Source organism: Euleptes europaea, chromosome 17 (genome assembly GCF_029931775.1).
Source record: "Euleptes europaea isolate rEulEur1 chromosome 17, rEulEur1.hap1, whole genome shotgun sequence".
In the NCBI taxonomy this organism is placed as follows: Eukaryota; Metazoa; Chordata; class Lepidosauria; order Squamata; family Sphaerodactylidae; genus Euleptes; species Euleptes europaea.
The window spans coordinates 18553032-18697210 of record NC_079328.1 but is presented as its reverse complement, the minus strand read 5'-3'; the positions used below and the strand labels follow the sequence as shown (position 1 = coordinate 18697210).

The window sequence follows — 144179 nt, the reverse complement described above, 5'->3', positions numbered from 1 at the left end:
GCCAGTCCTAGTATACTGCTAATACCCCAACAAGTCTCCCAGAGGCAGGACTGGGTATATAATTTCTTCTTGGTGGGAGGTGCCCATTCTCAGAAGTGTTCATGGACTCCTTGGTTGCCTTTGTAAAGTTGGAAAAGGGCACATTTGTCTTTAGGCCGCACAACAGATGTCGCTTGGAGCTCCTCTTGGTGGTTCTCTGATGGTAAATGGCAAATTCTAGTCACTGGTAGGAGATGGGCATCCTCCCAACTGGTGGACGTTCTAACCCTCATGAGGAGGACTTTTTTGATATAGGGTGGCATATATCACATTGGAGGTTGAAAAGTGGATGATCCCATGTTTGCATCTGCCTGAGTGTATATGGGGACAAAGCTGGCATCTAGGTCTGTTGCAGGGTTTAGTTCCTGGGTTTGTGTCTTTTGTAGGATGATCCATTGTTGTTGGTTAGAAGTTACTTTGTTTGTTTGTTTGTTTGTTTATTACACATATAACCAGCCCTCCCCAGCAAGCTGGGTATACAAAAACACTGTGTTTTAAATGATGTTTAAATGACTATCCTGTTCCACAAAAACTTTAGGCTGGGGAGGAGGGTATTTGTCAGCAAGGAAAAGCCTGTGACCCAAAGCCTATATATAAATTTTATTTGTGGCTAGTATGCCAGATAAAACAGGTAAAACAGAAACTGACCATACAGAGTAGATGTTTACAGCCAAGGCCAACAAAATTAGGAATCACCCAATTTTACGTTTCCACAGATTAAGGAAGTACATTAAGGCGACGTTGCTTCATTGCTACTGCACAATATTTTGTGCAGCTGTCTCCCAACAGAAACCTTTTGGCCCATTCACCCTCAACACCAGAGGCCATTTCCCTAAGCAAAAGGTCAATAACATTGAAGCGGGCTGACTTGTAGAGGGAACATCTAAAAAATACATGCTCAATGGTTTCCAGCTCCCCTGTGTTACACGGGCAAAGTCTTTCCACCCTAGAGATTGACCCAAAGCCTGTGAAAGAGGATTATCATTATCCAACATGAGTCACAGGTGATTAATGATGCTATGAACTGATCTGAATGGAATTCTGTTGCTGTCTCCCTTAGGCCTGTTTTGTAACCCGCTGGTTCTAGGCACTGGCCTGGCTTCATTGACTTGTGTCTTTATTTCATTGGGTGGGTATCGTAATTCCAAGAACGCCTGTTATAAATCCTTCATGTGGGAGTCCTTGTCTGAGGGAATAAGAGGACCTGCAATTATGGTCTTATGGTCGTTTATGCATGGGTACTTTCACTCACATTCGCTCCCCGTCTGTCTCGGGTTTTTCCTTGAAGTTACGCATGAGTTTTCCCTCCATTAGAGATGACCTCACTGCCAGCCCTCACAAATCCTGGATCTTCCTGTTCCTCTGTTAACCTGATTCTTCCCTCTTCCCTGAGCTCAGCCCAGGTGAAATCTCAGTGCATAAGGCAAAGTGTGGGACACGCAAGCTTAGTTTCGCTCACAGCCAATTACAAAGCAGCACAGCCAGAGGCGGGGATTCAAATACTTCCTGATTTGAGCTTGGAGACTGCTGGTGCATAGACTCCCAACAGGAAAGTGTGGGTCCAGCAAGCAACGAACCTCAGGTAAAAATCCCATGCATAAACAACCTCTGAATTGTTTTATATGCTTCAGTTGGTGGGGTGGATCCAACCATCCTCCAAGGAGCCTTCCTCCAACTTCAGAGCCTACTTCCAACATAGGTAGCTCTCACTCCTATGGAAGAGCCACTTAAGTTGGAGAAAGACTCCTTAGGCTAGAAGAAAGCTTCAAATTCTGCTCAGTGAAGGGGTAGGGTAGAGGTAGGATCCACCTGGTCACTGAAAGTGTGCAGTCTTCTTGTATGGCGGTCAGTGGGCCTTTGATATAAAGTGGTGCTTATGTAACCTTGCACAGTTGCACCGTGGTGCGCAGAAAGTGTATTAGTTGCATGGACTGGTCTATGTGCAGGTTGCGGGCAGTGTGAAAATTGCTGAAGTCCTGGGGGAAAGCCTCAAGCGTTTCTATCCCATGTGTCCAGAAAAAATGTTATCCATTAATCTCAAGTACAGGAGAGGCCTGTCCCTACACTCCTCCACTGGTGGCCAAAGGGACTTGGCAACCATACCTTAAAGACAGGCTGGCAGGAATAGAGGCAGGGGCTAAAGCTCCCCACACACACACACACACACACACCTGAACAACCCCCGCCTCCCAAAAAAAATCAGATGGAGTACAAGACATCAGCAATAAGGAAAGATCAGATTATCTCCCTGTGAGAGAGGTGCTGATTCAGGATTGGCAATCTCTCCCTGTCAGCATGGTGTAGTGGTTAAGAGCGGCGGACTCTAATCTGGAGAACCGGGTTGGTTTCCCCACTCCTCCCCATGAAGCCTTCTGGGTGACCTTGGGCCAGTCACAGCTCTCTCAGAACTCCCTCAGTCCCACCTACCTCACAAAGTGTTCGTTGTGGGGAAGGGAAGAGTAGTAACACTGTCCTTCAGTGTTACTACTCTGAAGATGCCTGCCACAGTTGCTGGCGAAACGTCAGGAAAGAAAATTCCAAGACCACGGTTACACAGCCCGGATAACCTACAAGAACCAATGAACTCTGACCGTGAAAGCCTTCGACAATATTTGGAAGAAGAAGAGTTGGTTTTTATATGCAGACTTTCTCTACCACGTAAGGGAGAATCAAACCGGCTTACAATCACCTTCCCTTCCCCTCCCAAAAGACACCCTGTGAGGTAGGTGGGGCTGAGAGAGCTGAACAGAGCTATAACTTGCCCAAGGTCACCCAGCTGGCTTCGTGTGTAGGAGCAGGGAAACAAATCCAGTTCACCAGATTAGCCTCCGCTGCTCATGTGGAGGAGCTGGGAATCAAACCCGGTTCTCCAGATCTGAGTCCACTGCTCCAAACCACCTCTCTTAACCACTACACCACACTGGCTCTCCTGATTGTAAGCTGCTTTGAGACTCCTTAAAGGTAGAGAAAACCGGGGTATTAAAAAAAACCCAACTCTTCTTCTACTTCTCTTGTCATTTCATGTAAAAACACTCAGCGGTTACTCCTTTCCTTTAACACAAACCTCCTCTTCCCCAAGCAGCCGCAGCATGGAAGAGGAACAGGCAAATCCCTGAGCCCCTGGAGAGCTGCTGCCAGTCAGAAGAGACAAAACTGACGTTGATAGATCAGTAAAGACCTTGACATATCAGTGCAAGGCAACTGCATGTGGTAGGTGCTTTGTGGTACACATGTCAAGAAAGCAGGGAGTGCTGTGGTCTGTTTCCAAACCCAAAACCAAGTGTGTGGGTCAAAGGATTTAAACCTGCACCATCCTGCATCTTACCCTCAGCATGTTCAGCCTTTATTTTTCCCAGCCTGGGATTCCATCCAGGTTGGGTGGAAAATAGGGATGCCAACCTCCAGGAGGGACCTTGGGATCCCCTGGAATTACAGCTCATCTCCAGACTACAGAGATCAGTTCCCCTGGAGAAAATGGAGGGTGGACTCTATGGCATTGCACCCCACTGAGGTCCCCGTCCCCCCAATACTACAGTGGTTTTAATTCAGATAACAAAAAAATCCATCTCAATGCTTTTTTTAATGAAATCCAATTCCATAATTTGTCAGGTCTTTGTTGTGGTGGTTGTGGACACACTCCTGATCATAAGTTACCATATTGTTTAGAGGTAGAGATGTCTCTGTGCATAAAACATAACCGGTGTGTTGAGTGAACGAAGATTGTCTCTCTGTGTGTACATACAAGCATACAATCTGTTGAGTGAGTCAAGAAATATTCATCAAAGAGCGAATTGGGAAATACACGCAAACTATTCTAATCTGATGTTGACAAACCAAAACACGTCCTTTAAATACATTACAAAACCCAAGAGAGATTGTTTGTCCTTGGTTTTGTAACTTTGTTCTGCATGCCTAAGGACACCCCCAAGGTTCATTTCAGTATCCCAGGGACTTGTGCAAGTTCCATTTCACTACTTTCAGTGTATGACTAGGCATAGACAAAGGGGAGTGGCTGTGGCTCAGTGGTAGAGCATCAGCTTGGCTCGCAGAAGGTCCCAGGTTCAATCCCCAGCATCTCCAGCAAAAAAGGTCAGGTGGTAAGTGATGTGATTGACCTCCTCCCAAGACCCTGGAGAGTTGCTGCCAGTCAGAATTGACACAAACCTTGATAGACCAGTATGGACCTTGGTAGATTAGTATAAGGCAGCTTCTTGTGGTGCCCACTTTGTGGTAAACATGCAGTCATGGTATAGTGTTTAGAGTGTTGGACTAGGATCTTGGGAGGCTCAGGTTCATAGAATCATAGAACCATAGAGTTGGGACCACCAGGGTCTTCTAGTCCAACCCTTGCACAATGCAGGAAATTCACAACTACCTCCCCCCCACACCCCCACGGACCCCTACTTCTCACACAGAAGATGGCCAAGATCAGAGGAGTTGGCCACTGTGTGAACAGACTGCTGGACTTGATGGGCCTTGGTCTGATCCAGCAGGGCTTTTCTTATGTTCTTAAGATGCCCTCCCTCTCATGATCTGCCTAAGGTCACAGAATCAGCATTGTTGACAGATGGCCATCGAACCTCTGCTTAAAAACCTCCAGGGAAGGAGAGCTTGTTCCACTGAGGAACCGCTCTGTTATAAAATTCTTCCTAATGTCCAGACGGAAACTGTTGATTTCATTTCAACCCATTGGTTCTGGTCCGACCTTCTGGGGCAACAGAAAACAACTCGGCACTCTCCTCTATATGACAGCCCTTCAAGTACTTGAAGATGGTACAAATCACCACTCTGCCTTGGAAGCTTTACTGGGTGACCTTGGGCCAATCATACTCTCCCAGCCTAATCTACCTCACAGGGTTGTTGAGAGTCAACCTTGAGCCTGCTATCTGAAACCAACTTCCATCGGGATCGAACTCAGGTCATGAGCAGAGATTGGACTGCAGTAATGCAGCTGACCACTCTGCGCCACAGGGCTCCTTGATCTACACCTAAATAATTTGTTGTTTTTAATATGTTTTTCATTTGATAAAAACACATCTCAATTCAGATTTAAAGGAACAGGATACAGGTTATAACAGTAAAACGTAACAGAATACAATTTATCAATAGCACAGAATAAAATAAGACTTATCTTCAACTTTGGATACTGTGTGGAACAGGGGTGTCAAACATAAGGGCCGTGAGCCGAATCTGGCCCCTTGAGAGCTCTTATCCGGCCTGTGAGCCAGCTAAGGCAGCCCCCCACCCTCTCGATCTTGGCTGGCGAGGCATGGCCAGGCCCAACCAAGTGACATTTATGTCATATCAGGACCTCGTAACCATCGAGTTCGATACCCTTGGTGTAGAACATTGCATTTTGTTAGAGGGGCAGTCGTCTGATGGTTTCAAGTCTTTTTCTGTCCAATGAGATGCAAAATGTTTCTGTTGGGGAGGCTGAAATTTATCTGTGTGTGTAGGAATGTCAGGTGTGGCCCCTTAGGGCTCTGTCCTGTTCTTTAATATTCATGCTAAACTGCTCGTCCTCCATAGCTTCCAAGTTGAGTGTCCTCAGCATGTTGATGACACTTCTCTATGTATATGCCATTATGCCAGCGTGGTGTAGTGGTTAAGAGCAGTGGCTTGGAGCAGTGGACTCTGATCTGGTTGGGGAAGCAGGTGCTCTGGAAAGAATGGATTTACCACCTCTAGATAGGATTGTCGCTATTGTTACTTACAATAAGTTTTTGGTCCCCCACCTTGTTAACGGAGAGACAGGTGGATGTGGTTGCTAGGAGTTCTGGTTTCAACCTCACCTACAGTGCAATCCATAAACAAGTTACTCTAGTCTAAGATCATTGATTTAAATGTGCTTAGACTATGAGTACAGAATGGATTTAGAATGACAGTCTCTGGGCACAGACAGGTTGCTGTAGGACTGGAATGACGGGATGATCATTCCCGTCCCAGAACACTTCTGCTCCATTGAGGAGCCTGTTGGGGGATCTGTTGGCAGTGCGGTGTGTCCCCAAATCTGAGCCACTTCAGTGGCCCCCTCTCCTGCTCTGCCTCTGGCCTGGGGGCACTCTCAGCAGTATGGGGGGGCTGCTGGGGGGGCACAGTCACCAGTGAGAAGAGAGCACCCACAACTGCACAAACTCCTTGACATCTCCCTATGGCGGTGCTAAATGGAAGATACGCTAGCTTACCTTATTCAGATAGACTTTGTCCATGTGACCTAAAGAGAGTTGACACACTATATCATATGATGTTGGGTTGTCTCCTATACAATACTTACCGTGATCAATGGATTACTGCTATTCTAATTAAATTACCTGCCACAGTACCAAAAGACAAGATAGTCCCCTTTCTGTTGGTGGTTAGAGATCAAAAAATAACACTGGCGGTGGCCAGTATCTCTCTACCATATTTTCCTTAAAGAAATAAAAGCTCCCCATTTACTGCTGGAGAAGGAGGAGAAGAGTTGGTTTTTTTATGCTGACTTTCTCTTATCACTTAAGGAAGAATCAAACCGGCTTACAATCACCTTCCCTTCCCCTCCCCACAACAGACACCCTGTGAGGTAGGTGGGGCTGAGAGAGTGTGACTAGCCCAAGGTCACCCAGCTGGCTTCGTGTGTAGGAGTGGGGAAACAAATCCAGTTCACCAGATTAGCCTCCGCCGCTCATGTGGAGGAGTGAGGAATCAAACCAGGTTCTCCAGATCGGAGTCCACCGCTCCAAACCACCACTCTGAACCAATACACCATGCTGGCTCTCAAGGGGCCGGATCCAGCCCTCGGGCCTTATGTTTGATGCCCCTGTTCTAGCCTTTCAGGCCTCCTTTTCTAGGCCTGAGCCTCCTTCTACCCCCTCCTTCAGCTTGCCAAGCTCCCCCAGTGGGTTGGCTCAACCCATCTGTGCCTCAGGTTTCACCACCTCAAAATACCAAAATACCAAAATGTCCAAGAAGTGGCCAGTTATTCCAAAGCAACACATGAACTCTAGTATTGCCCAATCGTGGAATTAACCCCCAAAGAAGATTTAACCCTGTGAAGAGCTTTCCGCCTACACTCTTTCTCTCTCTCTCTCTCGGATCGAAACAGCTCATCCAATAGCAGCCAGCGTGGTGTAGTGGTTAAGAGCAGAGGTTTGGAGTGGTGGACTCTTCTCTGGAGAAGTGGGTTTAATTCCCCACTCCTCCACATGAGTGGCGGAGGCTAATCTGGTGAATTGGATTTGTTCCCCCACTCCTCATGAAGCCAGCTGGGTGACCTTGGGCTAGTCACATTTCTCTTAGAGCTCTCTCAGCCTCTCCTACCTCACAGGGTTTCTGTTGTGGGGAGGGGAAGGTGATTGTAAGCCGGTTTGATTCTTCCTTAAGTGGTAGAGAAAGTCGGCATATAAAAACCAACTCTTCTTCTTCTTCATTCTGTGACCTCAGAGTAGAACAGCCAATCCCTGCCAGGGATTTCCCCGCCAACTCATATGGAGCATCCCAGCACAGTAGCGTGGCTTTGTCCCAGTTCCTTTGCCGCACATGCAGTAGCAACAGCACTGTGCCTCTGACATTGACACACTTCAAGGCCTTAAGCAACACTCCTCTCTCATCTTGCACCATCAGCCTGCAGAAGATAACTTGTCATTGGGCTAGCCAGAGGATTAATGGAAGTGGGGTGTAGTGGCGGGATATTAAGCACTGGCTACTTCTGCCACAGCATCTCACTGGCTCCACTTGCCGAATTCCCACAGCTGACAGCAACTCCGGCCAGGTTACGTCCCAGGTAAAGAGCAGCTTTTTTCCCCTTTGGGCACCTCAGATGGGTGACTCTCCGCCCCCCGCCCCCCACCCCCACTTGCATAAATGCTTAACTCCATTTCTTTTAAGGCAAACATAGTTCATTTTTTACTGTTAATTTTTTGTGGGGGGGTATGCTTAAATCAATTCGAAACCGAAGTGTTGATCTGGTCATTTAAAAGCTGGAATTTGGGGAGGGGGAGGGGGGATCAATTTTTCAAAGGCATGTGCTTTGCAGTCCCCAATCATTGTTCATTTTTAATGTGATTTGTGGGGGCGGGGGCTTAAATCAATTCCAAACCAAAGTGTTGATCTGGTCATTTAAAAGCTGAAATTTGGGGAGGGGGATCAATTTTTCAAAGGCATGTGCTTTGCAGTCCCCAATCATTGTTCATTTTTAATGTGATTTGTGGGGGGGGGGCTTAAATCAATTCCAAACCAAAGTGCTGATCTGGTCATTTAAAAGCTGGAATTTGGGGAGGGGGAGGGGGGATCAATTTTTCAAAGGCATGTGCTTCGCAGTCCCCAATCATTGTTTATTTTTAATGTGATTGGTGGTGGGGGGGCTTAAATCCATTCCAAAAAAAGAAAGAAACCTGGTTCACAGTCCCCAATCATACTTCATTTTTAATGTGACTGGGGTGGGTGGGTGGCTTAGTTCCATTCCAAACCAAACCGTTGGTCTGGTCATTTAAAGGCCAGGATTTGGGGAGGGGGCGGAGGGGTCATCTCCCCCAAGGAATGTGGTTCACAGTCCCCAGTCAATTCCACCCTTGCTAGTTACAGGTGGTTTGCCCGATCCTGTCCGGCTCCCGGGAACAGTTTTTTGCGCCCCCTTCCCCCCGCCCCCCGGGCCCTGGTTTGGTGGCACCTTTTCCTTGCAGGCTACCAGGCCAGATTTAGGTTTGATGAGGCCCTAAGCTATTGAAGGTAATGGGGCCCTTTATATGTCCACCTGTCCTTTGTCAACAACAAATTGTCGCTGTTTTTTGTGTTGAATATATGCTATATGGTAATTTATGGACCAAATAGGTATCTAAAGCCATTTGCACGTAACAAAATATGTATTTTATCAAAGTAATTGTTGAACTGAAATACAATTAAGAAGTATATTAATAGTGAAATAATTATTATTTCCTTTAAAAATATTTTGGGGGGCCCAAGAGAGTGGGGCCCTAAGCTATAGCTTGTTTAGCTTATATGTAAATCCGGCACTATCCCAGCCATTTACGCACGGGAGGTTTTGCCTCGGATCTGCCGCCCTCTGGATGCGCGTTTTTCCGATCCACCCCTCCGCAGAGCCTTCTCTCTCGCTAGGGTTAATGCCTTTCCTTCAAGGATGCCATATGGAAGGCATCAACAAATACCAATCCAGGAAAGGACTTGTCCATGATACCTATTCCCTGGACTCAATTGATCATATTCTGTTGGTCCGCCCTCTATATGAAACACCCCGTGGGGAATGGTTAAAAAAAACTGGCTTCTTTCCAAATATCACCTATCTCCCCAAGCAAAATGTCATTTTTTATTAAATGATTCCGATCCGGAGGTTACTGTCGATGTTGCCAATTTTCTAGTGGATGTGATGAAAGTTTAAAAAGCCCAAAGTTTGTAATTTCTACTTTTGGAATTTACTAGCCTGTGTTTTGATCTTAACGACTGCATATTTTATGTACCTTCTGTCACAATTGTAATATTACTTATGCCATTCAAGGTTTTTTCATTCATTCATTCATTCTACGTCAATCCGGCACTGTCCCAGCCATTTGCGCACGGGAGGTTTTGCCTCGGATCTGCCGCCCTCTGGACGCGCGTTTTCCCGATCCACCCCTCCGCAGAGCCGTCTCTCTCGCTAGGGTTAATGCCTTTCCTTCAAGGATGCCATATGGAAGGTATCAACAAATACCAATCCAGGAAAGGACTTGTCCATGATACCTATTCCCCGGACTCAATTGATCATATTCTGTTGGTCCGCCCTCGATATGAAACACCCCGTGGGGAATGGTTAAAAAAAAATTGGCTTCTTTCCAAATATCCCCTATCTCCCCAAGCAAAACGTCAATTTTTATTAAATGATTCCGATCGGGAGGTGACTGTCGATGTTGCCAATTTTCTAGCGGGTGCGATGAAAGTTCCAAAAGCCCAAAGTTTTTGCTTTGTAATTTTTTTTTTGCTTTGTAAGTTTTTGCTTTGTAATTTCTGCTTTGGGAATTTACTGGCCTGTGTTTTGCTCTTAACGACTGCCTATTTTATGCACCTTCTGTCACAATTGTAATATGACTTGTGCCCTGCAAGGTTTTTTCATTCATTCATTCCACGTCAATCCGGCCGCGCTGCGCGTTTTCCCGATCCGCAGCCTCCGGACCCTGCGCGGGGGCTTCTGGCTTCTGGAGTCCCGCCACCCCGGCTGGGGGCAAGGGGGCAAGGGGCCGCGGGAGGGCGGCGCAGCCCTGCGGCCGCGAGAAGCATCCGGTGCGTGGCCCGGCGGGGCGGCGCCGCCGAGCCGCCCTCGCCGCCTCCCGCCAGCTCCGGGGAAGGGAAGCCCCGGCCCGGCTCCGGCTCCCGGTAAGCCAACGCGTCTCCCCGGCCCCCCAAGGCCAAGCCCGCGCGGGAAGGACGGAAAAGCCCCGCCGGCGGAGCCAGGGGGGCTGGCGCTTGCATTGCGTGTAGCGCCGTTCCGACGTGCGGGGGAAGCGGCTGCATCAGCTCCCGTGGGTTTTTTGCAGAGCCCGGAGCCTGCCGGCGTGTCCGGGCGGCGCCTGCCGGGACTCTCCCCCCGCGCCCCCGGGTGTCTGGAGCCGGGGACCCGAGCAGCCATCCCCTCGTTTGCGAGCAGCGATCCCCTCGTTGCAGAGAGTTGGCTGCTGAGCCGGGAGGAAAGGCAAGCCCAGTTGGGGGGGGGGGGGAGGGTGTAGGAGGGGGGCGGGAATGAGTTGCCCCCCATCCCCGGGGCGAAACCCCGCTCCGCGCAACCCCGGGCCGCCGCCGCCGCGCGCACGTGTGAAAAGGGACGCGGCGCGCACGTGGCGGGAGGTGGAAGGACCTCCGGGGGCTCTGGAGGTCGGGCTTGGGGGGGGGGGGATCGGGGTACTCCCGGGCTGACTGCGGAGCCGGACGACCCGCTGGAACCTTTGGGGTGGGGCCGGGGGGTTCTCCCGGGATCGCGAGTAGTCAGGCAGCGACCTCTCTGCACTAGGGCTCTGGCCCTTTCAGATCTACTCAGAGGACCCCACTAGAGATCGACACCCCCTCCCCAGTTTATAAGACTCCAGATCCTCCTCAGCTGCATGCTGGGGTTGCCAGGTCCCTCTTCGCCACCAGCGGGAGGCTTTTGGGGGCGGAGCCTGAGGAGGGCGCGGTTTGGGGAGGGACTTCAATGCCATAGAGTCCAATGGTCAAAGCGGCCACTTTCTCCAGGGGCACCCAGCTCTATCGGCTGGAGATGAGTCGTAATAGCAGATCTCCGGCTAGTACCTGGAGGTTGGCAACCCTAATCACAAAGGATCTCCAGACCGCACAGAGTGGTTCCCTAAGGGCAGCTTTGGGGGGGGGGGAGGTCACATCCCTCGCTGGCCTCCCTGGACGCAGCCCCCCTCCAGACCTCCAGGAATCTCCCAAGCTGGAGTTGGGAACCTGAGCCTATGCAGTAGGGTTGCCAACCTCCAGGTACTAGCTGGAGATCTGCTATTACAGCTGATCTCCAGCCGATAGAGATCAGTTCCCCTGGAGAAAACGGCCGCTTTGGCAGTTGGACTCTATGGCATTGAAGTCCCTCCCCAAACCCCACCCTCCTCAGTCTCCACCCCAAAAGCCTCCCGCCGGTGGTGAAGAGGGACCTGGCAACCCCAGCATGCAGCTGAGGAGGATCTGGAGTCTTATAAACTGGGGAGGGGGTGTCGATCTCTAGTGGGGTCCTCTGAGTAGATCTGAAAGGGCCAGAGCCCTAGTGCAGAGAGGTCGCTGCTTGACTGGGTTAACGTCCTCATCTAGATTGGCTTGACCACCCTTTGGTGTTTGGTGGTACAGACGCTGCTGATTTCCAGGCAGGAAGATGAGGAAGGTAGACATTGTCCAAGCTCCAGAGCCCTGTTTTCTCCCACACCGCACCACACCCTTCCAAGGTTTACTCCACTACCGGGAAGAGGATGCTTGTGATGCATGTTCCAGAAGGGGCTGTGTAGCAAAACCAGCGGCAGTTCTACTTTCTATGTGATGGGGCTGTGGCTCAGTGGTAGAGCATCTGCTTGGCATGCAGAAGGTCCCAGGTTCCATTCCCAGCAACTCCAGTTAAAGGGACTAGGCAAGTAGGTGATGTGAAAGACCTCTGCCTGAGACTCCGGGGAGCTGCTGCCAGTCTAAGTAGACAATACTGACTTTGGGGAGGGGCCATGGCTCAGTGGTAGAGAATCTGCTCGGCATGCAGAAAGTCCCAGGTTCAATCCCCGGCATCTCCATTTAAAGGGACTAGGCAAGTAGGTGATGTGAAAGACCTCTGCCTGAGACCCTGGAGGGCCGCTGCCAGTCCGAGTAGACAATACTGACTTTGATGGACCAAGGGTCTGATTCATGTGTTCATTTGCAAGGGTCCCAAAATGGGTAGCGGCAGGAGAGGAGCTGGAACTCAGTTTAGAGGGGGCTGGGCAAAGTGTCCTCCACTGCCCCCTACCCCCAGTCCTGGATGGGCCACCGCTGATAAAGGGGTTCCAAAGCTAAATGAGCTCCGTGGCACAGAGTGGTAAGCTGCAGTACTGCAGTCCAAGCTCTGCTCATGACCTGAGTTCGATCCCTACGGTAGTGAGTTTCGGATAGCCGGCTCAAGGTTGACTCAGCCTTCCATCCTTCTGAGGTCGGTAAAATGAGTACCCAGCTTGCTGGAGGTAAAGCGTAGATGACTGGGGAAGGCAATGGCAAACCACATCGTTTGCCTAGTAATCGTCGGGATTTGACATCACCCCATGGGTGCTTGCACAGGGGACTACCTTTACTTTTAAAGCTAAAGAGAAATGGACTTAATTTGGCCTTGACCTGTACAACTGTCCATTGTGCCTCGATTGTGTGATCTCCTCTGAACTGTCTCGTATGGAAACTGTAGCACTGATTATATTTTATGGTGTGCATGAAAGGATACTTGAGTAACATGGCGGTGCAACTAGCATATATTTGCTGACGTGTGTCTCACCTATTTGCAAGGGGAGCCAGGACTGACCATGGTTCCCGTCGACTGTCCACTTGGTGGCCACCCCAGATGTGCCAACGTGTGTTACGTGGAATGGCCTGAAGAAGCGGGATGACGTTGGCATAAGAACATAAGAAAAGCCATGCTGGATCAGACCAAGGTCCATCAAGTCCAGCAGTCTGTTCACACAATGGCCAACCAGGTGCCTCTAGGAAGCCCACAAACAAGACTACTGACGGCAGCAGCATCCTGCCTGTGCTCCACAGCACCTAATATAATAGGCATGCTCCTCTGATCCTGGAGAGAATAGGTATGCATCATGGCTAGTATCCATTTTGACTAGCAGCCACAAATACCCCTCTCCTCCATGAACATGTCCACTCCCCTCTGAAAGCCTTCCAAGTTGGCAGCCATCACCACATCCTGGGGCAGGGTGTTGCACAATTTAACTATCGTTGTGTGAAAAAATACTTCCTTTTGGCGCGTCTGTGGAAGGGACTTCCCAAAGGTTTCCGCGCCATTGCCGCGGACAGCTGTAAGGCGCCTGTCCTGCAGAGGCCTGATGAATTTGGCAGCAGTCCTAGAAAGAGGGAAGGCCCTCAAATAGGCCCTTGACCTCCCGGTTGCTGGGTGTCAGGAAGGGCTCCTGCTCACCAGGAAAACAGGAGGATACAAACGGAGCTGAATGGCAGCTTTGATTGCCGCCTTGAAAAAAGGAAAGGCTCACACCACCCTGGCAGGTCTAGTTAGCAGGGGAGGAGTGATGCTGCACCACTTTCCAGGCCAAACAGACAACCCTGTTCTCTCAACATGTACGTGATTAGTAGAGATGCTGCAGCCTTCCCAGTAACATGTTCATAGACTGAACTTATCTTGTCCGCAACGCCTGTTTTCTCTTGCATCGAACACCCTACACGTTCTCACTGATAATTTGTTTCCAATTTAAGATCAGCAGTATTTTGAATGAATTCATGCCTGCATCGTTGGTGGCATAGGGCATAGCAGTTGGCTCATGCTCACAGTTTACTGGGTTGGTAGGATTCCATGTGCCCCAGGATCTCTGGTTTAAAATTGAGCTCATTTGAAGCATGGATGCTGCTTTTAAGCCTGCACTTACCATAAGGATTGAACTGCAGTGCACAGGTTATATAACAAAACAATTTGTGATCCAGTTTAAATTTTGGGAGTTAGACACGGAGGGAATAGTTCAAGGAAACACACCACAGAAGGCTGCACCACAGAATAGAAGAAATGAAGTCAAACAGGTGCCTAAGACGAATACTGATTTCCGATGTGTCGATCACTACATTGTTCAAGCCATTATCTCTTTGTCAAAAGAATTTAAAATCACTTTGTTTAAATGCTCCCAAAAAAGATTTGCTACCAGGAATTAGAGAACAGCAGATCAGAACTGCAAATCATTTCACATCCCCAGTTGAAGAGCTGATTGCTTGAAATGAGTTGGGCTCTTCCCATGGGAATAAAGTGTCTGTCTCACGTGTCTCTTTAGATTTTGGTCCTCCCCCCGCCCCGAATAAGAGAGAGACAAACCACATCCCTCCCCCCACAGCAGGATTAAGATTATGCATGCCTGCTTTTTATTTTTATTTTTTTTGGGGGGGGACAGCTGTGAGAAAGCAGTGCAAGCATCCACATGTGCAGAACACTTGCAGCGCAACTTAGAAATATGGTTGAGTGCTCCTTTAAAAACAAACTTTCAATTTGTTTGAGAGAATGGCTCGCAATCGATGCTCAAATTGCTGTTGGCTGCGTGTGGCTTGTAGCATTTATGTTTGGCAGAATGCTAGAGGGGGAAAAAATCTGTCTGTCCTGGAGTATTTTATTGTCTGTATGGCTCAAAAAGAGAGGGCGATGGAAACTGGCGCTTCTGTACGGCTCTTCAGCTTGGAATACAACTGTCCAGTCATAGATTTATTTTGAAGTTTCTGAGTTGATCACGCAGTGGTTCCTTTTTGCAGTTTTTAAAAACTGCCGGTTTCGTCCCTGCTTCAGCTTAGTAGCAGAGTTATATGCAAACCTGTTCCGAGATTAAAATCCACAGGAGATAGGATGATTGTAAACTGCATTTCCGCTTAGTCACTTTCCTGCTGTGCAGCTCTAAGATACTTTGTGTTCATACCCAAACAAAAAGCTGTATTCGCCAGGGTGAGGTTGAGGGGTCATACTGAAATAGGAAACAGACCCGAAGTTTTGGGTTGCATCCAACTAGCTTTTCTGCTGGTGAAAAGGAAGGAGGGGTCCCCTTTGACCCCCTTCCCCCAAAAAACATTTTGTGCTGGGGATCATGGGAGCTGCATATGGAACAGGGGCAACACTAAGGAGGGTGACTGGATGAGGTCGAGTAAAAAACTGGCTCCATCCAAGACTTCCGATTGTTTGTCTGTTTTTTAATTTGGGAGCATGTCTTTGAAGAGTTGATATTTATTCAAAGTATGTCATTTTGCGTGTATGCCAGGAGGGGCTAGCTGTTTGCCGTAGCCTTGGTGTAGATGTCTCTTCGTAGAACTGAAAGACTGGAATTAGAATGGATAAGCAAAAACATTCTGCTGACCATTCCTTCGCTACATACGTGCCTCTTTTCTTTGTCCTGGCTTTTTCTACAAAATCCTGAAAACTGTGGCTGGGGGTGCTAAGTACTCTCTGCTAGGTATTCCTCTCTCCCTCTTGGAGTGACATTTCCTCCCATTCCCCAGAGAGAGGGAAAGGCCATTTCAATTAGTTTATTTCTGTGGTGTAGATATTCCAGGAGGCAGAAGATGCATTTCCACTCCAGTCCACAAAATTAAGTACGTGGAGAGAGATCGCAGCATCTTTGCTGTCTCCTAAGGCTATAACCATATTTCACTTCTCCAGTTTGACAGATCTTCTAGATATGGAAACTCACAGACAGTTACATATTTATGTTTCCTGTCCAAGGCTTAAAGTGCTTTACGGAAAATGGGCTTTAGGATAGGGCTCTGGAAAGCACCATTTAAGAAAACGATATGTGAAACGGTCTATTTACAAATTGAGATCTTTTATCAGTCAAAGCATAACTGTGCAAGAGAGCTTATTCTTGATCCTCTGTGCTCGTCGAGAATAGACCCGAGAACAGACTGTCAGCTCAGAGGCTGTGGCTGCCTTTCTTTCCTTTTCTATGTTTTTTCTTGTTTTTCTGCAGGGGCAATAGAACCACTAGCATAGTTTTATCAGGGCTGCAGTTTGTTCAGCAAGCACATATTCTTAAGCTACTGATCCTTTCATTCAGAACTGAGAAACAGACTTACACCTTGGCCATTTATGCAGGGCTGTTTCCTCGCAGTCCCTCCGCCTACTTTGATTATGCTTGCATTTTCCAGCCATCAGAAGTCGCCTTGCTCTCCCCGTGCATTTCCCCATGCTTTCCCTGTGTTTGCTAGATGCTGGCTAAACACAAATCCAGAAAATGCGGGCAAAACACGCGGAAACGCGGGGGGAGAGGGAGGCGACCTCTGACGGTCGGAAAACGCAAGCATAATCAAAGTAAAGCCCTGAAGTAGTTGGCGGGGTGACCTCAGTGAAACAGCCATGCATAAACATCCCTTGCCTTTCCACCCACCTAGCCCACCCTTCTCTTGACATTTGAAAGGGTGGAGAGAAATGTTGGCACCCGGGGCAGGGGGGGGGGTTGTCTAAAAGTGTTGTTAACAACCCTCTAACAATTAAAGGGTTAGATACAGCACCCCAGTTGTGTGTGTGTATTTGTGTTTTGCAGAATGCAGGGAAACGTGTCTCTAGAACTTCTTAGGACATTGTCTCCTGGAGAGTAGTACAGAGTGTCCTTATTGCTTGCCATGTACAGTTTTATTTCTGTCAACAAAAGTGTACCTGTGGTTGTAGAAGGAGAAGTGGTTTTTATATGCCAACTTTTCTATCACTTAAGGAAGAATCAAACCAGCTTACAAGCACCTTCCCTTCCCCTTCCCACAACAGACACCCTGTGAGGTAGGTGGGGCTGAGACTAGTCCAAGGTCACTCAGCTGGCTTCATGTGTAGGAGTGGGGAAGCCACCCGGTTCTCCAGATCAGAGTCCACTGCTCCAAACCACCACTCTTAACCACTACACCATGCTGGTAGAAAAACAAAACCAGAAATTTAATAATTTTGCAGCCGGGGTAGGTTTTAACCCCAGCCATGTAACATATTGGGCTTTTAAAAGAAATACCACCATGAATCCAGTTCTGGGGACTATAGGAAAGGATTAAGAACATAAGAAAAGCCCTGCTGGATCAGACCCAGGCCCATCAAGTCCAGCAGTCTGTTCACACAGTGCGCAACCAGGTGCCTCCAGGAAGCCCCCAAACAAGAGGACTGCAGCAGCACCATCCTGCCTGTGTTCCACCGCACCCAAAATAATAGGCATGCTCCTCTGATCCTGGAGATTGTCCTCCCCCCACTCACCCGGGGGGGGGGGATTAGCTGTAAGATAGTTGGTGGGGCCCTGCTTCCTGACAGTACGTCATCCTCCTCCCACACTGCCTGATTCTCAGGTGGCATTTGGGGGGAGGGATGAGTGGCAACTCCAGCTGCAGGGCAATGGAAGGGTGTTCCATGTGCCCCACCCCGTGCAGGGCCTGAGGGATATGCCCCAGTGGCCCATGCCTAAGACCACACCGGCCACAACTGCGCATACTCAGGCTTAACCAGAGCATTGGGTCCACTGTGGCGTCTCTTGGTATCACTACACCCCACATCAGCAAGCAGATGCTGCTTCTTTTGTCCTAAGGCAGAAGGTTGGAAAGCCTATAAGAAGCCTGTCTGCTGTGGGAGATATCGTTTGCAGTGAAGACAAGTGTCATGATTGTCAGTAGGCTGATGCAACCAGAGAGCTTGAATATATCTTCCCACAGAAGGTTATGAATATGTTTTTTGGGGTAGAAAAAGAATCCCATATGCACACAAGGTCAGGTATCGCTAATATTATATGGTGGGGGTTTTTTTGTTTAAAATTGAAGACAGTTTGCATTAGTTTTCTAATTTCTTTGATTCAAAATATATGTTTTGTTTGTTCCAATTAAAAATACAAATTATAGCTTATAAAGGGGCAGAAGTTATTCAAAATGCAAAAGGGGTGTCGCATATGCACTCTAAAGAAACATCCTGCCTCAGATGAAGATCTGTTTTCAGACTCAGGATGTTTTGATGTCAAACAGGAAGATTTCTGCCACCACAGATGTTTTTGTTTCTGTGGGACCTTTTCAAGCACAATACAGTGAAATTTTGTCTTGGGCAGAAATAAGTGTAATTTTAAAGGTTTTTTGAGGGTTAATACAAGGATTTTTATGCCCTGACCTGGATAGCCCCAGGCTAGCCTGATCTCATCAGATCTGAGAAGCTAAGCAGGGTCAGTCCTGGTTAGTATTTGAATGGGCAACCTCCAAGGTACACCATGGTCATGATGCAGAGGCAGGCAATGGCAAACCACCTCCAAATGTCTCTTGCCTTGAAAATCCTATGGGGTCACCATAAGTCAGCTGTGACTTGACGGCACGCACACAACCACACACACACACACCTACATTTTCCCTGTCTCAAGCCACAGAAACAGAGTCCATCAAAATCTTAAAAAGAATATGCCAACAAATATGGAAAACAAAACAATGGCCCACAGACTGGAAATGCTCAATCTACATTCCAATTCTTGAAAAAAGGAGATGTCAAAGATGGCAGCAATTATCGCACCATCACATTAATTTTTCATGTGAGTAAAGTGATCCTACAACAGAGACTGTTACCATATATGGAATGAGAAATGCCAGGTGTTCAAGCTGGATTGAGAAAAGGAAGAGGCACTAGAGATCATATTGCAATGTTACATTGATTACTGGAGCATACAAGAAAATTTCAGAAGAAAATCAACTTGTGTTTCATAGATTACAGCAAGGCTTTTGACTGCATGGATCATGAAAAGCTGTAGTTGGTTTTAAAAGAAATGGGTGTGCCACAACATCTGATTGCGCAACCCATGCTCTGGATATGAGGCTACCGTTATGACAATATGGAGAAACAAATTGGTTTCCAATTGGCAAAGGTATCATACAAGGATGAATTTTATCTCCCTGTCTGTTCAATTTGTATGTAGAACATATCATAAGGAAAGCTGAATTAGATTTAGATGAAGGTGGAGTGAAAACTGGCGGATTAAGATATGCAGATGACACTACTTTACTGGCAGAAAATAGTGATGATTTGAAACGACTACTGTTGAAAGTCAAAGTAGAAAAGCAGGAGTATAGCTGAACATCAAGAAGACAAAAGTCATGACTGCTGAGGAATTACGCAATTTGAAGGTTGATGATGAAGAAAAGGCCTGAAAGATCTTCTCCCACCTCTTCAACATCTAGCCTGATGAAGAGTTGTGGAGTACTTCAAAGTTTTCATGCATTGTTGTGTTATTTTGGTTGGTCTCCATAAAAGGGATGACCTGGCTTTTGTGGTTGGCTCATGCATTTAGTTTCCAAAACTGACATAACTAGTCAATAAGTAGGGGGTTCGTTTATATTAATTTTAGCTATTGCCCAATTTCGATTTTACAGTTTTGGCACTGTTGAAAAAGATGCAAAAAAATTTCCACTTGATTAACTGTAACTGTAACTCTATAATAATATGTAAGAATAGGCAATGAGCAGCCTACAGACTCAGTTTGGCCTCGTCGCAGCTCCTGAAAGGAAGGCTCTCTCCTTTATGAGGCATCTGAGCAGCTTTCTTCGGAGCTGAGACAGAACGGGGGCTCTTTAGTTTGGCAGAGTTCCTCACCTTGTAAACATCCACTATTCATTCTTCGGTTAGTTTACACGTTACAGTGATCACATGTATAGCCTGCATGTATGTGTGTACATCTGGTTTGTAAGAGCCAGCACGCATGCCCTTGGCCATTGAACCTGGGGATAAATGTGGGTTTTAATAACACGCTCAGCTGTACATGCACATACTATAATGTGAGAAATACTCAGCACACGTATACACAGATTGTAGGTGAGTTCCCTGTGGCTTTGAACGGTGCATCTTGTTCATCGGGTACACAAGAACACATGAAGCTGCCTTACACTGAATCAGACCCTTGGTCTATCAAAGTCAGTATTGTCTACTCAAGACAGGCAGCGGCTCTCCAGGGTCTCACCTGGAGGTCGTTCACATCACCTACTTGCCTGGTTCCTTTAACAGGAGATGCCGGGGATTGAACCTGGAACCTTCTGCATGCCAAGCAGATGCTCTACCACTGAGCCACAGCCCCTCCCCACTGTGGGTACTGTGGGAATGAGTAGCTGGAAAAGGCAACATCCAGAACTTGGCTTACTGTTAGAGAGTGAGGGAGTGAGAAGTGTTGTAGTTGTGCTATCAGACCTCCCGCTTGAGTGACAGGAATGCAAGCTCATGCTTAGTCATTTTTACCAGCATTCAAATTAGGAATTGCTTGTGGCCATCAGTGTTAGAGCTTTCCGTTCTGTCTGTTCTAAAATTACACACTTTCCCAACATTTTCAAATTGGGCAAGAGGGAGGATTTGAATTTTTTCCCCAAGGGGGAAAAAAAAAGGAAGCATTTAGGAACACCCAAATAGATGCCAATATTGACTTTGCTTTCCAACTTAAACTTATTTTACCACTTTATAAAAGTAAAATTCATTGCTGATACCTTCACTAGTGTATAAAGTTGTTTGGTAATATTTATGAAATTTAAAAGTATAAATGCCTTAGTTTTGTTCCAATAAAATTGCAGGTATATCTTACACATGCATATTTGTGAGAGAGTGTGTGTGAGAGAGAGATGAATGCCAATAGTTACTTCTTGTGTTCCCTAAGCACATACATCTTGTGTATGTGTGTAAAGTGCCGTCAAGTCGCAGCCGACTTATGGCGACCCCTTTTGGGGGTTTTCATGGCAAGAGACTAACAGAGGTGGTTTGCCAGTGCCTTCCTCTGCACAGCAGCCCTGGCCTTCCTTGGTGGTCTCCCATCCAAATACTAACCAGGGCTGACCCTGCTTAGCTTCTGAGATCTGATGAGATCAGGCTAGCCTGAGCCATCCACGTCAGGGAACATATTCTTAGCATATATTTATATTAAAAGTGTGTGTGTGTGTGTGTGTGTGTGTGTGTGTGTGTGTATATATTTTAAAAAATGGATCTAGATACTGTTTTAAGGAAAAACTATTCCTAGTGTTAATAAAGGTATTGCAAACCCATAACACACTTAAGTCATTTTACTGGAATAGATGGAGCATTGGGGACATCTGCTCAGGCCTTACACTTAACTATTTCTTCAGGCAGACTGTCACCCAGGCAGCTTCTAGGCCCAACCTGCTTATCTTCAGCAGCAGATTTGCTGTCTCATGTACCTTCAAACCATTCTCTGCTCATACTCAAATGCAGTATTTTTGTACTGAGCAAGCTAACTATTGTTATGCCTGTGTCATGTCGTTTGATAATCCAAGATTCTTCCGATTCTGCATGTCACTGAATCTGTGGATACAATCTGGCCTGCTGACACCTCTCTCTTTATTCTGTTTAAAAATGAAGATTTTTAGCAATCCTGGTTTGCAAGAAAAGATTGAGAATGAACAGGCAATGTTTTGGATTTTGCAGATCCAGTCTGCTAGCAGAGGTGCTTAACCTCAGCAGAAGGAGCTTTCCTCTGATGTAAGGGTGAGTAAGGATGCACATTTGGATATTTCCTGTCTGAACATCTATATTAAACATACCTTATCGGGTGTCCGGATGGTATCCAGGATTTTTCAGGATACCAGTAAATGGATCTCAAAAATGTCTGGAAAAGTTTGAGAGTAACCAGGAATATCACGGACCAGGGTTTTAAGGCTCTGTGTCATTGTCTTCTTGCAAAGGTTTGGTATCAGCTTGGCAGGTTGGTTTGGCTTGGATTCTGTACTTTGAAATTGGTTCGATTGGTCTAATTGGTCTTGCAGCATTGAGTTCTTTGCACAAACTGAGTTGCGGTGGATTCTCTGGTTTGACATTTGGTGGGCTTGTATGGTGTACCTTGTTAAAACTGTTTGGCTTAGATTCTATGGTTTGGCATTAGCTTGGGTTCTCTAGTTGGACATTTGTCTTGCCACACTGTGCCATAGTTCTGCTGGAATTCCCTGATTCTGCATTGGTTTGGTTGGGCTTGTTGGTTCTGAACTTGAGTTGGGAGCAATGGGCCTACTGGTGGGCGGAAACCCAAGCTTATGCTTTTTTGGGAGCGCAGGTGTTTGAGGACTCTGATTCTGCAAAGACTTAGATGTAGAGCCATCAATATGCCATAAACCTAAGGCCTCAGTCACAGAAGTCCCGACTGCCTGGAAATGTATGTTGGGGACCTTGCTTATGGACACATAATGCAGCCTGTCCTCAAATTATCTGTTCCCCTTCTAGCAGTAGTCTTCCCTATTTAAGATAACTGTTGCACCATCTTTATCTGCCCCTTTCATTTCAAGTATTTTTCACTTGCTAAATCATACACAGCCCTGACCTGGATGGCCCAGGCTAGCCTGATCTCGTCAGATCTCAGAAGCTAAGCAGGGTCAGCCCTGGTTAGTATTGGGATGGGAGACCACCAAGGAATACCAGGGTTGCTGGGCAGAGGAAGGCACTGGCAAACCACCTCTGTTAGTCTCTTGCCATGAAAACCCCAAAAACGGGTCGCCATAAGTCGACTGCGACTTGATGGCACTTTACACACACACACACACACACAAATCATACACAGTATTTGGTAATCCTCCTTAACTGAGTTCCACCTACACTGCTAAAATACTTGTACTATATTCCTTTGGGTGAAAGTGTGTCACCTTGTAACCTTCTTTGGCTGAGTGGGATCTGAGTATTAGAGACTCGTGACAGGTTGCTTAACAGCTCTCTTATTACATGTTGCCTGTCATGAAGATAACCTGGCTCAGGGTGTTCTAATTCCCTTCATTTTTGGCACTGCAACTTCCATCATCATTGTGGGGTTGGTGGACAGTTTTCAAACGTGTAGCATTATTTTCTGATGAGTTATGCCTGCCAGGAACAGAGGCCCTTCGTTTCCATCGCAAATAGCACGGGGTGTGTCTAACCTGGGCCAGGATATTCCCATGCCTTTCAATTTGGGCCCTGGAACTCCCACAATCATCCTTAAGCTGGTGGCCGATTTTGAGTCTCCTAGCTTTATTCTCTGAGAAGTTATGCCTGACATAAATCGACAGACAGGCTGATTCATTTATTGCTATTGATTTGTGGTAACAGCAAGCAAAGTGGTTTGGTTTGTTATGATAGTGGGTTTGGATCAGGGTCATGTCGGAGGGGCAGGTGGAATCTTTATATGGGGGCCCATGGGGGCTGTTGGCAGCCCTTAACAGACAAAGTTACTCTCAATTCCAGATGAGGTGGTAGATTCTTCACCAGTATCACTAACGTCTGTATGGTTAGATCAGACCAAGTGGTGCTGTTTATTTGTTCTGCCTTCAGTCACCCTTTGGAGTCCGCATCATTCCATTCATCCCTATTACGTTTAAAATGAAAGAATTGTTGCCATGAGTTCAGACTGCAATTGACTCAAATTCTTCTCAATTTCCTGAATATGGATTTCAAACTCTTGGGCTAGATATTTTCCCTTTTAATCCATTTTCAGTGATTAAGATACAACTCCACAGGAGCATTCTTATGTACCTTTATAATAACGGTCTTCTCTGAGCATCTTTCCTATTCTGGCCAGTGTGGCATAGTGGTTAAGAGCGGTGGACTCTAATCTGGAGAGCCAGGTTCGATTTCCCACTCCTCCACAATAAGCCTGCTGGGTGACCTTGGGCTAGTCACAGTTCTCTTCGAGCTTTCTCAGCCTCACCTACCTCACAAGGTGTCTGTTGTGGGGAGAGGAAAGGGAAGGAGCTTTTAAGCCAGTTTGTGACTCCCTAAGGTAGAGAAAATTGGGGTATAAAAACCCCAATCTTATCTTTCTCCTTCTTCAAGAGTACTTAACTTTAGCTAAGTCTTCAGTAGTATAGCTGGGCAGCTGAACTTTGAATTAGGAAACCCCTAGTCTAATTCTTGCGATGCCTGTGAACTTGCTAGAGGCCAGTTTTCCTGGGAAATTTCAATCCAAAAAATTTCCAATTCAGATTTAAAGAAATAATGTGGCCCTAGTGCACTACCTATTAAAAGACAGTAATGCGCGCACAACATTGATGGTAGCAAGATTCTTGGAAACCTCTCTAGGAGTGCTGCACCAAGCTCCTCCACAGTCAAACTCTATCAAACTGATTACATAACACTGTAAGAGTTAGAGGTTTTAACCAGTTTATTGATACCCTATCGTTCAAAGATTGTATTTTAATCACTGAATATATAGCACTTTAAGACTCAGGGGTTTTAACTAGGTTATTGGTATCTTACTGTTCAAAGATTGTGTTTTAATAACTGAATATAGTATTTAGTTCATGCCATTGTATTTCCTATTACTATGTATGGGTGTGAAAGCTGGACAGTGAAGAAAGCTGATAGGAAGAAAATAGATTCCTTTGAAATGTGGTGTTGGAGGAGAGTGTTACGGATACCGTGGACTGCCAGAAAAACAAATCAGTGGGTTATAGATCAAATCAAGCCTGAACTGACCCTAGAAGCTCAAATGACTAAACTGAGGCTGTCCTATTTTGGTCACATTATGAGAAGACCGGAGTCACTGGAAAAGACAGTCATGCTAGGAAAAGTTGAGGGCAGCAGGAAAAGAGGAAGACCCAACAAGAGATGGATTGACTCAATAAAGTCAATTTGCAGGATCTGAGCAAGGTTGTCAAAGATAGGACATTTTGGAGGACTTTCATTCATAGGGTCGCCACAAGTCGGAAGCGACTTGACGGCACTTAACACACACACACATAGTATTTAAAAGATTTATGCCAATAAAGGTTTGATTTGATTTGAAATAATTTTAAAATGTAAATAATGTTAGCAAAGGAAGGCAAATCCACTGTGTACAAGCCTGGACCATGGACAATAGGTTTACCTATGCTTCATATCCCACATTCGTCTTCTTCAATGTGATTGATTTGCAGCCCAACCCCAACAACAGACTAGATGATGAAAAGACTATACTTATGTTACATATATGAGGGGTGGAAAATTTTCCACTGAAAAATATTGTATCATAAAATGTTCTGTTTTGGGCAATGTTCACCCCCACATCACTACCGCGTGCAAGCCCCTCTTCTCTCAATTTTAGCCTGCCATGGTGCTATTACAGCATCTCAGCATTGCAATCCTAAAACACAGGGTTTTATCAGGATTCTTGAAGGCCTGGATGTGCAAAAAGGAACTTCCTCCTGTGTGGTGACAGACACACGGCTGCCATCATGTCTAGGCTGGTCTGTGTGAGATCTCCTGGATCTGTTGCAAAGGTGCACTTTGTTTTGGAATATGACTATACGTGGGAAGAAGACGATGCAGTTTAAAGGAGGTATCAGCTGTTTGTGATGCCACACGTCTTTTGACACATTCCCTTGGGCACTGGGAAGTACTTTGAACATTACGAAAAGCAGCAGAAATGCTCAGTATTATTGTGTTCCCCCACCCCACCCTCATGCTCCATGGAGCTCAGGTGGCATACCTGGGCTTATCCTCCCAACAGCCTTGTGAAAGAGATCAGGCTAAAAGGTGATCCTTGGTCGTGCTGTTCCCCTTCTAGCAGTAGTCTTCCCTATTTAGGACACCCCTTGTTCCCAATTAAAGTGCTGACTTGCTATGCTGAAACAATTTCTCTTCCGCTGCAGTTGTGGCTGACGTTTCTACAGAGGCTTTTGTTTTCATTAACACTGGGCAATTAGCCAGGGCTGTCTACCTCATCACATTTCATCAGTAGTTGTTTCCTTATGTTGGCATTCCTTCCTACCTGCTTCCCATGAGGATCAAGGCACATGGACTGAAGAAATTGCTTTGCCATCCCTGCAAAGATGGCATTCTTTGCATTTGGCATTAGTTTTGAGAATCCCAAGAATGATAACTCAGGGTAGTTGGATCTGCTTGTATAGTTTTGAGTTGGTCTTCTTCCTGACTGCAGTAGGCAAGGTCTTTGAAGTGGTTGCGGCAGAAGGCAGATCCTTGCCCTTCCTGACTATTACAGTCTTGCCAGGGTAAGATTGGGATTCCTTTGGCCAGAATGACAAATGCATCCTTTGTGGAAGGCAACTTTCTTAGACCTCCTAATGAAGCTATGTGGTGAAAAGTGCCGTCAAGTCACAGATGACTTGTGGCAACCTCATGGGGTTTTCAAGGCAAGAGATGTTCAAAGGTGGTTTGCCACTGCCTGCCTCTCTATAGCAACCCAGATCTACCATCTAAGTACTAACCAGGACCGACCCTGCTTAGCTTCTGAGATCTGATGAGATCAGGCTAGCCTGGGCCATCCAATTCAGGACAATGAAGTTACAGTGACATTTTTTAAGCAGTTCTCCTTGGTGGGATATATGTACTGATAAATGACTTTGGACTTGCAGAAACTTTTCCTCCCTTCATATTCTGGTTGATCTTTCTGTGGCCTTTGACATGGTGGATCCCATTTGGGGAAAAAAGACTAGGAGTTACAAGCATGGCTCTTTGGTGTTATGAGACCTTTGTGTCTGATAAGATGCAGAAAGATTCCATCAGAGAGACAAAATCTATTGGCTGGGCCCCAGTTTGCGGTGTGCCTCAGGGTTTTGTCATTGACATTTGTTTGCTTCCTTCATTTGTACCCTGCTTTGCTGCCCAATGGGGAACCCAAAGCAGCTCATGTCGTTCCTCTCTCTTGTATTTTATCCTCCCAGCTCTGGGGGATAGGTTGGGCAGAGAGTTTGTCCAAGGTCACCCAGCAAGCTTCCATGGCAGAGTGGAGATTTGACCCAGGGTCTCTTAGATGCTAGTCCAGCACTCTAATATGGGGGTGTCAGACATACGGCCTGTAGGCTGGATCTGGCCCCTTGAGAGCTTTTATCTGGCCTACAAGCCAGCTGAGGCAGCCACCACCACCCCAGTCCCAATCTGGGCTGGCATGTCCGCTGTGGGCTCACCAGCAGAGGCAGCCACACACACCCTTGCACCTAATCTGGACTGGCAAGGCATGGCCTGGCTCGACCAAGTGACATTTAAGACATAGCTGGCCTTCGTAACAAATTACTTCAACACCCCTGCTCTAACCATTACACCATGCTGGCTCTCCATGTTGCTTAATATGTACTTCAGACCTTTGAATAAGGCCATCTAAAGCTTAGGGGTTGGGTGTCAACAAGATGCTCATTAAACCCAGCTCTCCATTCCATTAATTAAGCCTCCACATGCAAATACCACTGTTCTGAATCAGTGCCTGGACCCTGTGGCGAGGGGGGAAGGAATCATGCTGAAGCGGAATCAAACCAAGATGAAGGTGATGCAGGTTGGTGGAGCAGATGTTCTAGATGAGATTAATGTACCAGAACTTGAATGGCTTAAAACTATCTCCTTTGGATCGTGTACAAAGACTTTGGTGCTGTCGTGCCCCCAGTTGTAGGAGGCAGCCAAGAAGGCTTTCTTCCCACTGTGCTCAGTGAAAAGATTGTCCAAATCTAAAAGAGAGGACAATCTGGCCGCAGTGATCCATGCTACCATAACCTTGAGGGTGAATTGCTGTAACACTCTCTATACGGGGTTGCCCTTGACGACAACCCAGAAACTTCAGCCGGTGCAGAGTGCTGCCACTCACTGCTTATTAGAGTGAATAGGTTTGAGCATGTGTGTGTGTGTAAAGTGTTGTCAAGTCGCAGCTGACTAATGGCAACCCCTTTTTTGGGGTTTTCATGACAAGAGACTAACAGAGGTGGTTTGCCAGTGCCTTCCTCTGCACATCAACCCTGGTATTCCTTGGTGGTCTCCCATCCAAATACTAACCAGGGCTGACCCTGCTTAGCTTCTGAGATCTGACGAGATCAGGCTAGCCTGGGCCATCCAGGTCAGGGCAGGTTTGAGCATACCACCCCTGTTTTGAAATATATTCTTTGGTTTCCCATTGGTTTCAATTCTCAATCCTGGTCATTGACTTTTAATACCCTTCATGACCTGGGGCCTGCATCTCTGGGGGCCTGCCTGAGGGTTTTCCTTTGGGCAGTAGCCATGTGTGAGAAGATCTGAATATGGAAATAAAGTTAGAGTCGGGATGTAAAGATGCTGTTGGGCAAGGTGGATGTTGTATGGGATTTGAATTGTGAAGACACTGTAATTTGATGTTGTTAGCTGTTCTGAGGAGTTGCAGCTCATGGCTCTCCTCATCAACTGGGCATGCAGTTTTCCTCCAGCAGTATCTCTCTGTGGGTAGGAAGGCTTCTGAATTACAACACAGATGCCATCATGGGGTGGAGCACAGTGTCAGTGGGTTCGCTGTGATGGGTAACCAGGCTGGGAGTTTGAGTGGTAAATGGCCCCTTGTGATGCATTTTACATTCGGAATTGCCACACCGCAACGGGCCTTTTACCACTCAAACAGAAGTGTTGTGATGGCACAAACAGAAGTGCTGTGGTGTTTTTTGTGTGGCAGAGACACTTCACCGGAATTGGTGGTTCCTTTCTTCATTGGGGTCTACAAATGACATAATAGGTGGGAAGGGTGCCTTGTGGGTGCTAGAAATTGTGATAGATGTTTGAATGGCTGAAAGAACTCTCCAGAAGTCCAATATAAATGACTGTCCCACACAGTCTCAGTGGTGCTTGGTGGACTGGACTTTCTGTCTTCCTGATACTCAATACCGTCTGTTAGCCGAATTGCTTCTTTATATGGGGAAATTAGCAGAGCAATCGGTAACTATGTATTTATATCGCGGGTTTGCACTCAGCTATACCAGAATCCATTTAAGGAGACCTTGAATAAAGACAGACAATGGATTTCAAATTAAATAGTGTTTATGTCTTTCTCATTCAATTCAGTGATGCACACAAACATACAGAGAGTCTAGGAATATCAAGAGAGTAGTACAAGCACAGTTGCCAACGTGGCAGGAGGTCATTGGTTGGGTATATTTACCGTATCTAGATGAGGTGTTGTCCAAATTCACGTAGACTAAGACAGATTGAAAAGTAAAAGCCGAGATGGGGGTAGGGGATCCCGTAGACTTGACCAGCAAGACGGGAGGGAGCGTGGCTAGGCTGCGCAAACCAAACCAACAGAGTAACGGCAAAGGTGCCAGGAAAGACCTAAGGTTGGGATCCAAGAGAGCGATATGCCTGGGGCACACCAGTTATACTGTTTTTCTGGGGGCAGGGAGAGGGGTTTCACCCCTCCTAGGTTCCCAGGTGACAAAAGGTGACAAAGGACTAAGCTGTGGCTACCAGGGTGGGGTAGTGAGAATTTGGAAATCTATTCTGATTCCAATGACTTTTGCAACTTGTGATGAACTGGAACTTCTCTGCTGACAAGATTAGCATATTGGAACAATGAGTGCGATCTGTGTAAACGTCCTGGGATCGCTGCTGCGGGGCTGGAGGAACAACTCATCTTGATATCTGGATGGCTGCCGACGGCCCATTAAGCAGTAGATGTTGCAAGAGCGGGGAGTGTTTGGCACTGACTACATGACATTCTGCTTCTCCTGATATGGCTGTGGCTGGAACAGAGTCTGTACAGGAACATGGCTTCCCTCTGGTTCACCGGAGGCTGCCCCTGCATCTGCTTCCTGGCTGCTAGCTGCACTGCGTTCGCAGGAGCGGCCGAGTCCGTCACAACGGAGCGCACAGCGACCGTCCCGTAGCGTTTGGGGCGGGCGCACGGCCAGCACAGTAGTCAAGTGCCTGCATAGCGAGTTGCCAGGTCCCATCCGGGAGATTTAGGCAGGCCCGTATGCTACCCCGTCACTCTCTCTGATCCCCTAAAGAACAAGGTTCTAGCCTTCTTAGCTTGTGATGCTAGTTCTGCTCTTTTGAAGAGGAAGAGTTGGGTTTTATATGCTGACTTTCTTCACCTTTTAAGGAGAATCAAAGGCTGCTTACAATCTCCTTCCCTTCCTCTCCCCACAACAGACACCTTGTGAGGTAGGTGGGGCTGAGAGAGTTCAGAGAGAACTGCGAGTAGCCCAAGGTCACCAAGGCTTCATGCGTAGGAGTGGGGAAATCAACCCAGTTTACCAGATTAGAGTCTGCTGCTCATGTGTAGGAGTGGGGAATCAAACCCGGTTCTCCAGATTTAGAGTCCACCACTCTTAACCACTACACCCCGCTGGCTCTGATTGGTCTGATTCCTTACCACCAGAGTCTCCAGACTTGGCTCTCCTGGGTACATGCCAGTCTTATCTGTCACCCGGTGTCACCTTGTTAATTAAGTGGCATCCTGTTGCACAGCTCCGCCGCCTCCTCCTTCTCCCCCACAACTGTTTTGGGAGGGGTTGGCCCTTTCATGAAGCAGTTATCTGGAAAGGATCAGTAGCTACTGATGAAGTCACTGGCTGTTTATGTCAAAGTTGAACTCCTCATTAATTGACAAGGTGAGAACACAGCCAGGATGCTGCAATTGGCCTAGATCTCTAGATCAGTGATTCCCAAACTGTGTACCCTGAAAGAGGCTGTGTACCCTTGAAAAGTGAAGTGTCCCCCACTTCTTGCCCGTATGAGGTGTCACATGCACTGTGCATCCTCCCATTCTCTGCCAAACCATGGATGGTGACATCATCCCGACAGATTGGGGGTGCTCTGAGACCCCCCACAATGCGCCTGGCAGGCCCGGGAGACTCCTAGAAGCCTCTCCATGGCTACAAAGCACAGTATTGTCCAAAAAGGTCAAAGGGGAGAGCAGGTTTCTTGGAGCCAGTCTTCAAAGCCCCCCTCCCCCCCCCACCGTGCTCCTTCGTGGCAGCTACAAAAGACCAAAGTCAACAGAAGTGGAGATTCTAGTTGCCAGTGAACTTCGAGCTTCCTCTTCAAGGTGGTAGAGGAGGATCTTCTCGCCTTTTTGGTGCCCCTCAAAATTTATTTTATTTATTATTATTTATTATTAAATTTATACCCCGCCCTCTCCGGCACTTACACGCTCAGGGCGGCTTCCAAGAAATAATGCAGTAAGCATAAAAGACATACAAATATGACAGCATTTAAAACATATATAGTAAAACTCCAGTTTAACAAAGATGGCGACCTGTCTCAATGGACAGCTCCTATGAAATGTCCTTCCCGAGGAGGTGTGCCAAGGTGTTGACCAGAAGGCCGGGCGCCTCCAAAGCCCAGCCAGCCTAAGCAGGGGGAAGACACCAATGGCGGGAATGGAGGAAGAACAGAATAGGGAAGGAAAGGGTAGGAAGGGGAAGAAAAATGGGGAAAGGGGAAAGGGGCAGGGAAGCCAGCCAGTCGATGTACCCTTGCTGCTCTCAACCATATGCCTGACAGAAATCTGGCCCACTAGGTGGTCACCTAGGTGTGCCTAGTGGTTGGGCCAGGCCTGGACACATGGGATGCACCTCAGAGACTTACCTGAGACCTGACTGGTCACTGAACAGGTCCAGGAGGTGATGATGGGTACCAGCCGGTTCCACCGCCGCCCCTCATGCTGTCTGCCCCATTGGCACAACCAGGTCTCAGGGACCTGCCTCAGTTGTCTAAATGGAGAATGCCAGCCTTGCAGGACAACCAAGATGGCCTGGCATGCCACTTTTCAACAGGGAGGTTGCCATTTCCACAGGGGCAGGGGAGAATGCCTGCCTGTTGTTCTGAGACCCATATCAAGACATAAGAAATGTCTTTGGCAATAAGAGTGAAGTGTGCTTCCAGCTTTAACCAAGAGAAGTACTATACACAAGGTGTTCTGAGGAAACATCAATCTAGATTGAAAAATGGGATTTTGTTTTCCTTTGATGGCATTATGAAAATATTAGTCACTGCTGGATTGCAGTAGAAGGTATTTTAATGAGATTTTAGGCTTTTAATATTGATGTAACCTTATCGATGGCCTCATTTGGCTTAACAAAAGATGCTGTTCCTTTACAGTTCATGATCTTTTGAGGGTAATCTCTGATTGGCATTCAAATATGTACAATAAGAAATGGAAATGGTGAGTCTATCTCCATCCATTAATATCTGGCCTAATGAAATATGTTTTCTCGTAAAAATGATTAAGATCTCTTGAACTCCTGAATCTATCTTTATGAGTTGAGGAAAGCATTCACAATCTATTGGAATAGGAAGGATGCTAACAAAGGTGTTGACTCATATGACTGCTCCATATTAGAACCCAAGGTTTAAAGGAAGCCAATATTATAAATGTATCAAGTTCCTCCCCATACTTCTAAAGTGTGGTCATTTCAATGCTTGCATGGTTTATATATCCCATAAGCTTGTATGCGTAGTGAGTGATCAGAAAAATGTAAGCACAGCTGTACCAGATTAGGCAAAGGCTCCAGAATCCAGCTTCCAGAACTGGCCTCTCGGGTGCTTTCAGGAAGGCCACAAACAGAGTGTCTGGAAGCTGCATTCACACACACACAGCCGGCCCTGAAAGACCTTCTTGTTCAGAAATGCACTGAAAAAGAAGGTTCCATTTAGAAGAAGAAGAGTTGGTTTTTATATGCCGACTTTCTCTACCACTTAAGGGAGATTTAAACCGTCTTCCAATCTCCTTCCCTTCCCCTCCCCACAACAGACATCCTGTGAGGTAGGTGAGGCTGAGAGAGCTCTAACAGAGCTGTAACTTGCCCAAGGTCACCCAGCTGGCTTCGTGTGTAGGAGTGGGGAAACATATCCAGTTCACCAGATTAGCCTCCGCCGCTCATGTGGAGGAGTGGGGAATCAAACCCAGTTCTCCAGATCAGAGTCCACCGCTCCAAACTACTGCTCTTAACCACTACACCACACTGGCTAATAGCTATCCACAGATCTGTCCTCCATGAAGACCCGTTGAAAGCCATTTAAGTGCCTGACCCTCAGCACATCTTGTGATGGTGAGTTCCATAAGTTAACCACGTGTTGTGTTAAGGGGAGGGGGGAAGCACTTTCTTTTGTCTGTCCTGGGCTGCATCCTTGCTCCTTTGGATATTGTTGCGCTGCAGCCGTCGCTCAAAACCAGATTATCTTGTGCAGCAAATGATTTGCTATAATGCAACGATAGCCCAGTGCCCAAACGATGAGTGTGCTACTGTTCAATTTCAGTGGGCAACTCTGAGCTCTCCTGTTATCGAAAAAGGGATGAGGGTGGAGGAATCCCACTATGCATTTTTTCTACACCATTTATATCAGGGCTTCTGTGTCCTCTCTCTCGCCAGCTGTTGCCGGAAGAACAGCTGGCAGGGGATGCAGCTGTTCCTGCTCAGAAACAACATTGCTGCAGCCAGGATGGTATCCCCTCTCCCAACGATGTTGCCTTCTCTCCCCTTCCCAATTGGAGAAAAACAGCCACAGAGCCAGAAGGGCAGAAGAGGAGGATGCTGGATCAGGAGGCTCCCGCCAGCTGCCTTCTCCATTTGGCCCAGGTGCAAGGACAGAATGCCACACCTCTAGGGCAGAAATGCCCTTTCTGTGGCAGTGTTTGTGTCTCTGGAAGCAGCGCTCCTGCATTTCCCCCGGCATGTTCTGTTTTACTCCATCCAGTGGGAGAGGCTGCGTTCTGCTTGCCCTGCAATTACAGGGCATGAGCAAGGCCGCATATATGTAGCGGTCCTGTGGAAACACAGACTGTGGTATTTACTGTGCGAGGAAGCTTCCTGTGAGAAGCCCAGGGTTTGCTTAAAAACAGAAGAAGAAGAGTTGGTTTTTATATGCTGACTTTCTCTACCACTTAAGGGAGAATCAAACCGGCTTCCATTCCAAGGTCAAGGCCACAAGAGTCTCAGGAATGATCAGAGGCCCAAGAGAACACAGGGTGATACTAACAAGTTGTTCCCACGTCAGCCTGGATGCAAGTGTGCTTAAATAAGCCTAAGAGGAACCACTTGTTCCTCTGACTCAGCAATCTCTGCTAGAGGGAGCTCATTATTCTCATTGCTGTCAGCTGACAGTCCTCTTTGTAGTGCTTGTAACCTAGCACTCCTTCTACAATTGAGTAGGCATGTTCTGCACCTTCGGCGCCGCTGCTCCAGTGGCTGCGGAGGGCTGCTGTTGGACACAGATGAGTCCCCTGCTCTGGATGATTGTAGGCACGGGGGATATTCATCTGTCTATGCCTGCTCAGCCTGCTGCTGTTCCTCTCTTCCACTGCCTGCTGCTTCAAGGTCCTCTTTGTCTGAGGAAGCCTCAGCAGGCTGCCCCATGACACTTGGCTCTGGGAGACCCAGGTGTGAATCCTTGCTCTGCCATGGAAGTTTGTTGGGTGACCTTGGGCCAGTCTCGTGCTCTCAGTCTAACTTTCCTCACTGGGTTGTCTTGTGGTTAAAATGGAGAACAAAGTCATAAATTGCTTTGGATCCCCACTGGGGAGAAAGGCAGGGGTATACATGAAGTAAATGAATAAATACCCGTCACATACAAAAGCCCTCTGGTGATCCTTTTTAAATGGAATGTTGAGAGCAGAAAAGGGGCAGGGGGGGCACGTAGCACTTGCCCCATCTATTATTTCCTGGCTGCAGATTGTGGGGGGGGGGGGGGGGGATTGGAAATGAATCCAGGATATTCCACCTGTTTCAAGTAGCAGAGTTCAAAACAGCCAAAAACTATATATGTGGAGGAATATGAACAGCACATGTATTAAAATGGAAGAAAACTGTTTTTAATAAATGTTTATTAAGTCCTTTAAAACAAACAGCATTTTCCTTTAGACTGGTTTCTATAACAATTACCTCATCTTAACTGAAACATTGTGGCATCTTAAGAGAGAGTGTGAGGCAGAGAGCGAACACAGAGTGATACATACCGACAGTTGGCAGCGTCAATTGGTTACAAGTAACTGTCACCAGAAGGGAGGGGCTGATTCTAGAGGAGCACAGAGCCCACTGTTAATCAAATTAGGCTCCAGCATTCAACACAGATCCTCCTAAGTAATTTTCCTGTACAGATATGTATCCAATCCTTCCTCTCAATCCCCTGCTCTGGAAGTCCTTTTTCTTTCCAAAAAAGGGCACAAGGCTGTCAAGTTACTTAATGAGTTTTACTTGCCTGTAGCCATAGGCCATTGCAAACATGTCAACAGTTACCTCTAATAGTTATAAATATACATAATAAAAAAGGAAAATATTCTAAATTAGCGAAATGCAAAACTATGTTAGCTAAATTAGTAAAATACAAAATAATGTTCGCTAAAAACTGCAACGAAATCCCAGCAAACCAGTAAGAGCTATCAACCATTTAAAACCAGCTCCCAGGGTCGACTCTCTTAGAAGCCATGTTGGACCTTATTTTCTTTGCTGACAAAGCAAACAGGGGAGGCCTTACAGGAAACAAGCCCATCAGAGCCTGTTAACAAAAATATTAATTTCTCAACACTAGAGCTAGTATTTAAACCAGAAACCACCCCGCAAGGAATTTAGCCCTAGGTTCCTCATACAGAGGGCAGTCTAGTATATAATGATGTAAATCCTCCAGAGGCGACGATCTGCAAATACAAAAGCATTGATCTTTTGGTATCCGACAATAGCATTCGGCCATATGGCCGTTGGCATTGACTGAAAGCATAGGGACATAAAAGCTGCTCTAAGTTTTGGATTTGAAACATTGACTAAATCGGGAGCTCTAAAGTGATCAGTTTTTAAAAAAATTAAACCAGGGGGCAGTCACCGATTTCAATATCAGTGATCCATCCATCAAAGCATCAGATTTATAGACCCAGTCTTTGAGTTGGGAAAAGTCTGCTGCTGACCCTAAAAGATCGTCTGGGATTGAGTATTGGGATGGTATTTTATTGAGGAAGCCAAGGCGTATAGGATCTTTCATCAGCTTAAAATTAAACGATTGACTGCTAAATGAATTTGTTGTAGCTGTTCTGTGTGTCCCCCCCCCCCCATAATGTTAATACAGCGAGATGTACGCATGCCCAGAGTGAGGGAAGGCCAGTTTCTGCTCTCATCAGGCCGGAGGCTGTCAGTTTACCGTTGCCATGTGTTGCGGTGTGACTTGTACTTGGGCCCAGCTGTTGGCTGGCTTGGAAAAGGGTTTCCAAGAATCTGTCAACAGTATCTTCCCGGTTTGCGGTTTGGAACGTTCATTTTCCAGTACCCCGTATAGTTAGTAACTTGACATAGGGAGCGGCCCTGAGGCAGCTCCCGAGAGGTTCTGGTTGCTAGGGAGAGGAGAAAAGGCCGGGCAGTGAGTGACACTTGGGAAAGGGTCTTTTGGGGAGTCACTGAAGAGACAGAATACTGCAAGTGAGCAGGGAGCCCTTGATGGAGCTAGGGACTGTGGTGCTGAATGCAGCCCCACACCCTGGACAGAGAACTGCATGGCCAAGAATGGCCACCTTTGAGCTGGAGTATCTGCATGCATGTTCTTGTAGCCATTCTGTCTGTGTATGTCTTATCCCGCTGGTCTATGACCGTAATAAATAAATGACTGATTGAGATGAGGAACTGGCAGTGTGTGCAAAGCAAGGGAGAGGCTGGGCCGGAGGGAGGCCGTTTGGACAAGTTTGGTGTAGGGTGTGTGCAGCTGAGGAAATGCAAAGTGGACAGGAGGACTTGGACATGCCAGAAGGACCATCCCGAAGTGGAAGCCAGCGTGTGGTGTGGTGGTTAGACTAAGATCTGGGACGCCCAGGTTCAAGCCCCCATTCTGCTATGGAAGCTCGCGGGGTGACCTTGGGCCGACAACTCTTTCTCATCCCAGCCAACCTCGCAGGGTTGTTGTGAGGATGAAATAGAAGAGAGGGGAGGAAAGCAGGACATAAATAGATAAAATAAGTGTGTTAAAACATAATGTTCTCTGTTTCTAGTATGGAGGGGGGAAAGTGTGTGTGAATGCAAAGAGGTTCCGTTTCAAGAGGAAATTGTTTTTTGAGCGTGCATACTTGTATAAACCCGGCTTGCCGGGGTAAAGCAGGTTATAAGAGTGGTGAAATAAATAAATAAATAAATAATTCTGTAAACACATTGTTACAAATATTGGATCGATACTTTAATATATTACATTTTGTTTATCTTTAACATCCCTCAATAAATTAAGTTGATCTTTATTCCGAAAAGATTGTGGGGTTTGAGGGTCCTGCAAACCTAGCCACCGCCACCCATACGCACCGGCAGGCTCTGAACTCCCACCTGCAAAAGCAGAAAAACTTTAAGGTAAAAAAAAAAAAAACACCACAAGGGCACATATAAATGTTGGGATTATCCACTGCCTGGTCGCATAAGTCCCTTTTCTTCCCCGTTGGTTTGTCGTGGGCTGTCTGCTGCAAGTTATCTCTGCCAGTGCTGAAGTCATAGCTTATAAAAACAGCCTTCTGCGTCAGTTTGTTTCCTGTGCTTGGTATTGCCATGGCGACATACTTCTGGTTTGGAAGGAAAGCGCCGTAAAATCCACCGTTGGAAACTCTCTTGGAAAGTATTAATTTCGACTCTGCAGCGCAGGGGTTGTAAATAGGTGAAACAGCTCAAAGTATGAGTGCCGCCCAGCCCATGGATTTCAGCGATGAGGATTTATCTGGGCGCTGGAGTTTTGCACTGGAGTTAGCTGAACTTAAAATTGCTTCCTTTTTCTTTTTGCTGCGGTTACCTTGAGCTGGTCGGTGTCCTACATAAGAGCTGCCGGTCAGTTTCTAATTAAACATCTGCCTAATAATTGACTGTGAAAGACATTCTCCAATTACCCTGTTAAGTGGTTGTACTATTAGTCTTTAACTCCTGAGAGATTACATTAAATCTATTAAGTCAAGAGAGCTAATTGTCGGAGTGGTGGTATGGATGTCGGAAGCTTTTTATGTATGTGACACTTGGCTCCGGTGTCAAAACATTCTGGCTGGAAATTTCCTTTCCTTTGTTTTTAATCTTTTTTTGTTGTGCATTGTTTTGCATGCTTGGAGAAGGAACTCATATGTTTTAAAAATAAGTAGTTAGAATAAATGTTTCCAGCTGCCTTGGCAGAGAGAAAACCCAAGGACAGAGGCTCATTTGTCTCCCCATTTCATCTGCTTGAGAGTGTCAGTTCCTAGCAGCTGACCTTCTATTGATGCAATTTTGATTTTTGATGGAGGCTAGAAGCATAGTAGCTCCGTATCCTGGACCTTAGGGGTAAACGGTGCTGGAAAGTGCCATCAAGTCCAGCCGAATTATGGATTTTCAAAGCAAGAGATGAACGGGTGGTTTAACTTTGCATGCCTCTGCATAGCAACCTTGGACTTTTTGGTGGTCTCCCATCCAAGTACTACCCAGGGCCAATCCTGCTTGGATTCCCAGATCTGATGAGTTCAGGCTAGTTTGGACCATCCGGGTCAGGGTGAGAGGTAAATACCAGGTTATTTTTGTACCAAAATTAGTGTCTGAACTTGTGGATTTCTAACCAGCGGAAATAGTCTGGCAAGGAGAAAGTTCTGTTGAAGGGTATCTGGAAGAAGCGAGGTGAACATTTACGATCTGTGTCCTTCTCCAGTAATAAAGCCGGATCCAGTATGACCCCAAGGCTTTTAACTGAGTCTGCAAGCGTCAGTTGAACATCAAAATTGGGGAGAACAATGTACTTCAAGACCTCCTCCTTCCCAACCAGCTTTACCTCTGTCCTTTCAGGGTTTAGTTTCAATTTGTTCACTTTTATTACATGTCTTTTGTACACACCACACAATTGATGTGGGGTAACCAGTTACTCCTTTCCCCCACCAGGAAGGAAAGGTTATTCCTGCTCTAAAATGAGGTCAAGGTTTGAACGAGCCGAATGTACATTTAGTAAATAGCTTTTAGCCCACAACCCCATGATATGTGCCACATCTGTTTCCAGATCATTTAAGAGAGCTCATTGCAAGCTTAGTTATTGCGTCAAGTCGATTCTAGTCCCAACCGGCGTGGGACTGTTTCAGCAGGTCTAGGAGAGGGTGGAGAAAGAAAGAAAAATACTGTAAACCACTTTTATGCATTTCAACTGATCTAGTCAGATGAGAGACCATTTCCATGTCCGGCCTTCTTCTATTTATTAGTATGAACTTTATAGCAGTGGTTTTATTGATGTGTTTTATTGGTGGTTTTGTTGACGTGTTTCCTGTTTTGTATTTGTAAGAAGTCCTTACACTGGACTTCTATGTCAAAGCATGGGGTTAGACTAGATCCCCTTCAGACACAGCCTACCTATATCATTTTTGGATTGTTACAGGTTTTTCAGGTCAGCTTGTGGCCCAATTTCGACAAAACTCAGAAAGTGCGAAAAAAGCACGTAAAAGGCTGGGGGAAATGGAGGGAGGATGTGTTTGCAGCAGCCCAGCCTTCCAATTTTAGCACTGAATTTAAAAGAGGAAACACCCCAACGGATTCTCTCTTTGGCAGGCAAAGGATTGGTCTGCCCCAGCTAAGTATTGCTGCACTTCCTCTAACGCCTCGTCACTTGCTTGTTTCTGTTCCGTACAGTTTCTCTTACTACGTTTTAATACCCAGTTACACTCCTAAGCCAGGGATCCCAAGCGTGGGTGCCCTGAGCCCGCCGACACCTTTCCTGGCACCTGCTAAGTGTTTTTAGAAAGCGGGTGGGGCCAGGTGGGCTTTTGCCCAGCAAGACTTCTGACTGGTCATTGGAGATTTGATTGGCTGTGCAGATTTTTTTTTTTTAATGTTGCTTTGGCAGCAGCTTCCACCACAGCACAAGGATCTTCACTATGGTCATTTATGCATGGGCATTTTACCTGAGGTCCATTGCTCACTGGACTCACACTTTCCTATTGGGAATTTTTGCACCGGCAGCCTCCCAGGCTCAAATCAAGTCCCGCCCCTTTAAATGCCACTCTGTAATTGGCTCACTTCGCCGGGCTCGCAGTGAAAGATAATCACCCCCCCCCAAAAAAAACCAACTGCCGCATAAAAAAAGCATTTTAAGAACAAAAAAAAAAAAACCAAAAAATGGAGCAATCTGAAAGGGGGGAAGAGAAATCCAAGCCTCGTTTTTAAAAAGCCTTTTTTTTTTTGCTCAGAAAGAGCTCCGAGGTAGCAGAAAGCACTTGAATCCCCACCTCTTTACCTGCTGCTTCGTGATTGGCTGTTTCCCTGCTTTCCCATCTGCATTGTGATTTGAGCCTGGCTGAGCTCACGTTAGAGGGAAAAGCCAGATTAGCAGAGGAATGGGAAGAGCCGGACCTTGTTAGGGCTGGCAGCGAGTTCATGTCTCGTGGATGGAAAACACGTGCAGAATTCCAAGGAATATCCGAGTCAGACAGGGAGCGAACGGGAGTCCAAGTGCCCATACATAATAGGCCTATGTGACTGAAAGGGCGCTTTCACACATCCTGAATAATGCACTTTCAATCCACTTACAATGCACTTTAACGATCGTTTGCAAGTGGATTTTGCCGCTCCTCACAGGGCCATTATGCATGGGAGGTTTTGCCTTGGATTTGCTGCTATCTAGATGCACATTTTTTTCATCCAAATTCTCAAAACTCTGCACGAGAGCTTGTTTTTTAGTTTTGAGAATTTGGATGGGAAAAATGTGTATCTAGAGAGCTGCAAATCCAAGGCAAAACCTCCCATGCATCATTGCCCACAGTAAAGTCCAGCTGCAAAGTGCATTGAAAGTGGGTTGAAAGTGCATTATTCAGGATGTGTGAAAGCACCCAAAGCAAGCTGTGGCAGCCATTTTTTGGCTGGCTCCGTCTCTTGCGGCAGCAAATTTCAAATTTATTAATAGTCGACTGACCAATCACGTGCCAATGCATCAAAATTTTCCAGACTCTATAGTTTTGCACCACAGAATCGCAGACTGCCCGTACATATAAAGGTGTAAGATCAATAAAAGCAACCCCTGGTTAAAATTAACATCTTAAAATTGATAAAATTGTAAAATATTCTAACAATCATTTTCTAATAAAGTTCTGCGTATTTTAATAGCAACAGCGCAGAACTTGGCAGTTTGGAGCGTAAGCTGAGGGTCTTCTCCTACAAGGAGCTTCTTTGCCAAAAGCTCAACTGACTCTTCAGGGATCTCTTGCAGCAGCTATTTTGTGGCAGCCACTTTGTGACGCTGTATCAGAATTCCAGAGGTGCCCGCAGGCTCAGAAAGGTTGGGGTAAAAAGCTACCCTGGCGCACTGGAGGGGGTGGGGAGACAGAATGCTTAGAAAAGGGACTCAGCAATTTCCCTTGTAAGACAGTGTCCCCTGCAATGCCTTCAAAGCACAGCCACCCCTTCCAACCGATACTTTGCAATACGGGGTACCCTTTCTTGACCCTGCCAATGTACTGCCATAATCTCATGATCACAGGTTGGATGGATCATAGGGACGTCCTGCATGGAGAGAGATTGTGGCGTTGAAGGGTGACGCATTGGCCATTTGAGAAGATCACTTTGCCCTGATGGCGTTTCAAGCCTCTCTTGTTTAATGATTGCACTGAAATGTCAGAGCCCTTGATTGACATGTGCATGTCTTGCCAACAGAGGAGAGTATTGCAAGAGCACATAATGAGCAGAAAGAGAAGAATTAAGGGGGAAGTAAATGGATTTGCCGCTGCCAGCCAATTTGCGGCTTAACTTCAGGGGCAAAGGGATAGTCTTCTTGGGTGCGCACTTCTATACTACTGCAAAGACGCTAATTTATTTACTGACTTCATTTATATTCTGCCCTTGTCTTCTCCTCCTCTTCCATTCTAGCCTCACAATGACCCTGAGAGGTACGTTAGGCTGAGGGTGTGTGAATGGCCCAGCTTCCATGGCAGAGTGGAGATTCAAACCTGGGTCACCCAGATCCCAGCTTGACACTTTTTAAGCTTATCATCCCCATTCAGCCATAAAGCTCTGCGGGGTGTCCTTGGGTAAGTCAGTCTCTCCCTTGATAACCTGCCCTATGGGATTATTACAAGGAAGGATGAGACATGTCGTGGTGACCTAAGCTTTCTGCAGGAATCGTGGGATAAAAATGTGATAAATAGATATGATGAAAATGGGCCAGGAAACATGGCCCCAAAAATGTGCTGGCCTCAGTTTTCTTCCCCGTCTGGTTCCGCTGCACATTTGTGCTTCACGGCTCCTGCTTCTTCCATTCCCAGGCCCCTCTCCCCAACCTTCCAGCCAGCGTGGTGTAGTGGTTAATAGCGGTGGTTTGGAGTGGCGGACTGTGATCTGGAGAACTGGGTTTGATTCCCCACTCCTCCACATGAGCGGCGGAGGCTAATCTGATGAGCCGGGTTGGTTTCCCCAACCCTACACATGAAGCCAGCTGGGTGACCTTGGGCCAGTCACACTCTCAGCTCCACCTACCTCACAGGGTGTTTGTTGTGGGGAGGGGAAGGGAAGGTGAGTAAGCCGGTTTGGTTCTTCCTTAAGTGGTAGAGAAAGTTGGCATATAAAAATCAGCTCTTCTTCTGCTTCTCCTCCTCCTCCTCCTGCTGTGAGTTGTGTTTGGGGGGTGCAGATGTGCTAAGTGGTGGACACATCTCTATGGCCCCTCCTCCACCCTTGGCATTTTGCTTTCAGGCCTGTTCAGCATAGCCGTTTGCGCTCCTTTCTTTTCCTTGAGCTATGCTGGTTGCTAGGGATGCCGATAGGGACCAACAGCTGCACCCTAAAGGTCTGGTTCCTTCGGCATTCCTAGGAGGTGAAGGATAGTCAAGGCCTTCTTGCCACATGGGAAAGGGTTCAGGTTCCCCAAATATGGCACTCTACCTTTTCCTTCCCTCTCAGCTTTCCCATTCCTGTTTCTGCCATCTAGACATCCAGGAAGAGGAGGTGGACAGAGAGATGGGCATGTAGAGATAATGGGGCGTTTTTATAGAAGACGTTATCAAATTATAATGTCTGGCGAACCAAATAGCGGAGTGTCTCATTGCTGTGCTAACCCTTTAAATATAATGTCCCAGTTTTCCAAGTTGTTTTCTTCAGTCTATTTTGAGCCACTTTAAAAACCACTTTAATTGCTTTGCAGGGTGGTGTTTTCTAAGTGCTAATTGAGGTTTGCAGAGGGCTTCGTTGCAATGGAAAGTCAGTACTTACAAAAAGTGTCAGAATTTCTTCTCTAGAAAATGACTCTGACAGTGAGAAAACAATTTGACGTGGCGTAGGAGCTCATTTGTGCACACTTGCAATTTACAAACAATTTACAAATTTACAAACAATTTACAAACTGTTTTCATGTCTCCAATTGTCCTATAAAGACTACTTACAAATTGGAGACAAATCCTTCAATCAACCACCAACAGTGTCAACAGCTGGACTTTGCCAGTTAGGCTTTCCAAGTGCCTGGGAATTTCCCTCCCCCATCTCCTGCCCTTGAGAAAGTGAGGAATGAGAGAGAAAAATTCACTCATGCTGACACCATAGGAACTTCTCTGTGCCTCTATGCTCTTTACCATAGAGATGAAAGGACATTACTAGAGCAGCACCGAGATGTGACATCACATCCACTCCAAACTCCACTCTTTCCAGACACTGCCCCCCCCCCAAATCTAGGCATTTGCCTAGGCAGTGTTGGAAAGCCTGTTTCCTAGGGTTGCCAACCTCCAGGAACGTCTTACTTTGCCGTCCAAATACATGGGAAAGGTACATTCCTTCATGCATTGAATGAATAGTGCACGGAAAGACTGAAGGCTTGAAAAAGTTTACACGAAATGGAAATATACCGGATCTCCATTGTATCACGTCTTGTTTCCGTTGCCTACTGACGCAATATTTATGGACCTTATTGATACGGACTGAATAAGAATTGAGCATTTTGGCATATATATTTCCACACTGTAACGCCTTGAGCTATGATTTGGGGTCTTGTTTAGACCAGTTGTGTTATATATTTTTCTGCTCAAGAAGTGTGACTGTATGAAAATTGTTCTCAATATATTTTCCCTAAAAGCAAGATTGGCATTTTGGTTTTCCTAGTTTTGGAAATAATTGACTTGTGCCATACTTTGAATTCTAACCTCCAGGAACTAGCTGGAGATCTCTTGCCGTTACAATTGATCTCCAGCCGATAGAGATCAGTTCACCGGGAGAAAATGGCTGCTTTGGCAATTGGATTCTGTGGCATTGAAGTCCCTCCCCTCCCCAAGCCCTGCCCTCCTTGGGCTCTGCCCCAAACATCTCCCACCGGTGGCAAAGAAAGACCTGGCAACCCTACAAATCCACCCTGTACTAAACTAGCCTTTTCTCTCTCCCCCATTCCCAGATGGTCAAGCCTTCCAAGCCGGCAGCTGGGAACCTCCTCCCAACTGGTGAGGCTGGCAGGCTGGCTCCTTCTCTTTCTGCCACATGGCTTGGATGTAATGTGACTTCCTGTCCTGTGTTGACAGCTCAGCCAACACCTGGGGATTTAAGGTGTGTCCCCAGTCGGGAAAGACTGAAGTTGCCTAAGGTTAGAGGCCTCCTCCAGCCTCTCACGGCAACCCGATTTGGCCTCTCCACACCCCTCATCAAGGTGTATCAGCGGCATCTGGTTATCAATAAGATTGGCCAGTTCTCCACTCCCTAAAAGCAAAGAGGCCAGGAAAGGAGTGTCGGGTTGAACTCTGTTCTCACTACCCGGCAACAAGGATGAATTATAATGGCTACATGCAAACGTTAAACAGGATTGTTTGTGTGTGTTTTGGGTGGGGCAGAAGGCTGCAGAAGCAGAGTGGGAAGAAAAATCCCGAACACCCACCTGGAAAGTGTGGGATTTCCTTCATTTAAAACGATGCTAGCCCTCATTGTTTTAAAATGTTCAAAAGATAATAGTGCGCGAAATAAATATATGACTCCCTGGATAAAACAGCTAATGACACTTTCTGGGAAGCGGATACTGCGTTATCTGCTGTCAAGTAGATCGGTGAATTGCGTGAGAGATGTGGCAACTTTTCTCTTTATGGTGTCAAGGAAAAGGTAATTTTCATCTCCCCCCCTCATTTTAAAGTGTGAAATGGTAGATGAATAGCCAATGGTTGCTAAATCTAGAGAAAGGAAAACTATGGTAGCTTTTTTTTCCTGCTCAGTGGGCATTCAAGGAAGTTGGAACTTCAAAGTGAAACGGTTCGTTATGAATCCAAAGTCTAAAATAAAATGTTAAAACACAAACAGTAATAAAACTGATGCAAAGTACTACAACTATTGTTTGCACTTAACTGAAAAATACCAGAGTACACATACAGAGTACACATACACATTCCCAAATCCTGACAACCGTTAAGGTAAATGATTATCACATTTCCTCATGAAGAGAAAATTTTGGCCTTAGTCAGACTTATTTATGGCCCAACAATTTCTGCCATGAATTACTAGCTTAAGCAATCAGTTTCTGAAATTGCAGGAATATATGACAAGCGGCTTCCTTGTAACAGATATAATCTGTAAACCAACATTTATGACTCTGTGCCGGCAACAGGCCATGACATGGATAGTCAAGGCTATCCTGATCCCGTCAAATCTCAGAAGCTAAGCAGGGTCGACCCTGTTTAGTATTTGGATGGGAGACCACCAAGGAAGTCCAGGTTCACTACACAGAGCCAGGCAATGGCAAACCACCTCTGAACGTTCCTTGCCTTGAAAACTCTACAGTGTCGCTGTAAGCCAGCTGTGACTTGACAGCAAAAAAACCAAAACAAAATGGCAATAGTAGGGTTGCCAGGTCCCCCTCCATAACCGGCGGGAGGTTTTGGGGGAGGCGGGAGTCCAATTGCCAAAGCAGCCGTTTTCTCCAGGGGAACTGATCTCTGTTGGCTGGAGATCAGTTGTAATAGCAGGAGATCTCCAGCTAGAACCTGGAAGTTGGCAACTTTATGGCTTTGATTTAAATCAAATCGATTCAAATCATGATTTAAATCACTAGTCAGTAAGACTAGATTTGAATTATGGTTCTCTACATAAAGACTTGTGGAGAATTCTGTTCAAAAGGTGGCACTTTTAATTTTTACTGCTTGCCCCTTCCTCCTCACACTTAGCTCCTTGTGCAGATCTATTCCACTCTGAACAATCTTCTATTCATTGAACTTCTGGAAACTTATCACTTAAGAGGTAAGGGGATGGTTCTGTGTACAAAGATTTGAAATGAGCAATGAGATTAAGGTCTTTTTCTCAACTCTGTATGTTTATTTTATAACATTTTTGCTGTGAAGAAGAGGCATGTTATCTCTGCAGGCCCGCATTCGCAGTTTTGAGAAATGCAAAACCAAGCATTTGTGAAAATATCTTCTAGATAGAAAAATTGCTCAAAATAATCTTACAGAAACCTCTGGAAGAGCATGACCTTGTGAATGGATTAATGGAATTCATTTATCCAAAAAAATTAAACATTGCATGAATATGCAGCCTCACTCTGGATTTTTCCAGAGTCTCTCTTGGGCCCGATTGTGCTCTAAGTGTAATCACTGGGAGAGTGACAGAGTTCACTTTGGAAACTGTCTGCGCAAACGTTGTGTGCATATGAGAGCTGGGTGTGCATTTGGTGTGTGTGTATTTGAACGGGGGCATGTGGAATCTCATCAGATCTTGGAAGCTAAGCAGGGGTGCTACTTGGATGGGAGACCCCCAGTGAAGTCTCTGCTGAAGAAGGCAATGGCAAAACCACCTCTGCTTCTCTTTGCCTTGAAAGCCCCTTGGTGGGGTTTAATTAATTGATTGATTAAGTAATTAAAACATTTACTAGCCACTTTTCTGCCTTGCAGACTTGACAGCATGTGCATGCATATTCCTTAGGGGGGTGTAGTATGCATGAATGTATAAGTGAAGTGGAAAGCAGGTAAGGGAGTACTGAAGAAAGGGGATCAAAATAGGAAAAAATGCAGAGAGAAATACATATGTAGCAAATGTATGCAGATCTTCCCTTGTCCACCAGCATGGTGTAGTGGTTAAGAGCAGTGGCCTCTAATCTGAAGAATCAGGTTTTATTCCCCACTTCTCCACATGAAGCCTGCTGGGTGACCTTGGGCCAGTCACAGTTCTCTCAGAACTCTCAGCCCCACCTACCTCACAAGGTGCCTGTTGTGGAGAGGGAAGGGTCTGTGGTTCAGTGGTAGAGTATCTGCTTGGCATGCAGAAGGTCCCAGGTTCAGTCCCTGGCATCTCCAGTTAAAGGACTAGGCAAGTAGGTGATGTGAAAGACCTCAGCCTGAGACCCTGGAGAGCCGCTGCCAGTCTGAGTGGACAAGGCTGACTTTGCTGGACCAAGGGTCTGATTCAGTATAAGGCAACTTCATGTGTTCAATTGTAAGCCACTTTGAGACTCCTTACAGTGGAGAAAGCAGGGTATAAAAACCAACTTCTTCTATTATAGCGCAGAAGTTATTTAAATCTGAACAGAATGGGAAGAAATTGGGACTGAGGATTTTAAAACGTTCATCCTAATGCGTGTTGACTTTCACAGATTTTGAATAAAATAATTTCTGCTTTTGGGGAGTGTCATGGTGAATGGGGTCCCTTGTCCCCAAGAAGACATTGGGCATCAGCTGTTCTGTCCGACTGCTTTGATTGTGCTTCAGAGGATGGGAGGCTTTTCTTGTCTGGCAAACACCTGCCTTCCTGCTGGTGCTTTTGAACTTGTCCTGTCTGCTTGGAACTGAAAACGTTTGCCTTGGGGAATGAGATTTCTTCTCCCATCAGTTAAGGAAAAGGGCAACTCCAGCCCGAAAGCACATTTTGCGCTTGGTGGCATTTTCAGGGCAGGGAAAAGAGGATCCAGAAAGGATGTATTTGACACAACCGGGAGGGAGAGTTATGTCATGCATAACGGCCTGCCGAAGGCCCGATTTTTGAATTGTGCCCAGAATTTTGCAAGGTTACGCGGGATCCGTGGCTAGAGACCCCCTGCACTCCCCTTTGAGAAGGGGTGGGCTGGCAAAGACTGGCGTGCCTCCATGTTTTTTCCTGTAGGCCTGAGTAGCAAAACAGATAATAGTATTCAAAACAGATAAAAGGAAGTATTTTTTCACACAACACATAGTTAAATTGTGGAACTCCCTGCCCCAGGATGTGGTGATGGCTGCCAACTTAGGAGGCTTTAAGAGGGGAGTGGACATGTTCATGGAGGAAAGGGTTATCCATGGCTACTACTCAAAATGGATACTAGTCATGATGCATATCTATTCTCTCCAGGATCAGAGGAGCATGCCTATTATATTAGGTGTTGTGGAACACAGGCAGGACAATGCTGCGGCAGTTGTCTTGTTTGTGGGCTTCCTAGCGGCACCTGGTTGGCCACTGTGTGAACAGACTGCTGGACTTGATGGACCTTGGTCTGATCCAGCAGGGCTTTTCTTACGTTCTTATGTTTTTATTTATGTGAAGAAGGAGAGCAATCCTCTCTTCACTAGTGACCCAATAGCCAGGCTCCTCCCTCCCACAATTATGTCCCAAATTACTGTCCATTTATTTTGCATCATATGGGCACATTAGAAAACTGGCTGCATACGCTGATTGTGGGTTGCATTTCTTGGTGATCAGAACTTGAAGAGCTGCAGGGAATCATGGCGGTTGGGAAATTTCTCGCCCCAGATCTCCTTCCCCCTGACTCTGCAAATCTTCAGTGGGCCATTTTTATCTGTCATTTGTTCTCAACATTTTCAGAGCAATAAGCATAGTTAGTTCTTGTTGGGCTTTTTCAGGGGTCTCATATTTACAAACGGATATTTTTTCTGGACAGTCAATCCCCCAAGTAAATGAAACCCCCAGCTTTTTCTGTGGGCAGGCCAGCATGGTGTAGTGATTAAGAGCGGTGGACTCTCCTCTGGCGAACCAGGTTTGTTTCCCCACTCCTACACATGAAGCCAGCTGGGTGACCTTGGGCTAGTCACAGCTCTCTTCCAGCTCTCCCAGCCCCACCTACCTCACAAGGCATCTGATGTGAGGAGAGGAAGGAGATTGTAAGCCAGTTTGATTCTCCTTAAAAGGTAAAGAAAGCCGACATACAAAAACCAACTCTTCTCCTTCTCCATTGTGTTTGTGATACAGTACGTTGCATTACTGTACGCGGGAAGTGGTGTGAAGGTGTTTGTCTGCACTACAAGGATATAATTTACTCTAGCAAATTAACAAGAGGCTTGAACAAATACCAATTTAGCTGATCCAACAAATGGGTTTTTCCTGAATTTAACAAGTTGGAATGTGTTAACTGTTGACAACTCTGACTTGAAAAATAGAAGGCTTTTAGCTCATCCAGCTGTGCCAGGAGCCCACTGGTGTCTATTGTGAATGTGTTACAAAAGTCCATCTCACGTTCTAACTGAGGCAGGCCCTGTGCGAAGGCTTCCTTAATAAGGCGTTTGTGTCAGTCAGGCAGAGTTGCTTAAAGATTTCTCTTACATAAAGTACATCATTAGAGCATCATGTCAATAGTGGCGTCTTCAGCTAATCATATGTCTTCTTACTTCCTGTTTAGCCAGGAGATATTGTTATGAATGTATAGGCTAATGAAATGCGCATGGGCGATTAAATTATGCTGTAGCTATCCTCCCTGACTTTCCTGATGTGCTCGGTCGCCTCTTTCCCCTGCACCTTCCTGCCCAAGATCACATTTTCTCTCCTCAAAGACTGGAATGCTCTTGCCACATGGTTGCGTCACCCCTTTACCTTTAACGCACCCATTAGTTAAAGGATGAGATGGGGTCTTTGTGTTATGATGCCAGGTTTTTGTGTTATGATATGCTCAGAGGAGCATGCCTATTATTTTGGGTGCGGTGGAACACAGGCAGGATGGTGCTGCTGCAGTCGTCTTGTTTGTGGCTTCCTAGAGGCACCTGGTTGGCCACTGTGTGAACAGAGTGCTGGACTTGATGGGCCTTGGTCTGATCCAGCAGGGCCTTTCTTATGTTCTTATGATACAGCATAGCTTTGTGTTCTTCTGTAATGTAAGGAAAAACAATGAGAATCACATGGCTGTGACTACATGGGCATCATGCTTTGGAGGTGATCGTATGGGTGGCGAAAGGAGAGAGCTCAATAAAAGGACATCATTCTTTTTGTGATGAGCTTGCTTTTTCTTTTTGTTTGTTGAACACATTTCTGTTATTAAGCAATCCACACTTCATCGTCTCTTTGGCAAAGCATTGCATTCTGTGACAGTAGTCAGATCTTTGGCAGGGGGATAAGATAAGATAAAACAAGATAAAATGGGAAACATGGACTTGTCATTCTTACAAGCAAAGAATTACAATCCGAGTCTTATGACACTTAAAAAGAAAATTACAACTGAGACACATCTGTCAATGGTGCTAAGAGGCTGTTCTATGGCTTCGAATTTTCATTGCTGCCATGCAAAATTTCGCAACCTGAAGAGTGATTGAAGGATTATCCCCTTGTAGGAGCATCTCAATCCTTTCTCCTGTCCTGTCAGGTCCCATTCTCGGTAAGAGGGGCTCAATAAACCTCAAACAGGGTAATGTATAAAAATTGCAGTTCAGGAGGGCATGCTCAGTAGTTTCTAAGTCCCCTGATTTGCAGGGGCAGAATCTCTCCTCCCAGGGTATCTTCTTAATCTTTGGCAGAATGATAGGAGCTCATCTGTTTCTTGTCCTTGTATGAGAGTTTGACTTTTATTTACTCTCTCATATCAATGAACCTACTTGCTTTGTCTAAGCAGAAGTGTGGATCAAGTTTGTCTGTGGTTCTTCCCCCAGAAACGCACCCTGAGGTTTGAGTGGTGAGGCCTGGGAGCCAGGAAAGCTACCAGCTGTATGCACCGTCCACGCTAGGGGTCGTGGGGAGGCTTGAACCTTGAATTAAAAGTTGAGCTAAATATTATACAAAATGTTATTATAATTTATTATAGGAGAAGAGAATTTATTATAGAGTGTACACACATTAAAAACACTAGGCCCAAAACATATAGGCTTCAAATTAAAATTACTAAATATCCAACAATGTTGATGATCTGTAATAAATGCAAACGACCAATATAAAACCAGACGCATTTCGGCCTTTTCGACCTTCCTCAGTGGATGTGTAAATCAGTGGTTCTCAACCTGGGACCATTGCCCCCCGGGAGGGGCAGGATATTCCAAGGGGGGCACAGGTAAAATTGCGTAAATGGGGGGCCACGGCACAAGACTTGGGGGCCACAGAGGGAAGTGAGAAGTGAAGAAAACAGAAACACATGAAAACCTAACACATGACTTTTTTCATTGCCCTTCTATGCATCCTTTGCAACTGTGGATTTTTGTATCGCTGTAATCTTGTGCAACGGTGGTAGAGGCTTTGTTCTCCCTTGTATGTGAACATTGATGTTTATTAGCGTGTTGTATTCCCTTTTTGTGGGGTATTTTTTTGTAAATTTCAGTTTCCCAATAAGAGCTGCACGTGTGCGTTTTGTGTGGCTGTTTATGCTTCTTTGTTCCTTGGCTATTTACAAAGAAAACATATAAATAGCTACTTTTCTACCGGTAGGATGGGGGGGGACACAGGAAGGAAACAAGATCGGAAGGGGTCCACGGTCGGAAAAAGGTTGAGAACCACTGGTGTAAATCATCAAACGGTGATTTAACATATTGGCCAATGTTCACAGGAATCCAAACCTCATTCTCCAGATTAGAGTCCACCGCTCCTAACCACTACACCACGCTGAGAGTTAAGGTTACCAGGTCCCTCTTCGCCACCGGCAGGAGGTTTTTGGGGTGGAGCCTGAGGGGGCGGGGTTTGGGGAGGGGAGGGACTTCAATGCCATAGAGTCCAATTGCCAAAGTGGCCATTTTCTCCAGGGGAACAGATCTCTATTGGCTGGAGATCAGTTGTAATAGCAGATCTCCTTCTAGTACCTGGAGGTTGGCAACCCTACCGAGAGTTTAGGAAGTCTGTGAATCCCAGCAGCCTTCCTGTTATTCCCAGGCATACAGTGATCACAGGGCAAGTAGATTTTGCACAGCTTAGTGGTGATGATAAAAGAGATTATCTGTAGATACTGATGTGAGATAAACAAGCTCAGCAGAGGAAAAATTCATTTCAGGTCTTGGGGGGGGAATCCACATTTAATGAAAAAAACATGATGAAAGATCTGTATTACAAATCATTAATCTTGCAGCTCCTGTACTTCTATCTCATGATGGGGGAATAATTTTAATATCCTATTTTTTTAATAGAACATGAACATGATGTGCATAGGGGTGCACCAAGTTATTAAGGGAAAATGTACAGACCCCGTGGCAGTTTAATGCTTGCAGACACCAAAACTCAACAAGTGCATATATTGCAAGCTTCTCTATCTGAGAGAAGTTTCATTGGTAACCTGCAATTATAAATCTGCTGAATCATAGCAAATGGCTGTTGTTTTTTTATTTTATTTATTAAACAAAAAAGAAGAAGCAATATACAACAATACATATATGACATAAGCAAAATATGTAAAATATATTAAGAACTACATTTCAAAACTGGAAAATGCTCTAAAATAAATCTGCACCAAAATTACAGAACTAGGTAATACAATTATCAATGCCAATGTAGTTGACACTGCAATCTAATTCCTTAAAATCGGTGTGCAAACTCTGGAGAGAAGTTGATTTTAAGATTAAACTTGCATTCCTAAAGCCACATATATACTGTAACTTGGACAAATACCGTGCATTCCTGAGCCTGGGGGCCTATTCTCCTTAGGAGGAGGCGTGACCTCGCCGCCAGCGTAAGTGCGTCTTGGGCTGTGATTAGACGCACTTATGCTGGAGGCGAGGGCAGTTCCGTCGGCACCTGAGTGCCGCGGAGCTGCGTGCCACTCCTCCGCCGGCGCAGTCTTCCCGTGGCGCAGATCTTGGTAGAGACCTGCGGCTGTAGCATGGGAGGGCGTTCCCGGGGCGGGCCAGGGGAAGGAGCCGCCGTTAGGTGGCCTCCTGTCCCCTTTCGTCCCGTAACGCTGGCGCAGAGAACAGCGTTGCTGCATTGCTGCGCAACCTCGCTGTTCTCTATGGGGCGAAAAGGCACCATTTAACAACAACAAAAGCCGCGAAAAGGCTTTTTGTTTCTCGGCGTAGGTGGAACTGCTTAGGAGGCGGCTCGACTTCGCCTTCTCCCCGCCGTTCCCCTACGCCGTAACGCCGATCCTCTGGAATGCACGTATAGTCTAGATTTGTAATTAATGCAGGATAATAAAAGTTTATATTTCTTTCCCACAGCATATTCATTAGCCAAATGGCTGTTTCATTTTGCTTCACTTTGCAAAGTTTAGGCACCTCCATTTTTAAAGGACTCAGGCGCTTGACAGGCAACCGTCCACTCACTGAACTCCTTCGATCAGTTACATTTCTGCTGTATTCTGCTGAGTGATATGTGTACTTCCCACACAAACAGAACCATCAGAAATTGCATTGCAATAGCAACCGCTCCGTCGTCTTCACCTTGCACAAATCTCCTGCTTGCGGTGAAACATTTCCCCTACCTCTAAAGGAAAAGTCATCCCTTTTAAAAGAAATGTTAAAACCAGGGGTGCATAACTCAAATTGCTCTCAGTCACTTTTAATTGATTTTTTAATTTAAGAGCAGTTAATCACCACATTAACTATAAAAAGAAGAAAGGTGTTGTTGATATAATTTTAACCCTATCTTTTTATCTTATTTCCCTCCTGGGCCTCGTCCAGCCAGTTTTCCTTGTCTGCACCTCCACAGGCTCTGTACCTGCATCTCTCTTGCACCTCACAGGTCTCTTGGTATTCCTTCTCCCATTTCTCCCCTTTATCTTCTCTTATCTATTTAGAATTTTTTTTTAAGCTGCCTCTTCAGAGAACTTGCCTGAAGTGGCTTAGAAAATAAAACGTAATAAAGACATAAAACGTTAAAAGGAGTTAATTAAACCCTAGGATTAAAAACCCAGACAGTGTATAAAAACACCATTTTGGGGTCTTTTTCAGCCCCCTCTCTACTCTCTGTGTTCAGATGTGAATGCAAACCACCATTCTCACAAGGAGGGTGTCTCAAGGAAGGGGCCGTGGCACAGTGGAAGAGCCTCTGCTTGGCACACAGAAGGTCCCCGTTTCGATCCCCGGCATCTCCAGTTAAAGGGACTAGGCAAGTAGGTGATGTGAAAGACCTCTGACTGAGACCCTGGAGAGCCGCTGCCGGTCTGAGTAGACAATACTGACTTTGATGGACCCAGGGTCTGATTCAGTATTAGAGCCAGCATTGTGTAGTGGTTAAGAGTGGTGGTTTGGAGTGGTGGGGTCTGATCTGGAGAACCGGGTTTGATTCCCCACTCCTCCACATGAGCGGCGGAGGCTAATCTGGTGAACTGGATTTGTTTCCCCACTCCTACACACGAAGCCAGCTGGGTGACCTTAGGCAAGTCGCATTCTCTCAGCCTCACCTACCTCACAGGGTGTCTGTTGTGGGGAGGGGAAGGGAAGGTGATTGTAAGCCGGTTTGATTCTCCCTTAAGTGGTAGAGAAAGTCGGCATATAAAAACCAACTCCTCCTCCTTCTATAAGGCAGTTTCATGTGTTCAGGTCCAAATGGGCCAGGTGTATGGCTGGCTATAGCAGAAAAGAAAAAACAGTGTTACATTCTGAAGCCAGGGCCAAAAGGAGGATGCAGATAGATGGTTTCAAACATTTCTTTTGTTCCCACCTTTGTTTGTTTTTTTTTTGCTGTCAAGTCACAGCAGTCTTATGGTGACCCCTTAGGCAAGAGACGTTCCAAGGTGGTTTGCCATTGCCTGCCTCCGAGTCCCACGCCTGGCATTCCTTGGGGGTCTCCCTGCCACATTCTTGCAGGGTCGAGACTAAGAGCGTGTGACTGACCCAAAGTCAATCAGCAAGTCTCCATGGCAGAGTGGGGATTTGAACCTGGGCTGTCCATATCCTAGTCTGACACTTTAACCACTACACTTTAACCACTACACCACGCTGGCTCTCCATCACACAAGTTCTCCATCCCCCCTTTAAAGAGGCCTTAGATGCTCCTTCAAAGAGATCCAAACGGACTGCAAATGTGTCTTTGGGCTTTCATGTTTGCGTTGTCCAGGCTTGGGCTGCTGGATAGGGTTCAACAGGCAGGATGGTGCTGCTGCAGTCGCCTTGTTTGTGGGCTTCCTAGAGGCCCCTGGTTGGCCATTGTGTGAGCAGCCTGCTGGACTTGATGGGCCTTGGTCTGATCCAGCAGGGCTTTTCTTATGTTCTTATGGATTTAAAATAATTCCGCCTAATACCACTTGCTGGGGCAGATGGGTGCATAACGTCTGAGGGCGTCACATTCATGGAGTCCATGCTGCTGTATGGCTGAGCGGATCGCAGTTTCTTTTTGTCAACAACTGGTTAGCACGTGCCAGGCAGACTCTCTCCCCTTTTGGTATACAGCTATTTATCTCGGCTGTCTGCTGTTTTTTTTAGTTGCTGGAGCGCTTCAGTTCCCCGCTCCCCGTCAGGTTCTATTTTGGGTCCTCTTCCCTGCTAAAACTGGGGCACTTCTAAGCTGGCTTTCTCTCTCACTCAGTCCACTGAATTTGGATGAGTCAGTGAGGAGGAAGTTCTTGGGTTAAGACGCCGTCGGAAGGCTTGATGTGTGTGTTCGGCAGGAACGACTCCATCCTGCTGCCACATTCTAGAGGAAACCGCCCCAGCGAGTTTTTAATCACGCTGGGATTACATCAGAGAATCTGCCCTAGCCTCGGGGCATAAATTTTATCATATCTGAAGAGGCACATTATAATGAAACGGTATTGTGACAGATCTCATTGTCTTGTACAAATCGAGGGTGGCTAAATCCACAGTCAAGGGCAAGTCTCCCACTGGAGGCACACAAATGTATTTGTAAACAAGATGCGCTTGAAACCTCTGAACATGTGTTATTTGAATGCAAACTGTGCAATTATATACGCATGAGATCACTGATCCCATTACTTGTAAATTGTTCTAGAGTTGTGAGGGAAGAACATCTTAAGCTTTTATTATCGGATACAATATCGGATACAATGGCTATTGCATAGATTTAGTCCAGCTCTGTCTTATTTTGATTGCTAGCCAAGCAAATCTGGCAACTCTATTAGTTAAATTAATAGAGTTGCCAGATTTGCTTGGCTAGCAATCAAAATAAGGCAGAGCTGGACTAAATCTATGCAATAGCCAAGGAAGCATGAGATCTTTACTGTCCAAAACCTTTTAGACTGGTTTTATACTAATTTTACGAATATATATGACTGGATTATTTTTGTAATGCTTTTGTCATTTTAAGTATTGTATTTTAGCCATACTTTGTCTACGTGCTTTATTATTCATCAAGCAATTCTGTAATTCTGTTTTATTTGATGGTCTATGACTATAAATAAATTGAATCAAGAGCAAGAGCAATACACCAAATATTAAACAGCAGGATTAAATTTCTTCAATGATGATAGTCAAAACATCGTTGGGGTGGGTTTGCGTTTGAGAGGAAGAAGAAGAAAAAGAAGGTGAAGTGGAAGTATTCAAGATGCTTTGGAACGTTTTGGCTCTTTGAAACGTTTCCCAGCAAAAAATAAGTACTGCCTCACATAGGCAGATTCAAAATAAGGTTCCAGAGTGCAATAAACTTTTCCAGGAAGATAATGGCATTCCAATATACCTCAAAGGTGGAAAAATAGATACACAGCTATACCGAACAACCATGGCTCTTAACGTTTTTGGAACAGGCTACATCGTTTATGAACTCTTCATGGCTGCTATGCCCAAGAAATAGAAATACTGATGTGCCTGGAATCAATATTTATTGAGTTGTACTATTGAAAACCAGTCAATAAAGCAGTTTTAGATTGCTATGGGGGGACATCGTTGGGGTGGCAAATATGAGATTTGGGAATCAGTAGATGAGCCCCGTGGCGCAGAGTGGTAAGCTGCAGTACTGCAGTCCAAGCTCTGCTCACGACCTGAGTTCGATCCCAACGGAAGTTGGTTTCAGGTAGCCGGCTCAAGGTTGACTCAGCCTTCCATCCTTCCATCCTTCCGAGGTCTGGGGAAGGCACTGGCAAACCACCCCGGAAACAAAGTCTGCCTCGTAAACTTCGGGATGTGATATCACCCCATGGGTCAGGAATGACCCGGTGCTTGCACAGGGGACCTTTACCTTTAGTATGGGTTGGAACCTGTGCATCTGTTCCACTACTGGAGGCACTTTCCTCTGACAAAAGAAGTCTTTCCTTGATGGAAGACACTGCCTCAAGGGAAGGCATCTTCACTGGTGAAACATGTGCAGGATCCATCCCGATGCATTGGTTCTCGAATTATTGGCTACATAACCCCACCCATGGAAGTTTGTCTCCATTTATGACTTTCCATCTCTATTTCTTACGCGTGCCAGTTTTCTGCCCCAAAGTTGTCTGAATGCCTGCAGTAGGGATGTAGGACCGGCCGGGTCAGCTCATTTCCTGTTTGCCAGTGGTCCCTATTCACTAGGCTACTTGCAGCCATCAGAAGCTGACTCCAGCTGATGAGTCACCAGCATGGGCTCAATCTCAATCATAGAGTTGGAAGGGGGCATACAAGCCATCTAGTCCTACCCCCTGCTTAGTGCCAGATCAGCCTAGAGCATCCCTGACAAGTGTTTATCCAGCCTCTGCTTAAAGACTGCCTGTGAGGGGGAGCTCACCACCTCCCTAGGTAGCTGATTCCACTGTCGAACAACTCTTACTGTAAAAGAATTTTTCCTGATATCCAGCTGGTACCTTTCCTCCCGCAATTTAAACCCATTATCGCGAGTCCTATCCTCTGCTGCCAATGGGAACAGCTCCCTGCCTTCCTCTGACAGCTCTTCAAATACTTAAAGAGAGCTGTCATGTTCCCCTTCAACATCCTCTTCTGCAGACTCAACATTCCCAACTTCCTTAGCCTTTCCTCACAGGGCTTGGTCTCCAGGCATTCCTTCTGTGGAAATTTTGTTATGTACACAGAAGAGTTTATTTCAGGGGTGGAGATCAGGAGCTAACCCCCCGCTGATCCACTGGAAGTCAGATTCTTCTAATCTCCCATCCTGGAAACTTTGCTGCCTCCCAGACTTGGTTAAATGCAGCAATTTTGGGAGGGGGAATCAGAAGCCCAGCTGACTTCCCTTCTCCCCACCTCAAGCCATCAGCTTGGGCAGCATGGAAAAAGAGAGGATCAAGCCATTTCTCCTTTCCCCTTTGCAATGCAGAGATTTACAGCTCTGTGTCTGTCCCAGCTTGGAGGGGAATGACGAGACATGAGTGCTTTCTCCGCTCCCTTTTCCAGGAGGTCAGAAGCGGTGCCCCGTCTGATCCCTCGATCAGCCTTGAGTTGGCTTTTGACCAAAAGGCAGCTGAAAACCTTGTATTTGGCAGCTATTTGAGTTGCTCGATGCAATTCAAACTTACTCCTGATCAGCTCACAGTTTAATAATGAGCATCAAATGCTGCACCTTTGTGCATGGAGCAGTTTCGCGGAGAAATCTGGTGCATCGCTAGCCCGCAGTTATGGTTGATCGCGAGTTAGGCACAAAGAACAGATGAAACTGTATGTTGTGGCCATTTGAAACCTGTAGGATTCCTGCTTTCTCCATACTTCTGTCCAGAACAGATCCATTATCACTACTCGGGCCTTGCTGTTTTGCTTCTGGGGGGAACAAGGAAATCCCTCTCTTAGTTCACTGGAGACCATGGGAAGACTGACGTGGGATATGTTTATTATTAAATCATTTACACCCCTCTTTCAAAACAGGACAACCCTGAACCCTCCTGAGCTCCTCAGAGGAAGGGTAGTTTTCTTTCTTTCTTTTGTTTTGTTTTAGCGATTTAGGGGGTTACCACATTATGTATTCCCAGCGATGTATTAAGAGTTTGAAAATGTTATAAAAAACATCACTTTAAAAGGGTTTTTGGATGCCACGGCTAAAAAATGGTTGGAAGACATCTTCACAGCTAAAGGGGCCAAACAAAGTGCGAACAGTATTTTTTATAACATTTCCAAACTCTTAATACATCGCTGGGATTACATAATGCGGTAACCCCCTTAAGCTAGCAGCTGTTCCCACCCACCCCACATTTCCTTGCATAAAGTAAAAACAAATCTGCTAATAGTGTTATCATTGAATCTTATCTCCCTGTTTAAGATCAGATTAAATAGATGTGGGGGGTACAATGAAATACTATTATTTCAGATTAACTAAATACAGTAGTCTGTTAATGTGGCGGTCTGTTGGGGCATTATTTCTACCCTGGGAAGATTTGGGGCACAATTCGGTTGCTCAAGTCATAAGAACATAAGAAAGGCCCTGCTGGATCAGGCCAAGGCCCATCAAGTCCAGCAGTCTGTCCATACAGTGGCCAACCAGGTGCCTCTAGGAAGCCCCCAAACAAGGCGGCTGCAGCAGAACCATCCTGCCTGTGTTCCACAGCACCCAAGATAATAGGCATGCTCCTCTGTTCCTGGAGAGAATAGGTATGCATCATGATAAATGTGCTCCTCTTGAACACATGAAGCTGCCTTGTACTGAATCAGACCCTTGGTCCATCAAAGTCAGTATTGTCTACTTAGACCAGCAGCAGCTCTCCACTGTCTCAGGTAGAGGTCTTTCACATCACCTACTTGCCTGGTTCCTTTTAACTGGAGATGCTGGTGATTTAACCTGGGACCTTCTGCATGCCAAGCAGATGTTCTGTCACTGAGCTACAGCCCTTCTGTTCCAAAAGCCTTGTTGGGATGGGTGTTTTCTCACAAACACCTCAAACGAGAACTTTTTCTAAATCACTTCATTGCTTGCTCCTTGTCTGCGATGAAAGAACCAGGTGGAGAAGAACTAAAGGCCTGAAAGTATGCTGGGGAGGGTGGGATGTGGACCTTGCTGCATGTTACAAAGTCGGAAGTTCTCAGATCACGTCTGGGTCTTCAATCAGAAAAGTGTAATTTTCCAGCTGCATGGAGCCCCAATTCGAATCAAGACTGGCATGCAGGAAGTGCTCCTTTCCCTTCCTGTCGGCCCTAACCTCACAGTTGCAAACAGGTGGGGATATTTGCTTAAGGCTCAGCAGGAAATCCAGCTCCTGTACCACCCATTCAGTTCTTTCCGATAGGCTACCTGGAAAGCCACCATTTGTCTCAGCAGCTTTGCATATCACATCATGTAATGATTGGAGGGGGTAAAGGGAATGAGCCTTTGTTCCCAATGAGAACAGAGAATAACTTTAGTCTGGATCTCACCCCAGGATTGCCTTAGCTTTTTTAGCAGCTGCATCACACTTCTGGCTCAGGTTCAGCTTACGATACAGAGATCCTTCTTGCACATACTGCTGCCAGGTCTCTGCCACCCCAGATTTGCGCACTTGTTGGACACGCCAGTTCCAACTAGGATTTATTGGTTTATTTGCAAAATGCATATGCTGCCTCTAATGGATTTGCTGTAAATCCATCTGACAGGATTATCGTCCAGTCCACATGTAACCATCTTGTCCGCAAGGATTTTACGGAAGACTTTGTCAACGCTTTGGTGAGATCAAGATACACCTCATTCACAGCATTCCTGTGGTCTACCACTAAAAACAGAGACAAGCACAATCGGCCGTGGCTTGTTCTTGATAAACCTACACTGGCTCTAAGTAATCAGAGCATTCTTTTCTAGGTGCTCACAGTCCAACCAATTAATAATCCACTCTAGTATTTGGGTAAGGCCAAGTTGACCGGCCTGCAGGCAGGGAAGGTTTTGCAAGCAAAGTCCCTTCCCTCTTTTACAGAACAGACTTCCTAGAGTGTCAAGAGAGGCATTGACCCTTCAGAAGCTCCAGAAATCGTGTAAAGCCACATTGTTCAAAGAGAGCCAGCGTGGTGTGGTTAAGAGCGGCCGACTCTAATCTGGAGAAACAAGTTCAATTCCCCACTCCTCCACATGAACCCTGCTGGGTGACCTTTCCCTCAGAACTCTCTCAACCCATGCAGAGCCAGGCAATGGCAAATAACCTCTGAACATTGCTTGCCTTGAAAACCCAATGGGGTCGCCGTAAGTCAACTGTGACCTGACGGCACACATATACACCTGTTCCGTTTTCTGACCTGAAACAGATCTGTTGGCTAGACTCATGCATGGGAATTTGTTTTGGTTCTTCCATTTTTGTTATCAATTCAAAAAGGGACTGTCTCATTAATGGATGGCTTCATGTGATTCAGTTTATTTTATTGTTGGTTTCATTTTCATAATTCTATTTCCCTATTATCTCCTATCTCTGCCCCGTGGCGCAGAGTGTTAAGCTACAGTACTACAATCAAAAGCTCTGCTCATGACCTGAGTTCGATCCCGACGGAAGTCGGTTTCCGGTCGCCGGCTCAAGGTTGACTCAGCCTTCCATCCTTCCGAGGTTGGTGAAATGAGTACCCAGCTTGCTGGGGGTAAAGGGAAGATGACTGGGGAAGGCACTGGCAAACCACCCCGCAAACAAGTCTGCCTTGGAAACGTCGGGATGTGACGTCACCCCATGGGTCAGGAATGACCTGGTGCTTACACAGGAGACCTTTACCTTTATTATCTCCTATTGGGTTCCATGGAAGACCACACCTTCCTTTTATTGGGTCTGAGATTGAGACTAGGAAGGGCAGCCATGAAGGAGCTACAAAAGATTTTGAAGTGTAAGGATGTGTCACTGGCCACCAAGACTAGATTAATTCATGCCATCATATTTCCTATTACTATGTATGGGTGTGAAAGCTGGACAGTGCAGAAAGCTGATAGGAAGAAAATAGATTCCTTTGAAATGTGGTGTTGGAAGAGAGTGTTACAGATACCGTGGACTGCCCAAAAAAACAAATCAGTGGGTTATAGATCAGATCAAGCCTAAACTGACCCTAGAAGCTAAAATGACTAAACTGAGGCTGTCGTATTTTGGCCACATTATGAGAAGACAAGAGTCACTGGAAAAGACAGTCATGCTAGGAAAAGTTGAGAGCAGCAGGAAAAGAGGAAGACCCAACAAGAGATGGATGGACTTAATAAAGGAAGCCACTCAATTTGCAAGATCTGAGCAAGGCTGTCAAAGATAGGACATTTTGGAGGACTTTCATTCATAGGGTCGCCATGAGTCGGAAGCGACTTGACAGCACTTAACACACACACACACACCTTCTTGGTTTCCCATCCAAATTGAACAAAACTCAGCAGGCAATAACAGGAGATTTGGGAGGTTGCTGGAGCCTTGCAACAACATGGGATGTCTCGCCGCCTTCCCCCTCACATTTAAATTAAGGAACAGGAATTAGAATGACAATAACCAGGACAACAGCAGCAGACGTTCTGTTCCACTCCATACACAAACAAACCCACGCGTTCCCCACCCCTTCGCTCTTCATGGAGACTTCCACAAAAAATACATTCCTTTTTCCCAAGCTTCTCCACCACTGTACACATCAGGAGCAATTGTGAGCACACCTACTCGGAAGCAGACCCTATTTTTATTCAGTGGGGCTTACTGCCAGGAAAATGCAGCTGTACTCATCTTGTACCGCAGAGTCTTAAAATAAAGGAACGGGGTGCCTCTGAGCACACGGCTGGCTCAGAATTTGTTTCCAGGACCACAGCACAGTCCCCTCCGGCAACAACCATTCCTGGTTCCTATTCCTCTCTTGGTTCCTGCAGCCCAAAGTAAAGGAAGTCTTGGTTGTTGTCTGTTGTTAAACAGGTCAGTGGTGCCTTGGAGACGGGCAGCAGAGTTGACTGGCTGGGGAGGTTTTCTGCAAGTGTCTTCTCCTGGGGTGGGGAGTTCTTCGAAAGTGTGAAGCTGGAGAAGGTGAGCAAAAGAGACTACTCAGGATTATCAAGTTCAAATATGGGGGGGGGGATGAGCGCTGAAAGGGAAAGAATACACCTAGCATGTATGTCCCTGGCCCCATTCCAACAAAGCAGTGTTGGTTGAGGGCAAAAGGAGAAGGAAGAGAGTCAGAAACCTTTCCTGAACTACTTTGAAACTGGTAGATCCTGAGAGAGAAACTGGTAAAATAGCATACGGTTAGTTTCATCAAGGGAAAGGAGCAAGTTCGGCAATCCTTGGCTACAGTGAGGGGTATGTGATGGAGTTTATGGCAGCCTCTGTGTGCACTTTGGAGACGTCTCCTGGCACTGCTGGATTACCCTCTAGCGGCTTCCCATATTGTGATTTATGTGAGCAGATGGAGACCTGGCCGTATGGAAAGGCGCCTGAGCAGTCCTCAGCTGAGAATCCTGCCATGTGTTTTTCCATAGGGCTGCTTCTGGAGGGAATCGCAGCCATTCCAAAACCAACAGTGGCTACTGGCTGAAAACAGCTGCTAGCCAGCATCTCATGACAATCATGGGGAAAGAAGTAACCTAGGAAGCGAGTGAGTCGAAAAATTGGATAGTGGAGGAAAAGCTTAAGCAGCCCCCAGCCTGTCCACCAGGTACTTTGTATTTTAAAAACCCTCGAGCGATATATGCTTTTGTAGGTAATATGTGGCCTCGAGAACGGGGGTTCAGCAGAATGAAGTATTGCAGGATACCATGTGTCAGCAGTTGGGAGGGGGGAGTTTTCTTTTTTTATATAACTATTTTAAGTTTGGTTTATAATAACAGCAACAAAAATAAAAATACAACAATAGCTTAAACATCCTTGTACAGTCGAGATGTTCCAATATATGTTCCAATATTATACATCGGTGTTTTTGCAGAAAACATACCATTTGTTGTATTCACTTAGCAGAACTTAATGAATGCAAATCCTACGATAGTTTCGTGGGCATCGTTTACTTTGTGGTGGTCCCTTGTCCACATATTCTTGAAAAGGCAGCCATCTATTTTAAAAGTTCATAGAGTAAGATAAGTTACTTGCTACTTTGAGTTGTGAAGATATCTTATCTCAAATTAAAAGATCCCACACCTTCTCATACCACTGCCCGGTAGAAGGCACCTTTGCTTTTTTCCCCGATATAAGGCAATCAGAAGGGAGGGGGGAGTTTTCTAAAGTCTATTACCATCATAACTGACAATCTTGCTCCTTTTAAGCACTTCGTTTTGTTTCTTTATTCCAGGTTATCATAGATCATTGATTGATAAATACATTACAACTTCAATAAATTGGAATTAAGGAACACCATTCTCTTTTATTTACAAATGTGGAACTTTGACTCCCAAAAGTGTATACCCTTGTTGGTCTCTAAGGTGCTATTGAACTCGAATCTAATTGCATTCCCATCACAGCCCAACTCAATCTAATTAATGGAAAGTTGGGCTGTAATGTATTTTACCAGACTTTTAACCAGGATCGAACGCACATTAAGCGAAACGCATGCGTTCGATCCTGGCTGAATCCTGGCTGAAACAGGGATTAAAGGAGGATAAAGTGACCATGCGTTTTCACCCTTGGTTTATAGACAACTTAATCCCACACTTTAAAAAAAAAAAAAAACCTCCTATGGTGGCTTATAAAGGTTAAAAATAAAATGAGGAAATAAAACTAAAGCCAGCTGCAGCACAGAAGTACCGTTCTGATAAAAGCACCTTCCTTTGAAAGGATGTAAAAATACAAAAACAAACGAAAACATGCAATAAAACCATCGTCAAAAAACAGAGATTAAAAGTAGCTACCTGGGCGTCAAGCATAAAAAGCAGCAATAGAGCAAAGCTTCACCACCGCCCCGAACAAAATTAGAAAAGTCTGAAGTTGCTGGATAAGAGGGGCATCCTCTCCTGATACCTTATGTCTCTGTACCCTACCCTGCAGACCCATCCCCTTTGAATTATTCCACCTTGGGGACGTGGAATGTTGTAGTATTGCTGTGGCCTGTATCTCACACCAGCGGCCCCTTTAGATGTTTAAATGTTGTACACGTTTTAACATATTTTAGCATACTATTATTTTAATTGTGAGTGGCCCTGAGCCCGGTCTAAGCTGGGGAGGGCGGATTATAAATCTGATATATAAATAAATAAAATGTGTGGCGGCTTGGTACCAGGCAGGTGGATGTTCGGAAGGCATTCCTATGGTGAGGTTCCATAGCGGAGACAGCCCTGCCTCCTGTGGACTGTGAGTTCATCTTTAAAATCTTCATCTCCAAAAGGCTAGCTCACTATGTTTTGCCTAACTAGCTTATATTTCTGTAGGCTAATGCTCATTTCTATTTAAAAATCTTTTAGAGGTTTGGTACACTTTGTTTTTTTGCTGTGGAAACCACAGCATGAACTTTGTACGGTATTGTTTAATATCAGTGTGTCTAATTCTCAATGTGGGTCCATCTGTGGATACTTAAATCCAGAGATTGGGGCCATGGATAGAAGACAGATCTTTTTATAAACCTGAGAAAAGCCCCAGGTTTGCACGAGAGAGAGAGAGAGAGAGAGAGAGAGAGATGGGAAGGGGATATAAAACCCCTAAATTATCAAAGGGGAACCTGGAGCTTTAAGAAACAGATGCCTTCAGAGGCCATTGCTAGAGTACAACAACAGTATTGCCAGTGTTCAAGCCTTGGAGGGATGTGGCATAGACCTTTTCATGGCTATTGTGGCTTTTGAGGGAGGACTCATCGAAGCCAGGCATGGTAGCAACCTCCAGGTGACTGGCTACTATCTGACTTGCATGACTCACCCAAGCCTTGCTGTTTAGCTGCAGCAGCCACCCCATGAAAGCCAGTATTGTGCAGTGGTTAGACTTTCAGGCTAGGATCTGGGAAACCTTGTTAGTGAACCAAAACACACAATTTTTTGTCATGTAACACCTGCTTTGAAGCAGTGACATGGCTACCAGTATGCTTGTGGACTCGGTTTAAGGTGCTAGCGTTAAGCTTTATTTACCCCATTTTTATCCTGCCCTTCTTCCAGGGAGCTCAGGACAACCTACACTGGTCTCCCCTCCTCCATTTTACTCTCACCACGACCCTTTGCCGTAGGTTGGGTTGAGCAAGTGTTTCTGGCCTGAGGTCACCCAGCAACCTTCCACGGCAGAGAATGGATTGGAACCTTTTGTGGCCTCAAGCCCTCTTATGTGAAGGTTTGCTTCTCTCTACATCAGTGGTTCCCAACCTTTTTTTGGCCAGGGACCACTAGGACTTTTTTGTTCGGTGCAGGGACCCCAAGATTTAAAATAAAAATTCTGAGAATTTGAAAATAAACTTTAATCATAACTGTTAGTTAAGCATTAAACTTAGAAAAAATTTGAATATATATTTTTATAATAGAGAACTTTTAATTGAAAATATTAATTTATTATGGGTTTATAACTTTGTTTCGCGGACCTTAATTTAGTTCTCACGGACCCCTGGGGGTCCATGGACCCCCGGTTGGGAACCAGTGCTCTACATGAACCGGAGTGCCAGCTTTGCTTAATGGGCTGGCTCCTCCTTGTGATCCCCTGCCTTAGAGATGGTCGAACAGAGGTGATCCACTGCAAACCTTTTTTGGTGGGGGTCCCAGTATTTGCTCGGGCTCCTGCAGGAACTTCTAGCCATCCCATTCCAACCATAATTTTGCAAGGTGGAGCGTTGTTGTTGTTGTTTTAACAGCATTCAGATGAATCCTTAGCAGGTGAGTTCCTGTGAGTTGTTTCTGATGCTGGAAATTTATGTTTGGTACATGCAGTGATATTAATTAAATAGGGTTTGTTGCATGCTTCGACCAGGTGGTTTTGTAACATTTTTGCATGTATTTGTAAACAGCTTGGAGTTTGCTTGTGGTGGAGAAAACAGCATGCAAGTTTTGTTACTTTTTTAATTGAATACCTCTCTTTTGTTGAAAGTCAGGTTGATGTGTTAGGTCATTGACCTGAAGAAGCCATACAGCCATTTCAGGCTGAGCTTTCTAGCAGATCTGTTTTCCAAACGTCATGACTTCTGTTGCAGCTGACCTCTCTCTTTTCCGTCCCTGTTCCTGGACCTTGCGATCAGAGGGGCCTTCATCTTGGCCCTCCGGAAATGACCCCAAAATGTGTGTGAGGTTGTAAGGGGGGGAGGGGGGGCTTCAGAGTATAAAAGCCTGGTAGAATCTTTAACATCTGAAGTCAAGCTATTAAACTGTCAAGCCTACTCATTTTCATTGTGAAACACCTTTCCAGGTGGAACTCCCCTCCCACACACACTTGCACAATTGGGATGACATGCTGAAAGGTTACACACACACCCCTTGTCCAAAAGGCTCCTCCCTTGCAGATTCAGATTCATTTATTAATACGGCAAATGCCATTAAAAACATTCATATCAGTTACAGAATTAACATTGGAGAATATACAGCAACTAAAACTATAGGATATACGATTAATTGACCGCTTATATAATTTAAACAGTCCTCAAATTAATAAAACATTTTCCATTTTAAGTTAAGTTACCAAGCCCCAGCTTTGTCTGACGGATCTTATATATTGTGGCACAGAATTTAGCTACTTGTTTCACCATCTGGTCTGACCCATCCCATAGGAGACACCTCAGCCTCCCTTCCTCGGTAGGGTTGCCAGGTCCCTCTTCGCCACCGGTGGGAGGTTTTTGGGGTGGAGCCTAAGGAGGGCAGGGTTTGGGGAGGGGAGGGACTTCCATGCCATAGAGTCCAATGGCCATGGCAGCCATTTTCTCCAGGTGAACTGATCTCTACCGGCTGGAGATCAGTTGTAATGGCAGGAGATCTCTAGCTAGTACCTGAAGGTTGGCAACCCTATTCCTCGGAGCTGTCCTTTATTAGATTAAGGAGAGGGGAAATTAGCTTGTATCGGACCTCCTGATAGAAAAAGCACCCGAAAAAGACATGTGCAGCAGATTCACCTTCACCCGACTTGCAGGGACATCCCCATTTTGATCTTGGTAATCTCCTAAATCTGCCTTCTAGGATCGCCGAGGGTAGGGCTCCTCCCAAATTTAAGGCAAGCAAAGGACCCATTCTGAAGGCAGTGAAAACCCTCGCCCCGTGAGGTTGTGGGCCTTGAACCGGCAGGCGCACAAGCATTTTCCTCCTTTTCCAAGATTTTTGGAGGGTGGGGGGAGTCTTTAAGAAAAGAAAAGAAATGCACAGTCTTCTGAATTCCTTACTTCTTGGCAGGTCAGAGCATTCTTCATTTTGCCCCAGACCCGTGGCACCATAATGCCCATTTGTAATATGATGCCAGCTGAGTTGAAAGGGCTTGGTGGCAGCCTGCAGGACTTTTTCCTCTGGCACGGCACTGCATTTAAATAGGGCTGCTCCAAAGAAGCTGGGCGAGTTCAGTTTTCACCCCAGAGATCTGCAGCTGTTGCAGGGATTGTGCTGACGCTCTAAGTTTGTTTCTGAATCCAGTTCAAGGAGCTGGTTATGGTCTCTGAAGCCCTTCATGACCTAGGACCCACATATCTAAGGGACTGTCTCCCATATGTCCCCATGCACCATTAGGCTACTGGCTATTCCCCCGACCTGCTTAAAGTAACCCACCTGTTGTCAGCCAGAGTCAGTGCTTTTTCTGTAGTGGTTCCCACTCTCTGGAACGGGCTCTCCCACCAAGGGGAAAGGTAGTGTGTAAATATTTTAAAATATAAATAAACTGCTCCATTTCTGAAAATTCTGATCTTTCCAGCATCTCATGCCTTGAACTCCTTTGTCTTTTGTCTTGAGAGCCAATGTGGTGTCGTGGCTAAGAGTGGTGAACTCTGATCTGGAGACCCTGGCTGGATTCCCCACTCCTCCACATGAAGCCTGCTGGGTGACCTCGGGCCAGTCACAGTTCTCTCAGAACTCTCTCAGGCCCACCTACCTCACAAGGTGCCTGTTGTGGGAATGGGAAGGCAGTTGTAAGCCACTCTGAGACTCCTTACGGTAGAGAAAAGCAAGGTGTAAAAACCAATTCTTTTTTTAAAATTTAGCTTTATTAAGAAACAACAATAGAGGAAACACAAAAGAAAAAATTTAAGTTACAATTGAGATCCAAAATCAAACAATGTCAAAATTTCTTCACTGAGACTTTCAAACTATACAAAGAATAGTCGTATCTTCTCAATTTACTTTTACTTCCCAAGCTTATTCTGGTTGATATTCTTCTGTCTTGCTTATATCACTCATTTTATGAATTACTCTATATTAAAACAATTGTGAATAGAAAAAACTGTCATAATAAACCAATACCTAAATAAAATTTGTCTTAAGACTCAAAAAACCAATTCTTTTTCTTTCCGCTAGGTACCTCCACAAAGAAGCTGGAAGAAGGACAAGCTGAAAGGCAAGCACCATGTCTTCCATTGCCACGTACTACAATGGGAAGTCAGTACTCGTCACAGGAGCCACAGGTTTTATGGGGAAAGTCCTGGTTGAAAAGCTCCTGCGCTCCAGCCCTGATGTGAAGGCCGTCTACATCCTTGTGAGGTCCAAAGCTGGACAATCAATGCAAGAGCGAGTGGTGGACATGGTGAAATGCAAGGTAGGGAACCGGACTTTACATCGGCATCTATGGCATTTGGTTGGACTTTTCAAGGAAATGACTAACAGCGAGATTCAGTTACGGAAATGCCCCCCCCCCCCGTGTCCCATTTATTCAGTGTCCTTTCATCATTAATGGAGAACCAGTGTCTTGTAGTGGTTAGAGTGTTGGACCCAGGTTCAAATCCCAACTCTGTCATGAAGCTAGCTCTGTGACATCGGACCAGTCATTCTCAGCCTAACCTACCTCCTAGGGCATGGGTTCTCAAAAGGTAAAGGTCCCCTGTGCAAGCACCGGGTCATTCCTGACCCATGGCGTGACATCACATCCTGACGTTTACTAGGCAGACTTTGTTTATGGGGTGGTTTGCCAGTGCCTTCCCCAGTCATCTTCCCTTTACCCCCCAGCAAGCTGGGTACTCATTTTACCGACCTCGGAAGGATGGAAGGCTGAGTCAGCCTTGAGCCGGCTACCTGAAACCAACTTCCATTGGGATCGAACTTAGGTTGTGAGCAGTGCTTGGACTACAGTACTGCAGCTTACCACTCTGTGCCACGGGGCTCGTCATGGGTTCTCAACAAGGGGGGAATTCACCCCAGGGGGGGATTTTAGGGTTCCAGGGGGGGATTGGGACCACTATTCAGCAAAGTGTGATGTCCTGTAGATTATGTTGAAGCGGTCCTTCAGTGGAACAGGCTTCCTCGGGAGGTGGTAAGTGCTCCTTCCCTGGAGGTTTTTAAGCAGAGGCTAGATGGCCATCTGTCAGCAATGCTGATTCTATGATCTTAGGCAGATCATGTGAGGGAGGGGATCTTGGCCATCTTCTGGGCATCTTCTAGTCACTGGGGTGTGTGGGGGAGGTAGTTGGGGAATTCCTGCATTGTGCAGGGGGTTGGACTAGATGACCCTGGTGGCCCCTTCTAACTCTATAATTCTATGTACAATCTGTAAAATTGTAGTGGTTTTTTTTGGGGGGGGCGTTAGACTATCTTGGGAAGGGGGGAATTATATTGTAAACAATGGTGAAAGGGGGGAATGGAGCAAAAAAGGTTGAGAACCACTGTCCTAGGGGTTGTTGTGAGAGGGAAATGAAATATCAACCTTAGAATATTTTATTGAGTTTAGTATGTGGTATTTAATGCAAAAAAAAGTGTTAATATGCATGCATGCTTGTTCACTAGATAAGTAAACTGACTCTGTGAGCCCTGAGGGTCAAAAGGGAGAGGTCAGATGGGCAAAAGCTGCTTTGCTCAGTAACCTTCAGCAGTATGAACCAAAGTGCTGGGGCCCCTCAGCCTTGGAGGCTGTAGGGCCGTTTCTCCCTCCCCATCCCTACTGGCCAGTAGGCCTATTCACATGTTACAGTGAATACACACACAACCTGCATGTACATGTGTACCCCTGTTTGTAAGGAAGAGCCAACTGATGTTTGCTGATATTTACTTTATAAATGAAACCAGGGACTGATTAATACCTGGACAAATGTGGCATTTCAACCACACGTTCAGCTGTACATGCGTTGTATGTAATGTGAGGATTACTCTACGCTGTGCATGGATTGCACATGTGTTCACTGTAACTTGTGAACAGGGTTACTGAAATCTTGAATAAGAGTTCTTCTTTAATGAGACCTGGTTTGGGCGGTGGAGCAGCTGGACCAAGGCTGTTTCATCATCTTGGCACTTGGGAGGTTTTCTCTCCAGAGAAAATCTGGCTTGATTGCTTTCAGCATTGGATTCCATTTTCTCATAAAGCTGTTTCCCTCTTCATAGTCTAAAAGTATAGTATAGATTGTGGATAGCAACCTTTTCATAACTGCAGTTTTTAAGGAGTTAAGTCAAACGTAATCTATTTAATTCTTCACCACACATTGTTCAAGTCAGAATGGACATAACTCCTTAGATGAAACTACTTAAACCATGGAGGAGGTACAGAATCATAGAGTTGGAAGGGACCACCAGGGTCATCTAGTCCAGCCCCCTGCACAATGCAGGAAATTCACAACTGCCTCCCCCCACGCCCCCAGTGACCCCTACTCCATGCCCAGAAGATGGCCAAGATGCCCTCCCTCTCATGATCTGCCTAAAGTCATAGAACCAGCAATTCTCGCCATCTCCACAAAGGGGGTCCTCCATTGCTAGGTCCCGCTTCCCCCACCCCCATTTATTTACCCGCCAAACACCAGAGTGAGAGCAGGAAGGTCTACATCTTGCCTATACTCTGATGTGGCCTCACAACAAAGCTACAGACCCAATGAGAGTTTATCCATAAGACGTCTGGCATTTTGTGCTGGCTTTTATGTGTGTTTATTTTAGCTATAAGGAGCTAAAGGTCTTGGGCGTGCTCCATAATTCATGACAGTTTCACTGTTAGCAGTGCCATTGTTCATGCCAATCTTAGTATAATAAATAATACAGCAATAGGATATTGGTTCTGGCATTCTCCATAATCCAGCTTTCGGTTGAACTTGACCTCTCAGAAGAGGTGGAGGGTGGAGTTTGGGGAAGGGAGGGACCTCAGCAGTGATTTATTGCCACAGAGCCCACTCTTCAAAGCTGCCATGCCATGCACAGATCAGGGAACTGATCTCTGTAGTTTAGAGTTCAACTGTAATTGTGGGAGAACTCCATCCCCCACCCGGACGTTGGCAACTATGTTCTAAGCCCATTTTCTTCATTTAGACGGGTGTAACTCTGCTTAGGATCAGACTGCTTGCTTGCACCCAGTGACCCCTACTCTTGCTTGCTCTAGGCTTCAGCTTCTCTTATGCAGTGTAGGCCCTGACCAAGATGCCCCAAGCTAGCCTGATCTCGTCAGATCTGGGAAGCTAAGCAGGGTCGGTCCTGGTTAGTACTTGGGTGGGAGACCACCAAGGAAGTCCAGGGTCTCCACCCGGAGTCAATCAATGGCAAAACCCCACCTCTGAATGTCTCTTGCCTTAAAAACCCCATGAGGGGTCACCGTAGGCCAGCTGTGACTTGATAGCACTTTCCACCACTACAGTGCAATGTAGGGGTACCTTTACAGGGTAGGATCCAGCCAGCTTTTTCACTCAGTTTCCCCCAATTCCCCTTCTTACCACAACTTCTGTCCCACGCGGCTTTTGTCCATACAGGTGCCATGATCCTTTTTCACCAGTAGAAAAGCTGATCCAACACATTGTATAGGAAATGCTATATAAATGCACTTTGGAACATTCAAAGCTCTTTGCATACATTACTGGATTAACTATTGATTATTATGATTAGACCAAGGTATGGGCCTGTGTAGGAGTTTTTCACTTTTTTAAAAGAAAAATTGAGACGGCAGTGCCAAGCGATAACATAACTGCGAGTACAAGATCACTGAATCGGCTTTGTGCAGCACATGGCTTGGTTTTTGACTGCTACATGATGAGTCATGAGCATGACCTCCTTCAAACCTGGACTCCATATGAGGACAAAGACTCTAGGTATCGGGGGTGGGGGGCGGGAAACTTCTTGCTATGAGTATATCCATGTCACATACAATTAATGAAGGGACTGAATTTCAAGTTTGACTTTCCTCAGTCCTTGGACTGTCATGTGGAGATTTTTTTGTTTGTATTGTATTAAAATAGGCTTGTGTTGATAGACATTTTGTGTCCTCCAGACATGTTTTATCAAGAATATGGGTAGTTAGAAGTTGCTGGAACATATTCCCCTCCCCCATTTTTGGAGCAGAAATGTTTCCCCACTGACCTTACAAGAGTATAGAATCATAGAGTTGAAGGTACCACCAGGGTCATCTAGACCAACCCCCTGCACAATGCAGGAAATTCACAACTACTTCCCCCACTACTCCACGCCCAGAAAATGGCCAAGATCTCCTCCCTCTCATCATCTGCCTAAGGTCATAGAATCAGCATTGTTGACAGACGGCCATCCAACCTCTTCTTAAAAACTTCCAGAGAAGGAGAGCTTACCACCTCCCAGGGAAGCCTGTTCCTCTGAGGAACCGCTCTAACTGTTAGAAAATACTTCCTAATGTCTAGACGGAAATTCTTTTGATTTAATTTCAACCCGTTGGTTTTTGTCCGACCTTCTGGGGCAACAGAAAACAACTCGGCACCATCCTCTTTATATGACAGCACGTCAAGGACTTGAAGATGGTTATCATATCCCCTCTCAGTCTTCTCCTTTTCAGGCTGAACATACCCAGCTCCTTCAGCCTTTCTTCATAGGACTTGGTCTCCAGAGATATACCTCTCTTCAGGTTTTTCAGGCAACGACCACTTAAATTGGGCTCATCCAAATGGTCTATCTACATTTCTTGATCACTTTTATGATTGCTTACTCAATGGCACATTGCCTTTGAATGTCTGAATGGTCTTCCCTGGGAAAAGGTATTGTATTGAGATTGGGTAATAGGAAAGGTCCTATTGCACGTGGATCACATAGTTTTGAAAATCTGTAGATAAGCCTCATTGCTCAATTTTTTTTACTTTTTATTTTTATTTATTTATATTTTTGCAAAAAGAGCTCTCTAACTAAGGTAGAAAGAAACCCAAACAGGAATTTTGGAAGAAATATTCTGACTACAGGGAGGTACATGGCAGGCTTTAAGAGGGGAGTGGACATGTTCATGGAGGAGAGGGGTTTTCATGGCTACTAGTCAAAATGGACACTAGTCATGATGCATACCTATTCTCTCCAGGATCAAAGGAGCATGCCTATTGTATTAGGTGCTGTGGAATACAGGCAGGATAATGCTGCTGCAGTTATCTTGTTTGTGGCTTCCTAGAGGCACCTGGTTGGCCAATGTGTGAACAGACTGCTGGACTTGATGGGCCTTGGTCTGATCCAGCATGGCTTTTCTTATGTTCTTATGTTCTTAATTCTCTACAGACTGCAGAAATGTTGTTGAATTTAGAGTTCTCCACATGCTTTACACAACGGGAAAGACTCCACTTGGTTTTAGATATCCTAACATCTTCAAATTTCCCCTTTGGGCTAAGAATGTAGCTCTCCAGGGGAGGGGAGCCCCCACAGCCTGCATTCCTCCTTGTAGCCAGATGTTTGACCCCCTCCCGTATACCTTCGCCACGTCTTGCAAGAGCGGGTAACATGAAAGCAACAATAATTAGAAACTCATTCGAACAAAGATTCTCTCATGCGTTTCTGTTATCAGACTTTAATTGAGTTAATAATTGTTTTGGAAACATTTAGTTACAAGCTAAGCCCTGCTGCAGCCATCCTGCTGTGTTTTAGCTGGAAGAGGCAAGATGCTGAGCGCTTTGGACCCTACCCAGCCAACTTTTATAAGCTGTGCCTTTCTCTAGTGATTTCTTTTTCCCACACCACTTACCTTAACGCTCGACTTTCTCATTCTGTCTTCATTCTTGCACGATAAGGTGATAGTTTATTGCAGTCTCTGGAGCAAAAGGCAAGGCTCAGCAGAGCGTAGGGCCTCCTCATCTGCTTGGCCCCTAGGGGGGGGCATGGCTCAGTGGTAGAGCATCTGCTTGGCATGCAGAAGGTCCCAGGTTCAATCCCCAGCATCTCCAGATAAAGGGACTAGGCAAGTAGGTGATGTGAAAGACCTCTGCCTAAGACCCTGGAGAGCCGCTGCCGGTCTGAGTAGACAGTACTGACTTTGATGGACCAAGGGTTTGATTCAGTATAAGGCAGCTTCATGTGTTCATGTGTACTTAGAATCCCCAACAGCCCCCCACCCCGCCCCAGCACACTTTCACCACCACTGCAGGAATCTAAATGTTCGACTGGATCCGGCACAACAATATTTCTGCTTGTGCCATGCTAGAGTTCTTAAGGAAGCAGAAGCGCAAGAAAAGGACAGGAATAGCAGCTTGCACTAAGTCAGACTTATTGCATCTCCACTTGCATTTCTTCCTGCACACGTTTTTGTGCAACTTATGTCTGGGCACTATACCATACGGGGAGAAAGGCGCTAGGTGTTGTGCAAAGTCCATTTATTTTTCCGCTTGAGCTTTACCGTTTACGCATCTTAGCCCTGGCAGCTACCGAGGTTCAAGGGAATTGGCTTAAAAGGGACCCTGGCATAACTATATCCCATGTAAAAAGACAACCTAAGGAGCTGTCTGTGCAAGATCACCTCTGCTGACCCCAGGCGGGGTTGAGGCCGGGCCACAGCTGCATCGGTCTCCCTGGCCTTAGAATAATCAGCTTCTGTGTTTACTGGCTGTTGTGCATGGAAGGCGCGTCACCATCTTTCCAGGCTAACACGAGGTGTGATTGTTGCTGAATGACACAGAAGCCATGACGCTTCCTAAGCAAGCGTTAATAAATGTATGCTTTGTTTGCATAGGGGGGTGACGAGGAGTTGCTTAGAAAAGCATGCTGAGACCAGGAATAAATCGGAGAAAGAAGAATAGCTGAGGCCACGCTGGCATTGGTGTCTGGATCAGGGTGGCTGAAGTGGATTTTTCACACTGTGTGGGTGGGAAACAGCGGCAAAATAGTCTTCCTGGTGCAGCCAAGGGCCCCGGGGCACAAGTCACCTCCTTGAGAAATGCAATTTCTGCTATTTCATGGTTTACTAAGTACCTGGAGGTTGGCAACCTTACAACTGTGAAGACTCACTTGAAAACGTGGGACCAGTAGCTGAATAGGTTTAGTGGCTGGAGCGGGGCTTTAGTGTCATGCGTAGTTTTGCCCCCCCCCCCAAAAAAGCGTAAGACCTTATGCAAAAGTAGTAAAAACCACCACACCCCCTGCATTTTTAAAAATCTTCTCTTATGTTTCTTGGGTTGATTGACCATTCTCCTCCGGGCTGGCCGCTGCCCCGTGTGCTATAAATTATGCGCCTGGTTGGATTTTAAATTATGATTTATGTTCTTAATTTGCATTATTTTTGTATATTGATATGTTATTGATATACGTTGTGATGTTTTAATGATGTGAGCCGCTCTGAGCCCCGCCTCGGCTGGGAGGGAGTGGGATATTAATTGAAAAATAAAACAAATTAAATGAATAAATAAAAATATGAATACATTCTGCAAAGCGAAATGCATTAAATGTGTCCCGTTTGCAAATGTTATACTAATTATGCTGTCAGCATTTGAAAATAACATGCACAATATACAAATTTACCTTATTCCGAAATGTTAACTATATTTTGACGTAAGCTCCTTGTTTCCAAAAATGGCCCTCTGCTTCGGATTTAGCTTGAGATTTAAACCTTGAATTCTTGCATTCTTCGACTAGGAACTCCAATAATGTAGCGGTTAGGAATGGTGAACTCTTAATCTGGACAACCGGGTTTGATTCCCCTCTCCTCCACATGATTCCAATCTGGTGAATCAGGTTGGTTTCCACTCCTCCACGTGAAGCCGGCTGGTCACTAGCTCGGGCTAGTTACAGTTCTCTCTGAACTCTCTCAGCTTCACCTACCTCACAAGGTGTCTGTTGTGGGGAGAGGAAGAAGAAGAGGAAGAAGAGTTGATTTTTATATGCTGACTTTCTCTACCACTTAAGGGAGACTCAAACCGGCTCACAATCACCTTCCCCTCCCCACAACAGACACCCTGTGAGGTAGGTGAGGCTGAGAGAGTGTGACTAGCCCAAGGTCACCCAGATGGCTTCATGTGTAGGAGTGAGGAAACCAACCCAGTTCACCAGATTAGCCTCCGCCACTCATGTGGAGGAGTTGGGGAATCAAACCCAGTTCTCCAGATCAGAATGCACCGCTCCAAACCACCACTCTTACCACTACACACTCTGGAAGGGAAGGAGAAAGTCAGCATATAAAAACCAACTCTTCTTCTTCTGTGTTAGTGTATGTTTATGGACTGCTGAAATTAAGTTAATTTTTTTAAGTGGATGTGTAGTCTGAGTCATGATTCCCGGTTTTTGATTCTCGAGTCAATCAGCATGGCCATTATGCCCCCCATAAGCAGGTCGTCCCTCCAGTATATGTGATATTGCCAAAAAACAGATTACAAATATGGTTATTGGAGGGGGAGTCAAACCCCTCAAAGTCCAAAATTTGCCTTGCTGACTAAGGCATAGGGTTGCCAGGTCCTTCTTCACCACCGGCAAGAGGTTTTGGGGGCAGAGCCTGAGGAGGGCAGGGTTTGGGGAGGGAAGGGACTTCATTGCCATAGAGTCCAATTGCCAAAGCAGCCCTTTTCTCAAGGTGAACTGACCTCTATCGGCTGTAGATCAGTTGTATTAGCAGGATCCATACCTGTTGGATTTATACCTGAGAATAACTTATACCATTGGAACGGATCATCTTTGAAATATTTAAGAAGAGGACTTTTTTGCCCACAAAATGAATTATTCCATGTATATATTGTATATTGTTTAGTCACAGTTGTTAAGAATATTTGCTTCACACAGTTTGTCTCTTTTGTCTAGCACCTAATAATATTTGTATTTTGCTAACTGGCTCTGAGCATTTGTGTACCTTTTACCCGTGCTAATTACCTAGAGGTTGGCAACCCTACTAAGGTACAAGAAGAAGAGTTGGTTTTTATATTCCGACTTTCTCTACCACTTAAGGGAGACTCAAACCAGCTTACAATCACCTTCCCTTCCCCGCAACAGACACCCTGTGAGGTAGGTGGGGCTAAGAGAGCTCTAACATAGCTGTAACTTGCCCAAGGTCACCCAGCTGGCTTCCTGTGGAGGAGTGGGGAAACAAGTCCAGTTCACCAGATTAGCCTCTGCCCCTCATGTGGAGGAGTGGGGAATCAAACCTGGTTCTCCGGATCAGACTCCACCGCTCCAAACCACTGCTCCTGACCACTACACCATGCTGGCTCTCATAAATAAATAATGCAGGAAGACTACCCAAACTATAAATGTAGCAACAAAGCCAATTTTTAAATCCCATCCTTTGCACTGGAGTGTCTAAACAGCAGTGGAAGAACATGGGTCTGCAAAGAAAAACACAAGCCAATTTTGAACTCGGTGGGGGGAACCATTTTTTCTCAGCATTCACTGATGATGCTTGCAGTGGGTGGCCTAATTATTGTTCAAGCCAGGGGGAGGTTGGCCTCCCCGCTTTTATACGAATCGCATAGTTCAGGGATTTTGTGCATGGAATTTGGACTGACAAAATGAACCGAGTACCCTTATATTTGGGATGAACTTTTCAAAAACCTAATTGGAGACAGGTTCCCTTTCACCGCTGCCAAAAAGCCACCAGAAAAAAAAAGGGAAGAAGTTGCTGAAATCGCAATTTTAAAAGCAACTTTAGGGCGTTTGCTAAAATCTTGCAAACCTTACCAGGAGGACAGATTTATCAGCAGTAAGCACAACTGGGATATGTTTGATAAGCCCGTTCGGCCAGGAATAGACCAAAGACATCATGCCAACCCCTTCGGAACTATTTTTGGAGTTGCGATAAATCTTTCTAAACTGTATGCATTTGCCAGCTCCTTTAGCTATTCAGATTTAAAAAAAAAAAAACATTGCTATGGAAAATTAGATCAACAGAGCTGAACGAGAAGGAGAGTCTCTGTGTAAGCATTTTTTTTCATGTTTCTTTCTGACCCTTGACTTTTCATCTGAAGCCAATCCTTAGAGAAGCATCTGGGGAAGGCAACCATTACTGCAGTTCAGTTGGAACAGATGTTCCCTTCAGACTTCTTCCCACCCACCCCCAATCAACTGGGGATGTCAGCCTCCAGGTGGGGGCTGGGGATCCCCCGGAATTACAGGTCATCTCCAGACTACAGAGATCAGTTCCCCTGGACAAAACAGATGGTTTGGAGGCTGGACGCTACGGCATTGTACCTAGAGTTGCCAACCTCCAGTACTAGATAGAGATCTCCTGCTATTACAACTGATCTCCAGCCGACAGAGATCAGTTCCCCTGGAGAAAATGGCCACTTTGGCAATTAGACTCTAAGGCATCGAAGTCCCTCCCCTCCCCAAACCCCACCCTCCTCAGGCTCCACCCCAAAAACCTCCCACCGGTGGTGAAGAGGGACCTAGCAACCCTACTTGTATCCCACTGAGGTCCCTGTCCTCCCCAGGCTCCATCTTCAATCTCCATGAGTTTCTCAGCCTAGATCTGGCAACCCTCCCTCCCCATCCCCTGCCGGTGGCCAGGGGGAGTGGGCAGCACTATAGTCAGCTCATGATTAGATGGAGAATGTCCTTAATTGCTTTCAGGATGAAGGGGGAAGGGGTTAGCCTCAATTGAATTAGCATCAAATGGACTCTTCAAAGACGCAGTGGCCTCTAGCTGTACTCCTCAAATGGTACATCGCTAAGGGCTGGCAGTGAAAGTTTACAGCAGCTCCCAGCTCTGTCCAAACAGGACTGGTTGGAAACCAGGGCCGTCTTACCAGCATTATAAATTGTAGACCTGGAGCAACTGGGCTCTTCTTAAAACAACTCCCTCCCCACCCCCCACCCCATGTGTGCTGTCAAGTCACAGCTGCCTTATGGTGACCCCAGCAGGGGGCTTTCTAGGCAAGTGAGAAGCCGAGATGGTTTGTCATTGCCTTCCTCTGCAAAGTCTTCCTTGGTGGTCTCCCTTCCAAGTACTGACCCTTCTTAGCTTCCAAGATCTGACCGGATCAGGCTATACCATGCCGCCTTCCGTCTCCGTTACACACATGCAATGAAAGAAACAACTTAATAACTAACCGAAAACCACAACTCTATTTTGCAGCACACAGGGGGTAACGTTCAAAGGAGGTTTTTATTTTATGTTGGTTTTATATCTGTATTTCAGTGCATACAAAGGAACTTGTTATTTGTACTTCTCTCTGTGTGTGTGTGTGTGCTCTAACTATAGGAAAACCTCACATTCCACTATGAATTCCATTCCAGCAATTTTTTCTGGTAATCTGGGACCTTAAAATCTGGAGGATTTCACAAGAAACCCTGATAAGTGGGTGTAAAAAGGAAATTATTTCATGCCGCATCGCATGAACACATGAAGCTGCCTTATACTGAATCAGACCCTTAGTCCATCAAAGTCAGTATTGTCTACTCAGACGGACAGCGGCTCTCCAGGGTCTCAGGCAGAGGTCTTTCACATCACCTACTTGCCTAGTCCCTTTAACTGGAGATGCCGGGGATTGAACCTGGGACCTTCTCCATGCCAAGCAGATGCTCTACCACTGAGCCATGGCCCCTCCCCTAGCATCGGATGACAATTTTGTCTGGCCTCCTCCTCATTTACCTGATGGTTGAGTTTTTTTTGTTTCCAGGTCTTTGACAGAGTTCGAGAAGGGTGGCCCAACTTCCATGAGAAGATCAAAGCCATCAATGCCGAGCTCACCCAGCCCAACCTGGCTATCAGTCCCGAGGACACTCAGAAGCTCCTCTCTGAGGTCAACATCGTCTTCCACTGCGCCGCAACCGTTCGTTTTGACGAGCCGTTGAAGTAGGTCCTGCTTCCTTTGGGTTTCTTGCAGCTCTCGCTAAACAGGTTCCCTCAGAAGTAAAGTCAATGGCACTAGCATCTTAATAAACCCTAAGTGGAATTTTACTTTGGAAAGGAAATGCCTAGCGAGTAATCAGTATTTTTGTCATGATTATCATATATTTTTTAAAATGGTCAAACATTTGTTAATGTATTTAAAGTAATGTATCCCTCCTTTCTATGAAACTACCCAAGGCAGCTCACGACAGTCAAAAAATAAAACCACGGACCACTCCGCAAGGAAAGAATGTGGGTTATGCAGATGACAGTTATTTCAGGAAAGCAAGAATTAATGATAATGGAAGATTTACCTACTTTGATTTCTGTTAGAGACAAACTCCACTGATTATGGAATGTCCAAGGATTTCCTTACAAGTCTTGCTGGCACCTCCCTCTTTCCCCATTATGTCTTGGCCTGCCCTTTATACGTTCAACCCCGAAATATGTTTTTGGCAAACATTGTATCTGCATTACAATCATTATCTGATGCTGATAAATTAATTCATTTGTTATCAGATATGGATCCCTACTTTCCCCCCCAAAAAAATGGCACTTTATGGCCTGGCAGCCAAGAAAATCAGAGAGAAGCAAATATAAATTGTGGAATGCTGGATAGAATTGAACGTCACATTTTAATGTATTTTTTTAATGATATTGGTTTGTACATTTAAAAATTGCTGTTATATTATTTTTAGATTGTAATGGCCTATGGTCTTATACAATAAACTGCTACTACTACCTTCCTCTTTCAGAAAGTGGAGGAAGGAACAAGGGTTATCCTTGACTTGATCCTAATTAATAGGGGAATTTTGGTCCATTAAATGAAAGTAGGGGGAACTTTATAGGGCAAATGGAAAGTTATATACAAGTATAGGCAGACAAGTACCTTCAGGACACCTGGTTTTAATAAACGTAGAGAAATTCTAGGGGAATTCTATGGCTAGATAAGCTGTCAGAGAAAGGAGTCCAAATGGGTGATGTTCCTAAAAAAAAAAGTGACTGAAGACACAATTGCAGATGAGAGCAATGATGAATGGGAAACATCTAAATAATCCCATGTGGGTGGCTAAAAGGCTAAGTAATGAGCTGAAATTTTAAAAAAGCATGCACAAGAAATGGAAGACAGGTTAGGATACCAGGAATGCCTACAGGCTTGCAAGGGCTGGGTTCAGAAAAGCCTTAGAAGACAGACAGAAATAAAATGCAAAATGACCTCGATTGTTTGGGAATCTGAGCTGAAGTTAAGAAAATGAAGCAAAGGCAAGTGCAAAATTCTGCATGTAGGCAAAATTAATCAAATGCACAGAATGTCTAGGGTGGGGGGGTGTCTGTCTTGGCAGTAAGACATATGTAAAGGATCTCAGGATTGCGGTTGATTACAGGCCGAACATGAGCCAGCACAATGACGAGGCTGCAAAAATGGGGATGTAATTTCAGGCTGCATTAATTGAGGCGTAGTATCCAGGAGTTCTGTTCTGTGCCATGCTAGCCAGAGCTCATCTGGTGTTCTGCGTCCCCTTGCCTACTTTTTTCAATTAGAAATTCTGGCACCTGCAACATGCAGAGAGACTGTGCTCTACCACTAAACTAGGGGCCCTCCCTAAGTGGTGAGAGAAGTCTTCCAGATAAGAACATAAGAAAGGCCCTGCTGGATCAGACCAAGGCCCATCAAGTCCAGCTGTCTGTTCACATAGTGGCCAAGCAGGTGCCTCTAGGAAGCCCTCAAACAAGATGACTGCAGCAGCATTATCCTGCCTGTGTTCCACAGCACCCAAGATAATAGGCATGCTCCTCTGATCCTGGAGAGAATAGGTATGCATCATGACTACTATCCATTTTTACTAGTAGCCATGGATAGCCCTCTCCTCCATGAACATGTCCACTCCCCTCTTAAAGCCTTCTAAGTTGGCAGTCCTCCCCACATCCTGGGGCAGGGAGTTCCACAATTTAACTATGCATTGTGTGAAGAAATAGATCTGATCCAAAGTAGGCAGGTGTGCATTTCTGCCACACAGAGAAGCATGTGTTTTTTTTCCATTTTGTGGAACCATTCCCTCACCCCCTTTGGACAAAATCGAGAAGCACAAGTAATTGGGGTGTTTTGTCTCCAGACACGCGTCCCTTGACTGTTGCGTTTCAGACCATCCTTGTTAGAGATGAGGGAGCTGGATTGTGGATGGCGCTTTTGGCTTGTGCCGCTTGGCCTTCTTCATGCAATGTCACGTCTTCTTGCCCAGGCATGCCCTGCTCCTGAACGTCATGGGCACGCAGCAGCTGCTGGTGCTGGCTCGCCAGATGCAGAACTTGGAGGCCTTCATTCACGTCTCAACTGCCTATGCAAACTGTAACCGGAGGCACATAGAGGAAGTCGTCTACCCTCCTCCCGTGGAGCCCAAGAAACTTTTCGACCTTGTGGAGTAAGTGGTAGAAACAATCTTTCTTTCATTTTTTTCCCTTTGTGAGAAAACTGCAAGCAACTTTACAATTACAAAAAAAATTGGGTCAACATAAAATTCTGGCTGTGAAGAAAATATGTGCAGAAGTGGTGTCTGAAACTTTAAAGCTGTAGTTTTGTAATCCGTTTTAATTGTGTGGCATCCTATCTTGATTATTGTTTTTAATATTCCTATTTTTTATTTATGTTTTATTTAGACCAAGTTTGTAATGGCCTTTGGCCACACTCAGTAAGCATTTACTACTGCTTACCACTATAATTGATCTCCTGACTACGGAGATTAGTTCCCCACCTTCACGGTCTTGTCAGGTACAGTAGCTGCTTCTTGAACTCACAGCCAAGTGGCCATTGTTCCCCTCATATAATTGAAGAAGAAGAAAAGGAGGAGGAGGAGGAGGAGTTGGTTTTTATATGCCGACTTTCTCTACCACAAGGGAGAATCAAACCGGCTTACAATCACCTTCCCTCCCCCTCCCCACAACAGACACCCGGTGAGGTAGGTGGGGTGGAGAGAGTCACCCAGCTCCAAACCATCGCTCTTAACCACTACTCCACGCTGGCTCTCCTTGAGCACTGTGAGAGACTGTGCCTTCTTATTGGCCAAGTGCCTACCCTCTGGGACGATAAAGAGATCCAGATGAAGAGATCCAGCCACTACCATGAGCAGAGGCAGTAGTGTAAGGAGCAACAGCCCATGCTGAAACCCATGTGCACATTTCACAAAGATGTCATTTCTCTGAGTTCCTTCTGAGACTTAACAGACAGACTTTGCCTCCCTGTCCTGAATAGGACCACATGGCATGTTTTAAAAAAGCAGCTTTTGAAATGCATGAGATCAACTTCAGCTTGGCAGCCTGGGTTGGTGGAGACAGCTAGCTCTACGCTCAAGAGTGACGGCTTCCCCACCCCACCCCTAGCCCCAAGAACAGCTGTGCCAGCAACAGTAACGCATTTATACAGTGGGATGGGTTTTCTCCATATGAGCCTCCTTGAGATGTCTTGGAAATAAGAGTCCGGATTGTTCAGCAGCTGTTTGTTTATTTACTTCATTTATACTTTGCCTTTCTCATTGAGACCCAAGGCAGCTTACATTATGAGATAACAATGCAATAAAAACCGTATAATACATACAATAAGCAGTGCTATAGAACTGGATTGCACAATGAAATTAGAGCATATCATATGCTCCATGAAAAATACTGTCTGTCTCTCTGTCTTATCTATCTATCTATCTATCTATCTATCTTCTATCTATCTATCTATCATCTATCTATCTATCTATCTATCTATCTATCTATCTATCTATCTATCTATCTGTATATCTAAAGATAGCAGTGAAGTAGGTAGTTTATATGTGTATATAATTTTATATAGAAGAAGAGTTGGTTTTTATATGCCGACTTCCTCTACCACTTAAGCGAGACTCAAACTGGCTTACAATCACCTTCCCTTCCCCTCCCCACAACAGACACCCGGTGAGGTGGGTGAGGCTGAGAGAGTGTGACTGGCCCAAGGTCACCCAGATTGCTTCGTGTGTAGGAGTGGGGATACAAATCCAGTTCACAGGATTAGCCTCCGCCGCTCATGTGGAGGAGTGGGGAATCAATCGCTGTTCTCCAGATCGGAATCCACCGCTCCAAACCACCGCTCTCAGCCACTACACCACTACCTACTTCACGGAATTATTTTTTATTCATTGAAATATTTATATGCCACTTTTCTGAAAACAGTAATCACTCAGTGGTTATCTAGAGTTGCCTAAAATCATCTTTTTCCAGCAGAGGTTGGGTTGTGGAGCAGAGTGGTCTGTTGGTTGGTTGGTTGGTTGGTTTTGCTGTCATGTCACAGCTGAGTAATGGTGACCCCCGTAGGGTTTTCAAGGCAAGAGACATTCAGAGGTAGTTTGCCATTGCCTGTCTCTGCGTCATGACCCAGGTATTCTTTGGAGGGCTCCCATCCAAATACTATCCAGGGCCAACCCTGCTTAGCTTCTGAGATCTGACGAGACCAGGATACCCCGGGGGATATCAGAATGTTAATGATGCATAAAATCATTTTGAGATTCAAACTGATTTGACTGTAATTAAGCCGAATCAATAAGGCGATTGTCACCATAGCGTGGCTTATTGAGCTGGTTGTACATGCCGTATTGCCTGGAAATAATGTATTCAGGGTACTGGTGTCAGTTGTAAAGTATTTAAAAGGTTCGAGTATATATTATAAAATGCTCAAAGGTTTGGTTGACCTTTGCCACCAAGGCGATGGCCTTTCTTGGCTGAACTGATGTGACGTTGAGAATGTTCATGAATATTCTGCGTCGAGGGAGTGGTCAGCAGCAGAATATTCCCAGCCATCCAGTGTTGTGATCTGAATTGAAAGATCAGTTAAATTGGGAGGGGAGAGAGAGAGAGAGGAGGAGGAGGAGGAGCAGAGCAGATTTGGAGAGTCACAGCTGCTATCAACAAGGGAACAGGCTGAGCCTGAGGCAAAAAAAAAACAACTTGGCCTCTTGCTGTTGAAGCCCAAATTGCAATGATGGCATTCGATCATTAGATTTATTTATCTAAAATATTTACAAGACTGCCTTTCTCCTGAACATCAGTATAGTATCAGCAGGATGAAATTCTGTTTGCTTTGGGGCTGTTGGTCTTGTAGAAACCGAAGGGTCAAAAATGTGACGAAGAAGACGAAGAAGAAAAAGAAGAGTTGGTTTTTCTATGCCGACTTTCTCTACCACTTAAGGGAGACTCAAACCGGCTTACAATCACCTTCCCTTCCCCTCCCCACAACAGACACCTTGTGAGGTAGGTGGGGCTGGGAGAGCTCTAACAGAGCTGTGATTTGCCCAAGGTCACTCAGCTGGCTTTGTGTGTAGGAGTGGGGAAACAAATCAAGTTCACCAGATTAGCCTCCGCCACTCATGTGGAGGAGTGGGGAATCAAACCCGGTTCTCCAGATCAGAGTCTACCACTCCAAACCACCGCTCTTAACACTACACCATGCTTTCTTGGGGTCCCTGATGAATGATTTCTTTTAATAATCATTTGCAGTTCCATTTGCGGTTTCTGTTCAAATCCTGCCTCAGCGATCTCCTTAAACTATTTGCATAACCGAAATGATACAACTTAAGAAGAAGAAGAAGTTAACATTGCTGATAACATGTTGATTAATCATCCATAAAGTTTCAAGTCCTTTATTAGGAAATGGCACATACGAGGTCTCACAGTAAGCCATTATTATACGATGGAGCGCCCCACACGATAGTTTAGTGCCCAGGCCCTTGGCTAGCTGGCAGCTGTTTACCTCCATCATTTCCCTTTCTGTGTGAAATAAGAAGCCCTCAAGCCCCATAAAAATCTGTGCCTGACATTCCCTTCGCAGACCAGTTATTGTGGATTTCCTTCCTACCCCTCTAGTAGACTTTAGCCTAATGATTTCATTTCCTTTTTTGGAGACCACCTTTTTGTTTCGGACAGAGCCATGTTTGGCTCTGGAGCTGTCTGTTGCAGAGCCCTGCTTTAGCGAGATTAGGACTTGTAAGAAACCAGGGGGAAGGAGGATGAGGAGGGAAAGGATGAAGTAACCCCCTACTTGCCCACCACTTCTCCCCTGTGCATTCCTATTATCCGCTCCATTTGGGTTTGGGACCCCATGTTTACTGCCAAAGCACATCACTGCGACCTGAGAAACAGAACTGCCTCAGTAATAGGGTTGCCAGCTTCCAGGTGGTGGCTGGAGCTCTCCCACTGTTACAACTGATCTCTAGGCAACTGAGATCGGTTCCCCTGGAGAAAATGGTCTCTATGGCATTGAAGTTCCTCCCCTCTCCAAACCCCGCCCTCCTCAGGCTCCACCCCCCAAATCTCCAGGTATTTCCCTACCTGAAGCTGGCAACCCTACTCATGATATACTAGGGCACACTCTGCGGCATTCCGGTGACGGGCACGCTGAATCCTGTGCCAGTCGATCTGGATGACCTGAGCTGCTCTTCTTTGCCTCAGCGTGCCCTCCAAAGCTGATTGTCCTGAACGTGAGATTAAGTCAAACCTTGTCAGATCCAGAAGATTACCTGTTTCCTCAGCTGGTCTGGAGGCACCTGGAGGTTTGACTTTTGATTTGAAGGGATTAACGTTTGAGTAACCATCGAGGAGGGAAGGGAATTAACAATGGCGGGGGGGGGGGGGAACCAGAATTCAAAAAGGAATTCTAACTATACGGTAACCGTGAATACAGGTTAATGTTTCCACCATAAATAAAAGGTAAAGGTCCCCTGTGCAAGCAAGCACCGGGTCATTCCTGACCCATGGGGTGACGTCACATCCTGACATTTCCAAGGCAGACTTTTGTTTTGCGGGGTGGTTTGCCAGTGCCTTCCCCCAGTCATCTTCCCTTTACCCCCAGCAAGCTGGATACTAATTTCACCGACCTCGGAAGGATGGAAGGCTGAGTCAACCTTGAGGTGGCTACCTGAAACCAACTTCCGTCGGGATCGAACTCAGGTCGTGAGCAGAGCTTTTGACTGTAGTACTGCAGCTTAACACTCTGCACCATGGGGCTCCTTCCACCATAAATACAAGTGGAATAAACAGTATTGTGGAATAAATAGCGTGCGAGTGTTGGGACTTAATTTGTTTGTTGAAGAGGCTTCAAATTCCTAAATGAACACCAGTTGCCACCTTTTTTCTTACTGCTCTGGCCCTTTGCTAGGGTTGCCAGGTCCCTCTTTGCCACCGGCGGGAGGTTTTGGGGGCGGAGCCTGAGGAGGGCAGGGTTTGGGACTTCAATGCCATAGAGTCCAATTGCCAAAGTGGCCATTTTCTCCAGGGGAACTGACCTCTATCGGCTGGAGACTAATTGTAATAGCAGGAGATCTCCAGCTTGTACCTGGAGGCTGGCAACCCTACCGTTTGCTTAACTGCAGGTTATCACGAAGAAGCTTGGCAGGTAACATTTTTTTCAGGCTGAACGATAAAGTGATGGATAAAAGCTTCACCTTCTTAATTTCTGTCGCTGCTGTTATAGGCCTGGGGTGGGGGAATTGCATTTGGAAGGTGAGGGGCACAACGTTTGCATGTTGAACAGCTGTGCAGCGGCAACTATGTCATGCAAGCGGGGGAAAACCTGCATCTCTACAGAGCCTCTCTGCAGAACAGTGATTCAGTTCTTGTCATGCCCCAATTTGCCCTCCTTTGCATCTAGCCGCCAGGGGATCCGATCTTTTCCGGAATAGGCAGACAGTCTGCTCGTAGGCATCTCTTTCCATATACACAAGGAATTTGGCATTCCAGCTGTTTCCAGAATAGTTTGGAATTAGAATAACTGAAGGATAGCCAGCGTGGTGTGGTGGTTAAGAGCAGTGGACTCTAATCTGGTGAACTGGCTTTGATTCCTCACTCCTCCACATGAGCGGTGGACTCTAATCTGGTGAACCGGTTTGGTTTCCTCACTCCTACACCTGAAGCCAGCTGGGTGACCTTGGGCTTGTCACAGTTCTCTCCGAACTCTCTCAGCCCCACCTACCTCACAAATGCCTGTTGTGGGGAGAAGAAGAGAAGGTGATTGTAAGATGGTTTGAGACTCCTTAAAGATAGGGGAAATTGGGGTATAAAAACCAACTCTTCCCCTCCTCCTCTGGAAACCTGCCTGTCAGTTGAGATCATTTTCAGAGGCCTTTTTCTAGGTGTTAGGTGGGTGACTGCTGGAGAGAAGACCTTTGGTCCAGTTCCCCCCCCCATTTTTGGGACCCCCTTTTATGGAATATTCCCTGGATTCCATGTTTTAGGTGCCCAGTGGGGTTTGTTCTATTTGTCTGATCTTTTCCTTGCATCTGGTTTGTGAGTTCACACCAAGCCGTGTTGTGGTTTTCAGAGCTGCTGTGACTGATGAGATAATGTGGTGTTTTGTTGATTGGATTATGTTTAATCTTTTTTTAAAAAAAAAAAGTTGTGAGTCACAGTTGATGGCTGCAGGGGCAGAAATGTGGCAGGTGCATTCTATCGCTAACTCAAACCGAAGTGTGCACAAGAAAAGATTCCTGTGAAGGAGAGTGCCGAAACGTTACTCGTTTTGACTGTGAAGCCTGTTTCTCCAGCCTTGATGTCCTTTCTTTCCCCTTTGCCGCTGACATATTGTTTCACGGGGAATATATTGTTTTTGAATCCCATTAGGTGGATGGATGAGTCTCTCATTCAAGAGATTACACCCAAGCTGATTGGAGATTGGCCCAATACTTACACGTTCACCAAAGCCTTGACCGAGTACCTGGTTCAGCAAGAGAAAGGCAGCTTAAGCGTTGCCATCATCCGGCCGTCCATCGTGGGAGCGAGCTGGCACGAACCGTTTCCCGTAAGCATGGCCGCTCTTCCATTTCTGCCAAGTACCCTACAAAACCCATCTGCGGTTGTCATGTTAGCTTTTGCTCCTGGCAGGAAGCCGTCATGTCAAAAATCCAAAAGGGAATGCTCTCCTTTGTGCTTCTTGGAGCTGGCAGAATCCCAGGGATTTGAAACCATGGCTTGCTGGGGGTTTCATGGTTAGTCTTGTATGGGAGTTAATGGAAACTGGGGAAACTGGGTTTGTAGAAAAATCTTCCCTATTCCCAGTTCACCCCATTGTGTAGATTTTTTTAGACGCACGGCGAGGCTAAATTCAGAACTAGATCTCTGGGGTGCTTAATTTGCATGGTTTACATAGGTTCCATAATATGGATTACCATGGTGCAGAATTTAGATTTAAATGTAGAGCACATGCAATTTGTAAATGGACACTTCAGCCGGGGAACCCTTTTGTCAAATGTTCAACCCCACATCCCTTAAACTACTATCAAGAAATGAGGTTTGAGTAGCCACTGACATAGAGAATTCCTGATCAAGAAAAAATAGAAGCCACGCCACATCAACAATGCATTAAAACCCCAAAATACAAAAGCATGTGGCTAAGGGACAATACTTATAGATTTAATTATATACCAACGTTATGACTACCTATATATACTGACTGAAATACATCCAAAGTAACAATACACAATAATTCTACTGGCATAGAATCAAGAGTCCATATACAATCCTTGAGCTTGTTCTTCCATATGTTGTGGATATCTCTTCAACGATGCATCACCAGTAGATCAGTTAATAAATAAAGTTATAAATAATCTCTTCAGCATCAGTAGAAAAATGGCTGTAAATAATCTCTTCAGTTCTAGATGGGTTGCTGGCTCCTGATCCCATTTTGTAAAAATCTTCATCAGAACTTCACATCAAACTTATTTGTCCAGAATGATACATAATCTGACAAATTCGTCATTCCATTTGCCAGTCGGTATATATAGATAGTTATAGTGTTGGTACATAATTCAATCTATGAGTATTGCCCCTTTGCCACATGCTTTTGTACTTTGGGGTTTGATAGAGAATTCCTGGCCATAAAAATATCTTAGGGATACAGGTCAGGTCTTGTCCCCTTTATCTTTCCTGAACATCCTTCAGAGGTAATCTGGGATCTGAGCCAAAAAAAACATTCCTCATGGAGCATAAAGAAAGATTTAGGACTACTGTGTTGGACCAGGTGGAGATCTGTCTAATGCAAGGTCAAGGAATGGTCTTTCCTGCCCAGCATCCTGTTTCCAACAATGGCCAACCTTTGCATGAGGGTGCATCTCCTGCCCTCTCTTCTGACTTCCAGTTGTTCAAGTGAAGGTTGGAAACCAATCCTACTCATGAACTACTATACCTGTGGATGGTTCTCTCTGTATGGTCAGAAATTCTGTTGGATTTCCCCCCCCCCCCAGGATTGCCAATTGCATAGAGAGAGCCTTGAGAACATCCCTGCACAGGCAGGGATCTTGAGAACATACCTGCACAGGCAGGGATCATCTGATCTTCAGATGAATGCATGTTGTGCCCTCCCCCAGTCATTCAGAAAAGGCCTGAAAGGGGACTCTTGAGATTTCCAGGCAGCCAAATCCTGTCCCACACGCCACATTCCAGCCTGTTCTGTTTACAGATCTGAGTGTGACTTTCACCATTTGTGGGCTGAATTAAGCCATAAGCCATCTCCAACAAAAACCAACCTTTGTTTTCCTTTTTCTCTCCCCCTGCCTCCCACCCAGGGTTGGATTGACAACTTCAATGGAACAAGTGGTTTTCTCATTGCGGTATGTATAGCGACAAGGAGGATTGCCAGGTCTACATCACATCCGTAGTTGCTACCTCAGCAGGGTGCAAGCATGTGGATATGTAGTGCATAGTTGCATCATGCGCCACTGTCCACTCAGCAGCCATGTGTTTGCCCAGTGCTGAAGTAACTTGCCTTCATTGCCACTTCCTGGCATGCTGTACTGCTAGACTCCTCTCCCCAGGGAGAGTCATGGCTCAGTGACAAAACCTCTGCTTGTCATGCAGAAGGTCCCAGGTTCAACCCCTAGCATCGCCAGTTAAAATGCCCAGGTAGTAGATGATGAAAAAGACCTCTGCCTAAAACCTTGGGGAGCTGCTGCTAGTCTGTAGACTAAACTGACCTTGATGGACCAATGGTATGTTTCCGTATAAGGCAGGCTCAGGTGTTCATGGACTCAGTAGTCTTCACAGAAGAAGCTGGCAGACCTCCAGAGAACTTCCATAGGAACCTGCACTGGTGGAGAACTGTGTTTTCCTTAGTACACCAGGATCTGATGGACAATACATCTGAAGGAAACACTTATCTGCAAATGTGGAAGAAAGGCAACCTTTTCAAATTCCTGTAGTTTCATGCATTGGTTGATGGCAAAAAAAAAGTTCATCTCAGTTTATGCTCTGATAATTCAAATATCTTCCTAGGTTGATAAGCTAAATTGATCTTTCCTTCATTGCTTTTGTGGAGGCAGAAGGCCAAAGTACCAACTGGGGACCAATAAGAACATAAGAAAAGCCATGCTGGATCACACCAAGGTCTATCAAGTCCAGCAGTCTGTTCACACAGTGGCCAACCAGGTGCCTCTAGGTTCACCTGCAACTCAAGACAGTTGTTAAACACCAACATACACATTGTGTGTGTGTGTGTGTGTGTAAAGTGCCATCAAGTCACAACTGACATATGGTGACCCCATAGGGTGTTCAAGGCAAGAGACTTACAGATGTGGTTTGCCATTGTCAGCCTCCGTGTCACAACCCTAGTATTCCCTGGAGGTCTCCCATCCAGATACTTATCAGGGCTGACCCTGCTTAGCTTCTGAGATCTGATGAGATTGGGCTAGCCTGGCCCATCTACTGTAGTTTTCAACAAGCAACAAAATAGCCATCTAGTCTTGACCAGTTGGTAAAAACCGTTCTCGATTTTTGTACGGTTTATGTCGTTATTCAGTTGCGTGTTCATTGGACCAGTGGCATTCTGCCCCAGAAAGCGCTAACTAATGTTTTCTCCACCCCGTAGGCTGGAAAGGGCATTATACGGACCGTAAAATGCAACCTCGACGCGGTTGCAGACATCATTCCAGTCGATGTGGCTATTAATCTCATCCTAGCTGCCGGGTGGTACACCGCAGTTCACAGGTAAGATTGTGTTCTTGCCTTCATGTTATCTATTGTTGAGCTGTGATATTTTTCCTAGGTACCAACCAGGGCCAGGGCCATTTTTTTTGGGCCCTAGGCAAGGCTAACTACTTGTGCCCCCCCCCCCCAATAGCTAACCAATTTTTTAAAAACCCAGATTAAAAAAAACATTTTAAAAAGACAGATGTCTTGTAGAAAAAAATAAAAGCCTGATGCATTCCTGCAAAACTTTTTATAAGACATTATAATTAATTACATTCCATAGCACTTTTGTGGTACTTATCTCAAAATTTTAAAAAATATATAAATTGTCAGTTGCATTTTTTTCAAGAAACTAATCGGTTTAAAACTGTGCCCCTCTGGCCTGTTCGGCACCCCTCTGAGGTCTGTGCCCTAGGCAACCGCCTAGTTAGCCTAATGGTAGCACCGGCCCTGGTACCAACATTCATCTTGAAGCCTGAAGCCACAATTAGAAGGGAAGGTTCTCATGCCGCTCTGAAGCAAGATTTCCCAGGGATGGCTTCTCTTTTTTTACCCGAAGAAGATCTGTTTTCAGAGTTTAATATACACTGTCAGTGAATCCCAACCCCTGGGTTTCTGCATGAGTTTCTGTTCTGAGTGTAGCTGCTGCTTCAAAGGAGGAGAAACCGGAGCAGCGGTTGATGCAAAGACATAACAGGCTGCTCAGAAGGAAAATTAATTTGTTGGCTTGTTTGATTAGAAAATGTCTGTGCTGCTCTTCAGAGAACCTGCTTAAGACAGCTGAGGCAGTAAAACATGAAAAACCATGAAACAGCATAACAGTCATTAGTAAACTATTAAGATTAATAAACTATTAAAAAAGAGTTTCCCAAACATTTTTTGTTGGCACGTCGAAGCTGCAGATTCAGAGCAGAGTCACAGCGTGGAAGAGGGAAAAGAAAAGACGCCAGCCCAGCCCCACATCTGCATCTGATTTTCCCAGGGTCCTGAAACTGTCCTTTTTCCCCACTGAGCAAGTTAGCTATATGTTGCTCCTAACTGGGCAGATAACAGCTCTGGACAGAGGGGTGTGTGTTTGAGGGCAGGAAGAGGGTGTCAGGTACAGAGGGCCCTCCCCGCATGTAGCAGTCATGAATTGCGGGGGGGGGGGGGCATTCATAGATACCTCAGCCTCTCTTGTCATTTGACCTTTAGGGATGTAAAAGTGAATGGTGCCTCTAATTTTTATTCAGACAAGAAACGGGTGTCGAAAGTTTGGGAGAGCCATTGTTAACAAAACAGCACTGAGTTTAGGTTTTCTTTCTGCACTGAAAACACTCTTGGTTTCCTTCCCTGTTTGAGAGCCCCGTGGCGCAGAGTGGTAAACTGCAGTACTGCAGTCAAAAGCTCTGCTCATGACCTGAGTTCAATCCCGACGGAAGTCGGTTTCGGGTAGCCGGCTCAAGGTTGACTCGGCCTTCCATCCTTCCAAGGTCGGTCAAATGAGAACCCAGCTTGCTGGGGATAAAGTGTAGATGACTAGGGAAGGCAATGGCAAACCATCCTGTAAATATATTCAGCCTAGTAAACATCGGGATGTGACATCACCCATGGGTCAGTAATGCACAGGGGACTGCCTTTTTAGGGGAAGGGCCGTGACTCTGTGGTAGAGCATCTGCTTGGCATGCAGAAGGTCCCAGGTTCAGTCCCCGACATCTCCAGTTAAAGAGACTAGGCAGGTAGGTGATGTGAAAGACCTCTGCCTGAGACCCTGGAGAGACGCTGCCAGTCTGAGTAGACAGTACTGACTTTGATGGACCAAGGGTCTGATTCAGTATAAGGCAGCTTCATGTGTTCAAGTGTTCATGTGTTTGTTTACTTGTTTTTCCAGACCAAAATCCATGTTGATATACAATTGCACTACGGGTGGCATCAACCCTTTCTGCTGGGGAGAGATGGGTAAGTGTTTGTGGCCTGGGGGGGCGTGTTGCAAGAGCTGCCACCACGCATAGCAAACTCCGCTGCTCTGTGGGCCAAGCAGCCACACTGCAAGCACATGGCATCTTCCTTCTTCACACAGGAATAACGCGACATGCACAAAATGCAGGTAGATGGTCACCACTGTGCACGCTCTTGGTGTTCCATGCTGGAACTACAGTTGCCCCAGTGCATGAAGGGGGCAGAATCAGCAAGGGAAGATCAGAGAGCATTTGGGGTGTGTTTAAAGGCCTGCTTTGCAACCTGTCCTTCCAGCATGGCTGCACATGGAAGCCTGACTGTGCAGTCCTGGGCAGAGCGGGCTTAGACTGAGACGGAGAGGGGCCGTGGCTCAGCGGCAGAGCATCTGCTTGGCATGCAGAAGGTCCCAGGTTCAATCCCTGGCATCTCCACTTAAAGGGACTAGGCAAGTAGGTGATGTGAAAGACCTCATCCTGAGACCCTGGAGAGCCGCTGGCGGTCTGAGTAGACAATACTGTCTTTGATGGACCAAGGGTCTGATTCGGTATAAGGCAGCTTCATGTTTTCATGTGACTGGAGTACTCTGCTTAGAAAAGCCCTGCAAGTCCCTTTGATGTATCTCTCTTCACATGGCCAGCCCTTTGGGTGGAACAGTGTTCCAGTGGATTAGGCCAATCCTAACCATGCCAGGGAAAAGCCTAACTTTAAATGAAATTTATTATTTACATACATGATGTATGTCCAACCCTATTCCAAAGGCCTTTGGTATCTTACAAAGAAATTGAAGAATTTGTAGTTCCCAAAGATATGGGATTTCTAGCCTCTACAGAGTTCTTACACATCTAAAAATGTACACCGCAAATGAGGCAAATCTGTTTGCAATACGTGTGTGTGTGTGTGTGTCACATGACTCTCATAGCCAGCAACCAGGATAGGCTGTGGTTTCCTCTTGAGGAACACTTGAGCAAGGTTGGCAAACCTGTATTTGCTGCGATGGAGTGTGAAACAGCTCAGATGTATCTCAAGTCTGAAAGATGTCAAGGGATGTCAAGGGAAATTGTAGAAATGCAAGGGGTGTACCTAAAGATTAGAAAGATAAAATATATATACATCTGAACGAACATTTGGTACTCCCCAAATGTTTCCTGAAATGTAGATTAACAGAAATAGAAATGTTTCTTACTGATTGAAGCTTTGACTAGTAAAAATGCTGAAGTGTTGGAATTTGCCATGAGGTAGAGGGATTTTTTTTGCTGTTTTCTGCCTACTCTTGGAGCCACATTCTTTGGCCTGTGGATGTAGCTCTCTTCATAACATTTAACTGGGTGGCATATTTCTAAGATTCCTTTCTAACTGAGTGTGCAGCAGAAAAGCAGAACGGGCATACTGGAAATAGCTTTGATGTCAAACAGTGCAATTCAAGCCCTTCTGGTTTTGTTACTGGGAAATGAAGTGATTTTATACATAGAAAAGGCGAAGCAGTAAACACAACGCTGCCTTCAGTTGTGGGCAGACAATCATTTAAGAGAGCTGAAAGGGGCTGGAGAGACACTTTGCTTCCCGAGGCACACATTCTTTTGTCCTACCGCCACCTTGGGTGAAAAGGTCTGCAGTTTTTGGAAACATAAGGCTGGAAGCCGTGTTTACCAGAAGCAAAAGTGAGTGACCATCATAAAAGTGAGTGACCATCATGAGCAGAACTCCTGTGTTTGAACAACTTTCATTTATCTGAAGAAACAATCGGTTCTCTCCAGTCTCCAACCTTCTGCCTACTCAGTGAGCTGTGAGCATTCAACCTTCAAAGTCCAACAATGAAGAAGAAGAAGAGGAGGAGGAGGAGTTGGTTTTTATATGCCAACTTTCTCTACCACTTAAGGAAGAATCAAACCGGCTTACAATCACCTTCCCTTCCCCTCCTCACAACAGACACTCTGTGAGGTAGGTGGGGCTGAGAGAGCTCTAAGAGAGCTGTGACTAGCCCAAGGTCACCCAGCTGGCTTCATGAGGAGGAGTGGGGAAACCAGCCTGGTTCACCAAATTAGCATCCGCTGCTCATGCGGAGGAGTGGGGAATCAAACCTGGTTCTCCAGATTAGAGTCCACCACTTCAAACCACCGCTGTTAACCACTACACCACGCTGGCTCTTTAGGTTCTGAGTTTGGGCAAAAGTATCTCTACCACCCTTTGGAAAATTATCTCTACCCCTCTGTAGAACTATAGAGAAGGATCAGGCAACCCTGTCCCTTCTCTTGGGTTTGGAAGCTGAATGCCTGGACAAACATCTTCCCACTCAGTTTCTCTTCCAGTTGCTGAAGAAGAAGAAGAATTTTAAAAGTGATCTGAGTTTCTCTCGGAACTCTGAAAAATTTACAATGATCAAGTTTTCTTAACTTAAGTGTTGCAGTCCATCTACCATTTCAGGGTGCTATATTTCTTCACCCAGAGGGCCAGCTTGGTGTAGTGGTTAAGAGCGGTGGTTTCGAGTGGTGGACTCTGATCTGGAGAACCGGGCTTGATTCCCCGCTCCTCCACATGAGCGGCGGAGGCTAATCTGGTGAACTGAACTGGTTTCCCCACTCCTCCACATGAAGCCACATGAAGCCAGATATGGGATGTCTGGATGTGGGATATTCAACCTGTAGCGCATATTTATAGAAAAATATCAATTGTTATCTTCCTCAAAATCTCTTCTGTCATAATCATGTGATTGCTATATAGATAAGTGGTTGTTTCTTAACTCAATATGAGTGCAAATGAGCCACGCAGCAAATGCATATGAGTAACATCTGATATAGCAAGATAAGGAGGCCAATCTTAACTCTTAACCTCTATTAAAAAGCAATTAATCTAACTTTTCTGTAACAGTTCCAACTACCTGTCAAAGATTAAAGTAACTTTAAGCAAACCGAGCTCACTGACAGTTGAAGAATGCTTGAATTCTCAGTTAATATGCAAAATCAGCAGGAAAAAATTGGTGAAGTAATAGCTACCGCTCCACTATGGTGCCAAATGGTTCTATTTCATCACCTTCGGTGCACCCCATGATTTCGGCACCCAAAGATCTGCTAAGTTTTGAACTCATTCGAATATGCTCTAATTTTTAAAAAATTTTCTTCTTTTTGTGTATCAGTTGTTTTCCTACGAGGAGCCCCGTGGCGCAGAGTGTTAAGCTGCAGTACTGCAGTCAAATATCTGCTCACAACCTAAGTTCGATCCCAACGGAAGTCGGTTTCAGGTAGCCGGCTCAAGGTTGACTCAGCCTTCCATCCTGCCGAGGTCGGTGAAATGAGTACCCAGCTTGCTGGGGATAAAGGGAAGATGACTGGGGAAGGCACTGGCAAACTACCCCGCAAACAAAGTCTGCCTTGGAAACGTCGGGATGTCACGTCACCCCATGGGTCAGGAATGACCCGGTGCTTGCACAGGGGACCTTTACCTTTTTTACCTGTTTTCCTACATGGGTTCTTGATGCAATATTATCATTTGTTTTCATACCCTTAATCAGCTTCTCTGGAGATTCCCCCTTGGCGAAACGTTTGACTGGCTTGGATTTTGGCCATTGTTCTCATACACATTATGAGCAAACTATCTGAACCGGTGGCTATTAGGGATGTGCACCATTTTTTTCGGTATTTTTTGGGTTTATCAAAATCTAGAAAAATCTGGAAAGCTGGAGTTTCTCCGGACCCTGGAGAAGGCTGGCAGTGCAGATCTGAAAGAAATCCAAGCTGCCCCACTTCTCTATGGATTTCTTTCAGAGGCAGGTAAGTAAGGGGGAGGAAAAAGGGGAGGGGGGAATGGCAGCAGGGCTAAAGCGGCCTGAATAATGCTGGGGGGAAAATTGGCATTGTTCGGGATCTGCTTTTTTGGCTCCCTTTATCGCCACCTTTTTCATACTGGTTTAAAAAAAAAACCCGAAAAATACCAAAAAGGTATTTTTCGGTAAAAAAAACACACCTTAAAAATATCAAAAAGGTATTGGGGGGGGGGTTATTTCGGGATATTGATATGCACACCCCTAGTGGCCACCTGTGATTTCCATTTACTGTTTTTGAAGACAGCCTTTTGTGACCACCATTTCCCATTTGCAGGCTCAGTGACTCGTCTGTCCTTTGCTATGATCTCCCTTTTCTTGTGAATGTATGAGAAAGTGGGCATATGCCCTGACACCTTTCCACTCTGTCCCACTTTTCCTACACACAAAACATAAATGGACCCATTTTTATTCTTCCCAGAAACAAATGATGGAGGTGGGCGTGGGCTGCATACTTTGGACCCACAAAAGGGCTTATTTTTCCCTTCTCCCTTCATTGGACTGCAAGCAGGCATCTTCCTGTTTGGGCTATCATACCCTTTCCTTCTTTTTTGTTTTTGCTGTCCGGGTCTTATCCACTCACCTCCCAATATGTGAGTCAAACTTACAGGCTCGCGCAATTCCGCTTCGGTGAAAGCGGCCGAGGGCAAAATTTCCGCTGCTGTACATGGCAGATCTTTCTCCCTTGTTGCCCATTATGCATCAAAAAAAACCTTATTGAGGTCAGCAGGAATTCTGCATAGAGACAGAGTGCCGAGTAGGCAGTCAAGATCAGCAGTGTGCAACTGAGAGCAGAAGTTCACCCACAGGGTAGCAGCAGGGGGCCAGAACAGAAGCAAGGCGCTTTGGCAGTGAGGTTCATAAACCATTGAACAGGACTGAATGGCACTCAGGTTTTACCAAAGGTCATGGGGCTAAACCCACAGCAGTGTAAGAATATTACTCCCCTAAGACTTTGATCCCCAAGGCCCTTAATGACCATGGTACACATTATTGGGAGACATAAGTTGTCAGAGTCTTCTGTTGTGTCATGTTGTCTCGGGTTAAGGAAGCTGGCAAATAAATAGTGGTCATTACAGGTATTCAGGTGGATCTGGGAGTGACAATGAAAATGGCCGCGCATATTTTGCAGGTATAAATTGTGTCTTCAGCTTTGCTGTGTCAGGTGACTGAGGGGAAGGTGCTGGAGATCTTGGCACTGTTGCCAAGGGGTTCACACAGGTGCATATTACATCATTTCTTTTTTTCCATCACTTGGTAGCCAGTATGCTGTAGTGGTTATTAAAGTGCCACACTCAGATCTGGAAGACCCCGGCTCCCTGCCTTTCCCACTCTGCCATGGAAGTTCGCTCAGTGACTCTGGGCCAGTCATACCCTCTCGGCCTAACCTACCTCACAGGGTTGTTGTGAGGATAAAATGGAGGCGAGGAGAACAGTGCAAGCGGCTTTGGGTTCCTACTGGGGAGAAAGGAAGTGTATAAATGAAGTAAATAAATAAATGTGGGTACCCCCTCCCACACACACACACACACAAAGATTGTTTATTGGCTCAAACCCAATGTGGAACTTTTGATGAGCAGTCAAATGGGGATTTGTACCTTATGTTATTTTCTAGTGGGGGGTCATTCATTTGAACAATTTAGGGTTTTTCTGGAACAGTGCCAGGATTTTAACGGGGTTCCCCAGTGTCCCCGTATTTTTGCTTTGGCAGAGATGCCTAAATTGTGGGTATGTACTCCCAGGTGCCTCAGTACAGCGAATGGCAAAATTAAATGTGTATTGCCGTGTGTGTGTGTGTGTGTGTGTGTGTTAAGTGCCGTCAAGTCGCTTGACTCATGGCGACCCTATGAATGAAAGTCCTCCAAAATGTCCTATCTTTGACAGCCTTGCTCATATCTTGCAAATTGATATGAGCCTTGCTCATATCTTGCGAATTGCCATATAGAGAGTAGCAATATAAGCTATCCTGGTCCTGCAGAAGTACAAGCATAAGCAGTACACTTTCAAAGTGATGCCTTTGTTGCTGTTGAAATATTCTCTTGTTGTTTGTCATGGCGCAGCAGGGGATAAATTCTCTGTATAAATGGCCTTCAATTGTTTCTTGTGAAAGGGAGGGGCCCGGGGTGGGATGGTGATAAATAAAGGTAGAGGTCCCCTGTGCAAGCACCAGGCCATTCCTGACCCATGGGGTGCCGTCACATCCCGACGTTTACTAGGCAGACTTTGTTTACGGGGTGGTTTGCCAGTGCCTTCCCCAGTCATCTTCCCTTTACCCCCAGCAAGCTGGGTACTCATTTGACTGAACTCAGAAGGATGGAAGGCTGAGTCAACCTTGAACCGGCTACCTGAAACCGACTTCCGTTGGGATCGAACTCAGGTCGTGAGCAGAGCTTTTGACTGCAGTACTGCAGCTTACCGCTCTGCGCCAATGGGCTCTTGGTGATAAATGGGCACGGTCAAAGTCAGAGAAGTGGGATTACAAAATCTATAGTACCTGCCACCATTATTTCTCTGTGAAATCACTGAGCATATCAGAAAAGTTCCATAGGGCTCGATTATGCTAACGTGTTCATTTTTGGGGGGTTTTTTGTTTGTTTGTTTGTTTGAAAAAGTTTTCTCCCTTTCTGCTGAGCCAGCACTCCTAGGCCAGATTATTTTAATGACTTAAATGGTTACTCCGCTCCCTCTGCAGATATCTCTTCTTGCTGTTGTTATTTTGCCGCAGACCGAGAGTTGCCGTGTCAGGCCTTTTAAAGCAATCGACTAAGCTCCTTTGCTCTTCGGGTCCTGTCAATAAAGTCCAACTGGGTTAATCTTGCTAAGGCCATTCCGCTGTATTCCGAAACGTTCGCTCGGAATGGGATCCTCTCCGCGGAAGCTTTTCCCAAGTGAAGAATTAATACATTTCCATCTCTCTAGTTTTGGTCTGATTAACTAACTGCCTTGGGCAAAAGCTATTTCTGAATTTTCCCAGGCTGAAAGTCAAAAGTGAATTTCACAATTAGCTGTCTTTCCCCTTAAGCCCTCAGAGAAGGAGAAGACAAAAATGGCTGTAGCGTTTCAACAAATTATTAAGTAGGACAGCCGTTTGAGAATCATTCTCCACGCCTGAGTGGCTTTCTCTGGCTTTAATCCACAGAAAAAGTTGTAGAGCCATACTGTGGGCTGGAGAATCCTGCCACATGGACCACTTTAGTCATGGCTTCCTGCCGCACATGTGTGAGATGGAGCAGTGGCTGGTGTACTGGGTTGCAGGGAGTAACCCATCTCATACCCCTTAGCGCATCTAAGAGAGACAGCATGGTGTAGTGGTTAAGAGCCGTGGTTTGGAGCGGTGGACTCTGATCTGGAGAACCGGGTTTGAGTCTCCACTCCTCCACATGAGCGGCGGACTCTAATCTGGTGAACAGTGTTGGTTTCCCCACTCCTACACGTGAAGCCAGCTGGGTGACCTTGGGCCATTCACACTCTCTCAGCCCCACCTACCTCACAGGGTGTCTGTTGTGGGGAGGGGAAGGGAAGGGGATTGTAAGCCGGTTTGGTTCTTCCTTAAGTGGTAGAGAAAGTCAGCATATAAAAACCAACTCTTCTTCTTCTAAATGGAGAGGGGCCACAAGGCTCTTGCTGGAGGTGGCGATGGAACTGCTGGACAAGCACACCTGGTGCTGGTTGCACATGAGGACATCGCTTGTCGGTGCTGAGTTTTAGTAGCTGTGCAGCTGCTGTAGATCAACACAAAGTTATGGTTGGGGTCTCAGTGTCTCCATAGCCACCTCCAGACCCCCTCCGGTATAAGGGCACTGTGGCCCACTGCTGTGGCGTTCAGTGGTATAGTGGTTAAAGAGCAGTGGACTCTTGTCTGGAGAACTGAGTTTGATTCCTCACTCCTCCACATGAGTGGCAGACTCTAAGCTGGTGAACCGGGTTGGTTTCTCCACTCCTCCACGTTGAGTCTGCTGGTTGACCTTGGGCCAGTCACAATTCTCTCCAAACTCTCTCAGCCCCACCTTCCTCACAAAGTGTCTGTTGTGGGAAGAGGAAGGGAAGGCGATTGTACTCTGGGCCAAGTACAATTGTCAGCAGTTGAACCTGCCTGTCATAGGCCTTTTATGCACAAGTTGTTTCCACTGGATATGCTGCTCTCTCGATGCACAGTATTTGCAGTCAAATTCTCAAATCACTCTGCACAGGGGCTTCCCCCCCCCCCCCAAAAAAAGAAATGAATTCCCCGAGTATTTGGGATTACTCGGAGTAAATTTCTGAATGCGCCAGTGAAAATGCAGAGCAAGGGGGGGTCACCAATGCCTGGGAAAAGGCACTTACAAGTGACCCCCCCGGCAAATACTGCTTTGTAATTGGCTGTAGTGTTTTTTTTTTAATACGTCCCCAGCCCTGTGGTGAGATTCTTTCATTTTAACTTAGCCGAGTAGCCCCTCCCCATCTGGGGGGGGCAAGAAAGAGGACGTTAAATGGAGACTGGAGAAATAAGCCGCTGCATAGGTTGTTTGTTATTATTCCAGCGTTATAGCATAGATAAAAAATATGGCTTTCATGCCTATCCTAAAGAGGATGCATATAAGAGTAGGGCGGCAAATCATCCCAACTCTGTTTGATCCTGCCGAGGTCAGAAACTGACACCCTCTCTGTGAAACTGACCAAATAAGCAGCCGAAAACTGTTCGATCTGGCCGAATCTGAAACTGACCAACACTTGCTGTGAAACAGACCAAATAAGCAGCCTCATCTTATTCCAGCATTTTCTTGCTAGCCCTGCATTCGCAAAAAAATAAATAAATAAAGATGGCTTCGAGGAGAGGGGAGGGATGATGGGGAAAGACAAGTAGGAGGGAGAAGCGACAATGGACGTGGGGAGAAAACCCGAATTGACAAGTATGCACAGGATCAGCTTTCGATTTGGGATCGAGGCAGACTTTAAACTTGGGCTAAAACAGCATCCAGAAAATGTGGGGGAAATACGAGGGGAGAGCGAGGCAACTTTTAAAGATCGGAGAAAACATGCACAATGATAAAGCCCTGAAATAGTCAGGGGGTGATGGCAACAGAAACAGCCCATGCATAAAAGGCCGTAATTTCAGTTATGCCATTTTCTCCCCTAAGGAACTACCTGAGTACAGTGATGCAAATCTATCTGCCCCTCCAAACCCTGCCATGTCTTTGTCTCCATGGGCACAAGGTTAGAAACAAGAATTGCATTTAGCATGGTCATCTCTGAGTAATTAGCACAAAAGCTGAACCGATTGGAGGGTTGGCTCTCTATTTGTAATAAAAATGCAGCTTGTTTAATAAATGTAAACCTGGGATAAAAACTATAATGGTGAAAGAGGACTCCATTTCTCCCAGCTGGATTTTTGATAGAAGGCCAAGGGTTTAATTCCAACGGTGTCCCCCTGCTTTGCATTGTCCGCTGGTCTTAATTTAATTCACGTGCATCAGCCTGCCATTGCCAGCACACCCTCAGCACGACCACTCTTTTGATGAAAACATCTGTTTTCGTTTTTATCTTGCAGAAAATTATGTCATAGCCACATACAAAAGGAACCCCTTGGATAAAGCCTTCAGAATACCCAGTGCTAACATGACCTCAAACTACCTGATCCACCAGTATTGGACAACGGTCAGTCACAGAGTCCCTGCCTTGCTGTATGATTTGTATCTGAGGTTAACCGGAAGGAAGCCAAGGTGAGGAACACTTCCGCGACGCCTTGTTACTCTGGCAGCTACTACAGGAGAACCGTTTCTTAGGGTAGATGAAATAAATGTAACTTGTCCAGGGGCTTTATTTTACATTATTTATTGTCTGCATTTCTTACTGAGATTCAAGGTGGATTGCACAGTGTAAATCAATGCAGTGACTCGGATGGGACATCCAATAAACAATGTAATTGGAGAGCCAGCATGGTGTGGTGGTTAAGAGCGGTGGTTTGGAGTGGTGGACTCTGATCTGGAGAACCGGGTTTGATTCCCCACTCCTCCACATGAGCGGCGGAGGCTAATCTGGTGAACTGGATTTGTTTCCCCACTCCTACACATGAAGCCAGCTGGGTGACCTTGGGCTAGTCACACTCTCTCAGCCTCACCTACCTCACAGGGTGTCTGTTGTGGGGAGAGGAAGGGAAGGTGATTGTAAGCCGGTTTGATTCTTCTTTAAGTGGTAGAGAAAGTCAGCATATAAAAACCAACTCTTCTTCTTCTACTACTATTGTAGAAATCTGAAACCAAGCAGAAATCTAAAACAAACCATAAGTATTAATATGACATGTTAAACAAATTCAGAAATTACAAAGTAGGATAATACAGGAACAGATAGGACTTACTATACACAGTAGTACAGTCCACAGCACCTGTCCCTTCATTAAACCATCTTTCCGAACAACTCCGTTATAGTATAGCCCTGTTACTGTTGTAAAAATGCCATCCTGAATCATTCAGTTTTGCATAGTTTGCGGAAAGCCAGGCGAGAGGGAGCTTTCTTGACTTCCTCATTTGGGCCAAACCGTAAGGTCGGGGCCACAACAGAGAATACACATGCACAGGCGGTTGTTGATCTTGCCATTAGCAGGGTGGCACCTGCCAAATGCTCTTCTCAGGTGAGAGAAGCTGTTGAGGTGGAGCATAGGGAGAGAGGCAGTCCCACAATTATGAAGGATCATGGCCATGAAGGGCTTTGTATGTGACTTCCGTCACCTTGCGTTGAACCCGTTAACTGGTGGGCAGGCAATGGAGTGACTGCAGAATGGGAGTAATATGTTGCCTTTCCTCCCCTGTTGCTGTTACTAAGTTCAGCACATTGAAGTTTGTAAGTGCCGAGTTCCAGTCCTGGGACCTCCAGAAAAGATAGAATGAATCTAACCTGTTAGGGTAAATGTTGTATGGTGTCATAACAGGGGTGTGTCTGTGTGTAGATTTAATTTATGTATTTGCAACATTTCTATGCTGCCTCTCCAGGAAATTCAACTTAGGCACTAGCCAGTCACTTATTGGGAAAGTTTGTACGTACCAAACTATTAAGCGTATAAACAGATCCAGATTAGCCATTGCTCCATTTGATTTGTCATCTCTGGATACTTAGTTTGATTTGTTGTCAAGATTATGAAGTCATGTGTGATTTATTGATTGGCTGCAAGATTGTGGTTGAAAAAAACTAGGGGGGACTTATCTATTTCAGCTTGGTTCAGTCCAGTTCCTAGATACCCGTGCTGAAGTCCCATTGATTTTAAAGGAACTGTATTTGTGGCTGTTGGTTGAGTTGAAGCCATTGGGCAAAATTCAGAGAGCTATGCTATGTTGGAATTGATTCCAACAATTTGCAATGCCAAGTGGAATGTTTTACTTTTCCCACAACAAACATCTCTGGGAAGAGCTCATTGGTTTGCTCTAAGGCATGAAGGGGCTGGTTTCCAAGAGAGACAAACAGAAGGCCTCTCTGAATCCATAGAACAAGTTGTATAAGCAGATTCTTTCAATGGGGGGGCATTGCTCCAAAAATGGTTTTTCAAATCCATGCACATGCAAGCGTCAGTATCTCTGGACTACCTTTTGACCTACAGTGGCCAGTCCCTTCCAAGAACAAAAAAGTTATCATACTTTTACATCCGTTGTAATCTCCATTTCATTTTCTAGAATGATGAAGATCTTCAATCGCCTGCACAGGACTATGACCCTGTTAGAATATTTTACCAGCCGTACTTGGGAATGGAGTTCAGACAATGTGAACATGTTGATGAATCAGCTGAACCCCAAAGACAAGAAAGTAAGCATCTCCTAAATCTCTTGCTGGCTCTCGTCAGAATAATTACTCCTGTCTGCAGCCTATGTAGCCAATCCCAGACCTTAAGAAAACAATTCTTATTTCTGTTTGGAATGCTGTCAAATTTTGTCATAAACAGAACTTGGCCCGGGTTCGGGGTAGGATGGATCAATTTCCAGAGGAAGCCCTTGCCAATATCTAATGGGTTCCAAGATAAATGCGTAAATTACATGTGAGACTATGCAGGGCTCAGGGCTTCTTATTCCATCCTTATTTTCTTTGCACATGGAACCCTTTTTTTGTTGTAAAAGGGCCAGGTTAGTGACCACAGGATTTTAGATGTCCCCATTCAAAACCTGAAACACTTGAACACTTAAACAAATAACATTTATTGAGAGGGGAGGGAAACAATAAAGTCAGACTGGGAGTGTGAAACAAAACAATGTGAATAGCCATTATATTAACCAGTCCCAAAGTCAGTGGGGAAAAGAGAAGGACGTCTCTTTAGTGGCTGGGTTCTGCCTCACAAACTGCCATCTGCCGTTCTGTGTCCCCGGCTGTTTCTTCTCTGGAAATTCTTCTTAAATTCCCCCACAACATCAGGAGGAAAACCCTCAGCTTCCCTTCTAGCTGAGTCTCCCTCTTGGAGTCCTCCCCTTCCTTCACTCCCTGTGTCTCCAGGCTAGCATTTCATAACTTTGCAAGTGAAACAAGGCAATACCTTTTCAACATAAATACAATTTCGTTGCAAGGCTTACACACTTGTTTGGAGGCCTGAGAAATCCATTGCCATTTTGGATTCAGTTTGTCTGTCAAAACAATCCGGACCAGAAGTGGGAAGTTCCATTCTTTCCCTAGTTTATCAGTGCCAGACTCCATGTCAGATTCCCTGGAGCTAACTGTTAGGCAGGCATCCGCACCCATGGCTGGATTTTTTTTCTTTCAATGATTAATATTTCTGGCATTTATGGTTGGGCCAACTAGCTAAATTTGTTGGGTGAAGGAATACAGTGTAGATGAGTCAGTTCTTCTCCCAGCATTCAGACTTCCTTGGCAGTGCCATCTCATGCTAGGTTTTTATTTTATTTTATTTGCCATCAAGTTGCAGCTGACTGTGGCAAATCCATAGGGTTTTCAGTGCAAGAGATTTTCAGAGGTGGCTTGCCATTGCCTGCTTCTGTGTCGCAACCCTGGACTTCCTTGGTGGTCTCCCATCCAATTACAAACCAGGGCTGACCCTATGTAGCTTCCGAGATCTGATGAGATCAGGCTAGCTTGGGCTACCCAGGACAGGGCCCTGCCACCATACAGGAAGAAAAACTTACAGCTTGTGCTGAACGCAGATGCTGAAGAATGTTTTATTGATTTCACATTTGTCTTTATGATTTAAATTTCCAGTCTGCCCCATGACAAATCCACCCTAGCAGGCAACAAGTGTGTTTTCAAAGGATTTTGCATGTGCTATTTCTGTGCACATGTGAGTATATGATTTTGAATGTCCAGGAAGTGCATTTTTATGTTAGTTGAAAGGTGAGCGAGAAGATGTGTTTACATCACCATTTCAACTTACAAGCAACAATTGGAATAAATTCAGAATCATGGGAGAGAGGTGGATCTCAGGTGGGAGTCCCTCTGTTTCAGGGCCACTCCCAAGAATGTCCAAATGGGATGCCAGCTATATCCCATGGGAAAGTGAGTTCCACTGTCTCAGGGCCACAACCAAGATGGAGCTGGCCACTGGTCATCACACAGTATCTGGTACCATCCCTGACAATCTTCCTTTTTCTCCCCCCCCTTCGATACCAGTTATACTGTTTTGACGTCCGTCAGCTGCATTGGTCTGAATACATTGAAAATTACTGCCTAGGAACAAAGAAGTATCTGCTGAATGAAGACATGGCTGGAATTCCTGCCGCAAAGCAACACTTAAGAAAGTAAGGCATGCAGGATGTTTTATATTGCTTGAGAAGTCCATGGTTGGAGACTTTTCACTACTATTTGGGAAGTGACTAGAGAGCATTCTTGTTCTGTACGGACAACTTAAGATGTATTTGTTGAGCAGGTAGTTTCAGAGGGTAGCCATGTTGGTCTGCAGTAGAACAGCTAGATTCAAGTCCAGCAGCACCTTAGAGACTAACAAGTTTTGGGGGGTACGCGCTTTCATTAAAGCTCCCTTCATCAGATACCAAGGGATGAAGGGAGCTTTGACTATCAAAAGCTCATGCCCTAAAAATCTTGGTCTCTACTAAGGTGCTACTGAACTTGAATTTAGCTGTTGAGTGGAGTTTTAAGAACATAAGGAAGGCCATGCTGGATCAGACCAAGGTCCATCAAGTCCAGCACTCTGTTCACACAGTGGTGTGCCTCTAGGAACAGGTGCCTCTAGGAAGCCCACAAACAAGACTACTGCAGCAGCACCTAATATAATAGGTATGCTCCTCTGATCCTGGAGAGAATAGGTATGCATTATGACTAGTAGCCATGAATACTCCTTTCCTCCATGTTGTCTAAAATAAAAATGAGCGTAGTTCCATCTTGATGTGAGTTATGGAGACGGGCCTAGAGCAGTGTCTTTCCTACATCAATGGAACCCTACCCAGATTTTCTTGTCTACCAAAGAATGCCTAGCATATCACCCACACCCCTGCAATGGGTAGGGGGGAGAATAGGTTGTCCGTCGCTACTGATCTTCTAATTGAGGACTCTCTGACAAACCTCTGAGGGCCCTCATGGTTTCCTAAAACCTTTTAAAGACTGCTGGTGGCAGTTAAACTGTAGTTAGATCACCATCCAGGGATAACCTTTGGTCCCTGAGACCTCAACAGATGAAAATTGCAGAGGAGCTGGAGGTTTCTTTGCAATTTCTGCTGCGTGCTGATCAAGAAGAAGGTGCCATAGAGCCACGTAGAATCCCCACTGTGCCACATCAGCTTGCTGGGGGACCTTGGGCCAGTCATCCACTCACAGCCTAATCTTCCTCACAGAGTTGTAGCGAGGATAAAACAGACAAGAATAGAACAATGTAAGCTCTTTGGGGAGAAAGGCAGGGTATCATTGAAGTAAATAAATAGATCTGGCACCTCAAGAAGGCAGATAGAGCAAAAGGAGGCATTGAGCATCCCAAGAAAGACAGGCCAAGTGTTACAGTGATGTGCATCTTGCAACCCAAGAAGGCAGGCATTGGCAAAAAAAAGCCATAAACACATTGGCCTTATTCAGATTACCGTTCTAAACTGGATGTCATCCGTTGTTGGCCCATCTTGGAATAAAGCGATACAAAGATGGGTGTTTATACAGCTCATTTGAATCCGTCTATGAGCCGTCTCTAAAATGCTTTGGCCAGTTTAAACAGCACTGCAATTGTTTTCCCGCCTTTTTTGCAGGTGCGTTCTTTTTCGTCTTTCCCCCCCGACTATAGCTACAACTCTATAGCGATATAATGCAAATCTCAGAACGTTAAAAAAAAAAAAGTCAGAAAACAACTCACCTGCAAAAAAGGCGGGAAAACAACCGCCGTCCTTCCCAAAGCGCTCCAGGCAGTTTAGAGTGATTCAGAGGCGAAAGGAAGAAGTGAAAATAGCTGAAAGCAGTTTTCATAAAAAACGCCTCAGCCTCGCTTTGCAAATGGGACACAAACTGCTTTGTCTGAACAGGTAAAAGAAATCCGTTAGCTGCCAGGAACCAAACCAGTTGTGTCTGAACTGACACCAAAAAAAACCATTAGCAACCTGCTGCTCAAACGGATGAATAGACCCATAGTCTCTCAGTCTGCCTAGTAAACGTCAGGATGTGACGTCACCCCATGGGTCGGGAATGACCCGGTGCTTGCACAGGGGACCTTTACCTTTTACTCTCAGTGAGAATGTATTCCACATAGGCAGCTAAAGTGAGTTATTGCTACTATAAAATCCAAAATCTGGGCTGCTGAGATAGTGCCAGTTATTTGAAGAAACGATGTGCAGATCAGTGTAAATCTGCTTGTTGGACAACGCCCCTGTCACTTGCATTATCTGGTAATTCACTCTTCCCCTGTGATGAGGCACCAAATACTGAGGATTAGTGGACTTTTGTGATTATTATCAGCTGTTGCTAACGTTTCAGTTTGGATGAGTCCTGACTATAATATTAATGAGCAGGGGTTGCATCCATACTGGAACGCCTGTGGCCCCAGAGGAATATTCCGTCCACTGGAGGAAAGCTCCTCTGCTGGGGTCCGCAGGACATTTTGGTTGGTTTGTTCGTTTTTTAATTCGTTCATATCCAAATTCACATCACCCGCTTAGCATGGCTCTTCTCGTACCACCCCCATCGCCACGCCCACATGATTTTCTGCATAACGGTGGCGTGATCTGAGATGGAACCATTAGGAATCGTGAGCCTAACTTACCCTGGCATGAAATGAGACCAGCCTCCCGCTTTCCGCCACAGAAGAATGCAGCTGATGTGCTGCCTGTAGGAACTGTGCTGCTTTGGAGGTAAAATGTTCATCTTCTCCTCTCTCTCTTCTGTTCCCATCAGGCTCAGGAACATTCAGTATGCGTTCAACACCACTCTGCTAGTGCTCATTTGGCGCATCTTCATTGCAAGGTCGCAAATGGCTCAGAACATCTGGTCTTTCGTGGTGAACCTTTGCTACAAGTTCCTGAGCTACTTCCGGGCTTCCAGCACCCTCAGGCATTGAAGACGCCTGCCCGGTTCCTGACAATGGAAGGGGTTCCCGGAAGGGTCTCCGTCTCTTCCAAACAACAACTGTGGGTGTTTGGGCTTGAAAGTCTCTTTTGACTTCAGCAGTACCTGACCTGCATCATGATACGGTCGTTGTTGGGTCATTGTTTATGTTTTATTTGGTTTTTTACTAATGCTTCAATGCGCCATCGTCTTCCCTTTAGGTCCACCAGGCTAATTTTCAAAGCCATAACCAAAGTTTTGAACACAGGTCTATTTTTCTCCCCAGCGAGGAGCTACAGATTACCAAAGCTGCTGTCTTTTACCTTCGGAGCCACCTAATATCTCCCCTCCTCCCCGCTCGACCCCAGTCTTGTTACTTATGTCCTAACTGAAACATGGGAAGGAGCAAGGAGCACAATAAAGCAAGAAATAACCGACAAAACTAACCACAGGTATTCCCCCTCCAAAAAAACCTCCTCATAATTGAATGGAGACAAATGAGGGTGACGTGTTTTGCTTTTGCAAACACGGTTCAAGGTTCTGCATCATTCAGACTCAAGTTGAAACAGAGGAAACAAAATCCACCGGCGATTGGGTTGGTTCTGTTTTTTGCCTTTTTCTTTTCCTGTAAAATTATGCCCCAGGCTGGATACTTTCATGTCCCTGTGCATGGACTGAAGTAAATTTTAAAGTGAACAGACGCAGAGAGCACAGTCTATACCAAAATCAGTTTTAAAGTCATTTCCTTCCCCCCACCACAAAGGAAATCATAGGAACTAAGATTCCAACCACCCCTTACAAAACTACCATTCCCAGAGTTCTCCGAAGATTCTCAAAACTCTGCATGGCGGCTTATTGTTGAGTTTTGAGAATATGGATGGGGAAAAAGTGCATCTAAAGAGTGGCAAATCCAATGCAAAACCTTCCATAGCCGCAGGCCATTTAATCATGGAAGGTTTTGCATTGGATTTGCCACTCTTTAGATGCACTTTTTCACCATCCATATTCTCAAAACTCAACAATAAGCCGCCATGCAGAGGTTTGAGAATTCAGATGGGGAAAATGTGCATCTATAGAGTGGCAAATCCAATGCAAAACCTTCCATGAATAAATGGATTCTTTGGCAGGAAGTCATGACAGTTCAGTGGTGTAAACTTGCTATGTTTATTATGTCGGTGTACAAACATATACAAACGATCTGTTTTAGGCCCCTGCCCTGCTCTGACTGTCTATTTAATATGCATCTAAGGTTCTTTGGACGCAGAGAGATTGCATTTCCCTTGAATTGATAATGATATTTTATTGCTGCTGAGGAAATGAGATTCTTTCCGTACCTTGAAGGGCCGTTCCGGTTTGGACAACCGTTACAGTCATCTATTGAATAAGACCTGTGGCACCACCGAGGATGACCAATGCATTCTCATCCTCCTGCTGCTTCCGAACTCTATTGCCATTGGCCTATACGGAGGAGAATTTGCTGAAATCTGATCTAGAGGAGCCTCAAAGGCCTCTACAAGAATGCCTGGAGAGCCAGCGTAGACCTGCGCACTGCACACTTTGCTGTTGCGACTAAAAACAACAGCCCTACTTCTTTTGTTTTAAAAAAATGTGCTGATATTAATATGTAAGGTTGCATCATTTCCCACCATTTCCCCTCTCAGGACTTGAAAGAGCCGTGCCCCCCCCCCCACCAAAGGTGCTGGTACTCAGTACCAGTGAGTGCCACCACCAGAAAAGCCCTGTGCTTCACTTAAATATCCTCTTGCTCCTTTAGGGCCATTGACTCATGGTGGGACACATGGCATTGTGTGTTTCCCTACTGAGGTTCGTTGGTTGTCCTCGAGAGGAGGTGCGAGGAAATGTGTAAAGATACTCTGTGTGACTTGGCATGTTAGAGGAGAAATGAATCAGCAATTTTTGGCTGCAGCCCAGCTTTGAGCAGATATTATCATTCCGGCCTAAGAGCTTAAATTGTGACCGAGGTATCCCTGCGCTTGGTTTTTAATCCCATTCATAAATTTGCCGATGACAATAAATGCAATTGATCTTCAGTGGGTGCAAGAGCTTGGCAGTGTAATGCATGTGAACTGGCAAATGGCCATCATTATAATTTGGGCTGACATGGGGTGGGTGGAGGGGTTCATTTCTCAAAAGCCGTTTATTGGTTGCCGTGATTGTCTCTCAAAAAGGGCAAAACCACCATTTGTCAGACAGCGACATCAGTGGGTGTGAAAACAAGTGGGCTTCTAAATTCGCCAACACATTTCAAACATAAATGTTCTTCCTAGAGAGAACAGGTCCTGTTCCCATGTTACAGTGAACGCACATACATCCTGCCTGAAGGAATGTACGTCTCTCTGTTCTCGTGGTCCTAATTGATCCTCCCAGCCAGAATTAGGGATAACGATGGGACCCAGCAAGGCCAAGGCACTTTGCCACCCAAACAGAGGCAGAAAATTCAGAAATCTTATTATTGCAAGCCTTGGAACAGTGAGTCAGGTGGTTTAGCATCATTACATACAGAACACAAAGGAATTCAGCATCGTAAAATAGGTGTCCTCTGACCAGGCAGGTGATACTGAAGGGCCTTTCCTCCTTTCCCGAGAAGGGTGATGGCTGATCAATGTATATACGCACTGTAGGTCCCCCATATGCATTTAAACATATGTCTTGATCTTTAAGTGGGATGTCTTGATCTTTAAAAATGTCTTGATCTTTAAGCGGGATCCTGTCCCCTGATTCCCTTCAATACTGTGCTTCCGTTACTATGATTTATATGCTATAGTCAGAGGCAGAATACTACCTGAATGCAAAATAGCATTTCATTCCAGGTATATTCAGGCGTCTTTCATAAAATGTTCTCATGATAGGAAAATCTATGTGTCTTTACATCAACAAAATGATTGACAGGGCTCACTCACTACAATAAATGGGGACACAATCGGCAGCCAAAGGGAAGATCAAAACAGATAAAAGGAGGTATTTTTTCACCAACGCATAGTTAAATTGTGGAACTCCCTGCCCCAGGATGTGGTGATGGCTGCCAGCTTGGAGGGCTTTAAGAGGGAGGTGGACATATTCATGGAGGAGAGGGGTATTCATGGCAGTTAGTTAGAATGGATACTAGTCATGCTGCATACCTATTCTCTCTAGTATCAAAGGAGCATGCCTATTATTTTGGGTGCGGTGGAACACAGGCAGGATAATGCTGCTGCAGTCGTCTTGCTTGTAGGCTTCTTAGAGGCACCTGGTTGGCCACTGTGTGAACAGACTGCTGGACTTCATGGGCCTTGGTCTGATCCAGCAGGGCCTTTCTTATGTTGTTCTTATGAAGCACCCCCCCCCCATTTTAAGCAGAGAACTCTGTTGTGTGCTTATTCGGAAGTCCCAACGTTCCTTGACACTTATTCCCAGTGAGCTCCGCACATGCTCTAATGCAACCTGGAGTGCATGCGCTAGCGGATTGTTGGCCGGTTCACGCTGCTGATTAATTAAACTGCTACAGCTTGCAAAAATAAAAAGTGCACTTTATTTGCATCATAGGCGTTGCACGGTGAGAGTCAGAATTGGGCTCCGGAGGGGATTGTGAGGACCAAGCCTTCTGGCATGTTTTTTCATAGCCTTCTTAGGGTCTCGAGTTCCAGTCACTGTTGGTGTCAGTTGCCAACTGTCAGACTTAGGATAGGAAACCTGCCCAAGCAGGATTTGCACAAGATGCACTTGTTCCTCCAGCTCGCTGCCTCAACTCGATTCGTGTGATTTCTGCCTTCATCTGATCCACAGGATCTTACTGCCTATTGGCCCTGGGGTTTGACAAGTAGCCATTTTAACATATCTAGCACCTGGGTGGAGAGGCAGATCAGGGTAATGCTTGGCAGGTGGGGCAGGGAACAGTGGCTCATGGGAGAGACGGATGGGGCGGAGGTGGGTTAAATTTTAAAAATTGCCACACACACATACACACACACAACAGCATGTCTGATACTGAGCCTAAGGCCAAATTACCAAATGAACAAATAAAATTCCCAACAGTTGGCAGTCCCAAAGCACTGGAATGGGGTTTATCTAGTGTGTCAAAAGAGTTTCCATCTAGACATTAGGAAAAAAATTCTAACAGAGCGGATCCTCAGTGGAACAGGCTTCCTTGAGAGGTGGTAAGTGCTCCTTCCCTGGAGGTTTTTAAGCCGAGACTAGATGGTCATCTGTCAGCAATGCTGATTCTATGACCTTAGGCAGTTCATGAGAGGCATTTATGAGAGGGAGGGCATCTTGGCCATCTTCTGGGCAAGGGGTGTGTTGGGGGGAGGTAGTTATGAAATTCCTGCATTGGGCAGGGGGTTGGACTAGATGACCCTGGTGGCCCCTCCCAACTCTGTGCTTCTATGTGTCTTGGTCTACGCACTGTTGCAAGGATGCTTAGCCTTGGGGTGTTGGTTTATGGCTCTTTAACTAACTCCTGCTAATACGGTCCTGGCAAAATGTTCTAACCAAACCATTTTGTTCATGTCAAACTGTGGCATTGCTGCTGCTACCAACTAGTGTGTGAGTGTTCATGTGCTTGTCCGTGTGTCTGTTCCTTTGTACTTTTCCAGTACCAATTCCACTCACGCAGCCAGCTTGAAATGTTGTGAACCTCTGATCTGCGTGAAATGCCAGTTTATTCCCACTCATTCCTGTGAGATCCTAAGAACTTGAGGTTAGAAATCCAAAATGATCACAGAAACGGAAGTCACCAGTTAGTCTTAAATAATCTTTATGCAACCCTGAACAGAGTAGAGGAATATTTTGGATTGAACAGTCAAACCTAAAGGTTTCATTAACACAGTGGTTTTCAAACTTTAGAACTTCAGGATAACCTCACATTGATAATTTGCCATGGGACCAGAGGGGGTGGCATAGGGTTGCCAACCTCCAGATACTAACTGGAGATCTGCTATTACAACTGATCTCCAGCCAACAGAGATCAGTTCCCCTGGAGAAAATGGCTGCTTGGGCAATTGGACTCTATGGCATTGAAGTCCTTCCCCTCACCAAACCCTGCCCTCCTCAGGCTCCGCCCCAAAAACCTGCTGGTGGTGAAGAAGGACCTGGCAACCCTAGGGTGGCAGGAAATTCAGGCGCATATTCCAAAGCACACATTGTGTGACATGTTAGCCAGGCCTCACTTGCCCACCTGTGTGAATTGTGCCTGCATGCAATACACCTCTGCAGCTAAGTCCTGCATGAAAGCATGGGGGATAACAGGCACGCTGTCTTTTAGAGACACTCGTCCACTCTCGATGGTCTTCTCAATGAAGAACCCCTAAAGTTCCTTACAACACAGTTTGAAAACCACTGAATTTAGAAGTGAGACGTCGCTTCGGTTCTTGCACTGAAACTCCTGCAGAAAAAAGGAAGAATCGGGGCCTAAGGATAGAGCGTGAGAAATGAAATGCATCGTACATTCCCAGCAAAGAAGCTATCCTGCTATATGGTGCTAACTCTGGGGGTTACCGGACTTGTATTCCCACCGATGTATTAAGAGTTTGAAAAGGTTATAAAAAATACTGTTCGCACTTTGGCCCCTTTAGCTGTGAAGACGTCTTCCAACCATTTATAAGCCGTGGTATCCAAAAACCCTTTTAAAGCGATGTTTTTTATAACATTTTCAAACTCTTAATACATCGCTGGGAATACAAAGTGCGGTAACCCCCTCTCACTAAGAAGAAAGTGAAACCTTGTTAGGGCAATACACAGGGCTTTGCACTAGGTGATGCGGTTTAACCGAGTCAAGGTGTTCCATCTCATTTACCTGTTGCTAAAATTGTGACTTCCATAACAGTCAAGCCATAGCTGTGGGAAAATGACAGTGTTTAGAATCCATTTCTTTACTTGTGTATAATCAGGATGACGGAACGAGGCCACTTCATAGCAGAAGACTCGTCTTTCCACTGCCTAAAGTTTGTAAGGTGCAAAACCAATCTTTCTGTACATTTGTTAACATACAAGGAATGCACTGCTATTAAAGCTACAGATCACGTTTGTGGTTTTAGGGTGTTCTGTTTCGGATTCCTCATGCCAAGTGACTTGTAAAACAAAGGGATGCAAGAAGCTCAGCAAACTTATTAACCTGGAACTAATGTTATTTTAAACATTTAATAAACAATATTTTGAAATGGTTGTCCCAGAGCATTACTTTCCTGCTGTTGCCCAGAAAAAGGTTGCTCTGCTCTGAAACCTGAAGCGGAAATGCATCAGCAGAAGGGATCTGGCCACCCTGAACACCAATTAGGGGACTTATATGTCAGGCTTGGAGCCAGGGCAGATGAGATGGAGGTCATATGTCTCCTTCCATCCATAAAATGCAAATCTGCAGTCTTGTGTAGCCTCGTTTTGCCTTGGAGCCATGAGGGGAATGGAATGGGAGCTTACCCTTTCATAGGGTTGCCAGGGACCTCTTTGCCACCGGCGGGAGGTTTTTGGGACAGAGCCTGAGGAGGGCGGGGTTTGGGGAGGGGAAGGACTTTAATGCCATAGAGTCCAATTGCCAAAGCGGCCATTTTCTCCAGGTGAACTGATCTCTATTGGCTGGAGATCAATTGTAATAGCAGGAGATCCCCAGCTAGTACCTGGAGGTTGGCAACCCTACCCTTTCAGCTTCTGGTCAGTTTTGTTACTCAAAACCTTTTGTTACTCAAAACTGGGGTCCTGGATTTTGTTAGCATTTTGAAGGGTTGGGAGAGTGTTTTTACAGGACATGCCTTTTCTGATTTAAAGTGCTAATAACAAAGCAGGGATATCTTGACTTCAGTAAGGGTTTTGATAAAGTTCCACAAGATATTCTTGTTGACAAGATGGTAAAATGTGGTTTGGATTTTGTGATAAGCCTTTTTTCTCCTACTGAGGGGACACACACGGCCTCCTAAGATTTTTGAGATCTTGGTTTGTTTTGAACTATAAACCTACCCCTCAGTTACCAGGTTTTCTACAGGTAGCGAGTGTGTAGGCTTTGGGTTTGCTGCTGTGAGGTTAATTTTGTGGTGCACAAGCAGATTATTGAGATTACTGAGGCCGGATTAATATATATAACTAAGATGATTTATTTATTTACAGGTTGGTTTTAAAGGAACAACCAGCAGCACATGTCTCCAGGTAGACAAAGCAGCAACCTGGCTGAAGTTTTAAACTGGTTATGACTTCAGAGAGTAGTTAGATGTTCCTACTATGCTTTCAGGCACAAACAGACTTTTACTGACTAGCCGCTAGGTTAGATCCTCTCTCACACACAGGGTTCAACCCCATACCAGCCTGCCCTTTCTTCAAATTGTACAAGGTCTGCTCCTCACCAGAGACAGGCCTAACAGTCGAGCACACTCTTCTCTCCCTGAGAAAGAGCTAAACCGCTCTGCCACACTACCAGGCAGAGCTACTAGGGAGCCAGCATGGTGTAGCGGTTAAGAGCGGTGGGTTGGAGCGGTGGACTCTGATCTGGAGAACCGGGTTTGATCCCCCACTCCTCCCCATGAGCGGCGGAGGCCAATCTGGTGAACTGGATTCGTTTCCCCACTCCTACCCACGAAGCCAGCTGGGTGACCTTGGGCTAGTCACGCTCCCTCAGCCCCACCTACCTCTCAGGGTGTCTGTCGTGAGGAAGGGAAGGTGATTGTAAGCCGGTTTGATTCTGCCTTAAGTGGTCGAGAAAGTCGGCATATAAAAACCAACTCCTCTTCTTCATCAACCACAATAAAGAAGTTTGTACAGGATCTATTATCATCGTTATTGTGGTTATTTAAACTGGGCACTGATCCAGCCACAGTCTGTCATCTGGACTATGCGATCCATGCCAAATATAATGTACTGGTGTACCAACAAAATGAGCAAGGATTAGCAACCCACAAACAGAGGAATTCACAGCAGCATTCCACCTTTTTCACTCCCCTTAGGCGTGCACTGACACATCATGTACAATGAATCAGCACACCTGCCGAAGCATCTGAAGCCTCTATCTGGTGGCATCCTACACCACAGCGCACTGACTCTGTTTTTAACTTGCTGCTGCCCTCAGGTGGTAGCTATGTTTTAGAGACATCTGTTGTAGAAATCTAACTTGCTATTGGGGTTTGCTATTTTATTTTTGATTTTAACTGAAAATGTTTTCATTATCATCGTAGGCCAACTTGAACCACAAGGAAAGGCGGGATATAAATGTTTTTTTTAAAAAAAAAAATAATAATCACAGTTTGGGGAGGCGGTATTGCTCGGGATACTTCTTTTCTTTTTAACACTTAATTGAAGCACTGACCTGATTGAACGATACCTCATGCTACTTCCACCTCCTTCACAAACAGAAAATAAAGTTTGGGTCCAATACTTTTTTAAAAACAATGTGAGCAGCAACAAAAATGGTTTTTAAGCACCATATTTATTTAGTGCACACAACTGGGCCGACAGATGCTGATCCCTACCAATATCACATTCACACTTATTGTATTTCTTCCTTCCCAAATGATCCTTTCGTTACATTTTAGTACACATCCCTTCTTTGCATGGATCTCTAACATACACTGGGGAGAGTGGCAAATCCATCCTTACCTGCTACAGCCCCACATTTCTGGCTCCTTTCATTTTGTAATCTCCTTAGAGAGGCAAGTTACTTAACCCCAGTCCAGATCTTAAAGACGTAAAAAGAAAGTAGCAGGGAATCATGGTAGCATCCAGTTGTCCACAAAGAGGGAACGTTTTTGAAATGCAAACAAACTTGATGTGGCGAGGCCAAGATGCCAGTGAAAAGTTATGCTCGTATTGGCTAGAGCTGGTGTTTAGTCAGATCGATGTATGTATCCAACTGATCAGCTACTGGGGCTAGAGTTGCCAACCTCCAGGTACTAGCTGGAGATCTGCTATTACAACTGATTGCCAGCCAATAGAGATCAGTTCACCTGGAGAAAAGGGCCGCTTTGGCAATTGGACTCTATGGCATTGAAGTCTCTCCTCAAACTCCGCCCTCCTCAGGCTCCGCCCCAAAAACCTCCCGCCGGTGGTGAAGAGGGACCTGGCAAACCTATCTGGGGCAATCGGGGGGGGGGGGGAACAAGAGGATAGAGGAAAGCCATGAAAGATCCAAGACCAAGTTTATTTAATATACTCGCACACTTCCATACTAGTTACAACAGGTATAACGCTTTTATCAGACGCAAGGTGTGTGAGACAAATTTCTGGAAGAAGTCATCCTTCTGCCTATCTCTCCTCAACAGCTGTGGCAAGTCATGCCTTCAAGGGGATTTTACTTCAACTTTTAACCCCAATCCCCCTGGGGGTTCGGTCTGCATTTGCAAAGCATCGCAGCTGTTAACCTCAGTTCACGAGGCCCTGGTAGCAGTACCCCTACTACCAAGTCAGACTATGGGCACAATGTGAAGGGAATGTCTTTTAAAAGTGTCGTGATTTTTTAATACAACTTGTTTAAGCTCAAAAAATACACAGATCATCGTTTATGGCTTTATTACACGACCTTGTGGCAGGAAGCTGTATTTCAGCAAGCGTAGATGCCTACATGCTCACTGACCTTGCTTAGCCTATTTCCGGGGCAAAACCTGGCCCTCTTAAGTTAGGAAGCCCTAACACCACACAGAGATACAAAGACACTCTGCCGATAGCTTTGCTACAGCCGTTTCCAAACCCAGCGCAAACACATAATATCATGAGCTGCTCCAGCAGCTACGGGGAATGCTTCTGCCTTATTCCTCCTTTCCATCTATTCTCTGAGTTATTCAACAGGATCAGCTCAGATGACACCCTCCAACCTTAAAGGGGATTTTATGTTTTAAAAATCTGGTCCTTTTTTTTTATCCGTGACACAGGAAGCTTTCAAATTGAAGACATACTCCTAAACTGCAAGTTCATAAAAACGTAAAGAGGAGAACTACCAAAGCAAGTTTTAAAGTTACATATGTGGGCAGACCCATTACGCATCACATACTGAAAAAATAGAGATGTTGTCTGAACAGTGTCCAGCATTTTGTAGTTGCACCTCCAGCTTCAACAGGATGTGGCTAACAGTTTGCAGCTTGGTCCTTGGATTGTAAACTTACATTGAAAGTCACTCCTCCAGCCCATCTCAAGAGAAACAGAAATGCCAAATATTTCATAAACGCAAAGCAATTACAGTCCATCAGGAAGATACCCAAGAAGGATGTTGTGGACACCAAAATGCTGATATCTTAAAAACAATTTCAGATGCAGGTGGCTAGGATGGGATCTGAGAGGACAAAGGGCGCGCGCCTTCTGGGAGAAGGTTACTAGGATTGAGGAGGAGCGGAAGAGGCGAGCCCACGGCCAAAGCCTGCTGGCCCAGCAGGAGACCGAGGCTGTACACGTTGGAATTAATGAGGTCGTTGCCAGGCAGAAGGAACCCAAGCTGTTTCTGGATTTCTTGTAGGACCTGGAGTTGGCACTGCTGGTTGAGGAGAAGCATGTCGACGTTCTCCCTCATCCTGGTCACTGTGCAGAAAAGACCGTCAATTCCTGCCCACCTGGGTAACCATCAGGTAAGCAGGGTTGCCATCCTCCGGGTGGTGGCTGGAAAACTCTCGCTATTACAACTAACCTCCTCTTGGCTGCTCCTACCAAACTGTTTCAGAATTCCAAAAATGCCCTCAGGTCGGAAAGATTGAGGACCCGATAGAAACTGAAGTTTCTCGACAAAGATACATATCTGTCCCTCGCTTCAGCTGGGGGCGTCACTTCCTCCAGGTCCAAGTGGACTAGGGTGGCCAGCCTCCAGGTAACAGGAAAAAACAGCACCAAATTCACAACATAATGTTAAATAAACACATAAATTGTAATTAATCAGTTGGACAAATATGCAAATGCAAAAGCACCAAAGACAAAACATAAATGAACAAACCAACACGTACAAGAAATATACATGCACAAAAAACTAGGGGGGGGGGGGAAATCCCTTTGTTCCAAGCCTGATGAAATAAATATTCTATAGATAGTAGATTAATACCAAAAAGTCCATGGTAAACGTCCATGAGTGGATGAAAATACTAAATGTCGTTGCGCTATACCATTGCTGTGCTCTTGCGAGAGTCGCAGAGAAAAGAGGGGAGAACTTTTTCTTCAGGTGCGGAAACAAGCAGAAGAACGGAAAATAAGTAATCATAATAATATTTGACAGTATTGCACCAGCCATAAGCTCCCCTCTTTTCTCTGCGACTCGCGCAAGAGCACAGCAATGGTATAGCACACAGCTATGGAATAGCGCAACGACATTTAGTATTTTCATCCATTTTCATCCATTTACCATGGACTTTTTGGTATTAATCTACTATCTACAGAATAGTTATATTGTTTATTTCATCAGGCTTGGAACAAAGGGATTTCCCCCCCCCCCCGCCCAGTTTTTTGTGAATGTATATTTATTTCTGGTACGTGTTGGTTTGTTCATTTATGTTTTGTCTTTGGTGCTTTTGCATTTGTATATTTGTCCAATTGATTAATTACAATTTATGTATTTAACATTATGTTGTGAATTTGGTGCTGTTTTTTCCTGTTACCTCTACAGCACTTAGCCTCTTTTCATTTTGGTGAACCTCCAGGTAACGGCTGGAGATCCCCTGCTATTACAACTGATCTCCAGGTGACAGAGATCAGTTCTGCTGGAGAAAATGGCCACTTTGGAAGGTGGATTCTAGGGCCATTTATGCATGGCTGTTTTATCGTGGTCACCCTCACCGACTACTTTGGGACTTTGCCTTGATTATGCATGCATTTTCTGACTGTCAGAGGTCACCTCGCTCTCCCCACGCATTTCTGCGCATTTTGTCCAGGTTTTCTGGATGCTGGCTAAACAAAAATCCAGAAAACGGGGGCAACATGCACGGAAATATAAGGGGAGAGCAAGGCGACCACTGACAGTCAGAAAATGCAAGCATAATCAAGGCAAAGTCCCTCCCCTCATCGAACCCCGCCCTCCTCAGGCTGCACCCCCAAAATCTCCAGGTACATCCCAACCTGGAGCTGGAAACCCTACAGGTACGCCTGCAGAGTCTTCCATATACTTACATTCTTGAAGCATCTGTTCTGAGCGATCCACTGTTTGCTTCTCCATTTGACCTGAATGAACCATTGCTCGCTTCTCCACTTTGCTTAGTTGCTCCCTGACATGATGAGCTAGACGTTGGGGCAGGAGAGAAGAAGCATGTCAGGTTGTAGGCCTCAATAAGGGTTATGCGAGCACCCTATTAACACACAGTAATGCTGACACTTCACACTACCAGTATTTCACATCACTGAAGAGGTGCTTTATTTTGCCCAGTAGCAAAATAAATCCAAAACCATTACACGTTGACCACTCATACCCGGTTTCACCCTACTTGGCCACTTCTCGTATTAAGGGGGTGAGGGTTCCATGCTTTCAACTCATGACCTTATACCTTTGCCATTTACCCATCCTTTCTCGTCTACCACTTCTTACCAATAAGAATCTGTCCATACTACAAGCCGCAATTTTAAAACTTAGGTTTCCATAATATAAATCAGGGTCCCCAACCTGGTGCCTCAGTGAGCTATGGCACCCAACAACTTTCCTGGAACGCAGCAAGTGTTTTTAGAAAGTGGGCAAGGCCAGGTGAGGCTTTTGCCCGGTGAGGCTTCCGACTGACTGCACAGACTTTTAAAAAGTTGCTTCGGCAGTAGCTGCTACCACAACACAAGGATCTTCATCGTATAACTGAAGATAAGCTATGTGAATGCAATACATTGTTTTTAAACAGTGGGTTCATTTTAAAAGGCATCCTGTTAAAACAGAGCTTCTGCCTGAAATGTTAGAATTACTATTAAGAGTAATGCATGACCTCACTTCCTGATATTTTGTGGTTGGCTCCATCTCTTGTGGCATTTTGTGTTTGCGGACCCAACTCCAGTTAGCAAAGAAATATCTATACCTGTTTCAGGACTGAGTGAAATCACCCTGACATGGCTCTTCTGATGCTTAATGAAATTTTTATGGAGAACAAACATCTTTTTACACTCCGGACACTTGTAGGGCCTCTCTTTGAGCTTTTTGTCGTGTTTCGTGTGCTTCGAGACACAACCGGTACTTTCCCTGCGGTCAGCTTTCTTCTGTAGGTGGGTTTTGTTGTGTACTAAAAGGTTCGACTTCCGGGCAAAGGTTCTCCCGCATTCGTTGCACGTGAAGAGTTTCCTTTCCGTGTGGGTTTGCTGATGTATCACGAGGCTGGATTTCTTGCTGAAGTTCTTCCCACAAGTCGTACATTGATAAGGCCTCCCCTCGGTATGGCTCTTCAAGTGTTTCAGAAGAGCAGATTTCTCTTTGAAGCTTGCCCCACACTCAATACATTTACTGTCCTTCATTCTTGCGGGTCCTTTCGGATGGTTAACAATCACCTTCAGTATCTTGGGGCTTTTTGTTTGGTGGAGATTTTTACGCAGTTTCTGCTGCTGCTTCCGCTCTTCAGGCTTTGCGAAAGCTCTTCCGCGCTCTGAACTCTGAGATTCATTTTGGAAAGATGTCATCTCTTGAAACCCGAAAGCTTCCAGATTAGGCTTTCTTTATTGGTATGGCTCATGAATCTTCCATTGGAAGCTAAGGACGGTCTCTACCTTTTCCTGAATGCTAAGAAAAAATGGTAAGCCGTGACTGGTTAGCCCTGAACTTTAAAATGATGAAAACAGGAGGAAAAGTTACAGGCAGAAGGAAAACAAGCAGCAGAAAAGCACAGCAAATATGGAGTATAGAGTTGCCAACGTCTCCTGCTATTACAATTGATCTCCAGTCGATAGAGATCAGTTCCCCTGGAGAAATGGCTGCTTGGGCAATTGGACTCCATAGCATTCAAGTCCTTCCCCCAAAAAACCCCTTCTCAGGCTCTGCCCCAAAAATCTCCAGGTACTTCCCAAACCAGAGCTGGTGACCCTAACGAAGAGTCATTTGGCAGCTCCTGAATCCGCACATCTGAGAGGCTGGAGAAGGAGCGCGATTTGTCACAGTAGCGGAAGGATAAGCCAAATAGCAGGATGCTGCTTTCTCCACGATGGATTTGGGGGAGGGGGGATGAAGCCAATATAAGAGCAGGCCTGAGTCCCACCCCCTCCTCTTTTTGACCTTCAGCAAGAGAGACAGATACCGGACAGCAAGAAAGAGAAAACTAAGGCGCCACGTGCTGGACCTGTAGGGTTGCCTGCTCAAGGTTGGGAAATACCTGGAGATTTTTAGGGCAGAGCCGGAGGAGGACAGGGTTTTGGGAATGGAGGGACTTCAATGCCACAGAGTCCAATTGCCAAAGCAGACATTTTCTGCAGGTGAGCTGATCTCTATCGGCTGGAGACCAGTTGTAATAGCAGGAGATCTCCAGCTAGTACCTCGAGGTTGGCAACCCTATGGACCTGGGACAGGAAGCCCTTGAATGGTGTCATACCTTGATTTGCTTTACTTGCCATCCAATTTGAAGGCTCTTAACAAGAGGATGGGGTTAATGGTGAACGGCCATATGAGCCAACAGCAGAGATACAAGGAGAAAATAGTTGCAGGTCATTTATGCATGGGTATTTGGATTCACGTTCGCTCCCTGTCTGACTCCGTTGTTCCTTGGAGTTCTGCAGGAGTTCTCCGTCCAGTTGCTGCCAGTCCGCACAATGTCTGGGTCTTCCCATTCCACTGTTAACCCGACTCTTCCCTCTCCCCTGAGCCCAGCTGAAATCTCCATGCAGAAGGCAAAGCAGGGGAAACACAAGCTGGGCTTCTCTCACAGCCAATCACAAAGCACTGTGTAAAAAGGCAGGGATTCAAATACTTCCTGCTTCTTCAGAGCTCTTTCTGAGCAAAAGAAACACTTTTTAAAATTGAGGCTTGGATTTCTCCCCCGCCCCCTTTCTTTCAGATTGCTCTGTTTTTTGTTCTTAAAATGCTTTTTTATGCAGCAATTGGGTATTTTGGGAGGAATCTTCTCTCACAGTGAGCACTGCAAAGTAAGCCAATTACAAAGCAGCATTTAAAGGGACGGGACTTGATTTGAACTTGGAGACTGCTGGTGCATAGATTCCCAACAGGAAAGTGTGGGTCCAGCCAGCAACGAACCTCAGGTAAAACTCCCATGCATAAATGACCGTAGGGAGATTTATTTAGGTGAGCATTGTGCCACAAGGTGCAAATGTGTCCATGGTGCGATTCGGCTACAGGAACCAGCTGTCCAGATGCTTGGAACGACCACCGGAAAATGCCCAATCCTTGCCACTAGCATCACCCACTGGCTCCTCAAACCCCATATTCTTAGGCCTAGGTGTCCATCTTTTCTATCTTAGAAACAAAGGATTTCCTTAAAACTTCCTTCCAAACTAGGGGCACGGTGGTCCTGAAATTGCACAAATTCTCACCTGAACAACTCAATCCTAACTGCATTTACTTGTAATCCAAAGACAAAGTTGGCAGCCCTGCCTCCATGCAATGCTGCAAATGGCAATTGTTTCAAAGCACAGCTATTACAAGAAACAACCCTAGGTCTTTACCAGGTGTACGACAAGCCAGAATTCAACAGGTAAAACTTTCAGCTTATGCACCCAGGGCGATGTAAGACATTGCACCTGCTCAACTTGTTTGCAATATAGCATAGAAGCCCTGCCATAAAGTAAACCAGCAACCTTATGATTTTTTTTTCAATACATCTGGCTCAGAAGCAGAAGGATTCTTCTCAGCACAACAGGGAGAAAGGAGCGCTTTCCAAATTGCCCCAAATGTGTGCCTTGCATGCAAATGCCATATAGTACATAGAAGAAGAAGAGTTGGTTTTTATACACCACTTTTCTCTACCTTTAAGAAGTCTCAAACCAGCTTACAATCGCTCTTCACACAACAGACACCTTGTGGGGTAGGTGGGGCTGAGAGAGTTCGGAGAGAGCGCTCAAGGTTACCCTGCTGGCTTCATGTGTAGGAGTGGGGAATCAAACACGGTGTCTCCAGATTAGAGTCTGTCGCTCTTTACCACTATTCCACACAGCTCACTGCTGGGACAGAAATCAGAGCTGCTGACAAGTTTCACCTGCAGCAAAACTTTGCATTTGAATTATTGTAAAAAGCACAGAACTCTTTCAAGGAAGATTCCTTAGCGATGCAAGGAAAACATGCTTACCAGCTTTTGAACCAGCCTTCGTAGCTCCACCCTCGAGAGCAGCTTTTCACTCACAAATTCAGCACATTTTTGCTGGGAGAAGCTCCACATTTTTGCTGGGAGAAGCTCCACCCATCCATTTCTTGCATACACAAGCTGCAAGTGGAGACCCACCAGAGCAAAAAAGCCAGATTTCTTTTCAGGTCAGTTGGCAATCTGGAAGAACTCTGCCATGACTAGTAGTGTTTGCCAGCTCCCTCTTCAGCACCAGCAGGAGGTTTGGGGGGCAGAACCTGAGGAGGGCGGGGTTTGGGGAGGGACTTCAATGCCATAGAGTCCAATTCCCAAAGCGGCCATTTTCTCCTGGCGAACTGATCTACATCGGCTGGAGATCAGTTGTAATAGCGGGAGATCTCCAGCTAGTACCTGGAGGTTGGCAACCTTAGCATGCTGCCCTGATGGTCTTACAGGACAGGCCTAGGGTGGGGGAAAATATAAAACAAACACCTTACACTAATAAAAAAGACACCACTTTTAATCCCTTATATGAATTTAAATTATGGTTATATTCTGATATTGAATCAACAAATAGGTGAGACAAGATAAGATAAAAATATATTCATTAACAGGTAGGGATTAATGTTGTTAGCAAAAGTACATACAATTTAAGTTAGGGTGGAAGAGAGTGAGGGGGAAGTTATTTTTTATTTTTTAATTGTTATTATCTTCTTTTATTATTTTGTTTGATCTTAAGTAATGAATGTTTTTTATATATGTTAACGAAATGAAGAAAACAATAAAAAATATTATTTAAAAAAAAGACACCACTGACTCTTCTGCTAGGGAAGGGGGAAAGGTGTTCATCCCTATTATCTCTGCAAGAAGGGCCTGGAGCAAAGCATAAATACAAGTTAAGAAAAATACTGGGAAATATGCAGAAAGCAAAGAGAAGCAAGAAGGAGAGCGAGGCACCCAATAGCAATACTGACCTGTCATACTTTCTGCCTCCAGAGACCTTTCTCCTACCCTAAGAGGAGCCACGTTGTATGCAACCTGTTCCAAGCTCTTCACCCAGGAAGAAGCTTTGCCCCCATTGCATTTTTCTACACTCTCTTCCCAGCAGCAGCCAATCAAAGGACTCTCTTGTGCAAAATAGCTGCTCTCCTGCCTCCAACAGACCGCCTGGGCTGCAGAACTTAGGAAAGGAAGGGGGCTTGCTTGGCTGTGCTTCCCAGTGATGAATTTAGGGTTGCTAGGTCCCTCTTCGCCACGGGCAGGAGGTTTTGGGGGCAGAGCCTGAGGAGGGTGCGGTTTGGGGAGGGACTTCACTGCCATAGAGTCCAATGGCCAAAGCGACCATTTCCTCCAGGGGAACTGATCTCTGTCAGCTGGAGATCAGTTGTAATAGCAGGAGATCTTCGGCTGTTACCTGGAGGTTGGCAACCCTAGTTGAATTGCAGAGCAAAATGTAAGCACCAATTTCACATAAGTGATGGTGGGGAGCCAAAGCTCAAGGGAGGAATCGGGCTGAAAGGGACCTAACCAGTGATTGGTGACAATCAGGAGTTCTTGACACGCTTTGCTTTTCATTTACTACATCTTTATCCTGTGCTTCCTGGAAGGAGCTCAGGGCAGTGTATGTTACCCTTCCTCCATTTTATCCAAACAACAACCCAGTGAGGTAGGTGCAGCGGAGAGAGAGCGTGACTGTCTCCCACCAAGCTTGATGGAAGAAAGGGGGAATCGAACACGGGTCTCCCCGGTCCCAGTCTAACCACTACTCCACGCTGCGTCTCTTTTTCACTCTGAGCCACTAGGAAATTGTCAGTTTCAGCAAGGATGTAAATAAATAAATAAATTTTATTTGTGGCTAATCTGCCAGATTAAACAGAAACTGACCATACAGCGTTCAGCAAGGATGTAAATAAATAAATAAATTTTATTTGTGGCTAATCTGCCAGATTAAACAGAAACTGACCATACAGCGTTCAGCAAGGATGTGATGCCATCTACCCTCCAAAGCTGCCATTTCCTCCAGGTAGGGTTGCCAACCTCCAAGTAGTAAACCACAAAAATAGAGCACTCCCATGCTCATACCATAAGGTTTGGAATTCAGCACAGAGACATTAGTACAAAGTAGACAAAATATTATTGTGTTTAATCATGCAATAAAGCAAAGTGCAATGATACATACAGGAAACACATGCAATTATATACAAATGTACAATTCTTTTTTTGATGCAGTCTTTATGCAATGAGATTTCCTTGAGTAGTTGTAGGAAAATTCATTTAAAAAGTCCATAAGGTACTTCTATAAATATTCAAATCTTCATAGGATAACAGTAGATGGGGGGAACGGCCGTTTCAAGAATATTTCTTCAGCCCCAATTCAATTCAATTTTACAAAATGAATCATGTATCATATAATCAGTTAGCTGGTTTGCCGCAAAATAGCCGATACTGAACCTAGGGGGGAAAAAATACAAAATGGATCCATGCTAAGGTCTGTGCCGTAGGAGCCACATACATGCAGAAGAGCCCAGGTTCCAATTCCAACATCTCCAGTTAAAGCATTTCAGAATAACTTTAGGTTTTTTTTCCCTTTCTGAAATTCTGCCATTCAGAACAGACCACAGGTGCCAAAGGTCTGACTTTGTGAGTCACCTTCATTAACTGAGACCTGCACCTGCTAAAATTGGTTTTCCCCCCTCCTCTCTACACATATTCTTAAAGGGATAGGAGCCTTCTCCTACTTTGCCTCACACCATTGTAAACTTGTTAATATTAAAACTAACCCTGGGATTTCAGCCTGTATTCCCTCATTCCTAAACTGCTATGTGTACTGAATTATGTTTTTCTTTCCCACTTTTCTCTTAAATAAATCAGGAAATTTTAAATCTCTGGCTGGCAATCCAAGGCAGAGTTATTCCAATGGGTTTATACTGGAGCAACTTTGCATAGGACTGTGTTGTAGGAAATCTCTCTGATCCTTCTGGATGCTGCCTTGTAGGAAAAACATCTCCCTCCTTCCCTCTCTGAAAAAGACGTTATGAAAAGAAGAGGAACTGAGGACTTGTTTAAAAAGCTGCGTATTTTTAACTCCATCTCCATCTGGGTCTTTTAACCAGAGTAAAATACCAGAGAGGGGCTGTGGCTCAATGGTAGAGCATCCGCTTGGCGTGCCGAAGGGGCCTGGTTCAATCCCCGGCATCTCCAGTTAAAGGGACTAGGCTGGAAGGTAATGTGAAAGACCTCTGCCTGAGACCCTGGAGAGCCACTACTAGTCTGAGTAGACAATGGACCGAGGGTCTGATTCAGTAGAAGGCAGCTTCATGTGTCCACGTGTTCAAAATTCTTCACCAACTTGTGAGACAGATACAACTTCCTCTTTCCCAGAGATGATGCCTTTTGTGCTTCCAACATGGATCCTAATTGTTTATTTATTTCATTTATACCCCACCTTTCTCCAAAATGGGGACACAAAGCAGCCTACAGTGGTCTCCTCTCCTCCATTTTATCTTCATAACAACCCTGTGAGGTAGGTTAGGTTGAGACTATTCTGATCAGAGAATATCCACCAAACATGTTGCAGTGAAAATGTATATGCATGAACAAGAAATTTCCATGTCAGCCTGTCGTTTTCCATGCTCTTTTTGGATGATTAGGATAATTATGTCAGGTAGAAGAAGAGTTGTTTTTTATATGCCAACTTTCTCTACCACTTAAGGGAGAATCAAACCGGCTTACAATCACCTTCCCTTCCCCTCCCCACAACAGACACCTTCCCTTCCCCTCCCCACAACACCCTGTGAGGTAGGTGGGGCTGAGAGAGTGTGACTAGCCCAAGGTCACCCAGCTGGCTTCATGTATAGGAGCGGGGAAGCAAATCCAGTTCACCAGATTAGCCTCCGCCGCTCATGTGGAGGAGCTGGGAATCGAACCCGGTTCTCCAGATCAGACTCCACTGCTCCAAACGACCGCTCTTAACCACTACAAAACGCTGGTGTATTTAAGCCTAAAGAATGAACACTTCCCTGGTATTAGCATCTTGGCTAAGGTGTAATGCAAGTAAGGAGTCTCAGCTGGTAAAACTTGCTCTCCGAGGGGTGTGTACAAGCGTGCCCCTATTTCCATGAGGTCCCCCCCTCCCCAAAACCTGCCCTCCCCATGATCCATTGCAAAATCTCCAGGAATTTCCCAGCCCGGAATCACCCCTCTCCCCCATACACGAAGTTAGCTGGATCAGACACCCAACCTCCTGTCAATCAGTCTCTTGCCTCCCCCCCTTAAGAGTACCAGGTTTAGGGGGGGGGGTCTTTGAATGTGCGTGGAAGGTGTCCCACATGTACCAGAGGATGGAATTTTCTTGCAGGAGGAAATTCCTCAATAGCAACTGTAAAACTTCTATCTGGGGCAATGTCTGGAGCCCCAAGGTGAGCCAGGCATATTATTGGACTGCTCCGCCGGGAAGCACAGATAAGAGGGCTATATGGGCTGGAGGACTTGCCAAGGGCTAGAGGCACAGAACTGAAAGCAATGAACAAACCCCTGGAAGCTTCTTTTCCAGACTCATTTGGACTACGTTTTCCTGGTTTTGTGATCAAAGCAAAAGCAAACTTCTAGCATCCTACAAAGGGAGCTACTGACAGAAGTCCCACCAGGCAATTCTTGCATAGATGGGATAGCTCCCTCACTTAGTAATGTCTCTTTCTCGTTTGTTTTTTAAATTTTTATTGAATTTCTGTTAAACATCACATACAGCAAACAACATACAACATTCACAATGAAATTTCAAAGTACACAAATGTGCCACGCTTAAATGCAACCAGAATTGTATCCCCAGAGTTAAGACTACATTGAAATTAATGACAGAGAGGACAAATCATTAGTGTGAACTTACATATATGGTGCCCCCTTTTCCCCCTTTTAACTTATAATTCTAGCTTTAATACTTCTTATACATAGCTATTCTAAAATTAATTCTATATAAAATATATTTTCACTATGATATTACCCATTTTTGTTATCTTATCTTACTTGTTTTATTCCTGTTTCTTTTACATTTCTGACTTATTATGTCTCATCTTTAACAGATCTAATTTAAAATTAGTTATATACGATTACTATATAAGATACTATATAAGTACTTTTAATGTTTACTATATTATCCTACTTGTTTAGTTTGCTTAACAATATTAAGGATTATAGTTCTGCATAGTTATGTTATAGCTGAACCCAGGAGCTGGATTTCAGAGTTTAAGACACAAAGACCCCAGACCACTTTTCTTTAGGAAAAACAAGGTTTATTTAGCAATTGCTAGTCCCAGCTTTCGCTCTTGTGAGCGGTAAAAAAGGAAAGCTCGGCTTCGAACAAAGGCGTGCAAGACCCTTTATAACCTTTGGTCAGTTCATTATGCATTTTCTAAAATACGTCACCTATACATTATACTGATGATTGGTTTACAACTTCTCTACTAACTCATTGGTTGATTAATATGCCATTTATTGCCAATTGGCTTATTCATACAGACATTTCATTGGTAAATCATAAAGCAGAAATAACATGATTGGTTAAATACACTGCAGTTATAATACAATTTCCATTTTCTTTGAATTTCTTCCATTGTTCTTTTATTCGGCATGTGAGAGCAATGTCTCTTTCTCAATAATATATACTGCCGTAACACAATGCTACACACATCCATCTGTCCTTCCTACATACTCTGTCTGCATCTATTTGCTAGAACTTTATACTGTGCATTTTCCCTTCTGGCTTATATCTAAATCGGGCCCTGAACTGATAGGCCATTTATGCAGGGCTGTTCCCCTCATGGTCACCCCCGCCAACTTCTTTGGGGCCTCCTTTTGATTATGCATGCCTTTCCCGACTGTCAGAGGTCGCCTCACGCTCCCCACGCATTTCCCCGCATTTTCCGGATTCTGGCTAAAACAGCATCCAGAAAACATGGGCAAAATGTGCAGAAACGTGCAGGGAGAAGCAAAATGCACCATGCCTGAATCTCTCTCCTTGTTTATCAGAGCTATGCTGTTGATCTTCCAAAAACCTTCACCAAGGGCAAGCAGCAATATGTGCGGACATATGTGCTCTGCTTACATTTTCCGCATCAAAGACTTTGACTGGGAGAAAATATCTCATGCCCGCTTGTGAATTTCGAAGATAGAAAAGTCATGCAGGGAAATGGGCTCAGCCTGTGGATATCAACCACTCTTTCCTCCTGTCTGCCGTCCTACTTTTTCCTCCCCAAATTGTGACTCCCCTGATCTCACTCAAGGCCAGGGGTCTGCAACGTGGTGCCTGTGGGCACAGCCTTGTGCCCGCTGACAGCTTCCCTGGCGCCCACCAACCGCTTTGAGAAAGGGAGCAGGGTCACTGGAGATCTGATCGGCTGTGCAGGTTAAAATGACACTGTTTGAGTTGCAGCTGCCACCACAGTGCTAGTTTTATTCCCTGCCAGTCCTTTCCCCCAGTGTATTTTCAAAATGACCCCTCTTCTCCTGCGCACTTGGGCTTCCTCGTGTGTGCGACTCCGCCTCCTGCAGCAACCATTTTGTGATTGGCTCCACCTCCTGTCACAGCCATATTATAGTTGCGCCCATTACCCTAAGTCAGAAATCCAAAGGCGCCCACAGGCTAGGGTTGCCAGGTCCCCCTTTGCAACCAGCAGGAGGTTTTTGGGCAGAGCCTGAGAAGGGTGGGGTTTGGGGAGGGGAGGGACTTGAATGCCATAGAGTCCGATTGCCAAAGCGGCCATTTTCTCCAGGTGAACTTGTTGGGTATTAGATAGCGAGCTTTGCTACATGTCAGACAGTTAAGGGTTAGTATTGTAACTGACCAAGTGGTCAGCATGGTGGCCACTGCAATCCTGCCTGGTGGTCACCAATTTGCATGTTTAACTGCTTTCGATATCCTTTGTTTGGAAGTGAAAGCAGTTCAGTTGTTACCTTTCGGGTGCCAGCCTGCTAGGATGGAGAGGCTTTCTTGTCGTTTAAGAATGCCTACTCGTGAGTAAGCTTAGCGCCTGCCAGAGGCTTCTGGCAAGCATAGGAAACCTAGAATGTAGGAAGGATTATTTGTTTTGCTCCCAGTGAATTTCCCTTACCCTGAGTTTAGAGTAAATCTTGTTTATTACTAAGACAAACGTCTTGTATCTTTTGTGCGTGTGTGTGATCAAGCTTTATTTTCAATAGACCATGATCAACGATCCACTCCCTCTGAATAGTAGCAGTAAGCCCTCAAGAATCTAACAGAATTGATCTCTGTCGGCTGGAGATCAGTTGTAATAGCAGGAGATCTCCAGCTAGTACCTGGAGGTTGGCAGCCCTACCACAGGCTGAAAAAGGTTGGGGACCCCTGCTCTAGACAATTCAACATTTAATGTGCATTATTTGCATAGTAAGCAACCAATCTGCATAACCTGCCATTTGAGCTGCCCCACTTTGGAACGGGGATCATTTATACATGTACCTGATGGACTTTTTAAAATACTTTCCTATATACTAAGAAGATTCTACTATTTATAGACTGTACTATTCATAGACTGCATCAAACACGTTTTGTATATTTTGTATATATCGTTTATTGTCACTTGTTGTAGTCCATTGTACTTGTTGAAATGTTTTGAAACACAATATACACATTTTGTATTATTGTACTGATTTCTTCCCGTGCCAGTTTCCAAACCTGATGGTATTAGCACGGAGGTGCTCTTTTCTTGTTTTGCTAAGTACCTGGAGGTTGGCAGCCCTGCCACAGGCTGAAAAAGGTTGGGGACCCCTGCTCTAGACAATTCAACATTTAATGTGCATTATTTGCATAGTAAGCAACCAATCTGCATAACCTGCCATTTGAGCTGCCCCACTTTGGAACGGGAATATAGCAATTGCCAGTAGCCTAAGGGTGTATTCCTAAAGTGGGGGGAATCGGCTTAGGACAGGGTTACCAGGTCTCTCTTCCCCACTGGTGGGAGAATTTTGGGGTGGAGCCTAAGGAGGGTGGGGCTTGGGAGGGGAGGGACTTTAATGCCATAGAGTCCAATGACCAAAGCAGCCATTTTCACCAGGTGAACTGATCTCTATCGGCTGGAGATCAGTTGTAATAGCAGAAGATCTCCAGCTACTACCTGGAGGTCGACAACCCAAGCTTAGGAGCCGATGTGACCCCGTGCCAACGTAAGTGCCCATTTATCCAGTGATGATGGGCACTTACGCCAGCACTGGGGGGGGGGGGGCATTTCCACCGGTGCCTGGATGCCGCAGAGCTGCATAGGCCTACCCTGCCCAGGAGGCATTCCCGGGGGCAGAGCTGCCTTTAGCCAGCTTGCCAGACCCTTTTGCCCCAGAAATGCCCCCTCTAGGCTTGTGGTGAGGATGTGTCCATTTGAGGTTCTTTTAGGAAGAACATAAAAACCAAAACTAATAGCTGTTGGTAAAAAGTAGATTCTAATTCAGCCTGTGATTTCATTTTGTAAAGTGCTGTCCAGTTGCAGCTGACCTCTGGCAACTCCACATGGTTTTCAAGGCAAGAGACGTTCAGAGGTGGTTCCCCATTCTCTGTGTAGCAATTCTAGACTTCCTTGGTGGCCTCCCATCCAAATAGTAACCAGAGCTGACCCTGCTGGAGAGCCAGCGTGGTGTAGTGGTTAAGAGCGGTGGCTTGGAGCAGTGGACTCTGGAAAACCGGGTTTGATTCCCCACTCTTCCACATGAGCGGTGAAGGCTAATCTGGTGAACTGGATTTGTTTCCCCACTCCTATACATGAAGCCAGCTGGGTGACCTTGGGCTAGTCACAGATCTCTCAGCTCCACCTACCTCACAGGGTGTCTGTTAAGGGGAAGGGAAGGTGATTGTAAGCCAGTTTGATTCTTCCTTAAGTAGTAGAGAGATTGAGAAGCCACACTGCAATGGGGCCAGAACTCTAGCCTCCCCCTTGTACCCTTGGCACCCCCATAACATTTTTCAAACTGCAGCTTGGATTCTCATATCTCTCCTGCTCCCCCTCCAGGAAAGGCGCTTGTCTGCCCGCCCCTGATTTCTACCTGGATGCAACTCTGTGCGCAAACCTTTGCAGAGCCACCCAGTTGATGATGATGGTTAATGATACAGCATTAGCCAGTAAAAACACGTGTCATTTATACAAAAGGTAAAAAAAAAATTAGCAGTTCAACCAAAAAAACATTCCTAATTAAAATTTCCACATAATTTATAATAGACTAAAATTGACCAAATTATGATTCATCTAATTGCAATTGCCCAACATTAGGGGTCGAACTTTAGATGCTATAGGCATCCTGTTCCTCTCCCTATAGGATTGCCCTCTTGCACGTGGCACCTTTGCCATGCAGGCTGTGTCTCTATCTAGGGTTGCCAACCTCCAGGTACTTAGCAAATACAAAATAGCAGGAAAGCAAGCATTCAATAAATATTGTGCAGGATAAATCATATTCGCACAAAGACTCTTTGAATGGGATTCAGACATTTGTAATTAGGTACAAGTTGTTTATGATTTATCCTGCACAATATTGCACAATGATTATATAATTGTATTTTATATGATTATATAATTGTATGTTAACTATATGCCTAAATTGAACAAAGATATACTTTGCATTTATTGAATGCTTGCTTTTCTGCTATTTTGTATTTGCTAACTAACTGTATAGCAGGCTAACCTTTGTTTACCTAAACCTCCAGGTGCTAGCTGGAGATCTCCAGCTATTGCAACTGATCTCCAGCCGACAGAGATCAGTTCACCTGGAGGAAATGGTCGCTTTGGCCATTGGACTCTGTGGCACTGAAGTCCCTCCCCAAACGCCGCCCTCCTCAGGCTCCACCCCAAAAACCTCCCGCCGGTGGCAAAGAAGGACCTGCCAACCCTATCTCTATCTCTCCCCCCCCCCGCCCAGGCTAAGGGATGCAAAGAGTTACTACCATAGAGTGGAGAGCAGGAAGTGTCCGGCGCCAACGGGGAGAGAGCCCAGGCTTGGCGGACTGGAGGAATCGGGAGAGACTTCCTGCGGCGCAGGTGGCTCCTCCCTTCTCCTACAGACCAGATCCCCGCAGTTGACGCGGAGCCTGCCTTTTTGCAAGCTGGCTGTTAAGCCCAATAGGATCCGTTTGCTTGACCAATAGGGAGAGCAGGGTTTAGGATCCTTCGTGCAGAACTCTTTTTAAATATATATATATATTATATATATATAATTGCATTGCAATAATAATATATATATTGCAAAAATATATATTATTGCATTATTACAATTTACACTTTCCTTCTTCCAATACAAATTTCCCCCTTTCCCCCCCCTTTCCCTCCCTCCACGGACCAATCCATAATATCATATTTTCATATTTTCAGCCATGAGCATAGCCTTTTTAGTTTTACTCTTCGTGCAGAACTCAAGCTCCTGAGTCCCCCTTGATTACTCCCCAACTATATACATACACAACACTGGCACGTGGGAATAAGTTCCTTCCCGGGTTGCCGAGGGGTGAGGCCAAGCAGAGGCGAGTGATTTGCAGCCAGGTTGACCCCCCCCCCCCCGGCTGTGCTTTGGGGAGGCAGCCGCGGTTTTGCTCCTTGGAGGGGCCAAGCCACTGTGGGTCAAACGGCTTGCAGGGAGCTGCAGGGACGGGGAAGGCAGCGGGCCGTCTGCGTACCCTCGCAGCCCTGTCCGGTGCATGTGCATTCCGACGCACGTGGCCCACAGCGGGTTTACATATAAGCTAAACAAGCTATAGCTTAGGGCCCCACTCTCATGGAGCCCCCCCAAAAAAACTTAAAGGAAATAATAATTATTTCATTATTAATATACTTCTTCTTAATTGTATTTCAGTTCAACAATTACTTTGATAAAATACATATTTTGTTATGTGCAAATGGCTTTAGATACCTATTAGGTCCATAAATTACCATATAGCATATTCCACAGTGGGTAGCCGTGTTAGCCTGTCTGCAGTAGTAGAAAAGGGCAAGAGCCCAGTAGCACCTTAAAGACTAACAAAAATATTTTCTGGTAGGGTATGAGCTTTCGTGAGCCACAGCTCACTTCTTCAGATCTGAAGAAAGCAGCCTAACAATTGCAAGTTAAAAAGGGCAAGAGTCCAGTAGCACCTTAAAGACTAACAAAAATATTTTCTGGCAGGGTATGAGTTTTCGTGAGCCACAGCTCACTTCTTCAGATACAGCTTAGAATGTGAATCCATCTGTCTTTAAGTAGAGGAAAGTGAATTCAGACAAGCATTAGTATGTAAATGTTAACAGTATGTCAATGTGAATTGCAGGCGTGATGGGATTAGGTGTGGTATGCAGAAGAGTCTGTGATGTCCAGGGGAGAGATGGGTGTGGAGAAATCAGCATTGGTAATGAGCCATGAATGCATATAGCATATATTCAACACAAAAAACAGCGACAATTTGTTGTTGACAAAGGACAGCTGGACATATAAAGGGCCCCATTACCTTCAATAGCTTAGGGCCTCATCAAACCTAAATCCAGCCCTGCCTGTGGGATTGACACGTGTGCAGAGAGGGTTGCAGCCTTGGAACCCCAGGGTGACGGGGCTTGGTTTTTGTTTTGTTTTGCTTTTGTTGTCCTTTTTAAAGAAAAATGGGAACTGCACAGCCGTGCGCGTGCCTGCAGTTTGCATGCATGGCAGGACCGCAACATATCTCCATGAGGGAAGAGGCTGGAGCCTTACTTTTTTTAAAAAAATGAAAGCTGGGAATTCAGAGTGAAATGCCTAATTTATGGTGTAAAGTCCCAATGACCATAAATCAGGAAGAGGTTGATAATTTGAAGCAGTTTGTTTTATTAAGCTTAATAATACATACCGGGTGGGAGCTTCCCAAAAAGCGCAGGACAGCTCGCACCCCGAACAAAGGATTGCAACCCCAATTATAACTTCTGGTTAGGGATGTTCCAGTTACGTAGACTTACTAGACATTGGTTATCTATCTTACTTTAATTAACATAGTGTATAGAGATTGGTAGAAGCTGTCTTTAAGCAGATGCTAGGTCTTGTACAAAACACATTCCTTAAGTAATAGGTAACTCTGAAGCTCTATTGGTAACAGGCCGTACCAAGCAAGCACCAACGGATTACAGTGCTTGCCTGGTCTCTTAGTTGTGGATGCCACCATTCCCAAAGAGTCCTCATGTGTGTATGCATATGAATACACAGCATTCCAAACCAGCCCTTACATTCTGGGCTTAGCATTTTCATAACTGCAAATGTGCAGACTGAACATGAGAACATACGTTCAAATATATTTTCCATAGTATATAATAATTTCAGGCATTACAAGAGAAACTGCTTAAACTATCATTAAAACACTGCAGCGTTATAGTGATGTTTTGAGGTTGTTGGTTTTTTTCTTTTATAAAAGAGTTAAATTCTCTGTCGGAGTGGTTTAACGATAACGACAATCTAATCATTGAAAAGTGAGGTGGGAGTGGGCTGGAGGTGGGTGGGAGTGGGCGGGACAAAGAAAACTGGTAGAAACATTATGCACTTGGAAAAGGCCAACTCAAAATTGGCTTCCAGAAAAAAATGAAGTGAAAACTAAAGGCGCAAAAATGTGCGTTGAAATCCGGGGATAAACTAGTATGGGGCCAGAACCGATTAAAAAAAAACCCATGTGGAGAAGCCCTGACAAAATAAAGCCTCTTGGAGCATTTCTGAGCAGATAACAGTCTCTCTCTTACATGTTTACAGCAACCCTTATAGGTGAGACATGGTAGTGATCATTTCAATTAGTTCTGCAGCTCTGAGAATCTTGTTACGTCTCCAGAATGCTTTTTTAATTATTTTGTTCTATGTTTTTTCCCCCCAAGAACAAAATGCAGTGGAAAGTTGATGGATCGAGAACAGAGGGAAGAAGTGAAATGTCTTTTCATTCCTCAGGTGTCCCTAGGCTGTTGAGCTCGGCACCCCTGACGTGGATAAAGGCGGGAGTTCTGTGATCTTCTGCGGGATGGGTGATACCTGGTAGGAGATGCCAGAGAATCCTAACGGCTTGGATGCTGTCCGCCATGCAGTGGGCAGCCTGCAACGGGACGGTGGGCAATTGGTTTTGACTGCTCCACAGTCAGAAGATGAAGGCTGAGAAGGGCTACAATGGAGACAAATTGCGAGTTTTGTGAGATGCAGAATGGACTTGGTTAACCAGAGTATCTAGAAAGAAAGAGTCACTAATGCTGCACCATTTTTAGGAAAGGCTAAATCAGGGGTGGGGAACCTTTTTTCTGCCAAGGGCTATTTGGATATTTAGAACATCATTCGCGGGCCATACAAAATTATCAACTTAAAAAGTAGCCTGCTATATTTGGTCAAACATTTAGCCAAGAGGCATGACCGGAGGCGGCTCTGAGTGTGTGCCACATAGAGCGACTCGCTTTTGAGCTCTGCTGTCCCCAGCTGGGCCCAAGAGATTCAGGCAGGGCAGCATCCTGAGCGAGAGATCTGTCAGGACCCATGAAGGGCCAGACCAAATGATTTCGTGGGCCTTATGCGACCCCCGGGCCTGACGTTCCCCACCCCGGGTTAAATGAACATGCCAGGCCTTCATACTGTTCTTTGGTGAATGGGTAAGCAACAGAACGGTTTTGTGGAGTTAGATCAACGCTCCAACTTAATTTGAGCCATCAGGTCTTCTGTATCGCTAATCCCAGGACTCAGGCCCTGCCACTACTGGATGACCTCACCTCCAGTTATGTCTTGAGCTAGGGTTGCCAACCTCCAGGAGATAGCTAGAGATTATAACTGATCTCCAGGTGATAGAAATCAGTTCCCCTGGAGAAAATGGCCGCTTTGGCAATTGGACTCTATGGCATTGAAGTCCCTCCCCTCCCCAAACCCCACCCTCCTCAGACTCCACCCCCAAAATCTCCAGGTATTTCCCAACCTGGAGCTGGCAACCCTGTCTTGAAGAAATTTGGGACAGGGCCCTTATAGCGAAAGTGAAGTGCAGACATATCTAGTCCATTTGTATTGTTTTGGGGGGGAAACGGCATAATCTATGTTCTTCCCACTGCTGGTGCAGCTGCTTGTGCAGGAAGGGATCAGGAAAGGGGTCAGCAGAGTCCTTCAGCCTCCCTGCTTTGTCCTGAGCCAGGCACACCACTTGCAGCGAGAGCACCAAGCAGGTACATCTCCCAAACAAGCGTATAGCCAATGAGGAGCTTGCGCACCTTGGTGACTAGGGAGGAGAAAAGGCAAACCATAGAGTCACCAGGAAGGTGTGTCCAGGCCTGCTGTCATGATCGACGGCTGGCGAGCACAGCTGAGGGCCAGGTGGGAAAGGGGTCGTTTCCATCTGTGGGGAAGAGAGATAATTTCCATGGCAGTAGCACCTCTTCATATTGAGGGGGAAGACTGGTTTTTGCAGATTCCCCCCTCCTGTGGCAGACTTCCAGTTGCGCCCCCCCCTTCTTCTGGGGGAAAGAAAACTGCAGTGTGTATGGGGCGGGGGAGTTGTCTTCCTTTAGGGCAATTCCACTCACAAAGCTTAGGATCCAAGCCCTTGTGTTTATGTTCTGTCTACCACCCTGACATGGACTTTTGTTAAGAGTAGGACTGGAAGCTTTCAACCAGTTTTTTTAAAGTTGGATTTTAATAGGAAACTACCACCATCCCAGCCTAGGAAAGGATCTTAGTGCTGATGCTGTTTTGAGCAACCTCTCTGCATGCCTTTTGATTCTAGCCCTGTGATCAGATCATGTTTCCAACAATAAAACTTCTTGACTGTGCTTGCTCACACAAAGAACTGGACTGATCTCTGGAAACCACAGGAGTGTCTGCCTCTGAAGCTCCGTTTTTCCCCCCTGGGGCAAACGCAGAGCTCCCAGCCCTGTGTTTACTAGGTAATCCTGCCATGGGGACATTTGCTGGGGAAAATTGGTAAGAGGAAGGCTTAAACCTTTCTCCTTACCACTGTTTCTCCCTTGCAACTCTTCCCTCTCAGCTGTTTTAAAAGGCTTTATTTTTCACCTAGCCTAAAAAAAAAAAAATCTGGCTTCCACCTCCCCCCAAAAAAGGGGTGGGGGCGCCAGTGACTGGGAGAGGCTGAAGGGCTGACTCCCCCTCCAAGTCTCCCCTGCAAAATGTCCCCTCCAAGCCTGCGTTCCTGTTAATGGGCAAATATGCGTTAATTTGCAAATACGCGTTAATTTCCAAATAACCAGTGACATCATATAGTTTCCCCTTTAGAATACAGAATTGGGCCATCCGTGGACAAGAGGGTTTTCTGGTTCCATCCAGTCCTACGGTCCTGCGACCTGAACAGATGCTTTTTTTCCAGGGATGCCTCTGCCGTGAAGGAGTTTCCTAAGGGCAGGGCACAGAGGTCACTTGAGTCAGCTCCCTCCCCTTGTACAACCACACAGGGTGGCCGGCGTTTTATTTATAGAGCTGGGCTATGCAAGGAATTGTTTGCCATGGCAGTACTGATGTTTCCTCCATGCCCTGGAAATTTGAGAAGGGGCAGTGGGAGCCTAGGGTTGCCAACCTGCAGGTAATTGAAGGAAAATAAAGACACCTCTGCACACGTATCAGAAAGATGAGGAAATTAGTACAGGAGTATAGCTGTTACCAAAGCCAAATATATTGTAGCTGTATTTTTCACAGTATGTGGTAACACAACCACCCTTAACAATTCTATATACTATAACAAAAGATGTACAATTTTACATAATGAAATGTCAAAGCAAGTAACACATTAATTCCTCCAGCAGGTAAGTAATGAAGTACAGTTTGCAAGAAATGTTCTTATAGGATGCTCTATCCTTATAGCAGCAAGATGTGCATAGAAGGAGAGACACGAAGTCTTCTCTTAAGATGCTGTTTGTTCACACAACAGCAAGTTATGCATAGAAGGAGAAAACGATCGTTTCAGGGCATAAAGCCCATTTCTTCATCAGTTCTTCAAAAATATAATGTTTGCAGTTATATTTCATCATCCACAATATCTGGTTTCAAGCGAATAACCATTTCATAAATAGAATACATTACGCTTCCCCATAGGAGTAAGGTGCTGAGTTCCTTCCACTTGAGTCCTTACCTAGAGTGGAAGGAACTCAGCACCTTACTCCTATGGGGAAGCGTAATGTATTCTATTTATGAAATGGTTATTCGCTTGAAACCAGATATTGTGGATGATGAAATATAACTGCAAACATTATATTTTTGAAGAACTGATGAAGAAATGGGCTTTATGCCCTGAAACGATCGTTTTCTCCTTCTATGCATAACTTGCTGTTGTGTGAACAAACAGCATCTTAAGAGAAGACTTCGTGTCTCTCCTTCTATGCACATCTTGCTGCTATAAGGATAGAGCATCCTATAAGAACATTTCTTGCAAACTGTACTTCATTACTTACCTGCTGGAGGAATTAATGTGTTACTTGCTTTGACATTTCATTATGTAAAATTGTACATCTTTTGTTATAGTATATAGAATTGTTAAGGGTGGTTGTGTTACCACATACTGTGAAAAATACAGCTACAATATATTTGGCTTTGGTAACAGCTATACTCCTGTACTAATAACCTGCAGGTAATGGCTGGAGATCTCCCTCTATTACAACTGATCTCCAGGCGACAGAGATCAGTTCCCCCAGAGAAAATGGCCACTTTGGAAGATGAGCTCTATGGCATTATGCTCCATTGAGATTCCTCCCCTCGCCAACCCTGCCCTCCTTAGTATCCACCCCCCAAATCTCCAGGTATTTCCCAACCCAGAGCTGGCAACCCCGTGAGCCACATAAAATGTCATCAGAAGAGATTTTGGGGAACTATTGCATTGCTTTTGGAAGAGTGACAACTCCTGCCCCACTCCAGCGAGCCAGGAACATCACCACATTTCAGCTGACAGTCACAGGGCATTATGGGAATTTAAGTCAAAATTCTTCATCATGGGATTGTGTTGCAAATGCATGGGGGGGGTGGAGATCTGCTATTACAACTGATCTCCAGGTGTTAAAGATCAGGTCCCCTGGAGAAAATGGCAGCTTTGGCAACTGGACTCTATGGCATTGAAGTCTCTCCCTTCTCCAAACCCCCCAAATCTCCAGGTATTTCCCACCCAGGAGCTGGCAACCCTACCTGTAGGGCATTATAGCTTGCTGAGGTCCCTCTCCTTCCCAAACCCTCCCATCCCTGGCCTCCACTCCAGGTATTTCCCAACCCAGAGCTGGCAACCCTATTCCTTCCCCACCTGAAAGGCTACCTGGATGTTCATTCAATCAATCAATCTTTATTGGCACAGACTCAGAGACATAGCATAAGCAGTGCC

General features: G+C 45.5%; 2 protein-coding genes across 2 annotated transcripts; both read left to right on the top strand.

The window, feature by feature from the left end:
• Positions 1–56355: 56355 nt before the first annotated feature.
• LOC130489219 (putative cytochrome c oxidase subunit 7A3, mitochondrial) lies at positions 56356–56601 on the top strand. Its single transcript, XM_056862971.1, is given in 1 exon segment — positions 56356–56601. A coding segment is annotated over 1 exon segment (246 nt).
• Positions 56602–69024: 12423 nt separating this feature from the next.
• FAR2 (fatty acyl-CoA reductase 2) lies at positions 69025–110791 on the top strand. The gene is made up of 11 exons (XM_056862966.1): positions 69025–69226; positions 80400–80575; positions 82852–83031; positions 89237–89414; positions 91177–91221; positions 92475–92593; positions 94446–94513; positions 103855–104026; positions 105968–106097; positions 107901–108028; positions 110613–110791. Exons 1-11 carry the CDS (start codon positions 69038–69040, stop codon positions 110773–110775), a joined length of 1548 nt encoding a protein of 515 aa, XP_056718944.1. The 5' UTR covers positions 69025–69037; the 3' UTR covers positions 110776–110791.
• Positions 110792–144179: the final 33388 nt, after the last annotated feature.

Bases quoted from the DNA above. Each gene is read 5' to 3' on its own strand.
- FAR2 (XM_056862966.1), top strand. From the start codon at position 69,038: ATGTCTTCCATTGCCACGTACTACAATGGGAAGTCAGTACTCGTCACA. The intron at 80,576-82,851 runs GTAGGTCCTGCT...CTTCTTGCCCAG, and splicing joins CGTTTTGACGAGCCGTTGAA to GCATGCCCTGCTCCTGAACG. The intron at 91,222-92,474 runs GTATGTATAGCG...TCCACCCCGTAG, and splicing joins CAAGTGGTTTTCTCATTGCG to GCTGGAAAGGGCATTATACG.